This window comes from Pelodiscus sinensis, chromosome 3, assembly GCF_049634645.1.
Source record: "Pelodiscus sinensis isolate JC-2024 chromosome 3, ASM4963464v1, whole genome shotgun sequence".
NCBI classification, from domain to species: Eukaryota; Metazoa; Chordata; order Testudines; family Trionychidae; genus Pelodiscus; species Pelodiscus sinensis.
Genome location: NC_134713.1, coordinates 134,846,517 through 134,990,695, shown reverse-complemented (window position 1 = coordinate 134,990,695; position 144,179 = coordinate 134,846,517). Strand labels below are relative to the sequence as shown.

General features: G+C 41.4%; 1 long non-coding RNA gene across 1 annotated transcript; it reads right to left on the bottom strand.

Annotated features, from left to right (window-relative positions):
• Positions 1 to 30,737: 30,737 nt before the first annotated feature.
• LOC142827652 (uncharacterized) lies at positions 30,738 to 126,183 on the bottom strand. Its single transcript, XR_012902360.1, has 4 exons — positions 126,124 to 126,183; positions 66,662 to 66,830; positions 61,344 to 61,410; positions 30,738 to 31,303 (listed from the first exon to the last, which is right to left on the bottom strand). It is a non-coding gene; the product is annotated as an uncharacterized LOC142827652 (long non-coding RNA).
• Between the last annotated feature and the right edge of the window lie 17,996 nt (positions 126,184 to 144,179).

The window sequence follows — 144,179 nt, the reverse complement described above, 5'->3', positions numbered from 1 at the left end:
GCAAAATTTGAGGCAGATTGTGAACCTTGTACTCACACTGGTGAGCAGTTATATACAAGAAGTTCCATTGGCTTCTGGACCTTTTGACTCTGGTATGAGCGAGTTTTTGGCGAGAGGCAGGTACAGTATTATTACAGCATTTCAATTAGATTTGAAAACAGGCACATTTTAACCATTTGATCCAGCTTTCCTAAATGTAAATTGTAAAACTGTCAATTGGTCTTTTCAATCTGCATCACAAATTTTAAGTCTGAATTGTTCCACTGTGGATATGAAATGACACTAAATTTTTCATCTGACCTCAGCTGTACCTTTTCTTTGGTACTGATCCTGAAGGAAAATTAATGGGCTACGTATTCAGTATCGCAGTATTTCAGGTAAAAAATACATGGCAGCTATTTAACCAATGCCTGGCTAGCAATCCAGTAAGGGTGGCATTAATGATTTTGCAGAAAGTTAACTAAGTACATCTATCACTTTGTCATGTATGGTAAAAGAAAACATCAATCAAAGGATAAGAGGGTAGCATTCTCACCTTCTCTTTGCAGGTAGTGGTGAAATCTGTTACAAAAAAAATCAATAGAATAATTGGAGTGGGGAGCTGCATTGAAGATGGTTAAATATAACGGAGAGAGAAATGGAAGCAGGGAGGCTGGTAAAATACCCCAGTAATTAAATAGTGGGAAGTGTAATAAGTATGTTTTGCTTACCCATAAGGGTCTGTCCAAATAGCTACACAATGTTCATGCCACCAGAGTAAATTTCAGTAGTTTAGCCATCTATCTTATTTTAAAATATGTGTGTATTCCCTAGCGGGGGAGAGGGGAGAAGATTGGTGTTTCCAGACATTATCCTGATAAGCTCACACTCCCTTACTTGGTCTGGTAGCACTTTACAGACTAACAAAACATGTAGATGGTATCATGAGCTTTCATGGGCACAGTTTACTTCTTCAGATGACCGGAGTTATGAGTTTAGGATGTGTACACCCAAAATAAATAGGAGAGGGAAAGGGGGGGGGCAAGGGAGAGGAGTGGGACACAGAGAGCATCAGTAAGTATCTGAAGACTGGGTCCTTAAACTGAAGCAGATAAGAATCAAAGTCAGTAGACAGGCTCCAATGTCAGGAAGGATACTACACAGAGAGCTGTTTGTACCTTCAATGGCTGTTAAACTGGTAATGTCCCAACCAACTTTCATCAGGATTGAGTCCATTAGCATGTGAATTGAATTTGCGGATGAACTGTTATTCCAATGCTTCCCTGTGGATCTGGCTTGTAGAACTGGTTTGTGACAAGACAAATACTTGGAGATCTTTCAAAGTGTGATGTGGAAGACTGAAATGCTTACCAATAGGTTTCTGTATGTTTCCTTTACGTATATCGGAATTGTGTCCATTGATTCTTTCCTGCAGAGACTGTCCAGTTTGTCCAATACATATAGCTTATGTTAAGCCACCAAATCAAAAGGTCATTTGACTGCATATCCAGTAATTTGATCTATGCCATCAAATGCCAGCAGTGCAACAGTTTGGGTTTATCAATTTTCTTGGCAATTTTTCAGATTTTAGTTTTGCAGCTCCCTCCTCTTCTTTTTAGTGGCAAAACATAAAAAGGAACAAACGCCAAGAAAAGTGGAAGGGAGGAAGAAGTGGGAGGAAAGAAAAACACAAAAATAAGGAAAATAAAACAAACCAAAAATGAAAACCCCAACAGTCTTGTTCCAAACATTTTAAGTAAAAAGTCTTTACAAAAAATGTTTGGAAAACTGAAAACCTGTTTCTTTTCAAAGACTGCTGAAAAGAACTTAGTTTTTCTGAAAAACTTAAAAGTTTTAAAATAAGCTTTTTTTACCACTGTTTGTAATTATATTGCTATTTACATCTAAGTGCCCCGAGACCCGTTTTGTAAGAACAATACTCTATAAATACAGTTGCATTGTGCGCTATACATGTATCTTCATTTTCAAATAACAATCAGTAGGAATAGTGAACAGAAATATCTGCCCATTGACCTCTTGATTAGCTATGGGCTTTTGTGTCTATTTCAAACTCATGGATAGAAAAATCACTTCTTTGTGAAAATACCAGGTATATCTTGAAGCAGCCAACTCATTACCTTATAATGAATTAATTGCCTTGGAAACAGCTTGCATTAGTTTTGAGTGGCAGATGGGAGCAAGTTGCTTTCGAAGCAGAGGGCACAAGAAGCGCCTCAACACAGCCTGCGCATATTGATGTGCTGCCAGCTTCTGCCCTTTGAAGCTGCTCCATCAACATCATCCAAGGTGGGGTAGATATAGGATGTGATACTCAGTGGCTGTCAAAGAATGAAGGGGCATGCTCTGGATCTTCACATTCCAATATCAGGAAAATCAATTTTACAGGGGCATAGAGGAACTCATACCTGCTTGAAGAGAGTTCACTTTGCAATGGCTGCTGTGACTAATAAGTTTCTCCAAAAATAACTGGGAAGGGAAAAGAACTTTTATGCCTGATGGCAAAAGAAAATAGCTGGAGACCTGAAAGATTCTGAGGCCCATCATTGACCAGGCAAAGGATTTGTAGGATTTCAACTTCAAACATTATTCATTGTATTGAATAATGACCAAACATAGTACATTTGAATCAGAAATTCGTAAAGCTTCCATTACTCTTTCCGTTACTAATTTGAATTATTTTGTGATTTGTAACAGTAAACATTTTCTTTGTACTAAAATGACAGCTGAAGAGGAAACTCGTTGTTAATTATGTCAGCAAATACTTTTTATGAACACTAATCTTCATAGTCATGACTTTTTTCTGATGGAAAACAAAAATAATCATTTAAACCAAAGGTGGGGAGCCCAAGGTCCAGAGGCCGGATCCAGCTCCCGAGGTTCGGGGCTGCCCCCACTCCACCCCCAGCACTGGGGAGCCTGGACTGGTACTCCAGCCCCCTGCCATCCCTCCGTGGGGCCAGAGCACACACTGTACTAGCTCGGTCCCCCTAGGCTCTGGTGTGTGAGGGAATGGGGGGAATATCTCCATCACAGTTGGGGGCCACGTCACTGGGGGTTTGCTTTTTGTTTTTGCTTCTCACTTGTGTGTGACCCCCAATTGATTTTTCTGTGGGACAGTAGCCCCCGGCCCAAAAAAAGTCCCCCCTCAATTTAAACCTTTCACCCAGAACATTCCTGTGTAAAAAGTAGTACAGTCAACTAATTTAAGTGGCAGGATTGTTTTTGCAAAATTTGGTATCTGTAGATAGTTGCAAAGTATGACTTTATTTTCTACAAACAAATCCACAAATAAACTCTCCAAAATATATAATAGATAGTCATGAAGAAGTGGGCTGTGCCCATGAAAGCTCATGATACCATCTACATGTTTTGTTAGTTTTTAAGGTGCTGCAGGACCATTCGTTGTTTTTCACATTTTTTCTGACATTACAGAGTTCCTTTGTTATGGAATGGGAGCTTGATTCTTTCTGCCTTCATTGCTAATCACATGCATTAAGCCTGCACAGAGAACAAGATGCTTTTCAGGTGCAAGGCTCCATTACAGCTATACACTTAGGCCCTGAAAGTGCCCAAGCACATATTTATCTTGAAGCTGGTGAGTAGTGCCCGTGATTCCAATAGGACTAGTCACCTGCTTAAAGGTAAGTACTTGCTTAAATGCATTGCAAGATCAGAGCCTAAGCCGGAGTGGGCAATAAGCAACCCATGGGCCAGACATGGTTCACTAGGTTCAGGGGGTAGCCGAGTTAATCTGTATAGTTTATGGTTCACCACGGTTAGCCATAGCCGCTGGTGCTTTATTTACCTACACATGCACAGGTACAGCTCTTTGCAGCTCCCATTGGCTGCGGATTGCCATTCTGTAGCAAGGTGAAAGGGAATCTTCAAGCACCAGTGTTCATTCAGCCTTTGATTTAATTGGTTCTTTATTTCACATTTCTTGACTGCTAGGAAAAGTCAGTCATGTCCCTTAGCAAACACTCTAAAACTACAGCTGTCAATGAATTGCAGTTGACTTGGTTATTTTTAATAAAATAGAAATTTTTACTTTCCCTTATACAAATAAGGTAGTGAAATCTCTAATCATGAGTGCAATTTACAAATATAGAATTATTTAATAATTTCACTAAAAACCCACCATTTAGAGTCTACAAGTCCACTCAGACTTACTTCTTGTTCAGTCAATCACTAAGACAAACAAGTTGGTTGACATTTGCAGGAAATAATGCTGCTCACTTCTTATGTATAATGTCTCTTGAAAGTGAGAACAGATGTTTGCATGACACTTTTGCAGACCAGCATTTCAAGATATTTGCATGCCAGCTATGTTAAATATCTATATATCTCTTCCTGCTTCAACCCCCATGCCAAAATACACACTTCCATGCTGATGACGTACATTCAAAATAATGTGTTAATTAAAATTTGTGACTTAACTCTTTAGAGGATAATTGTATGTCTTCTGCTCCATAGTTTTGCCTGCATTCTGCCATATTTTGTGTTATGGCAGTCTTGGATGACAATCCAGCATATGTTGTTCAATTTAAGAACACTTTTACTGCTGATTTGACAAAATGCAGAGGAACCAATATAAGATTTCTAAAGATAGCTACAGCACTTGATCTGAAATTTAGCCTTCCAAAATCTAAGAGGGGCAAAGTGTAGAATGTGCTATGAGAAGTCTTAAAAGAACAACATTCCAGTGTGGAAGCTACAAAACCCAAACTACCAAAAAAGAAAAATCAGCTTTCTGTTGGTGACATCTGACTTGGATGATGAAAATGTACATGAATTGGTCCATACTTGTTTGTATTATCATCCAACAGAAACTGTCATCATCTTGGTAGAAAGTCCTCTCAAATGGCAGTCAAAGCATGAAGAAGCATACGAATGTTTAGCATGTCTGGCATTAAGTACTTTTCAATGCTGGCTACAACAGTGCCTTACAGACATCTATTCTCACTTTCAGGTGAGATTTTAAATAATAAAACAGCAACATTATCTCCTGTAAGTATAAACTAACTTGTTTGCTTTAGTGATCAGCTGAATACAAAGTAGGACTAAGTGGATTTATAGGTTTTAAAGGTTTACTTTGTTTAATTTTTATGTCCAGTTATGTAGGATTTTTACATTTGTAGATTACATTTGCACAATAGAAAAATTGCACTATAATATTTTTCAATTCATCCCACACAAGTACTCTCTCCTTTATTTTCAAATATTTGCACTGTAAAAAAGATAAAAAATTTGAAGTGAGCTCTGCACTAGATATTCTGGGTTACAACTGATATAACAATATTTGAAAACATCCAAAAATATTCAAAAAAGTGGTATTCTATTATTGTTCTATTAAAACTAATTAATCACAACTTTTTAACATTTTGCAATTAATTTTTTGTAATCATTTGACAGCCCCTATCTAGAACCCAAAATTTATCATCTAGCATTGTGGCAGTGCAAAGCCTCCAATCTTATCTCGGTTCCATTTGTGGCAAATACAACAAGCAGTTCTGCAAACAGAACTATGAAAGAAGGATGGTTTTGTGGTTAAAGCCATGGACAAGACTCTTAGCATCCAAATTCAGCTCTCGCTTTCCTGCAGGCATCCAACGTGACCTTTAACAAGTTGCTAAGTTACTTTGTCCCGCAGTTCCCAAACTAGAACCCGGGATGACTGATATTGCCCTGCTGTGCCATGGACTTAGTCCTTTAGCCTCTCTGTGTTGCAGTTCCTCCATTCATAGAATGCATTGCACTGTGTATCTTACAAATACATTCATAATTGGGAGATGCTGAGACCCTGTGGTGAGGAGGGTGATAACAGTACCAGGGGTAGGACTAAAGGAGGAGCGAATGCATTTGTAGTGAAGAAGCTTATGTGGACACAGAACTAGACATGTTCAATCTACCTGGAGTTTCAAGAGTGACCAAAAGGCTCCATATTGTATTACTAGTCTCCCACACCTTTCAGTCCCTACTACCTCTTCATGTGGAAAGCAACTATATTAAGGGCTGGAGATTGCTGTAGTAATAGTGGTTATCTATAAGAACAAGCTCTTCTCAGGACTAGCTGAGAACAGTGACAGGAAGAGGCTTTCTGAGAGGTGCTGGACACTTTCAGCTCCCTCTGATTATAATGGCAATGATGAGAGCACACTGACTCTCCCCTTCACACTGTTCTCGCAGTGTGAAGGGACCCTAAAGTGGGGCCTTTTAAGGTCCCTTTATTCTACCAGAGTGCTTTAAAATGGCCTTAGTGTAAATGAGAGTCGGGCACACTGATTTCTTTGTACAGAGGTGGGAAAAGGGAAATGGTGAAGACAAGGGAAGTTTAACACTTGTGTGAAATAGATGAAAAAAAGCATTGCGTGCAAGGGCAGAAAACCTATGCCTATCAACCACTCCTTAAAAATGCCCCTGCCACGTTGTGTCTCAAGCTACTTCAAACAGACATTTTTACATTCCTAACAGTTTCAAACCAGCACAAAGAACGCTCTCCGCAGAACATGTTGCTTTTCCTTTAAGAATGAGGTATTCCTTGTTCATGTTATGTGAACACTAAAGATCTGGAGACCTAATACAGGCATCTGCAAGGTTTCCAAGACTTCTGGTGTAATCCCAGAGGGAAAAAAAACTCTGAAATAATCCCTCTGGCATTGCATCATGGGGCACTGAAGAGAAAAGTTGATAAAAAGCATCAGAGCACAGAGAGGCAAGCTGTAATCTGGAGTTGATTCTGATCTGGGCTGTCTGATAAACAAAAAAAGCCATTTAAGACTTAAATTTACTTCCTTGTGCACTCTGTTCAGATAGTGAGAAAATTGTGGGGATGTTTCCCAATTTATTTTTCCCACTGGCTTCTTTCTATTTCCTCTTCTTTCTGAATCTTGTTTTCAGCCAAGAAAGTGAGCAAATCTTTCCATCTGGAGACAATTAACCAGGCACTTCGGTAAGAGCACTGTAGTCAGCACTCAGTCTTACCTCTTCTGACAACAAAATGCAGTCATGCCCAGGCCATCAACTTGCCAGCTGTGCAAGGTTAAAGAAAGGGTCATTTGCCTCCAAAATCACTTTTTCATTATCCCTAAATCAGCATGTTACACCCATTCTATTCTTATCTGCAGGAAGCATTATGTAATTACCAGCCATGTGAAAAGTTTTGTATATGAAGGGGTATTCTTTACATTTTATTTATAGTTAAGCAAAGAGTGTCACTCTTTGATAGAAATGTGGCATATGGTCTGGTAAATTTTTGCTACCACATGTTAGCCAACAGGGGTTAAAATATCTTTGAAGACACAGCAATCTGTACTGCTAACTTTTGAGTTAGCAGCAGAAGTGCAAACCTCGGGTCCCTGTAAGCTTTAACCTAAGCTGCTAGCACAAGTTGAAAGCCAAGCTTCTGTGCCCTTCATTGCTGTTTTAACCTATGTTAGCTAACCCACGTTAAGAACATAGCCTTTTTTAATACTCTACATCCTGCTTTAAAACACACACACAAACACACACAGAGAGAGGCATTTAGCAGTCTAACTTCCATGGACATTCACTCAAACTCAAGGTCTGTCTGAACTGGAGCTGGAAGGTGTCAACTCCAGCCCAAGACGTCATACCTGTGCTAGCTCTGAGAAAACACACTAAAAATAGAGGGTAGCCATGTTGGCACAAGCCATAGGAGGGGCTATCCACCCTAAGTACATACTAAAGAGCTTGAATATTTGTGTATTGATTTCACTAGCCCTTCCTGCTGCACATGCCACTGAGACTAAGCTAAAGCATGAACAATGAAGTATCATCAGAGCTCACATGGTTATGTCTTCTCAAGCTGGAATGTACATCTCCAGTTCAAAGTGCAGGCACATCCACAGGCTCTAAAGTGCTTAGCATGCAGATACTCAATGATATTTAAGTGTCTAATTCCCATTGGGAGCCTAAATACATTTGAGGATCTGGACTTACTTTCCTTTTGAAAATGGTACATTGGCTCCTAAATTACTTAAGAACTGCTGAAAAAAACCCATGTACTCAAACACATTTTAGGCACTTATGTGAGTTATCTTTCCTCATGACAGTAGTGGCACTGAAGCCAATAAAATAATCAAAGCCAATGGGTCTCCCCCATAAAGAAGGTTTCCAGAACAGGCCCTAACAAACTCAATCACCATCCAACACATGCCCACATATGCATATGGACAGTTACGGGTGAGAAACCCGGTTTTAAAATTCTCCCCATATTAAACCAAAAAATGAACAAAGAAAAATTAGACTTTTCCCTTCTGAATTTTCTCTATAGGAAATTTTAACTTCTTGCCAATAAGATTATATTGTTATTACTTAAACCTGGGATTTTTTGGGGGACCAAAACCTGAACTGCTATACCCCTTCAGTTCATACCACTCCCCCTTTGTCTTAAGCTATTGAGAAAGAAATAAAAGTGGAGGTTATAAAGCGTACCACAGCAAAATAATCTCAGAAATCTTAGAATCATCTCATTGGAACAGATTGAAAGAGAGTGTTCAATCTCCTATGTGGAGCAGAGGTGCATTTTAAAAGCAGCTCAGATAAAAGAAGGGGAGGGGGAAAATGGAAAAAAAAAAAAAGAGATAAACCACATCCCACAGAATTGAGCTATAAATAATAATAATCATAAAAATCATGTAACAGAAAGGCTCAAATAATGAGTATAGAGGGAAACAAAGCATAAACATAACATATTGAGAAAATACAGATTTAATTATAGTTTGTCAATTTTTGGTAGTAGATGTTAATGTGTTGGAGTTTATTAACTCCTTGGTGTCTGCCAGTGAATCCAAAGTGAATGAGAGCTGGCATGTGTATTCAGGGAAATGTACTATGTCAGATTTCATCTGTGACTTCAGACTAGGCAGAGGGCAGAGGAAATAGCTCTCAGCAGCCAGTGCCAACCAAGAAAAATATGAGATGTTCTGTTACTCCTCGCAGTTTCTTAGTGGCTGACAGCTCCATTTCCTCGATAGGCTATCTGCTTACCTTCACAAGAAAATTCTATTGTGCTCTATGAGTGACTGATATGGTCAGACTTTATAGTAAGGGCATATTTATTCATAGTTTATAAAATCTTTAATGGTTTACAAAAACCGTGACTAATCATTTATCAATTATTAAAGATTATTACAGAATCCATTCAGTCAATAGATTGCTTATGTTATAACCATATAGAACAACTTCTGTGGTTGTGCTTATTATCTATAGTGAATATTACTGAACATAAGACATTTAAGTACCATTAAAATGCAGTGTAGACAGTGTTACTGCAGAGTTTGAGAGAGTACTAGAGAATACAGCAATATTTTTGGATAATGGACTGCTCAGCATTAAAAAGAGGCAATGGTAGAGAAATACCTGACTGCCAGCTGAAGGGAAAATCAAGCCTTCCTACTATTTCTGCTGACGGGATATCCAAAGATAGTCCTGAAGGCCTTCCTCCTGCCAGCTCCTTATGGCCAGGGGAGGGATGACCCCACACACTCTGGCTGCCCCCCAGCTGCAGAGCAGCCACTTGGTTCTGCTCTGCTTTCTGGCTTCCCGGGCTGCATGTGCAGGGGTGTCCTGGTAGAGTATGTTGTTATGGCAGCAAGTGGGAGCTAGACCATACACTTCAGCACAGTGGCTGCTCTAGCGCTTCCTTGCTGCTGTGCAGAACTTGCCTGGAGCAAAGCTGACTGGCAGGAGGTGCCTCCCAGCTGCCAGGATGTTGTGGATCATCCCTCTCCTGGCCATGCTGAACTAGAAACTCTGTCCTCTCTGCAGGGCAACTGCTTGGTCATGCTCTGCTCTCTGGTCCTTGATCTCAATCGCCCCCTGTCCTTCCCCTCCTCCTCCCTCCCCTCTCCTCGCTATTTCCAGGGGCTGAATATGATGAGGTGCCTAGGCAGCAAGCACTGTGAAGGGAGGGAGCCAGGCCCCAAATTTCCCCACAGTCTCCCAGGCATCCTTTATCTCTGTCTACCAGAGTCTTTCAGGGGCAGGCATAAGGGATCCCCAGGGAATGATGGAGCATGCTTCACCCCTAGCTCTGGGGAGGCACTTCAGCACTCTACTCTGCCCCTGGCAAGCAGCCAGGCAGGGGCAAGGGTATGTATTTCCTCTGAAACCAGGGGTGAAAGTAACCTAAACGTCTTACTGGTACAGAGACCCAGCTATGGACCCTCGGATAGGGTGGGCCCTCAGGTGGAAGGGGTGAAGCTGAGACCAGGCTCCCCAAGCCAGCCCTTTAGCACTGCCTGACCTGCACTGCCTAGGCCTCTGTCAGCAATTTAAAGGGCCCAGGGCCATAGACACCAGCTTCTCATTTCGCTGGAGGGTGCTTGAGGGCCCCCCCCCATATCAGGCCTTGCCCCCACTCCAGCCCTTCCCCCAGTCCGTACCCCACCTCTTCCTGCTCCTGCTCCACCCCCAGCCTACCTCTTTCATGTGTGCCCCCATCCTTGCTCCTCCCTCTCCCATCCGGAACTTGAACAGTGGTTCACAGCACTCTGTAAGCACTGGGAGAGAAGGCGAGAATTTGGAAAGTGAGGGGCTGCTATGGCACAAAAGGAATCCCATGAGAGGAATGGCACGTTCTGAGGGGACGCGGGGGAGTATTCTAGATTAATCCCATAAACCAAAGAGTTAATGTTTCAACTGTTGGTTCACATGTGGAAGTTATAGGAACTCACCTGTTCTGCAGTCAGGATTCTTGCCGATCCGGTTACTGACATGCTTGGTTTTGGTGTACCACCCAGGGAAAGTATTGCACTGAATCAGCTGTGTATACTGCAGGGAAGGGAAATGCTTAAGGAACTGAGGGGAGGGGTAGTTCTCAGAGGTAACAACCACCATCTGTTTATCACAGAAGAGTTGAAGAACAAACTAATAAACCGAAAAAGATGGTTGTTTTGTTGTAAATCTTACATACCACTGACTTTGCTGCCTTTTTGCTGTGCCTGAAATCATACTAGAGCAGTTTTAATCTGTCTCTTCTTCAGCCTGACAAGCTGACCATGAATATAAATTAGCCTGTCTTAGACTCCAAAATAATCCCTGTGGGACCCGGGGAGGAAATGACAATGATAATATATAGACAGTGTCAGTCTGTTGGCAGCTTTTTCCATTTCCCCTCCTCATTTGGCAAGATGGAAGTCACCACAGACAGATTCAAGTAGCCAGTCTAAGTGGAGATTGCTAGATTAAAGTCCTCTCCCTTTTTATATGCGATTCTGCTGCATGCAAACTGAAAAATTATTCGATTACAACCTAGGGAAATGTCATTTTCAGAAGTTAAATTACCTCAATAAGAATTAGTGTTTGAGAAATACTTAATCAAACCATAACATCTAGCTCTTATACAGCTCTTCTCATTATTACAGCTCAATAGGCTTTGCAAAGGAGGTCAACACCATTATTCCTACAATATCCCAGGTCTTATAATTATTGCATACCAGCTGGGTAGCAGTGAATTTAATTTCTTAGGAGAGGCTATGATTGCAGTTAGAGTTGGATGAACTATGGAAAGGGTATCAGTGACCATTTGTGCAAATGAAATCTATGCCGCTCAATGATATTTATGACCTCGTTGCATTTGCTTTGTATCCATTCCCACAAAGGGGAAGGTTGAATTTACACCAATATTTGGGGGAAATCTGTCTTTTTGAAAATAAGTATACTTGTTCAAGAACATGCACGTTCACATAAGAAAGCATGTTTACATCCAAAGATGTTAGTTTCTCAGTGAGGGAGCAGAAACAGTACAAGGTGACTTTGGTGACCCATTGCACAGCTAGAATAGAAAATAGCAAACCTCAAACCAGCTTGCACAGTAACCAGTTTCTCAGAAACCTTATATATAAAAAATGGTATGCCCACATCTTGAATATTGTGTACATATGTGGTTGCCCCATCTCAAAAAAGATATATTGGTATTGGAAAAGGTTCAGAAAAGGGCAACAAAAATTATTAGGGGTTTAGAACAAGTTCCATATGAAGACAGATTAAAAAGACTTGGACTTTTCAGCTTAAAAAAGAGGAGAATAAGGGGGAGTATGATAGAGGTCTATACAATCATGTATGGTGTAGAAAAAGTGAAGGAAAAGTTATTTACTTATTCCCACAATACAAGAACTAGGAGTCACCAAATGAAATCAATAGGCAGCAGATTTACAATAAACTAAAGGAAGTTTTTCTTCACTCAGAGCACAGTCAACCTGTAGAACTCCTTGCCAGAGGATGTGGTGAAGGCTTGGACTTTAACAGGGTTCGAAAAAGAGCTAGATAGATTCATGGAGGTTAGGTCCATCAATGGCTATTAGTCAGGATGGGTAGAAATGGTGTCCCCAGCCTCTCTCTATCTGGAAATGGGTGATAGAGGAGGAATCACATGAGGATTACCTGCTGTGTTCCCTCCCTCTGGGGCATCTGGTATTGGCCACTGTTGGCAGACAGGATACTGGGCTAGATGGACTTTGGTCTGACCCAGTGTGGCTGTTCTTATGTAACCCACAGATGGAAGCTATTAAGGGTCTATGATGCATGGCTGAACTGTTCTGAGTCCAGCTAAGAAAGAGCAGTGATCACACACACACACACACCAGCCAGTTCATTATTACAATAATAAAAGTACAATGAAAAGGAAAATTAATCAAGGATGGTAAAAATCAGCTAGATATACAAATATTGATAATGTTAAAGTGGAGAAAAAATTAGGAAGCATAAAATTCAAGATTTAAAGCTATTCTGGTAGGTTGGGTCATCAGCCATGGCAAGTGAACCTGAAAATCTTTGGATTTAAATGCATCAGTCTCTATTGTCTGAGTTAAAGAACTACTTTTGTTAGCTAGAGCTGTAACAGACTGATCAACCATTAGCTGTGGCCCAGCCATCACTAATGGGGAAAGAACATTTCTCAGAGTGGTTAACACAAAGAAAGAGAAAAAGTCACAGGACATTTTTAAAGTTGGGTTCCTAAATCTCTAGTTAGGCACCTGTACACATGAGGTTGTATTGACACGTGCTGAGCACATGCAAATCTATGAGACTAGCATGTGCTCAGCACAACAGGCACCAGGTCTACAAGGTCTTTTAAAGACGCAGCAGAATGACATATGTAATTGCCACCAAGAACATGGAGTGTAAGGCCACAAGGAACTACCAGATCATTTAGCCTGACATACTTTGCATCATAGGCCATTACCACTTGCCAACACTTGTATCCTGACCCAAGAACAGAACAACTGATGCACAAGGTTTTAGCCAGGGAAAGGATCAGGATGGTCTGATTGTGGGTTAGAAGCAAAGGGAAGGAACTGCAGGGCCTGTAAAAGCTATATGTAAGACCTAAATGATAGGGATTATGGGTGGAGATCTTCACAGAATTGTCACTCAAAGATGAAGCAACCTCCCATGGTACAGCTTTCTAAAGAAAAGGTTGTCCAAATTTTTTTAATATTGACAAACATTTTTCCCCAGCCTTATTCTTTGAAATGGTAGGCATATGTCATGGAAAATTCTAATTCGAATGGCTAAAGTTTGGCAAAGTTATAAGCAACCAGAACCATTATCTTATAATGGGAAGTGTCAGACAGCCTTAATAACATGGCTTCCAGCCCTATTTATATTATGAGATTAGAATCAAGCTTGCTAAATTAGTACTTCAACTACTATACAATGTTTTCTAACACCTGACCCTTTTTACAAGCACAGATATCCCCTCCCTCAAAAAGACAGATAAGGATTAGAAGCACCCATCTTTTCTCAACCCTCTGTCAAGCTTGAGTGTGAGCGGTCTTTTGACCTACAGTATTTTTCAGGGAGCCTCGGTTTACTGTCCTGAGCCAATGTTTACAGAGTAAAGACTAAGCAGCCTATTCTTCCCCAAGATGAATTTCATCTTGTTATATTTCACCCATATTTCAAACCGCTCTAGAGCCTCAGTTCAGCAGAGCACTTAAACACAGGCTTTAAAATTAAGTATGGGCTTTAGAGCTTTGCTAAACCAGGCTAAAGTTCCAAAATTGTAAGATATACATCATATCAGAGTTCTATACCATCCCTAATAGAGTATAAGGACACTGAGCAGAAAAAATCAGAAAGAGAAATAGCCGAGGAAAATGGAAAACACTGTATATGAAAAGAAGGTGAAAATACACCCAAGAATATAGAGCTGGGATAGAAGGTGGGGGTAGGAAGAGAGAATCAGTAAAATAAAACTGAACAGTGAAAATTGTCAATTTAATTTTAAACAGCTCACAGTAAAGATGATAAAAAGGAATGGTAAGAAATTGACCTAAAAGACAATCAGATTCTACAGTTACCTTAATACAATGTATGATCTTCAAACACTGCAGCTTTGTGATGTAGGGCTGAACCTCTTCATGTATTTAAAAAAAAAAAAAAGAATTGCACAGTACTTGATCTTAGCCAAAGGTAAGATGTGGAAAAAGTTCTGTGTTCTACTTTTAAGCAGTCTTTCTTTTGATTTCTCACTTTTCTTGTTTTGAGGGAGGTAGTTGCTGTTTGAGGCTAGTAAAAATAGTTTTCTGCTTAAAGGTTTTGTATTTTATTTTTGTAGTCCACCTTTGAGCTTGGAAGGGTCTGTTGCATTTTTACAAGATGAAGAAAAGTCTGGTCCAACTCCCAGTTAAGTCAGTGCACTAACTTTAATGGAACTGGATCAGTCTCTACAGTCTGTCTTGTAGAAGCACTTATGGAACAAATGGGTAAATCTTTGAAGAATTAGGGCTTAAATGAGGATTAATCAATATCAAGGATGTTGATGGTTTTGTAATTTATTGTTATGATGTGAGCTCTAATGCAAAAAAACCCTCACCCTTGTTAATTAATCATAAAATAATTAATAAAAGGTGAGTCTAATTTACTTAATCTTACCAAATGAGTCAGGATTAGTTATAGCAATCAAAGTGAAATTTACAACATTATATAACTGATAATGGTATGTTCTCTTAATACTGTAATACTGTACTGCATACAATAGTCAGTCATTATTTCTATTTGCTTCATACCACTGCCTTGCTTTCTCCATAGTTTCTATGCTTTTTATGAACATTAATTAGTATTTTACAAATGAAGTTATTGAAATAGGTAAATAAATAACCCTTATGACATTTTTCCCTAAAAGTGCTATTCAATGCAGAAGAGGTTCAATATTTTTTAGAGGTGGGCCCAAAACAAAACCCTGAAGCCAAAATTGCTTCATGTCTGGAGAAGTTCAGATTTGAATCATTTCTCATATCATAATCATAAATATAGTAGCCCAATGTCTGAGAGTCTGTAATGCTGAAATGCTGGCTGTTCCCTGTGGGTGGCACTGTTGCCCAAAATGCTGGCTGTTCCCTCTGCGCGGCCCATGCTGCATGGGGAGTGCGGGGCCCAAACGGCTGTGTGCGCTGCTTGTTCCCCCGCGGTGGCCCAGCTGAGCGGCGCAGAAGTCAGCCAAGCACCACAGCGGGAGGGAAAGGGTGGCGGGGCAGTTATGTATATGGCCAGGGAGCGGGGCCTGGATGAGCGTGTATCCCCAATGGAGGCAGAGGAGAGCAGAGAGAGAGTGAGAGGCAGGAGGGGGAGAAGAGAGAGGCAGGAGGTGGAGGAGAGCTGAGAGAGAAAGGAGGGTAGGCAGTAGGAGAGCAAGAGAGAGAAAGACAGAGCAAGAGATCGGAGACTCAGGACAGAAGAGCGAGATAGAAAGGGAATAGGATGTGGAGGAGAGACCCGGAAATCCTGTCTTATGACGGGCTCTTGGCTAGTTTTGTATAAAACCCCTTCCACTGTTTAGTCTTCAATAATTAGCCAGGTTAGCTTGTTAAACTATTCAAGGCATCAACCTGTCTAAAGAATTTGGAGTAATACATGATTTTTAAAATCTCTTTAGTCCCTATTACATTCTCATCCAACTTCAAACTATAACAATAATTTAATATGATTCTATATTATAAATTATACTGATTTCCCCCAGTTCTAACAACCTACTACACATCTTCCTTATTCAATGTATACTGCAAGCCCATTGATTTCAAAGAGCCATTCACCTCTAATGGCATATATGTGCAAATGTGTTTGGAGTCAATAAGACGACCCCATTCCTGCAAGACTTGGGCTCCTGTTCAGAAAGACAAATGTGTGCTCCTATTTATGGAATATTGATTTCTATTGATTTCATTGTGGGCAAAATTAAGCCTGGGTAAAACTGTAGGATCTGGGTCTAAAAGACCCAGTTTGACATCCAATTTGACCTCTGCTCATTTGGGTGCAACTCCCAATGAGTTTTATACTTGAGAGCTGAACTGTGACCAAATATTCATAAGTTTTTACTTTAATAGGACTATTTATGTGAATAAAAGTTTGCAGGATTGGTCTTTGCTACCATGAGCATAAGGATTCCATCCCAAGATCTGAAAAAACAAATACTCTGTTCATGAAAAATTCTTCTGCTTTAAGGAAGAGGAGTTTTGCTAGGCAGAATTGTAAATGCTGATAAAAATGGTTAATGCAGCTTGAAAGACTACAGTGATAAATGTGACTATGAAATGTATAAGGCTACAATCAACAGTTCCATAGCTTTGTTAATTAAGTAAACAGCAGATCATTGGACTAATTTATATTGAAAACAGTGTAAAAATCCCAAAGTCCAAAAGCATCAGTGCCCAGCAAAGTTATGTATTGAATAGTTTTATCTTAGTAGGGATTAGCAGTTGCTTTAAAAAAATCTTTTTACACACATTACTCACTGATAGAGTAATTTCTAATATGACTATCCCAATTATCCTAGAGAGGGAGAAAACAGGACTCAAAATAGTTTCTAATTATCTGAATGACACAATAAAACTAAGATCATCATCAAATGGAGAGATTTAAGACTATTTCATGTAACTGTCTATTAATCCTAGAGGACTCAACAGTTTAGAAATCCTATGTGTGGAAATTGTCCCATTTGCCAAAATTAGAACAGCATAATACACAAGGAAACAACAGTTTCCTTGTTTCCCCCTTCTGTATCGATGTATTGCCTTTTTTCTTATCACCAGAGTGGAAGTTCTTTGGGCCATAGACTCTCTTTCTCCTGCATTTGTACGTCACTTAGCACCATAGGATCCTAGTCCATGATGGATAAATGGACAAACATGGAAAGTACAAGATGGCATACTAGTTTGCATCTGCTCCAGACCACCAAAATCACACTAGGAACAAAAACCCTGATTAGACCTTGTCCTGACAGACACCAAAAAAAGAACTAGTCACAGAACTAAAAATGAATAATAGTTTAGGTACTAAGGAGCATGACTTCATCACAGTTATAATGTGGAAGAAGAATAAAGTCCATTTCAGTAATATATATGTAGTTATCATTGGCAAGGAAGTGGGCCTGCAGCCTTCTGCTGCCCTGTCTGCCTCCCTGCAGTCCTAGTACCCTCAGTCCTTGAGAGCAAGGCTGTGGCAGTTTGCCTGGCCAGAGCTCTCGAGCTCTGCCTGCCCTGCCCTGCCCTGCCCTGCCCTGCCCTTCCCTTCCCTTCCCTTCCCTTCCCAAGCCCTACTCTTCTCTGTCTCAGGTACTCTCTCTAGTTCAGCCAAGCCCTTTCTGCTCTATAGCTGAAGCAAAAGTTTCCCCCTCTCTAGCTCCTATTTATATTGCCCCAGCTGGGCCCTAATTGCGTGATAATTGCTTCAGCTGCTGGCTCCACAGTTTCAGCCCTTAAGGCTGGGTTTAACCCTTGTTTTACCTGGAGTGTGGGAACTACCCCACTAAATAGGACATAATGCTGCAGAAGTTCTTCTGTTTTCATGGTCCCTGTCATCTGGTTCTGTAGCAGTCTGTAGCTTCCATGTCCTATATCCCCAGCCAGGTCATCTTCCAGTTAGTCCCCCTCTGGGGTAACAGAAAGGTCCAAACAGAAAAACCCAAAGTCTAATGGCCTTTATATCATGCTGTCAGCTGCCATCAGGAACTCATCTGTGTCTGTCTCCTCTAGTCCTTAAATGGTATGTCTACATTTGCATTCCTCCCTCGAAGGAGGAATCAAGTGTAGACATACTTGCAGGGAAGAGGGAGGGGGGAAAAGGCAAGGCCCCCTCCTCTGAGTTCCTGCCCAGTGACTGAGCCAGAATAACACATAGGCAAATTAGGCATGTCAGGGCCAAGATTTGTGGGGCAACGTGACAAAAATTCGTTTTCCTCTTCAACTTATGTGGATTTGCACATGCACTGAAAGAACTTCACTGACTTGAGGGAGTAGCATCGGGACCTGGCACATGGGTCACAGCAGCATCCATCATGGGTGAGCAAAGATAGTCCTCACATGCAACTGAAAATCACTTTGCTAATTCCAACACAGCAAAGGAAAGAGAAGGGCACTGGGTAAAGACATCCCTTTCTTCTCCAACAGCAGCAATCAAACAGGCTGTGATTGGAATTTACTGCAATAGCATGTATGGGAGGGAATATAATTGAAGTGTAGCTTTCCAGCTTTCTCCCTCCCCCTGCATCAGCCATTTTTCATATTAAATGTGGGGACCAATGCATGTTTTCATAGGGCCTATTGGTGGTCCTGTCAAGCACCCTATGATAGACAGCTAAAGAACCACCTCTTACAATTTCCCATTGCTTCCTTGGGACACTCCCACTTATTCCCTGTTTGTCAGTCTCTCTCATGGGGCTGTGTACTCCACTGTTCCCACACTAGAGTTCTCTGTGTAATTTATTCATAGATAGCTACTGGGGAGATTCTTTTGACTTGTCAACTAAAAAAATGGCTTAGGGGCAAAGGTCTTTCTCATATTCTCTTCAGTAAAGATGGATGCAAAGAAATCATCAAACTCTCACAAAGGTCTTATCTTCCTGAGTGCTCCTTTAGCATCTTGATTATCAAGTGGCCTCACTGATTGGCAGGTTTCCTGCTCTGATACTTTAAAAAAAAAAACAATCCTGATCATTTTTAGTCTTTGGTTAATTGCTCTTCAAATTCTTTTCTGGCCTTCCTATTTGCACTTTTACATGTGACTTCACAGAGATTACGCTCCTTTTGTGTTTTCCTCAGAAAGAATTGACTTCCAATTCTTTCTGATATCTTTTTTTTGTCTCTTACCTGCCTCTTTTACTCCATTGTCTAGCTATTTTTCAATGTATGGATTTTAATTTGAGGTATAATTTTAGTTAGAAACTTAACCCCCCCCCCCCCCCCCCCGCCAATGATAGAGGCTCAATCAGGCATTTCACTCTCGTAACTGTTCTTCTTAATTTCCATTGGCTGTCTCATTTTTATGTTGGTCCTCTTTTTTTAATTAAATGTCACTGTGGTCGGTCGCTGTGGTATTTCCTCACCCCACTGCCACCCCCACAAAGATTTTAAATTTAATTACATTGTAGTTGCTATTAGAAAGCAGGTCAACTATATTCACGATCTTGGACCAGATCTGTGTGCTACTTAGGATTAACTCAATAGTTGCCTTCCCCTGTTGTGGTTTCCAGGACCAGCTGCTCCAAGAAGCAATCACAAATGCTGTCTAGAAATTTTATCTCTGACTCCCATCCTGAGGGGCCGTATTCCCAGTCAATACTGGGATAGTTGAAATTCCTCATTATTTTTGAATTTTCTGTTATTGTAGCCTCTCTTGTCTCCCTGAACATTGCAGAATCACATGATCAGTAGTATATTCCTACTCCTATTCTCTTATTATTCCTGCATGGACTTTCAGCCCCTAGAGATTCAATGGTACAGTTGGATTCATTTAATATTGTTCCTGTACTTGATTCTCTGCTTTCTTTCACCTATAGTGCCAATCCTGTACCAGCACAATCTACTCTGTCATTACTACATATTTTGTACCCTGGCATTACTAATTGATTATCATCATTCCATCAAGTTTTTGTGTTGCTTATTATTTCAATATCCTTATTTAATACCAGGCACTGAAGTTCACCCATCTTACTATGTAGACATCTAGCACTTATAAAATTTACCAATATTAAGTTTTCTGCCTTCATGTGATGTAACTGAATGGGACTTTTCTGCATTTGACTGATTCTTTTCCGTTCCTATATGTACTTTATCAGCTTCCATTCTCTCCTCTTTAAGATAGGGGAGGATCTATTAAGAGAAAAACTCCATAAGGGCCATGTCTATCTGAGCCTAGTGCTCCTATACATCTGTCAGTTTCCTCCTAGCCCATAATTCATAATCTCATCTATAACATTTCTAATTTTACATGCCACCTGTCTGGTTCCATTTTGGTTTAGGTGGAGCCCATCCTTCCTAAATTGACTTCTCCTTTCCCAAAAGGTTCCCCAGGTCTTAATAAACCTAAATCTCTCCTCCGAACACCAGCACCTTATCCATGAAGTAAGGGTATGTCTACACTACGTTAATTCGAACTAACTTAGTTCGAATTAGCTTAGTTCAAATTAACTAATTCTAACTAACGGATCCAGACTAAAAAACTAGTTCGAATTAGCGTTTTGCTAATTTGAACTAGCATGTCCACATTAAGTGGACCCTGAACCGGGCTTAAGGATGGCCGGAAGCAATGACGGCAGGGTATCAGAGGAGGACTTAGAGCGTGGAGATGCTGTGTCAGGCTAGCCGAGGGCTGTGCTTAAAGGGTCCCAACCCCCACCCCGGACAGACAGTTCTCAGGGGTGCCCCGCTTGCAAAGCAGTCCTGGCTTGGATTGCCCGGAGTACCCACACTGGGCACACCACAGCACTCGGCCATCAGACCGGCTGCACTTGCCGCAGGCTGCCATCTGGGGAGAGGGGGCAATTGGGGGGCTGCAGGAGAGTTTCCACCCCAAAAGCCCGCAGAGCAAGCCCAGTCTTCCCCATCAGGGGCGCATACCCCATTCCTCCCTCACCTCCTTCCACTTACCCTTCCCTAGCCCCTCTTCTTGATGTACAAAATAAAGGACAATTGTGTTCAAAAATTGAATCTGTCTTTATTGAACAAAACTGGGGGAGACTGGGAAAAGGAGGTTGGAGAGGGGAAGGGAGAGGTTGGGAGAGGGGAGGGCAACTAAAATGATCAGGGGTTGGGAACAGGTCCCATATGAAGAGAGGCTAAAGAGACTGGGACTTTTCAGCTTAGAAAAGAGGAGACGGAGGGGGGACAGGATAGAGGTCTCTAAAAGCAGGAGTTGGGTGGAGAGGGTGCATACAGAAAAGTTCTTCATTAGTTCCCATAAAGAAGGACTAGAGGACACCAAAGGAAAGGAATGGGTAGCAGGCTTCAAACTAGTAACAGAAAGTTGTTCTTCACAAAGCAAAGAGTCAACCTGTGGAACTCCTTGCTGCAGGAGGCTGTGAAGGTTAGAACTAGAACAGAATTTAAAGGGAAGTGAGATCAAGTCATGGAGGTTGGGTCCATGGAGTGGTATTAGCCAGGGGGTAGGAGTGGTGTCCCTGCCCAAGGTTTGTGGAAGGCTGGAGAGGGATGGCACGAGACAAATGGCTTGGTCACTGTCTTCGGTCCATCCCCTCCAGGGTCCCTAGGGTTGGCCACTGTCGGCAGACAGGCTACTGGGCTAGATGGACCTTTGGTCTGACCCAGGACGGCCATTCTAAGCTCAGGGTCCGGGGTCTCAGTGGACCACCTTGATTTTCATGCACACCTGCTCCTGGGTGGCCAGGCTGGCAGCTCTCCTGCCCTAGCCGGCCACTTTCCTGTGCCTAGTGCGGAGGTCGTGGACGAGGTCCACGATGTCCGCACTAGCCCAGGCGGGTGCCCGCCTCTTGCGGTCCCGGGCAAGCTCCCAGGAGCTGCCTGCCTGGTCCCGGGAAGAGGGGGAGGGCTGGGGGGCATCGGGTGGGTGGCTCGATTCGTGCCAGGTGCAGGGTCTGCTGGCTGGGTCCTGGCAGGCTTGCACCTGGCACGGGCACCGTAGCCAGCCTGTGCCCCTTTAAGGGGTCCGGGGCCGGGAGGGGGGCAGTAGAGTTTCCCTGGTGTTGGCCAGAGTGGCCACCAGGGAAACCTGGGGAGGGCTAGCCTCCCACTAGTTTGAATTAAGGGTCTACATAGTTTTTAATTCGAACTAGTAAATTCGAACTAGGCTTAATCCTCGTGGAATGAGGATTACCTAGTTCGAACTAAGCGCTCCGTTAGTTCGAATTAAATTCGAACTAACAGAGCGCTAGTGTAGCACCTATGAAAGTTAGTTCGAACTAACATTCGTTAGTTCGAACTAACTTTGTAGTGTAGACATACCCTAAAAGACTGAAGTTTTGCCTGTCTCACTGGCCGTGGAACTGAAAGCATTGCAGAGGATGCTGCCATGGGGATCCTGGATTTTAATCACTTATCTAGCAGCCTGAATTTGGTCTCCAGAACCTCCCTTCTACCTTTCCCGATGTCAGTGGTATCCACACGTTCTACAACCACTGCTTACTCCTGAGCACTGCACACCTGTTTATCTAGATTAAATGTCTCAAGAAGTCTTCAACCTTCCCACCCATCAGGCAATTCACCAAATAGTTCTCCTTGGGCATCACAAATTCAACTATCATAAGCCCAGCTAAGCAAAAAAGGCTGTTTCCATGTTAAGCATAAAGTCTTCTGTTGCACTACACATTAGAAGAAAACAAAATAATGAATGTCATACATTATGCCCATATCTTTACCTTTCTTTCACGTGATGATATGATGAAATGGGTAGTGTTAATGCACAAAGAGACTCGGAAGTTTTGATAAGTCCCAAAACATTTGTATAGTTAATACTGTGCTATAGGTAAATAGATTATTAGGCCCTTGGTGTCCTGCTACAGTCAGCTGCCATTCTGTACTCATTTCAGGTCAGGCCTGCTGGAGAAGAGACATGCACTTTGTTCTCGAACATAATCTTTACTTTTATTTTTTTCTTGTTCAGTTGTTCTCCTCCTATGCAATAAAGATCCTTTGGACTGAAAATATATGGCTGCTGTTTGTCTGTGATACTGCTACAGCTAGTGACACACTGTTCCATTTACTTGTCATACTTCAACTAAACGATGGGATAAATTTCAGTTATCCCTCTGATAGCTGATGAGTTTCCTATGTATTGTTTCCGACAGCTTGCCGCCAGACTAGTCACCTTTTTTTTTCTTTTCCACCTTTGAAAAGGGGAGATTTTCAAAGGAGATAGTAAAATTTTGGGGAAGGTTTTCACAGATAAAATGGAGATTGGGCACTCAATTTTCTTTTTGCCTCTGAAAAATCAACCTTCAACATTTTACTGTGCCTTCTATTGGCGGATTACTTGTTCCCTGTAATGTTAATATTCAGTCTGAAGTGACAGCACTCTTTTCCTGTGCAATGGGACTGAAAGGGTTCTGAGTTGTTTGTTTTTCTCACCAATAATCTCCCAGCAAAAATTGGAGTAGGACTTCAAGTCCTGGATTTTCTCAGTGTCTCCTTAAATACACAATTATCTTAAATATTGTCAATGTCTCACTTGATGGATTTCTATCAAATCAATATTTATTCACATACACTAACTTTGTTGATTTGTTTAAAAAAAAAAAATCCATATAGCTTTTTTCCCTCTATGGATATTTGTTTTATAAATCAGTTGTAGATAACTATAATTAACAACCAAGTTTGGACACTTTTCAAAAATTCTGCTAGTCCTTGTTTTACCAACAAATAATTGTGAAATTCAGCGACACACAATGAGAAATCAATGTCTCTTTTTCCTATCCTTCTCTCAGATTGAATATTAACATTATAGGGAACAAGTAATCTGCCAATAGAAGGCACAGTAAAATGTTGAAGGTTGATTTTCAGAGGCAAAAAGGAAATTGAGTGCTCAATCTCCATTTTATCTGTGAAAACCTTCCCCAAAATTTTACTATATCCTTTGAAAATCTCCCCTTTTCAAAGGTGGAAAAGAAAAAAAAAGGTGAATAGTCTGGCGGCAAGTTGTCGGAGAAAAAAATGTAGCAAGATAGTTGGACTGGAAAAACTCAAGAATAGGCTTTCTTGACTACATTTAGTGCTTCACTTTTTTTTTTCAATTGGAGAGAGTAAAAGTATAAGCCAGAAGGGGAAAAAAAATCTGGCTTTTATATGCCTACTAATCTATTTAGTAATCATATCTACAAATTATGAATATCTGATCCTGAAATATAGTATTTTGCAATTCTCTTAAGCCTCTGTGTTCTTTCACAGAACACTGCGTAGTGCTTTCTTCAGCTAACAGTTCCATGGACGCAAGTAGGACTATTTATGGACAAAGCTATTACTAAGAGTGAAGTGGGGGTCGAATCTGGTTTTAGAAACATGAATGACTGATTCAGTAAGTGGTATTCACCACTTATGCTATTGTGGGTCCTGCAGGCCTCAATTGAGATTGGAGATCTGATGTGCTAAGTGCTACACGAACATTTAGTAAAAGAATCTCAGCCCCCTTAACTTTGATCAACAAAATAGACTGAACTTCCTAAATGTAACATGGTAAGACAGATTTTTCAAGACCTGAAATCATTCTTCTAGATGTTTTCTGAACCCTGTCCAATTTTTAAAGCATGAACACAGAACTGGGTACAGTACAGGCAGTCCCCGAGTTACGCGGATCCGACTTATGTCTGATCCGCAGTTACGAACGGGGCTTTTCTCGCCCCGGAGGACGGGAGCGGCGGGACGCCCAGATGAGCCGCGGTCCCGCCGCCCGCGTCCTCCGGGGTGAGAAAAGCTGCTCCCCGTCTCCCTGGTCTGCTGGTCAGACCAGGGAGATGGGGAGCAAAGCCGCGGAGGACGCCCGCAGCGGGACAGCCCAGGGAGACCAGCAGACCAGGGAGATGGGGAGCAAAGCCTCGGAGGACGCCTGCAGCGGGACAGCCGCGGCGCGTCTGGGCTGTCCCGCTGCGGGCGTCCTCCGCGGCTTTGCTCCACGTCTACCTGGTCTGCTGGGGGGGGGGCGCAGCTAGTGCCCCCTCCCTCCCAGCAGACCAGGCTTTTCTGCCCACGACGCCTGGGGTAGAGCAGCTGGGGCGCTGCTGGGTTGGTCCCGCAGCACCGCTCCTCAGTGCTACTGGACCAACCCGGCAGCACCAGAGCTGCTCTGCCCCAGGCATCCTGATTCAGCCGCTGCTGAAACTGACCAGCAGCGGCTGAATCAGGACGCCTGGGGCAGAGCAGCTGGGGTGCTGCTGGGTTGCTCCAGTAGCGCCAAGGAGCGGCGCTACTGGAGCAACCCAGCAGCACCCCAGCTGCTCTGCCCCAGGCCTCCCCAAGTCAGCCGCTGCTGAAACTGACCAGTGGCTGACTACAGGAAGCCCGAGGCAGAGTTGCTCTGCGCCCGGCTTCCTGGAATCAGCCGCTGATCAGTTTCAGCAGCGGCTGAATCTGGACGCCGGTTCCGACTTACATACAGATTCAACTTAAGGACAAACCTATAGTCCCTATCTTGTACGTAACCCGGGGACTGCCTGTACTCCTGCAGTTGTCTTTTTAAGGCCATGAAGAGATGTAAAATCACCTCCCTTTAACTTAATGAATTTTGCTCATTTGTTTATTTGTTTGCAAGCTGTCTCCAAGCAGCTTGTGATTTTTCTCAGATGGATTTATTAAAAATGATGTGCTGAATGCAATTTGGAACACCCTCTTCAGATGAACCACCCATAGTCCTCCCGTCAAGCAACCACTACTTAGGACATGGCCATACTAGAGAGTTTATAGCAGTGCAGCTACTGTAAGCGCTCCAAAGTAACCACTCTAAGCCAATAAGACCATTATTTTTTCCACCAGCTTAATCGCTCCAGCCCTGCAAGCAGCCGTAGCCCTGTCAGTGGGAACTCTCCAGACAACATAGTGCTGTCCACATCTGTATATATGCTGGTGTAACTTACTTCACTCAGGAAGCTGATTTATTCAAATCCAACATAACTTAAGCTAATATAAGCTATCATGTAGAGACATAGTCTTAGTCACTAGCTTTGCAAATTTTGGACAGAAACATTCAAACCATTAAATGGGTGTTTAGCTCAGATTAATAGGACCTTAGTAGATTCTAGCTGGAATTCCAGTATCTTTACTTCAGGAAGAATCAGTTAGGGCTGGGATTTGAAAGCCCAAGTAGCAATTCTGAATTAACTAGGGAACTAGCTCTTGATTAGTCAAAAGGGGAGAGTCTCCCAGAGGAGAGACATACATGCCTAATTGCTAGGGAACTGATGTCTGAGCTTGTATTTTCTACTTATGTAAAAACCTGGGAACACTTAATATCTGACAATAAAAGTATTAGTGAGCAAGCTTTTGTTGCTTTTAAACCAGCTTTTCCCACTCTGCTAGTTCTCAGAGACCATTTCATTGCTGTTTTAAAATGGAAATTTACAACCATCAAGGAACAATGAACATGTTACCCATAAAAGAATCAGCAGTCTCATTAAAGATATTGGTTTTCTGGCACATTACCAATAAGAAACAACAGCAAAGAAACCTGTACATCAACATTTTCAGAGAGGGGTTGCTGCACTCTCTACTTTAAATTCTCCCCTCTAAATAGTAGTCTCTTTCCATTACAGACACAATAATAAAGGAAAATAAACTCTTTTGTCCACATGCGGTTTTTACACCATCTTTTTCCGCTTTATTGTTATGAGATCAGAACTTTTTCAGTATGATTTATACCACTTCTTATAAAATCTGTTGGTTTTATGTTTGCTTATTGTTTACTAAAAGATCACTAGAAGTACATGATTTGTTCCCCCTAACATGTTGAAAAATCAAAGACAGGGAGCAGAAATGAGACTCTCACAGATATCATGGTTACAACACGCAAAGTTCCAGATAATCAAAAATAGTAATAATTTATTTCCTTTTTTTATGGCTCATTTATGATTATCTATTATGTGCAAAGAATGAGCACAATGTAATATTCTTTTTCTGCAAACCAAAAAATGTATAGTTTCTCTCTAATTCAGATTCTCCATTTGCAAACCAGAACAAAACTCAGATTTTGAAACAGTGTGAAAAATTCTGAACAGTTCAGTTCAGAAATATTGAAGCTTTCTGTTTTGACATTTTTGCTCTAAACAAAATATTTAGAGACATTAGAGTCCCAGAATCAAAATAGTTCAATTAGGTTTATTGAAGTGACACACAAGTCTTTGTTTTGAGTAAGTTTAACACTAAATAGCATTTTCATACTTTGGTTCACTGTCAGAAGCAAGCTGTGGTTTAGGAGTCCAATGCCCCCATTCTACCCTATCGGATAAGACGACTGGCTAGACTATTTCTCCTAGAGTCATGTGTCTCCCATGATGCAATCTGAGGTAAATAGGATGACGTTTAATAAGGACAAATGCAAAGTACTCCACTTAGGAGAGAACAATCAGTCTCACACATATAGAATGGTAAGTGACTGTCTAGGAAGGAGTACTGCAGAAAGAGATCTAGGGGTCAGAGTGGACCACAAGCTAAATATGAGTCAACAGTGTGATGCTGTTGCAAGAAAAGCAAACATGATTCTAGGATGTATTAACAGGAGTGTTGTGAGCAAGACATGAGAAGCCATTCTTCCACTCTACTCTGCGCTGATTAGGCCTCAATTGAAATATTGTGTCCCATTCTGGGCACCACATTTAAAGAAAGATGTGGAGAAATTGGATAAGGTCCAGAGAAGAGCAACAAGAATGATTAAATGTCTAAAGAATATGACCTATGAAGGAAGACTGAAAGAATTGGGCTTGTTTAGTTTGGAAAGGAGAAGACTGAGAGGGAACATGATAGAGGTTTTCAGGTATCTAAAAGGATGTCACAAGGAGGAGGGAGAAAAATTGTTCTCCTTCACGTCTAAGGATAGGACAAGAAGCAATGGGCTTAAACTGCAGCAAGGGAGGTTTAGGTTGAACATCAGGAAAAACTTCCTAACTGTCAGGGTGGTTAAATAGTGGAAAAAGTTGCCTAGCGAGGTTGTGGAATTTCTATCTCTGGAGATATTTAAGAGAAGGTTAGATAGACATCTATCAGGGATGGTCTAGAGAGTACGGGGTTCTGCCATGAGGGCAGGGGACTGGACTCAATAACTTCTTGAGGTCCCTTCTTGTTCTAGTGTTCTATGATTCTATGCATTGTACAGAAATTGGTCAAAAGGGAAATCTAGGTTGTATTATAGGAGATGGAGACCTACAAGAAGCTTGTCACAGAGGAAAGGAGGCGGCCTCAAATTACAACTTTTATACAATAATGCACTGAGAGGAAAATGCAATTTAGCGTTTTATTGAAATGATGCAAAAGTAAACCTTTTGCGTCAGTTCAACAAAACAACATATTCTGATTTGGGTCAAATCAATCTAAAATAAAATATTTCATCTAGATTTTCCTGAATGAAATTCTAAACTTTTGGACAAAAATCAAGATTTTCCCACTGACATTTCACAGAAACTCTTATGCCATACTGCGGAGAAGATATATGCCTGATGTTAGTCACCATGCTTAATGCATTACTAAAAGGCCCTCAGTACTACAATGGTGAGCAGAATAGAATAGAATAGACCTCTATGCTGAAGGTAAGGGGGAGAGTTGATGTGAAAGCATCATCGAAGGCAGATGAAGATCTCTTTCAGGAGAAGGAAAGAAAGAGAAAAAGTGTGTTAGGGAATAAAGGGAACCATTTCAAAGTTTTCCTTGAGAACCAATTGAAAACCTGAACACCCCAATGCAGCTTTTTTCCTGGAGATAATGAAATATTAAGCGGCAGTGTGAGTTGGAAGGCACTACAGTGATAGGAAATGAAGGAGATGAGGAACTGCAGAGGATTCACTTCGACTAGTATAGTGGCCAAACTGTTACAGGCTAAAGAAGATCATTTTTCAGGAGCTCACTGTTAGTATATTGGCAGCATATGACTGATTCATCCTTTCCATAGCCATCAATAAAGAAACAGCCCTGACAACATTACAGGTGCAAATATGAGAGAGGAATAGATATTGTTGAAAGAGAGAATGGAATAGAAATTTGCAACTTTCTAGTACAGGACAAATGATACAGACAAATATTGAATGGATGACGGAAGGAAATCATGTTGGAGTACATCATTTAGCAGTAGAATGGGACAGATTCAAAAATTGTCAAAAGAAAGTCATAAAGATTATTTACAAAAGAAAGAGTCGGGAGCTGAATTCTCATTTGATAACAGCCGAAGAAATAGAATCCGATAATATTTTATATTAATTCTATACAATAGTTCACTGATCTTGTAATTATAGATATGATTGTTAATTATGTAATTATTAATTAGATATAGTTAATTTTAGTTACAGATATGTTGAAACCTGATTTGTAATTTTTAAAGGTGCTTAATCTATTTTACAAAGTAAATAAAAGGAGTGATGTCAGAAGAAGGTAAGGTGTGCTAGCTCTTCTATCCAACCCAACTTCCTTTTCTGCAGTGTTCAAAGTGTCCCACAGCTATGGAATTTTCTGATACAAGAAACAAGTCCCTTCATCCCCAATTCTGTTCCTCAGTTGAATAGACTACTTGAACAAATATATGCTGCAATCCAGTTTAATGGGGATGCTTAAAGCTATCATCAAAACCAGGACCTCTTTCTTCATCATTCAATACTCTTGGCATAGATAGCAATAGTGAAATACTAAAACACTAATTATATGTGGTGAAAAACTCATTTATAAGAGCATTGCATGTTTATTTTTATTTACATGTGCAATTAATACTTATGTAAGTAAAAATCTCCCCCTTCCACAGGGCACATCTATGCTTACCGGAACATCAACTCTCCAGAAGCCAATCTTCCGGGGTTCACTTTAGTGGGTCTAGTATAGGCCCATGAATTGAACTAAGATGGTGGCTCCCAGTAGCATCTGGTATTCCTCCTACTATGTGAGCTTTTGCTCCCATCGGCCTCCCGCAGCGTGGATGCCGCCAAGGCTCGGCTTAAGGTAAGCCGATTCCAGTTACACATTTTGTGTAGCTACAGTTGTGTACCTTAAGCCAACCTTCTGGGTGTGGTGTAGACCTGCCCTCAGAGATCTGTGGTGAGGAAAGTGAGCAAACTGCTAATTCGTAGAGTAAGGGGGAAATGTTAATTTTGTTTATTATGAGTTAGAGATTCAAACTTTCAAGTCTTTTAATCTTCCCAAGATTCAAAGCTGGATTTTGACTTTTACATCATACTTCGAGGGAAGAGATTATACTTACTTTGAAAATAGAGCATCTTGGTCTGGAGCCACCTATATTTTAGGGTAATAAAGGATAACTATATAAATTCAGGATAAAGCTTATATTTAAAAAAACCTCTAGGAGATTAGAAAATTTACTGTAGGCAATAGTCTTTTAAACAGGCCCATCTTCAAAATTCATAATTCTATGATTGTGACGAGTGATAGGGGGCAGCCTATGTCTGTGGAACCACTGTGCACCTTAACTCTCCTCAGCCTGACTCTCACAGTGTCTTGATAAGAAGCAAACCTCTCCAAATGCTGTGATCACTCAGCACAACCACGTGTGGAGCCCCACACCCAGCAAGATTGCATGAGTGCTCCCAGAGCCACTTGTGTAGCTATCACACAGGGAAAGGCGCTAACCTAGCACCAACAGCCTTGCATATCGTGCATCTACCATCTTGATCTGCTCAAGAGGAGCAATGCAAATTTATGAATAGGTTCACCAATTCATTTGTGGAAAGTGGATATACACCAGCCTTGCAAAACCTCAGCAAATTTGCCATACATTTCATGTAAACTCATTGGTATAGATAATGAGTAAACCATGTTTATTGACTACAAAGGATAGATTTTTAAACGTGTCTATAAGTAATGGGCAAAAAGTCAGAGTAGTTACCAATAGAAATAAAATATAAGCACACAGTCCTCTATTAGTCTGAGCCACAACTAGACTAAGCATTTTTTCCTCATCTCACTGGATATTGTAGTTCACAGAATATAGATTTCATGGTTGAAACCTAGGTCAGTTCTCTCAGTTGAATTCTTCAGCGTGTCCTTGTTTCCAGTGTAGGTGGGTGAAGGAAGATGGTCAAGCATGAGCCCCCTGTAATCTCTTTTATACCCTCAGTCCCATGTCCTTGGAAAATACAAATCCAGGCATGTCTGGTGGGCCCAGATATGTCCCCAGGCAAGGTTGAGCAATTCCCTTGGGGTGGCTTCATGGAGGTGAATCATCATATTGTAGCTCCCTTGCTGGACAATGACTGTTAACGGTTGTTTTGACACCTTCCCGAGAGTTGGTTACTTTCCTTGATGTTGTCTCTGGGAAGCTAATATTTGGCTGATTCCCCAACTTGCAAGACGTTTTACAGACAGATATATAATGCAGTCTCGTAACTTCATATGCACTAAAGATAGAGATAGAGATAGGTACAAAGAACAATGACTTTCAACCAATCATAGCCCTTTTCCTGATACCTCACATGGCATGCTTTACATGCAATATCACAATTATATACAAATGAGAAATATAGGGGTTATACTGCTCTCCCAAGATATAGAATGTAGGGCTACCATCAGAAATGCTGGGCCCATGGGCAAGATAGGTGGGGGATTCTCTGGGACCCCAGAAAGGATGGGCTTTGGGCAGAAGGGGCAAGGTTGAGGGCTAGCCTTCTCCCACGTAGCCCTTCAGTACTGCCTATCCCACACCACTCAGAGCTCTGGCACTGATCTAAAAGGTTCACGGCAGCTGTCCCTTTTGCCCCCATCAGTGGTCCTGGATGACCCACACTGTTGCTGGCCCAGCATGGTATCACCGCATGGGCACAAAGCTGGACCACAGGTGGTGCCTGGATAGTGCCTCCAGCACACACAAACCTGCCACCACTACCACAGTTCAAAAGAGGCAGGGAGCCCTAGGTGGTCCAGATCTCTCCCACTGCCATCGGGATGCACCCGCAATTTAAATTGCCGTACTTTAAAAGTAGCTGGGAGCTCCCCGTCACCACCATCACTGCCATGGCAGCAGCAGTGGCTGAGTGATCCAGGCCCTTTTAAGTAATCCAACCCTTTAGGCAATTATCCGCTTTCTCCCTCTGCCTATTGGTGGCCCTGATAGAATATCATAATGATCTTGCATGATTTTGTCCTCTGCAGAAGATGAACTTCTGCAAAATAAACCCCAGAATACACTGTACTGTAATGTTTGGAAGAAGGCCACTGATTAATAATGGGGTATAGTTCAACACTTGAGTATTTATTTATACAAATGTAGGAAGAGTGAACAGTAAAATGACTTTCTGCACTTTCCTAATTCCTAATCTCAATCTAGTCCTATATCTTTCTGGCTGTTATCCTGAGAAAACAATGGTCTGAACCCAACAAAAAAATGCTCAACCCTGTGTCTCCCACAATTACCAACCAAGGACAATGCAGTAAACCCTAATAAAAGAATACCACATTGCATGACTTTTAAGCAAACAAACTCTTACAGAAGAGAAAGGACGTTTGGTTTGATTAAAATACAGGACTATGTAGCACTTTAAAGACTAACAAGATGGTTTATTAGATGATGAGCTTTCGTGGACCAGACCCACTTCCTCAGATCAAATAATGGAAGAAAATAGTCACAACCATATATACCAAAGGATACAATTTAAAAAAAATGAACACACATGAAAAGGACAAATCACATTACAGAACAGAAGGGCGATGTGGGGGGGGGGGGGGGGAAGGAAGGTGAATGCCAGTGAGTTAATGATATTAGAGGTGGGGAAGGGGAAATGTCTGTGAGTTAATAGTATTAGAGGTGATAATTGGGGAAGCTATCTTTGTAATGTGCAAGATAGCTGGGGTCTTGGTTAAGTCCCGTGCGGAGAGTGTCGAATTTTAGCATGAATGCCAGTTCAGAGGATTCCCTTTCAAGTGCAGATTTGAATGTCTTCTGAAGTAGGATGCAGGTTAGCAGGTCATTGAGACTGTGTCCTTTCTGGTTGAAATGACAAGCAACTGTTTTTTCTTTGTGATCCTGTCTAATGTCTGTTTTGTAGGCATTGATTCTTTGGCGAAGTGTCTGAGACGTTTGTCCACTGTACATAGCAGACGGACACTTTCGGCACATGATAGCATAGATTATATTTCTGGAGGTGCAGGAATATGTATTCTTGATACCGTCAGGGGGAGTCCATATAGAATTATTCTTCCTTTTGTGTTGATAGGGGGGATCTGGTAGGTCAGATTGGTGTTCATTGGTGGTTTGGAAATATTCTCGGAGGCGGAGGCGGCGAAAAAAAGCTTCAAGGTCACCACAAAATTGTATCCAGGACTATGTACATTGGACAAATGTCTCAGACACTTCGCCAAAGAATCAATGCTCACAAAACAGACATTAGACAGGATCACAAAGAAAAAACAGTTGCTTGTCATTTCAACCAGAAAGGACACAGTCTCAATGACCTGCTAACCTGCATCCTATTTCAGAAGACATTCAAATCTGCACTTGAAAGGGAATCCTCTGAACTGGCATTCATGCTAAAATTCGACACTCTCCGCACGGGACTTAACAAAGACCCCAGCTATCTTACACATTACAAAGATAGCTTCCCCAATTATCACCTCTAATACTATTAACTCACAGACATTTCCCCTTCCCCACCTCTAATATCATTAACTCACTGGCATTCACCTTCCTTCCCCCCCCCCCCCACATCCCCCTTCTGTTCTGTAATGTGATTTGTCCTTTTCATGTGTGTTCATTTTTTTTAAATTGTATCCTTTGGTATATATGGTTGTGACTATTTTCTTCCATTATTTGATCTGAGGAAGTGGGTCTGGCCCACGAAAGCTCATCATCTAATAAACCATCTTGTTAGTCTTTAAAGTGCTACATAGTCCTGTATTTTGTTTCAGCTACACCAGACTAACACGGCTACCTCTCTATCACTATTCTGGTTTGATTAAAGCACTCCATACACTTAGCCCAGCAACCCAGTTTTGATTAGTAAAGTAAACACTCTCACGCAACAGCATAACTGTCAGGATATTTGTAGTCGTTTTGATACAGTCTCACACAACAAGTAGTTCCTTTCCCAGAAATCTCTAATCCAGTGGTTCTCAAACTGTGGGGTTACAACGTCATTTTAATGGAGTTGTCAGGGCCAGACTTAGACTTGTTGGGACCCTGGGCTGAGGCTGTAGCCCGAGCATCATTCCCGACCAGGGTGGCAGGGCTTGGGCTCCAGATCCCACCTCCCCCAAACTGGGGCAGTGGGGCTCGGGCTCTGCCTCTCACTCCCCACCCCAAGGTGATGTAGTAATTTTGTTGTCAGAAGGGAGTCGCAGAGCAATGAATCTTGAGAACCCCTGCTAATCCATTGGCAATTATTTTATCCATTGCCCAGGTTAACATGTTTTCTCTGTAAGGAATCTGAAGGTTTCTTAAATAGCTGACAATATTAACAGACTTTCCCCTCCACAGCACACCATATGTTAAACCCCGAGGGGAGCCACAGAACACCAGAACTACCTGTGGAGTTCATCGACAGTCTAATTGGCACAGTTAGGCTGCTGGAACCCATGGCTCATATTAATTAGAGGAAAGAAAGGAAGAGAAGATGATGTTTTAAACAATCACATCACCAACACATTTTCAGTTATATATATTAAATATTGCTCTCTACAATGTTCTCTCTAAACGTCCCCAAATAATAAATATAAACCTAATATTTGTAAATTAAACTGATCCACTTTCCTCAGACATATTTAAATGAGGTCTCCGCCTCCCCCCTCCCCCGGACATTTCTCTCAACAAACTGCCTAGCAGTGTGGAAAGGGCCAGCACATAGCCCATGCAACAACTTAAAATCCTAATTAAGCCCCTTTTTTGAAGACTTTGAATTGTTTCACAGGTCACGTGCTGGTCCCCTCTGTTCCTGGAGCTTATCTCTTTACTCAAGTCTCACTTGACATCAAATCAGGACGCCTGTTCTGAGGTTATGGCATTTGGAGGGATCTCTGTAAAGGAGAGACACTTTGTGTCTTTATTTCTTTAGCTTTCTCATGCTTGGGTGGCTTCATTTTTTTTTCTTGTAAATAGTCATTTGTGTCATTGGAACATGGTGAATGCTTCAGGACTTTTCAATGGTTTATTTTTCTGCTATTGTGTTAACAGCATGGAGCTACATTATTTGGGAACTGCAGGAGATTACATATTTAGTACACTCACAGATATGGGAATATGGCCCTTTCCTTCATGTATTTGTGAGTATGTGTATATGAACTCACATATCCAGAGGGTCCAGTCTGTCACTGGTGTAAATCAATGCAGATCCATTCATTTCAACTGAGCTATGCCCAGTCCCACCAACTATAGAGGGGTGGGAGGACAAAAGAGACAACTGCTCCAAAGCTTGGGGCTCCTGCGGCTGCTACTGCAGAAACAGCTGGAGCCCTGGCCCTTCAAATCACCACTGGAGTCCCACGTGGCACTCTTTGTGCTTCCTGGGGTAGGCACAACGTACTCCAGGCAGCGGTGAGGGCTACCTGGGGGAGACTAGCCCTAGCCCCTTCCACCTGAGTCCTGACTCCTTCCCAGGACACAGAGCTTGTCCTCCACCTCTACTTTGCCCAGGAGCCTGGTGAGTCTGTTGGCCCCACTGGCTATACCTATATACACCAACTATCTGACCAATAACAACTCTGATTAATCAAAGCACTTTAACACATCCTTAAATGTATTGCAAGATCAGAGCTTCTGTAGGCTTCCCAGCTTCTCCACAGGGTGCACAGCCCTCTAAAGTGGCTGGGGGGAGGGGGAGGGGGAGGGCAGAAAAAGAGAGTGGCAGCAGTAAGGGGTGAGTTGCAGCCCAGGAGAGGATCTGGCAGGGGCACGCTTTCCAGTTCTCACCAGAAAGCACCAAGAGAAATTATGCTTCCCTGAGGCAGAATTATTTGCCAAACGGATCCCTGAACAATCCATTTCTGGGTCTCCAGGCTCTGTGCCTATGTGAACTTACTGACTCAATCGTCGTTTTGCTCAAAATAAGACTGCAACATTTAACCCAGTCTTTGTAAGGTCCTGCGTACAACTCCAATACTGGAAAATATCCCATTTCCCTTCTGACCTCAGAGGAAGATCATGGCATGAACATAGCCCTACCCTTTTGTAGCATTTTTTTTAAAAAGGACTGACAATGCCATTTCAAGGCTTTCAGTCAATTTTAATTCTCGCTTTTATGTAAAAAGCTTTAATTATGAAATTTAAGGCACCCTAGCTAAGCTTTTAAAATTGGAAGTAATAAGCCTAAAATTCCTGACCACATGGGGCTGGTTTGGGGGAGAATGAAAAGACATTTTTGAAAACACTTTTAAAGGAGAAGTGCAAAACCTTTTTTTAAAAAAAACCTGTCAATTCAAGTGCAGAAATATACCTTACAGACACGGTAAAGAATAAGTCATTTCAGAATGCTGGAATCTTTGTTCTTGCTTTATAGCATCTTCTGATGTGCAGGCCAGCCAATGGATTATACCATAACAGGAGAGAAAAATAATAATTTTGAGGACATGTGATAGTTTTCCATACTGAACACATGGTAGTTTTTCAAGGAAGATCAGAACAAAAAGTTTTTTTAAAAGGCAGGTGCCAGGAACACTGAATTCATTTTGTGAAGTTAAGAAATGCCAATGTGGAATTTAGACATAGGACCTGGTCCAAATCCTTTTGAAGTCATTGGAATGTCTTTTGTGGACTTCAGTGAACTTTGGATCAGTCTCACTTGCAGAGACTTGTAATTGTCCATTAGTAACAGCAACAAAATGTTGCATACTTCAGCGAAAGGAGCACAAACTTCTCAGAGAGCTGGGGTGTTGGTAGCTCTTTGAGCAGCTGCATTACTGGTCCCCTAAGTTTAATGAATGCAATTCCATGTGTCAGTCATTATTAGGCATTTCAAAGAAAAATGGTATTACCTCTTTGGGGGGAAAACATTAAATTCCGAAAAGATGGATTGCGTTTTAAATTTTAAAAAAATGACGCTAGGAAGGAGACATATTTTCACCCCTGTAAACCAAACTCCCCCCTCTCTTTCTCTCTGTCAACAGAGAAGGTGAAGCTTTGATACCACGTGTTGCTGCCTTTTATTCGTCGGCAGCGGGGTTGCATAAACTGGGGGAAGAGGGCCCCCCCAAACAGCCAGGTGTGGCCCTGTCCACAGTCCACCATCACCAGGCCTCCCATTCGTGTGGCTCCTCTTCAGTCTCACTGTGTTCCAGCTAGAGCTGGGGAGGCTGGGTTTGACCGCCAACCCACCTGCCTGCTTTTCCTGTGCTCTGGAGCTGGGAGGGAGGGGGGCTGTGGCTGTATGCTCGGGCTCAAAGCAAGACAGAGAAACTCAACCTAGCACATACTTCTTGATGAATGGCAAATATATACCAGTTATCTGAATCTGGTTTTGGAAAGTTAACTTTCAGTAGAAGGGTATTTGGGGGCAAGCTGCCAGTAATTCACTTTTTCAGTTACTAGCTAGTAATTTGTCACTAGGAAAGCACAACACACAGGCAGAAGCCAGTAATTTGTCACAAAACATCATAGATATTCCTACTCAATCCCAGCACCTATACTGTTCATTTAATTATTTACAGGAGGGAGTTGCTGCTGGGACAATACAATCAAAGAAGCTTCCAGCAGCTCTTCTATTGAATAAAATGAACTGTGGATGTTGAGGTTAATCCACACTGTCTTATACTGCTGTTTAGCAATTAAAATTTGTCATTTTCCTCAGAGCGAGCAATAGAAATATATCTTTAAAGTAAAAGCAGATCCTAACAACAAGTTTTAATCTTGAATCCTACTACAGCAAAGGAGTTCTCAAACTTAATGTGGACCAAACCTTAAAATAGACAGCCCTGTAGACAAATTCCTTCCAGTCTCCAAATAATGATCCAGCTCACACCTGCAGTATGCTCCATGGCACCTTCAGCAATTATATAATCATGTTGCATTTTTTAATGTATATACTTGCAGGACTGAGGCTTTAAATAGTCTCTTTGCTTCCTTTATATAAGTAAGTGAAAGACCTTAAAATAAGCCCTAATCCTGCAAAGACGTATTCTTGAGTTTAATTTAACTCAAAGGGACTACACACATACATAAAGTTAAGCATGTGTAATACCTTGTGGAATTGGGGCCATAGTGAGGAATAAAATATGAACTAGAATTCAAGATCACAATTTGAAATAATGCTTCCAGCAGTTCTGGCAAATAAAGTCTAACTAGAAATACAAATTAATGTGTGAGTAACTCAATCATCCTAGAACTCATTACCAGTATTTCCAAAAGATCCAGTAGAACTTTTTTCTTACAATAATCTCAAAAAACCTTTGCTTTTATTTTCAAATTATCTACCCATCCTGTTTACATGATAACTTATGTACATAACCCTGAATTATTAAAAAATGTTTGTCTAAATATGGTAAAAGGTCCTGTGGATCAGGAGGTCATCTGTTTGGCAATGTAGCATGGTACCTGTTCTAGACGGGGTTACTCTTCCCCTGAAAGAACAGGTATGCAGCTTGAGAAGCCTCCTGGATCCTTTTTTAACATTTGAGAATCAGATTTCTTCAGTGGCCAGGAGTGCTTTTGGGCAGCTTCATCTGATCTGCCAGCTGCGACCCTTCCTGAACAAGCATGACTTAGCCACAGTGATCCATGCTCTTGTTACATCCCGACTGGATTACTGTAATGCATTTTATATGGGGCTGCCTCTAAAAAGCCTTCGGAAACTTCAACTGGTCCAGAATGCGGCTGCTCGAGTTTTAACTAATACACGTTATATTGAGCACATTATGCCAGTGCTCCGGCAGCTGCACTGGGTTCCAGTATGTTTCCGGGCACAATTTAAGGTCTTGGTTATGACCTATAAAGCCCTAAACAGGTTGCATCCAGGGTATCTGAAGAACCATCTTCTTCTATATGAACCTGCCCGGGGATTGAGGTCAGCTGGGGAGGCTCTGCTCAGTGTTCCCCCACTTATGGAGATAAGATTAATATCTACGCGGAACAGGGCCTTCTCAGCTTTAGCTCCCAGGCTGTGGAATTCTCTTTCTTGGGATATTCGCATGGTGCTAACGTTGGTATTGTTTCGGCATCAGGCTAAAGCCACCCTTTTTACTCATGCTTTTACTGGTGTTTGAGTCTGTGTGTGTGTGTGTTCCTCTTCTCAAGACACTTTTAGCAGGTTTTATGCCCTTCTGGGATCTCGTATTTTAATTTTTTGTATATATTTGTATTGTGTTTTAAAAAAATTTGTAAGCCACCTTGAATATTTCAAATAGAGAGCAGGGTAAAAATATTTCAAATAAATAAATAAATGGATTTGACCGTGAATGACGATACATAACTTAGGGTGTGTTCAGTGTGACTGCATGGTCAGTTTCCTATGGAAAATAGGTAGCCTCTTCCTATAAGTGAGGTGAGTGGAGGTGGCTTCCTCTCCTCAGGGAAAGGGGAATGGCAGTTGGAGAAGAGTGGGATGGTGGAGGGACAGAGGCAGGCAATGAAGAGCTTGAGAGAGAGAGACAGAAAGAAACAGGGAGTCTGTTAGTAAATTGAGAAAAACAAGAAGAGGGTAGCCAAAGGGGAACCAGGACTGAGAAAAACTGAGAGTAAGTGGGGAGACAGATGCTGAGCAGGACAGACAGATGTTCAGGGGATGGCCCCATGAATTTATAGCTGACTGGTCTGGTCAAGTCAATCCATGTTTGATGGTGTATTACTGAGCAACCATTCCTGTGTGTTACTGTGATTCATCTTGTCCTGGAGACATGAATAGAAGAACCAAAAGTCCTTCAGATCCCATGTACAAACATGCAAACATCACTGTAATAAAGTCCATCTCTTCAGGATGTCACAAAAGATGTTCATAGCTCAAAGACTGACTTGGCATTAGACAACACCTAGCAAGGTATTGGAAAGTGGAGTCTTTAAACTGAATAATAAAACAACAACAACAACAATAGCCTGTGTATACAGAGATAGCTATTTCTTTATTTAGAGGATTATATTTAGCTAAGAACACTTAGCAGAAAGTTCTAGTGTGTGTACAGGTTTTTTATTATATATAGTAGTATTATAGGTAGGTAGACTCCAGTTCTGTTTTTTCCAGTTTAAATGAAATCCCTGTTATGTTATTGTTTTGAGAACCAGTTGTATTATCTTGTCTATCCATAGAGAACCTTTTCTCATGGTGTAATGCCCTCTTCCCTTCACTCCCACCTGCTGAGTTAATTATATCACCCAGAGACAGATCATTATTAGATTTTGATCAGTAGTCAGAGTAATATTTGGCTGTAATTCCAATGATTATATAAATAATCCAATTAAAGGTCAATTTAAATGTATATCACAATGTGTATAATTATAATCAAATGCCTATTGATTGACACTTATGTATATGACATTGATAGAATAGTATATTGTTTTATATTTATTTAGAAGAGTATTTTAAATACCATCACCATAATTATGGGTTTTTCCCTCTTATCTGTTGACCAAGATATTATTTGAAACGGAAGTCTTTCTGTTGTTGTATGCAAATTCTCTCATGGAACCTAAGGATTTTGTCTGTATTTATGTGATGCCGTTGTTTTAATACGCTGTAAAAGAACTGGATTGAATAATCCACTCACTTTCAGTGTGTTCTAGTTGTCAGTAAATCCTAAATAAATTAGACAAGGTCATACATCAGTACTTAAGTGGAAGATTAATCACTTTCGATTTTTGCCTTCAACATTCTTCTTTTTCTCTGCTTCTGTAGTAAAATTGAAATCTGCTTGAATCCTGGGCTGCCCATGTAACTACAAATATACTATGACACCCAGTTTTCAATTCCCCACTTAGGGCTAGACAGGGACATTTACACCACAGCCCTTTTTAGGGAGCTTTTTTATAGCACCAGAAAAATTGTGTCTCAGTTCAGATGATTCACTGTGTCCCTTCTGTATCTGCAGCTCCAGAGGGGAGAGGAAATGTGGTAGGTTTGTGAACCAGCCCCTATTTTGCAGCCTCTTCCTTGCCTGGAGAAACATAAGAAACTACACTCTTCAGTAAGAAGGAATACACAGACAGCAATAAAGAGATTCCCTTATGCAGCCCAGATTGGAGGGGAAGAACGTTTTTGGTGTACCTTTTGGTAGATATCCAAAGGCCTCTCATGAGTTAATCCTTAAGCTTGTAAAGTGCACTGGCATATCAATTATATGCTCAGTTTGATCCAGGTTTACTCCTTCAAAAAGCTTGTTTCTAATTTTTTTATGGGCTCATGGCCTCCAATCAGAAAGGACTTTTTTATATAGAAATGTTGAAGTTCCTCGGGTATTTTTGTTACAGGTTTAAAATGTAAATATTTTTCACTTTTAGGAAAGTCTCTTTTGGGTACCTCAGACAGCCACGAGAAGAACAGGCAGGTTTTAGGAGAGGATGATCTTGCACAGATCAGATTGTAACACTTTGGATCACCGTAGAACAATGCATTGAATGGCAAGCACCATTCTCTATCAATTTCATAGACTTTATGAAAGCCTTTGACAGTGTGGATAGGCAGTTCATCTGGACATCATGCAACATTATGGAGTTCCTGGCAAACTGATTACCATCATCAAGAAACTGTATGAAGAATACTCTTGCTAAGTCATCCACGATGGAAATTTTTTTGAAAAATTCCAAGTCACAACAGGTGTACACCAAGGCTGCCTTCTTTCTCCATTACTCTTCCTGATTGCCCTAGACTGGGTCACAAAAACAGCATATACTGACTCAGGAAGGGGACTCCAATGGACTCAAACTAGGAAACTTGAAGATCTAGAGTTAGCAGATGACTTAGCCCTGCTCGCAGATAAACTAGAGCATATGCAAGAGAAGACAGATCCCCTACAGGAAACAGCTGAGCGAGTGGGCTTCAAGATTAGTCAAGAGAAGAGCAAGTTGATGCGCATTAACAACAGACAGGAAGGTGAAATTACAATCAAAGGAAAAGCAGTGCAAGAGGTAGGTCAGTTTGTATACTTGGGGAGTATTATCAGCAAGAATGGGGGAACTGAAAAGGACATCAGTGTGAGAATACGAAAGGCGCAACAAGCCTTTGCCATACTATGACCAGTGTGGGGTACAAGAGCTATTTCAACAAGAACCAAACTATGCATTTTCGCTTCCAATGTGAAATCAGTACTGCTGTATGGCTCGGCAGTGTGGCACATTGTCCAGAGCAACACTAAGAGAATTCAGACGTTTGTCAATAAATGCCTTACACACATTCTCCAGCTAAAGTTGTACGACAGAATACCAAATGAAACCTTGTGGACCAAAACAAATCAGAAACCAATGGAGGTCCAGATTAAGACAAGAAAATGGCGACGGGCAGGCCACATCCTGTGTAAGGAGTATTAGGAATGAATCATGAGAGAAGCGTTAGAATGGAATCCAAAGGGGAAAAGGAAAAAAGAACGTCCCAAACAAACATAGCGACGAAGCTTCTTGGATGAAGTAAAAGCAGCTGGCTTAACATGGGATCAAATCACTAAGGCTCGCAAGAGATGGAGTATGACTGTGGAGGCCCAATGCTCCATTAGGAGCCCAAAGGAGTAATAGATATATAGAGATAGATAGGACAGCCTCACTATAGGAGTGGGAGAAGGATAGTAGCCAAAAAAAGAATAAAGTCACTCCCACAGAGACAGTAATAGAAATGAGAGTGACTGTTTTCTAACCTGGCCTGAGTGATTTTCACTCTGAACAAGTGAGAACATGCTAGCTGAAGTCAATAGTTACTGTGTTGAACTACTGCATAGTTTAGCAATTTATATCATTTTTATGCCTAAACAGAAGTTTGTTTAGTATAGTAAACCAAAAGAGATCTCTTTAAATCCCAAACATGTTTAATTAAAATAAGGTAATTACCGTAGAGCTATATTTGAACAGACAATACAGTTGCAGCAATTATCTATAATTATGCAGCTCCAATCACAGAATAATAGAGGTTTTGATGTCACTAAGCACAATAAGGATAATTACTCTTTCCATTCTTCTGGTGGGCATGTAATTAGTAACTTTAGAAAAAAAATCATGGTGCCATAATAGCCACACTTAAAAGAAAGGTGCTATATAGAATGATCAAGATATTCATTATGGAAGAAACAGGAATCATCTTTCGTTGATTCCAAGTCCAGCTGAATTGCTATGTAAGGCAAGTAGAAATGTACTCATCCTAGGTAAAAGCATATAATCCTGTTTCAGAAGAATGCTGAACACACTATCTACCAGTGACTATCCATTTTAGGTTAGGTTTGTTCTCATAGCATTGCTTGGACAGCACTGAGCCCACCAAAAGTGTTATGCAGCTCCTTGAGATTCTATGTTGGGCCAAATATGTTAGATTATTGGTTAGGATGATCAATATTTTAGATCTTAGAATCAAAGAATTAGAAGGGACCTCAAGAGGTCAGGTAGTCCAGTGTCCTGGCCTCATGGCAAGACTAAGCATTATCTAGGCCATTCCTGATAGGTGTTTGTCTAACCTGCTCTTAAAAATTCCCTATGATGAAGATTCCAGAACCTCCCCAGGCAATTTATTCCAGTGCTTAACCACTCTGACAGCTAGGAAGTTCTTCTGAAATGTCCAAGCTAACTTGCCATTTCTGTAATTTAAGCCTGTTGCTTCTTGTCCAATTGTTAGAGGTTAAGAACAATTTTTCTCACTCCTTCTTGTAAAAATCTTTTATGTACTTGAAAGCTATTATGTCTCCTCTCAATCGATTTTTCTAGACTAAACAAACCAATTTTTTTTTCAATTTTGCCTCATGAGTCATATTAATCATGTTCTTTGCCCTTCTCTGGACTTTTCCAATTTGTCCACATTTTTCCTGAAATATGGCACCTGGAGCTGGCACAACATTGCAAATGAAGCCTAATCAGCACAGAGTAGAGAGGATGAATTACTTCTCCTGTTTTGCTTATACGTTCCTGAATGATGGGGGGGTTGTTTTGTTTTTTGCAACAGTGTTACACTGTTAACTCATATTTATCTTATGATACCCTAAGCCCTCCAAATCCCTTTCTGCAGAGTTCCTTCCCATGAAGTCTTTTCCCATTTTTATAGGTGTATTATCTGATTGTTTCTTCCTAAATGGAGTATTTTGCATTTGTCATTATTGAATTTCATCCTACTTACTTCAGACCATTTCTCCAGATTGTCCAGATCATTTTGAAGTTTAATCCTACTTTCCAAAGTACTTGCAACCCCTCTTATCTTAGTACTGTCCACAAATTCTACAAGTCTCTAGGACATTATCTAAATCATCAATGACTCTTCTGGGGTCTTGCTTTCACTGGGTTAAAATCAAAGATGATTCTCACCTGGACCTTGGTAGACAATTGAGGCAAATGACTATACCACCATTGGAGACCTTTGGGTGGCTGTTTGAGAGAGCAGAAGCTATGTAATTAGGAAACAGGGCTTTTCATTTGTTTTGAATTTGTACCATTTGATGTTTTTGATCATTCAGAGATGCTTCATCTGACTGGTGTCCAAACATCTTTTCAATCCTGACACTGAAGGGCCAGGATTCAGTCCCATAGATCACAATACTGACCACAAAAGTATTATACTCTCAGCTTTGTCTCCCTACTTATTCAGGTGTTCAGTTTGCAGAAGATGTTCTTAAAAAGCCACCTCAAGATTGACTATGCTTTTGTATCATGGGCTTCAGGTTCTCTCTTAATGCCACCCAAGTTATTAGCAACATAGCTGTGGCAGGTGAAATCATGGACAATTTCAAATGGACAGTCAGCCACAAAAATGCCAGAGCCTGTAGAGTGTTCAAAATCACCAAAAGAATTTTGGGTTTACCCCCATTCATTTTCAGGCCAACTTTTGCCTCTGAATGTTCCAGTTCTTTAAGTGCCACAAGCAGCTTAAATTTGACAACTAGCACTGTGTCATTGGCAAAATGTACAGCAGGGTTTAATCCAAGGCATATGACTAAAACGCATTTACTTAGTATCGTGTCAAGCATAGTCTTTGACAGCATTACAGAGTCAGTAACACATCCTTGTCAAACGCCTATCCTAATTCAGAGGAAAGTGCTTCTTTTCTCCTTTTACATGAACTCAGATTTAGGTGTCATATGAGAGAGAGGATATTCTGCACAGCTTGTCAGGAATGCCCACAACTTTCAAGATGAGACAAAGTGATTCCCTGCCAACAGAGTCAAACACCAGCCTGGATATCCAGAAATGTAATGTGAATGGGGGTGCTTAAATTCTTGAGTCTTTTTGCTAAGTTGGCACAGTGTGAAGATGTGCTCTGTTGTGGAACAGCTAGAAATGAAACTAGCTTGCTGTGGTCTTTTCTTGCTCCTTAATATATGAGTTCCTCGGGCCAACAAATAAAGCAAAAGCTTTCCCTGGGACAAATACAGTAATGCTGGGATAGTTACATCAGTTTCATTTGCTAGCTTGACAGTTCTAACATGGTAAAATAATCCTTTTTGCCAGTTGGACAGGACTGACTTTGTTCTCCAGATGACACCGAACAGCATCTGCAGCCACAAAATAACAGGTCCAGCTCTTTTAAAAAGTTCCACAGAAATTCCAGATTTCTGCTGCCTTATTTCTCTTAAGCTTCTTTATATCTCTATGGATTTCAGAAACCATGAATTCACACCAGTATCATTTTGTGCCGAAGAGGTCAACTTAGCAGAGACGTTAATATCAGTGTGCATTTAGCAGCTGGCTGAAATGTTCATTCCAGCATGCTGTGCACTCGGCAGAGACTGGCTGACTGGAATTGGAGTAGACAACACCGAATGAATGACCTGATGTCACAGGTCTTTTATGAGGAGGTGACGTTATTCCTGTGAGAAGATTCCTCAAGTGCAATGACTTTGGCTTCAATAAAAGCTTTGTAGTCAATATGCATTGCTTTGTAATAAGTGCCGTTCAGCTTACAATGTGTCACCATATCACCCCTCAAATGGGTCATGTGATGCTATTCAATGATGTGTAAGGCATTTATAGAGATCCAAGGCCTCTTGGCTTTTTTTTTTTAAGGTACCTACGTGTTTGGGACTAAATAATAGGTAACTACCCCCATTCCTCCTGGGTTATTCGGGAGTAGGCAATACTCACCTATGTGCCTGATGTTGTTTATATTAAAGGAGATACTGGTGATGATGTTGGATAGGTGGGTATCCTTTATCCACCCTTCTGCTGCAGTCCTTTACTTCTAAGGGAATTCAAAATTTGGCAGTGCCTCCACCTGGCTACCTGGCTGGCCCTTGTACACACTCAATGACATGCCTGGGAAACCTCCAGGAATAAACTCATTCTGATAGTAATCTGTGGCAGGGTTCTATCTCAAAAATAATAATTATAAATAATATACATCTAAGGGTATGTCTACACTACAAAGTTAATTCGAACTAACAGCCGTTAGTTCGAATTAACTTTCATAAGCGCTACACAGGCAAACCGCTAGTTCAAACTTAATTTGAACTAGCGGAGCGCTTAATTCGAACTACGTAAACCTCATTCTACGAGGACTAATGCCTAGTTCGAATTAAGTAGTTCAAATTAAGGGCTGTGTATCCACTTAATTCGAACTAGTGGGAGGCTAGCCCTTCCCAGCTTGCCCTGATGGCCACTCTGGGCACAAGCAGGGAAACTTGTCTGCCCCCCTCCCGGCCCCGGAGCCCTTAAAGGGGCATGGTTTGGATACGATGCCTGTGCCAGGTGCAAGCCTGCCAGCACCCAGCCAGCAGACCCTGCACCTGGCACGGCATGAGCCAGCCACCTGCTGCCACCCAGCCCTCCGCCTCTTCCCAGGACCAGACTGGCAGCTCCCAGGAGCCTGCCCGGGGCCACAAGAGGTGGGTGCCCACCTGGTCTAGTGTGGAGATCGTGGACCTCATCCAGGTTTGGGGGGAGGCATCCAACGTCCACGACCTCCGCACTAGGCACAGGAAAGTGGCCATCTAGGGCAGGATAGCTGCCAGCCTGGCCACCCAGGAGCAGGTTTGCATGAAAATCAAGGTGGTCCAGTAAGCCCCCGACCCTGAGCCCTGAGCTTAGAACATAAGAATGACCAAGCCATTTGTCTCGTGCCATCCATCTCCAGCCTTCCACAAACAGAGGCCAGGAACACCATTTCTATCCCCTGGCTAATACCACTCCATGGACCTAATCTCCATGACTTTATCTAACTTCTCTTTAAACTCTGTTATAGTTCTAGCCTTCACAGCCTCCTGTGGCAAGGAGTTCCACAGGTTGACTATTTGCTTTGTGAAGAAGAACTGTCTGTTATTAGTTTGAAGCCTGCTACCCATTCATTTAATTTGGTGTCCTCTAGTCCTTCTATTATAGGAACTAATGAAGAACTTTTCTTTATGCACCCTCTCCACACCACTCATGCTTTTATAGACCTCTATCATATTCCCCCCTCAATCTCCTCTTTTCTAAGCTGAAAAGTCCCAATCTCTTTAGTCTCTCTTCATATGGGACCTGTTCCAAGCCCCTGATCATTTTAGTTTCCCTTTTCGGAACCCTTTCCAAGGCCAAAATATCTTTTCTGGGGTGAGGAGATCACATCTGTACACAGTACTGAAGATATGGTGTGCCATAATTTGATACTTCCCCTCCTCCTTCTTCCCCTGGCTTCCCCCTTCCAGCTCCCTCCTCCCAGGTTTTCCCCTCCCCTCTCCCACCTCCTTTTCCCAGTCTCCCCCAGTTTTGTTCAATAAAGAGAGTTTCTATTTTTGACCACACATGTCCTTTATTTTGTACATGAGGAAGGGGGGCTAGGGAGGGGTAAGTGGAAGGAGGTGAGGGAGGAATGAGGAGGACTGGGATAGCTCTGTGGGCTCCTCGGGGTGGAAACTCTCCTGCAGCCCCCCGATTAACCCCCCTGGATGGCAGCCTGTGGCAAGTCTAGCCAGGCTGATGGCCGAGTGCTGTGATGTGCCAAGTGTGGGCAATCAGGGCACTCCAATCCAGGACTGCTTTGCTGTCCCTCATCGAGGTAGACAAGCAAGCGGGGAACCCTGAGAACTGTCTGTCCAGGGTGGAGGTCGGGTCCCTTTAAGCACAGCCCTCGGCTAGCCTGAGACAGCAGCTCCACACTCTAAGTCCTAATCCGATGCCCTGCCGGCACTGCTTCCAGCCAGCCTTAACCTCGGTTCAGGGTCCACTCAATGTGGACATGCTAGTTTGAATTAGCAAAATGCTAATTCGAACTAGTTTTTAGGTCTAGATGCACTAGTTCGAATTACCTTAGTTCGAATTAACTAATTTGAATTAAGTTAGTTCGAATTAGTGCTGTAGTGTACTTATGTACTTAAATTAGACTTAGCACACTGCTATACCACAATTTTAAAGAAACAGAATTTAACAGATGAAGATTAAATGTCACTTTCAATTTGTGTCTACAACGTAGCCGTCTGATTCCCACAGTACGTTAGGGCTACATCAAATGGGGGGGCTGTCATTTTAAGGCATTTTGAGCCAATATGCACATGATCAGGTGGTATTTTAAGGTCACCACCTGAGCACAGTGCTCAAACTTTACAGGGATGCTTAATGAGGGCTGCCACCTCCAAGATGCAGAGAGAACAACCACCGGCAACTGTCCAAGGAGAGCCCACCCTACCATTACCTTCCCAGATGCGCTGCCTCCTGCACCCTGATCACTGCTCTTCACCCCTCCCTGCTGGCAAGCCTGCAATCTGTCCATCCTGCTGTCTGGTCCCAGGCCCTATAGAAGCTCAAGCAAGCATCAGTTGACAATGGTTTCAGAGTGTCAAGGCACCAACATGCAACCTGGTCCCTGAGTTCCAAGTGAGCTATGCTCCCATGAATGAGACCTTTGTGGGGCAGTTAGAAGATTGCTATGCAGCTGCCAGTGCTGTGGCTTATCTGTTTACTAGTTACCAAAAAACTGGCACACTGCAATAGGGTTGCCAATTTTGGTTGGGTATATTCATCACATGACAATCTTTAATTCTTGGAGATGCCAGGACAGTCCTAGAGGGTTGGCCACCAGCAACTACTGCACCCGGTGAAGCAACAGAAAAACTGGCCTGGTCAGTTAAAAATTACAACAGTGGGAACCCTCCCTGTCACACATTCCCACAATACAGCTGTAACCTCCTGGTTCCTAGTCTGACGATCTAAAAGAGCAGGGTCAAGAAATAAAGGGAAGATATTGGGAGAACCATAGTTGAAGGAGGACAGGACTGAAAAAAAATGGGAGAATAAATGAGCAAGCTAGGGTTGGGGGCAGAAGACCTAGTAGGAATCAAGAGCTCCTACCTGTCTTCCACTACCCCAAATTCTCTTACCTCAGATTAACACCCCTCAAAAAATTGCAATTTATTGCCTCTCCCATCCCTTTCTCCCCAACCCAGAAGTGTTCCCAGGTTCCTTTGATATCAGCCTGCCTTCAATTCTCTCTAACATCTTCCTCTCCACTAGCTTCTCCAGGTTCACCAGTTTGTTTCCCAAACCCAGCCTCCACAACTGTAGGCATGGGGGATAGATATACCCAGCTATCTCCCTTTGCTGACTGTCCTATTATTTTGAGGCCGCTGGAGGAGGCAAATGAATGCCTTTTTCTTGGTCACATATAGAGATTCACAAAAAAATGGCAGGTACGATGCTTCCAATTACTTTCATGCAGAGATGTGGATTTAAAGGGGGATTATAAAACAAAAGGCAGCTCTAGAAAGGGGTTCCGCAGGCAAATATGTTAAGCTTACAACTGACATTATTTTGTCTTTGGGTCTGAGAGGCAAGCTGGGCTCCTTCTGACTTGTAGTTTAGCTCCTGCTGTCCAAACTGGAATGCAGTGCAGTTACTTTTTCTTTTCTTTTGCTAATGTGATACAGAATATACTTAGAAAAACTGCCAACAGTGAAAAGGTGCCTTTTTAAATAGCTAAACTTCTTAGACTGAAATTCTCATAGTTTGAGAGGGAGACAGAGGTGAGAAGCTTCTTTCTACATTATTTCCCTCCCTGTTTAAGTTAGGGTGGAGAACCTAAGGCCCCGGGGGCTGGATGTGGACCCTGGGTTGCCTGGATCTAGACCCCCCAAAGCTTAGGGCTTCCCCCAGCTGGCACGCTGGCACTCCATCCTCAACCCTCCACTTCCTCCCCACAACTCCCAACCCCTGACTGATTTTTCTGTGGGTCAGCAGCCCCCAACCCAAAAAAGATTCCCCACCCCTGGTGTAGGGTAATAAGAAAATTGATAAAACATAGTCTTTTCAAAGGGAGCAGCTGACACGTCTTTCTAGATGAACTAGATTTTTGCCTGCAATATTTATTTCAGTTTCTCAAACATGTGCACTGCTATTGTAGGTACAGTAATCCACATACGATAATACAAAACTTAACAGTGTTGCCCCTTAGTAAAATCTAACCACAATTGAATCTGGCAAACCATGCAACACAGCTTCACATCCTGCAACTCTCAACCTCTAATCTTCCCAGAAAGAGATGAACAATATAGACGGGTCTTGCAGCATATTTTTAGGTCAAAAGATTTGGTCAATGTAGAATCAAGGAGGAAGCAAATTTTAAAGTTGAGGGGAGGAACCCTTGTGACAAAAACTGTCAGCAGCTCTGTTATACCACAGGTCTCTAGCTGAGAGCCCCACTGACCTATTTGTGGCAATACCTCCTGGAAACACAGGTGGTTTCCCAAAGTAGCTGGCCCAAGGCCTTTAGAGAGAAATTGTTCTTAATGTTTGCATTTCAATGACAGAATTATGTGCTACTGGCAAGAACATAAGAATGTCCATACTGGGTTAGAACAAAGGTCCATTTAGCCCAGTATGCTATCTTCCAACAGTGGCCAATGCCAGGTGCCCCAGAGGGAATGAACAGAACAGGTAATCAAGTGATCCATCCTGTTGCCCATTCCCAGCTTCTGGCAAACACAGGTTAGGGACACATCTCACCTCTGCCTGCCTCTCAAACGATAAGAAGTGGAACGAGAGCCTAATTCGAACTACCTACTCAGTACCGCATGTAGCTGTGGGCACGGAGTCCGCACTAAGGGGGATTTAAAAATGGCGGCGCCCGGCAAGATGCAAATGAAGCCCGGGATATTTAAATCCCGGGCTTCATTTGCAACTTCGAATGCCTACATTAGCCACCCTAGTTCGAACTAGGGTGGCAGTGTAGACATACCCTCTCTTGAGTGGTAAGAGCTAATTTAATTCCCACATTTTATACGTATGATTGGGATTATGTTTTCCCATATGCATTACATAGCATTTATCAACATTAAAATTCATCTACCATTTTGTTGCCCAGTCACCTAGTTTTATGAAGTCCTTTTTGAAGCTCTTCACAATCTGCTTTGGACTTAACCATTTTGAGCAGTTTTATATTATTTGAAAATTTTGCCACTTCACCGTTTACCCCTTTCTCCAGATCATTTATGTATATGTTGAGTGGGACTGGACCCAAAATGGTCCCCTGCAGGACACCACTAGTTACTGCTTTCCATTCTGAAAAAATCACCATTTACTCCTACTCTTTGTTTCCTATCATTTAACCAGTTATCAGTCCAGAAGAATTCATTAGTTATGTACTCTATGAATTTGTGGGACACTTGGCTGTTGCTTGATTGACATGCAGCCAGTCTCCCCCCTAGAGCTGGAAATCATCAGCAACTGAGCTGCTATGCAGTATCTAACTTTCTAGTAACAGTGCGCTATTCAACTGTCATGCGACTGTACAGTGTTATCTAATAGACACAATTAGAGTATAAGCAGTTTAAATAATTAATTAATCCTCAGTCTCAGAAGCCTGTCCAAAGCTCTCTCTTCTCCCCTGGCTCCTGCCTGTTCTGCTCTGCCCAAAGCGCTACATAGGAGATTGCACCCTCCTCCAGACCATCTTCTCTCCTTGAGTTCCAGACAGCTACTGACCATGCTCTGCCCTGAGGCTCTTTTTATATGGGCCTTGATTGGCCAGCGTAGAGAGGACACCTCATCACATGCCACAATAATTCTTTGGATACACACTCTTCACCGGTATGATAGTGTTTGACTCGCCTGTTCATATTCCAGAATGTAGTGATACCACAGTTCTCTGAGTCCTATTCTTTCTTTTCTTCCTTCCACCTTCAGTGACTGGTATGTAATTCTGAACTTTGAAAAGTTTTCCTTTTGAAGCATATTCTAGTCAGTTCTGTTATTGTTATCCTGTAGGATTAGCCGTACTGACGAATAGCTTTGTATGTACAATAGTTAATATTGATACCTATCCTACTGCATGTCATAGTAGTCTTCATGTATTAATGCCTTTCTCCAATTCTTTAAATACCTTTGGGCTTACAGTGCATGATCCATTTGTGGGGGAAAGCATCTGTAAGGTCCTATTCTGTAAGTTACAAAAAAAAAAAAAGTCCCCATGAAAAATGCAACAACAGGGAGCCCTAGAGGCCCTAGCCTGCACTGCACCTGAATAATGTGTATAGAAAATGTATGCTTTATCCTTTCTTTACATTTGATATGCCATTTTACACAGTACTTTTTTCCACATCAGTTGGGGCTGTATAAAGTGCATCCCTCTGTCTAGTTGCTGTGGCTGCTGTGACATAGTTTTTCTTTCTTTTTAAAGAGACAATGTCCACTGCATAGGAATATTTGAGGCAGAAAGTATTTTAAGACAATTATATGCCAGTGGGAAGATGACATCTGATCACTGAAAAACACTGTTTATTACATTGATTAGTCCAATATTGTGAACACTAGCCCTGATCCAATTAATGTCTATAAAATAAATGAGCATTTCTACTGACTTCAGTGGGCATTGGATTGACTTCTATATATTCCTCATATGACAAGAAAAAAAAATTCAACAAACCACAGCACACATCATGTTTCTTGATGTGCAGGTGAGGTATAAAAGTTCTCTATGGCTTTTTTCAAATGTTTTCCATTGAAATCCTTTTGATGGCCGTTTTAAGTAGCAGGTAGCTGTAAAAATTATAACCTGAAAAATTAAAACCCTTCTTCTTATTGAATGTAATTCATGCATTCTGTCTCTATGTCCTTCACAGATACTGGTCCCTCTATGCTAAGCTTTTCTGCCTTCATCACTCTTTCTGATGTGGGCTGCCGATCAGAACCATCATGCACCCCATTAAAGGTCTCTATCTGAAGACCCTTAAGGCATATGAAGACTGAGCTAGCTACCTCTCCAGGCAGCCCCTTCAGATCCATGTGAAGCACTTTATTGGGGTAGAACAAAGAAGCTTAACCATGGCTTATCCCTGCTGTAGACCTAAAAGCCACTGCATCAGCATAAAACCTGAATAATCAGGCTCTTTATGGATAGACTTCAGGGGAGATGGAGCTGAAATCCTCCTCACACAAAACTAAGTCAGCAAGGAAGTTCCCTGCATGGGCCCCATCTGCAGCTAAAATAGCAACAGCGCCTTCAACTTTCATGCGAGGTGCTTTGCCAAAGCTCCTGGAGTCACATGGACACACCAGAATCAGCTTTCATTTAAAATTTATGAAGTAAGTTTCTAGTAATCGTGCTTGGAAAGAACAACTTGAAAACATGGCTCAAGTATAATGGATGTAGTGTGTCTACTTGAGTCTGAAGAAAGCCTGAAGCAATAGCTGTGAAATGGGACCCCATGTATCTCAGTGAGATGTTTAGTGCAAGGTCAGCACCAGTGGTCACTTGAGAAAACAAATGACTCTCTGTGGAGCAGGTCAAATAGTTCTTTGGCAGGCTCTCAAGCGAACACCTGCCCCACCATCTTTCTCCACTGAGATCTGGCATCAGATCCCCCTGCTTACCCAGTACATTCCAGGCCTTGTCTACATTGACTTTTGGCAACAAAACAGTGAGAGCATTTACACTTCAATGCTAATTTATTAGGAAAAACGCCCAGTTTCAGCAACAAAAAACTTCCACCCTTGTGAGAGACTTTTGTCTTTTTCCCTCCCTTTATTGTGGACAAAGAGTGTGGATTCTGCTGTTGGTTTTGTTGAGAGAACTGGCTTCTACCCGTATCCCACAGTGCCTGCCCTGATGGCTCTGCTCAATGTTTTAATCTCTGCTGCCCTGCAGTCATATGCCCCTCCCCTTTCAAAGCTCCAGGAAGTATCTAACAGCTGAGTGAGTTGCTGTGTTTGGAAAACAAAGAGCAAATCATCGGAATTCTCCAGTTCTGCCCTGCACTAGGAACAGGCGCAGGCAGACTGCTGTCACAATGAGAGGGGGACAAGTTGCTGTGCTGCTTTGACATTCCTCAGCACAGAGAGCTCACAAAGCTACTCGAGATGCTGTTCCCAGCACCTGAAGAGGGTGTGGGAGAACAGAAGGGGAATCCCAAGATGTTCAGGAACCAGTTCTGCCTTCCCACTACCCGGCACTGTGAAATACATACCCACAGTGCATTGCTCACGCCGTCAGTGGTGCCCCCAGTGTGGACATGATCTGTTGACGCAGGGAGCACACGTGAACACTCTCTGGCAATTTTTGTTTTGTAGTCTTTCTAGTGTCAACATAAGTTTTGACTACACTTGGTAGTGTAGACACACCCTTAGACTTTGTTTATATTACACAGCTTTTAGCAGCTTAATTATGTCGACATAGTCCTGTGGCTAAAAGTCAGGTAGTATAAACTTTGTTAGCCAATACTTTTGCTGACAGAAAACTTCCATCCCCTACAGAATGGTGTTTGCTTTAAGGATGTTAAAATGTGACTATCTGGGTAATCGTATAGTTCAGGGGTGGCCAACCTGTTCCGGACAAAGAACCAAAATATTAGTGGATGCAGCGCAAAGAGCCGGGGCAAAGTTGTAAGGAAAAAAAAGACCTGCCCCTTTAAGAAGCACGAGACGTGCGTTTCTATGCTTTTTGGCCTCAGCAGGATCCCGCTGGCCGACACCATGTTGGAAGCGCCATATTGGCGTGGGATGGCTTTGCGAGCCATGGGGGCAGCTTTGCAAGCCACTCTGATGGGAGGGAAGAGCCGCATGTGGCTCTCAAGCCACAGGTTGGCCACAGCTGGTATAGCTGATATAATTTGCCACTAGGCTCTTACTACATTTAAAATGCAGAGGTGCAGCGATCCAGCAGCCCTTGTTCAAGCGGCTAGTCCTACCCACCAGAAACAGGGGATGGTGCTGGATCAGCCTCTGCTGGCGGCAGCCAGGGCTGGCCATAGACAGGGCTTCCTCAGGCAGGGCTCTTGTACATTTCAAAAGCAGAGCAACAGCAGTGGGAACCGGCGCCAGCAGGGATTGAAGCAGTCCCTGCTCGTGTTGCTTCCCCACTGTGTCTCTGCCTCTCCCTCCCTAACTCCCTACAGAGACAGTGCTTGGAGGAACCAGCTTAAAGGATGTTCCCCACAGCACCAGCTTCTGCTCCTCCCCCCGCCTTGCTGCCTTTCTCTGATAAAGGCAGCAAGAGGGGGGGGGAGTGACTAGTTGAGTGGCTACTTATCAGATAGTCGACTAGTGGCTAACATTCCTACTTTGCTTTGTAAGCTGGAGAGCACTGCGGCGGACAAAAGCATGATTTACAGTAGTATTTGCCACAGAAAAGCTTTTGGTCTTGGGGAGGGGAGGTTTAAGCACCTGTGAATGACAAAAGCTTTGTTGCTCAATTGCCAGTGTAGACAAAGCCTTAGAACTGTGAACAGAAGAGCAAAGGGCCAAATGTTGCTCTCCCTGAGTCCACAGAATGATACTGAATTTACTTCAGTTGCAGTGACAGCAGAATCTGACAAGCTGGATGAAGTATGAAACTGTATATTCTTAAATCATTTCAGAACCTTGACAACAATCTTAGCTATTCTACAGTTTAAAACAAAACCTATTGCTTTGGCTATTGAAGACAACATGAATTGCATGGAGAACTATTTTACTATATGGATTACACTTTGTCATAGACAGAAATGGAAAAAATACAACGCAGACATATATCCACTTTAGTTGGACAGATCACACAAGAATAGTTTCCTTTATAATACTCTTTCCTCGCTTGTGGCAGACAGCTAAATAGATCTGTCTCCTTAAAATGACTCCTTTTTATCCCTACAAACCTAATCCCTCAGCATTGTCACATGTTGTCAGTCTCTTTCTTCCTTTATTACTAAGTCAGTGTTTGCAAACTTTTTGAGTTGAGCCCTCGGAGTCACAATTTCTGGTTGCACCCCAACCCAACCTAGACAAAAAGAGGCAAGTCTGGGATGGAAGTGGTACTCCCTCCCTGAGACCCACTGGATTGAGCTGAAGCCTGAGCTGACTCACATCACTGCTCACTCTTTTCCCCCAAACATTATTCTGCACCTCCCCTGAGTTTGAAAACCTTTGCAATGTCTCACCCTATCTTTAAGGATCCCTCTTTCTTCAAAGCCCCTCATTCCACTGTCAAGTCTTCTTTCCGGTGTTGTGACAAACTTTTTCTCCATTGTTCTACTTTCACTCGCCTCTTTTTTCAAACTTACATGTTTCTTTCTATTACCAGCTCCAGTTCTATTTCCATCTCCACAAGTTCAAAAATCACAAGCTGGACACCCTGAAAATTATGGGGTTTCAAATAAAAATTTGAGTTGTTATTTTGGCCTATCTCAAATGAACACAGGATAATTATAGTGGTACCAACTCACCAATGTATAGTGAATACAGTGATACTGACACCTGCTGCAGAAGTTTTCATGAGAGGACCCAACAAAGAACTAGCTGGTCCCCACTGTTTTAGGAGCTGTACAAACACTAAGGGTATGTCTAGACTACATGGCTCCGTCGACGAAGCCATGTACATGAGTTTACTAGATATAGGAAAATGAAGCAGTGATTTAAATAATTGCCACTTCATTTACATCAAAATGGCTGCTGCGCTGTGCTGATCAGCTGTTTGGCGGCACAGCATGGTAATATGGATGCTCCGCGGTCAACAACAGAAGCCTTTGTCAACTAGTCCATTATGCCTCGTGGAATGAGGATTACTGGAGCAGTCGACAAAGGCTTCCATTGTCGACCGCAGAGCGTCCAGACTACCGCACTGTGCTGCCAAACAGCTGATCAGTACAGCGTGGCAGCCATTTTGATGTAAATGAAGTGGCGATTATTTAAATCGCCGTTTCATTTTCCTATATCTAGTAAACTCATGTACATGGCTCCGTCGACGGAGCCATATAGTCTAGACATATCCGAAGAGACTCACAGTTAGAACTCATGAGCTCTAGCTCAGTTCACATCACACAGGACAACAGAACACAAAATAACAGAACTGCTCTCACCATGTAAGTTCCCTGTAAGTTGCATGATCATGAGGCCCTGCACCTGCCTAGTTAACGTTGTGCAGGCATTCAGAGCACCCTTTGCAAAAGCCATGCTCTTCCCCAACATGTAATGTTCATTGATGTGTCTCGTAGTTCTGTTCTTTACTATCCTTTCAACCAATTTGCTTGGTATGAAGTTACTGATCTATAATTACCAGCAACACCTCTAAATCCACTTTTTTTAAGAAATAGCCATTCTATTAGGTACCCTTCAGTCATCGAATTCAGATATTGGTTCAGTAGTTAACTCAGATAGGAAATTGTAGAACTGCTAACTGTAGTATGTTATTTCAGAGCTCTTAGGTGAATGCTATCTGATTTTGGTGACTTATTATTGTTTAATTTATCGGTTTGTTGCAAAAACTTGCTCTAAGGACACCTCAGGCTGTGTCAGTGCCTCAGGTCAGTCATCTAAAAGGAATGGCTCAGATACAATGCGCTCTTCCCCCTCTCCCCTCCCACCACACACATACACTGCAGAAAAGATCGATGCAAAGAATTCATTTATCTTATCCAAAAGTATTTTGTTTTTCTTCAGTGCTCCTTTAGCCTAAATAAATGGTTCCCAACCTATGGTCCGCAGACCCCTGGTGGTCTGTGATGGTACTGTAGGGGTCCACAGAAAGTTTAAAATAGAAATCAAAATCAATGTACAGAGCCTCTTGCAGTAAACGCATCCTCCAACCCATGTTGCTTCCCACAACTCGGGAAGTAGTATGGGCTGAGAGACGTACTGGCTGCCAGCACAGCGTCTCTCAGCTGATGTACTTAAACAAAAGCTGACAAGTTTCAGAGGGTAACCATGTTAGTCTGTTTCAGCAAAAACAACGAAGAGTCCTGTGGCACCTTAGCCCTGGTCTACGCTACGGAGCTATTTAAAAATAATTCCCCTTATTTCAAAATAGTAAGCGGAGCATCCACTCTACCAAGTCAGTTATTTCAAAATAAGAGGCTGATTATTTTGAAATAATAATTCCTGCTTTCCATGAGGAATAATGCTTATTTAGAAATAGTTATTCTGAAGTAGTGGTACTGTGGACACTCCACTGCTTCTGTTTCGAAATAACTCCTCTCCAAAGTCATTCAAATTAACTACTCCCCATTGCTTCCTGGGGCTCTAAATTGAATAGCACATTCACATTAACAGAGCCTGCCTCGGACTATTTTCAAGGCTTCCTGGGAAATTATTTCAAAATAATTTCCTAGTGTACATATGTCCTGAAAGATTAAAACATTTATTTGCGCATAAGCTTTCATGGGCTGGAACCCACATCATCAGATGCATGAAGTACTTCACAGGACTTTTTTTTTCTGATGTTTATTTCTGTAGGTTAACTCGTTACTGTTCAATCCTTTCTTGGCCTGTTTTGTTTTTATTTGACTTGTCAGAGCTTATGCTTTTTATTGTCCTCACTAGAATCTGACTTCCAATTTTTAAAAGATGCCTTTTTGCCTCTAACCTCCTCTTTCACTCTACTGTTTAGTCATCATGACTTTTTTTGGGTCCTCTTACCACTTTTTATTTTTTATTTGGCATCTACATTTAGTTTGAGCCTCTATTCCGGTGATTTTAAATAGTCTCAATGCAATCTGAAGGCATCTCAGCCTTGTGACAGTTCTTTTTAATTTATTTGTATGTAGTAACCCTTTTTTAAAATTAATGCTACTGTGATGGGTCTCCTTTTTACTCCTACAAGGATATTAAATAGTCTTACATTACAATGTTTATTTCAGAGCAGTTCATCTATTTTCTCGTCCTGGACCAGATTCTGTGCTCCATTTACAACTAAACCAAGAATTGCCTTTTTCCGTGTGGGTTCAACTATTTTCTCCTCCTGGACCAGATTCTGTGCTTTATTTCCAACTAAATCAAGAATTGGCTTTCCCCCGTGTAGACAAGCTGCTCCACTAAACAGTCATTTACGGGGTCTACAAATTTTACCTCTGCATCCCATCTTTGGGTGATACATGGCCAGTCAATATAAGGATGGTACAGTAGTAATGCAGGATTTTAACTACAGTATCTTCCTGTGTATTTCACCATCACCATCCTGGACATGCAGTCAGTAGTGTATTCCTATTGCTATATTCTTATTTGTCAAGCATGCAATTTCCAATCAGAGAGATTATATTGCACAATTCGATTCTCTTAAGATTTTTACTGTATTTGACTCTCTGCTTTCTTTCACCACTTACCCACCAGCACAACCTACTCTCTCATTCCTATATATTTTGTACCATATCCCACTGATTATCTTCATTCCATCAAGTTTCTGCAATGCCTATTTCAATATCTACCTTTAATGCCCAACACCCTTCTCAGTATTTAGACTTCTTGCATTTGTACATAAGCACTTGTGCATTTAGTCAATACTCCATTGCTTGCCTTCATGTGTTACATTTAAATGGGACTCATATTTGAGTGTTCCTGACTATAGCTTTAGTCTAGTACTATGTACTTTAGCTATAGATTTCTCCCTTTAATAAATTCATCTTTAAGAAACGTCTCCATCCGAATCATGATTTCCTTCTCTCTTGTCACCTTTCCCCCCAGCCCTTAGTTTAAAATAATCCTCTGCAACTTTTTTAACTGTACAAGCCAATAGTCTTGTCTCCATTTTGATTTAGGTGGAGCCACCCTTCCTGCACAGGCTCCCACTCCCCCAAATGGTTTCCCAACTCCTAATACACCTACTCCCCTTCCTTCACCATCATCTCATCTATGCATTGAAACCCTGCAGTTCTGCCTGTCTTTCAGGAGCTGCATGTGGAATTGGAAGCATTTCAGGGAACACTATCATGGAAGTCCTGGATTTTCTCTGGGACCATCTAGAAGAATGGTTTCAACTCTAGTTTCATGTTCTCCTTCCCAGAGACCTTCATCTTCTTTGACACCACAGAGGCAATCAAACTAAGAGTGAGACAATGCTACTGTGTCCCTGAAAGTCTCACCTATGAACCTCTCTCCACTAGCACCTCCAGATCAGGCATTCTATCTCCCTGATGACCGCTGTCTCTCTGATGGCCACAAGTTCCTTCCACCACATACACATATGCACGCACCACCTGCTCACAAGGCAGGTAATCATACATGCCACATTCAGTGCTATAACCTGAATAGCCCACTCTGCCACTGAACTTCTGTCTGTATTATTTTTACTCTTGCAGAGTTATTTGGGAGGAGTGGTGCAGTATTATTGGCCTCAGTTTGGAATATGCTTGTTAGGTTTATAGGTTTCCCCATTCTAACACCTCCTTCCTCGTGTTTCTTTTCTAGCAGGCTTTTCTACTGCCTTTCCACACGTTAGATTATAGACCCTCAGCATCTTCCTCATTGCATCTCTCTCTCCTTACCTTGGTAGCTCACTCAGTTTCCAGGGTACTCTCTCTCTGATTTGGAGGACATCCCTTTCACACTCCCTCTCTATACTGACTCTGTAAACCATTCCTTCCAATCTTCTACCCATCCAATGCCCACCCCACACACACCCCAAAACTATCTACCACTGCCTTCTGATGGGCTTATTGATTGGTCGGGGTTAAGCGGAATAAACTGTAATTCATGCCTCACCTCTGCCAAATTTAAGGCACAATATGCTAGAAAACAATCCTGAAAATATATTGGATCATTTCAGAAATATTAAAACTCAAAAACATCTACAGTGTCAAAGTTTACTGAGCACACTTATTTCCTTTTTCTATATGTTGCTCAAATAACATAAAAGTCCAAATTATGTATTTTGTTAAAAGTGAATACTTCAGCTTTATAGTTCAATATATATGATGCTATTGAGGAAAAGTAAGTTATATCAGCTAACTCCCAAATCTTACTTTTCAATCCAAAATCAATTACGCAAAAATCTGAATGTTAGGATACTTAATAATCACAATAGCTAACATTATGGACATAAGCAACAGGGGGAAATGGCAATTGTTATTTGCTGGAACCAATAGAAGGAAATAAGACAGTACTATGGATGAGTAATAATCTACAGAAAACTTCTACCACACTAGGTTTCATAAAGCACAGAGTGGAATGTTTGGAAAGATTAAAATTGAAACTATAAAAATCACAGATACCTGACAGAAGAAAGAGGAATGAACACAGTCTGGTATTCTGGAGAAATGATTCAAATAAATCTTCTTGCTTTGGAGAAAAGAAGAAACAAAGAAAACAAGCAATAGTATTTAGTTATTTCTCTTTTTTACTCTTTCAGTTAATATGACAGATCACTTGAGACATTATGTATGTTATCTTCCCTTTAAATGGAATCAGTTTGTTTCTATTCATATCAGAAATGTTCACTAATATCATACATCATTATAAGTTATTTACTTGTTGCTTTGGCTAATGATAAAGTGCCTCAAAGTAAAGTAATTACATTTTCTATTTAGGAACAGGGTTATATAATGCTAATAAATATTATAGACCATGAAGAAAGCTTTACTAACTTATAAAAAGATACCTACCAGAAACTCAGTGAAACGATATCAATTAACTCGTATTGTTCACAAGAATACAAAGCTCCCAATACACAAATCTGAAAGCACCCTGTCCTTCCCTATTGCACTATATTTTCTGCAACATCTATCTATGAGCAAAGATTTCATCTTTCAGCATTATTAGATTTCCAGAAAATTTCTGGCCAATCTTGCTGAAACAAAATAATTTGGTTTTTACAACTTAAACTGTATTTCAAAAGTCTCTGTGCAGCTGCAAATTTAAAATTTGCAAGATAAAACATAGCAGCCCAGCATATGAGGATTTCTACATGGTACAAATTGTACACGGCATCTTTGCACAAGGGATTTTTGCACTTCATTTAAAGGAAACAAAGTCTTCCTTTGGAAAAAAAATTAACAGCAACTTTAGAAGTGCCAAGATGAATAGAGGTTACATTTTTTCTTCTTAATGCATAATATATTTAAGATGCCATTAGCTGAAATTACCAGATTTGTTAACGTTATAAAAGTACTGTAGCAATTAATGGCAATTTTGTTCATTACCATAAATATATGACCACAACTAAATGCCATTTTATCTGAGTATTTCAACAATGCACTCAAACACTTTATTAATATAATGTACCCTCCATTATTATGTTGCCTTGTCTCTCTTCCTCTCTACAATATAGATCCTGAAACTATTAATATCCATAATAATCATAAACCAATTTTATTTCAACACTCCAAATATGAGTTTTTTATCCAAAAATTCAGAATAAGGTGTTAGTATTCTTCTAAAAGAACCATCATTAAAGTGAATACAATTGTAGGTAATTACTATGATAATATAAGGGGTATGACTGTATTTCAAGTCCCCCTTCATTATAAATCCATTTGGCATCCATTCTAATTGCCAGACTACCTTGCAAACAATTTATTTGATGTTTCTGTGGATGTCATATGTGCCTTGTACTTTTATGGAACTACTTTTGTAATCCAACATTAATTATATTTCCCATTAATGTACTGTAAAATGCTGGTATAGGAAATGCTTGGATTTTGTAAATGAGAAAATTGAGCTCATTTCAGTCTGCTTTGATCACATTTTACCTTTATTATATTTCAGTGCTATAATTCTCTTTCTTTTCAATGAGGTTATTGATACCCTGAACACACACAGGGAACCATCTTTCTCAGAGAAGAGTTACAGTTTTCTTCCACTTTTCCAGGAACTCCTCCTGATTTCTACAATTTCCAGCAGTATTTCTAATATATTTTACAGCTTTATGATTGTTACCAAGCTCATAAAAGATAACTAGGCAGGAACGGGTCTAACACAGCATTGTCTGTGGTCATGAGTGATCAAGAGGTAATAAATAACTGCAACAGATGATGAATTATTCAAAAAAAATCCGCTACTTCACTTGGACCCTACCTCCCTCTCTGGTAGTGAAATATTAGTTCTGGGTTGTCTAGTGTTTATTTTCTGGTAGCAGCATTTAGTGCGGGCACATGTGATTTATTTTAAAAGCCTTTGAAAACCCAGCTTGAGGTTTTTGATCTTTCATTGAATTGTGGAAAGTTTTCCATATTAAAGGGAACATGGCTGCTACAGGATAAGAAAATAAAAAAGGGACAACACCAGGGAAAAGAAGAACAAGTTTTGAGGGTGACTGATAAGAAAATAGCAGGATCCTAACTATGTCCCAAAGTTAAAATATCTTACCATTCATCTGTCACTAAAATACCTTAGGGTATGTCTACACTACCCCGCTAGTTCGAACTAGCGGGGGTAATGTAGTCATCCGCAATTGCAAATGAAACCCGGGATTTGAATTTCCCGGGCTTCATTTGCATGAAGCCAGCCGGCGCCATTTTTAAATGCCGGCTAGTTCGAACCAGCTGTACTCCTCGTGGAATGCTCTCAAAGATGACAAAGGCACTGCAGAGGAGATAAATGAATTCGTTGCTTCAGTCTTCACGGCTGAAGATATTGGGGAGATTTCCAAACATGAGCCATTCTTTTTAGGTGACAAATATGAAGAATTGTCCCAGATTGAGGTGTCAGAGGAGGTTTTGGAACAAATTGATAAACTTAACAGTAACAAGTCACCAGGACCAGATGGTTTTCACCCAAGAGTTCTAGAACTCAAATGGGACATTGAGGAACTATTAACTGTGGTTTGTAACTTATCCTTTAAATCAGTTTCCACACCTACTGACTGGAAGATAGCTAACATGACGCCAATATTTAAAAAGGGCTCTAGAGGTGATCCTGGCAATTACAGACCAGTAAATCTAACATCAGTTCCGGGCAAATTAATTGAAACTATAGTAAAGAATAAAATTGTCAGACACATTGATGAACATAATTTGTTGGGGGTAAAGTCATCATGGTTTCTGCAAAGGGAAATCATGTCTTACTAATCTGCTAGAGTTCTTCTAGGGGGTCAACAAACATGTGGACAAGGGAGAATTGAGAGAATAGAGTGTACTTAGATTTCCAGAAACCCTTTGACAAGGTCCCTCACCTAGTGGGGTCCCCCAACCGTCTGTCCTGGGACCCATCCTATTCAACTTATTTATAAATGATCTAGAGAAAGGAGTAAACAGTAAGGTGGCAAAATTTGCAGATGATGTCAAACTGGTCAAGATAGTTAAGACAAAAGCAGACTGTGAAGAGCTTGAAAAAGATCTCACCAAACTAAGTGATTGGTCAACAAAATGGCAAATGAAATTTAATGCAGATAAATGTAAAGAAATGCACATTTGAAAAAATAATCCCAACTATACATACAATATGATGGGGACCAATTTTGATACAACTACTCAAGAGAGAGATCTTGGAGTCATTGTGGATAGTTCTCTGAAAACATCCACTCAGTGTGCAGAAGCAGTCAAAAACGCAAATAGAATGTTAGGAATCATTAAAAAAAAAGGATAGAGAATAAGACAGAAAATATCTTATTGCCTCTGTATAAAAACATAGTATGCCCACATCTTGAATACTGCATACAGATTTAGTCACCTCATCTCAAAAAAGATATATTAGCATTAGAAAAGGTTCAGAAAAGGGCAACAGAAATAATTAGGGGTTTGGAATGGGTCCCGTAAGAAGAGAGATTAAAAAGACTTGGACTTTTCAGCTTAAAAAAGAGGAGACTAAGGAGGGATATCATAAAGGTCTATAAAATCATGACTGATGTGGAAAAAGTGAATAAGGAAAAATTATTTATTTATTCCCCCAATATAAGAACTAGGGGTCACCAAATGAAATCAATAGGCAGCAGATTTACAATAAACTAAAGGAAGTTTTTCTTCACTCAGAGCAGAGTCAACCTGTGGAACTCCGTGCCAGAGGATGTGCTGAAGACTAGGACTTTAACAGGGTTCAAAAAAAAACTAGATAGATTCATGGAGATTAGATCCATCAATGGCTGTTAGCCAGGATAGTCTATCTTTGTCTGGAAATGGGTGATAGGGGAGGGATCACGTGAGGATAACCTGTTGTGTTCCCTCTCTCTGGGGCATCTGATATTGGCCACGGTCAGCAGACAGAATACTGGGCTAGATGGACTGTTGGTCTGGCCCAATATGGCCATTCTTATGTTATGTTCTTATTAACCATAGACCTGTTACATAGACTGACAGCATTTGACTAGCTTACCCAGTGGAAGGTATAGTGTTTTTTAGCATTGTCAGGACTCAGCATGCCCATGGTTTAGTGTCAATTTTTTTTTTACATGGACAGGGAGTTTAGAAACCCAGCCATTTTCCATTTCACTATTTAAACAGAACAAATGCACCTTCTACCACCTTCAGGAACAGAAGTGTACAAACAATACAGAAAAAGAGTGCCAGCAAGGACACAAAGGAGAAAAAACAGAAGAAAAAAAAAAGAAAACTAGGTGAATGGCACCTCCATCTGCCATATGTCTTCTTCATTCTGAAGAGCTCTTCTCTTCCCTACGCATCCATCTAGGTGGCACTCTCACAAGAGCCAGGGCCCATCTAGTGTGTCTAGTTAACTCCTCAGGGCTGCTGACATTCATTCTTTCTCCAGAAATAATGCAAGGCAGTTTAAAAAGCTTGCAAAGTTCTTTAGTTAACACTCCTGGAACTCTGAGTGAAATTAAGTCTATATAGAATCAAAGTAGTGGTCTTATAATCTTGGCAATATGGGAGTGTTGTAAATTCTCCAGGCCATAGGCATGAGAGAAGGAAGAAATGCTTACATTTACAAATGTGCCTCCACTATGCCCAATTTGACCCTGTTAGAGGGGCCTGATTTTCAGATATCTGGTGCTCAGTGCTTGCTGAAAATCAGGCCTTTTATGATGTCTCACATTGGGCACCCAAAAACCAATAATCACTTTTGAACATGTTAAGCACAATTAAATGACCACCAAGAGACCAGGAAGGAATCAGAATCCCAACATGAAGAGAAGTAGATGGAATAGAGAAGAAAGAGACGGAGCAAGGGAGTGAAAAGAGAGGTGATACTCTAGCTAAAAGGGAAGCCAAAAACCAGAAGGGCTTTATTTACAGCTAAAAGTTGAATAAAGTGAAAGGAACCGTATGTAGGGAAGCTTTCAGTTTCCTGTTTTGTAGCCTGTCAGGGAAATAAATCTCCATCTTGGATTACCTCCTGTTGTTATTGGGATCCATACTGGCATCCCCTTCTTTATCCCAGTTTGGTGTGAACAGGTTAGCCATGTCAGCAGCTAAACTGCCCAGCAACAGGAAAGCTATATCTCCTGTTGCTCAGTACTGTCCATCCTGGAGGCAACAATAGGAATTGTGTGCACCCAAAGACACCAGTGAACACTATTAATTTATAGCGATAACCATTGCCCATCCAGGAGTAGCTGGTCCTTTGATGAGGTAATCTCCAGCCTCTTGTATCATCCATTCAGCATCTGTATTGCATTAGAGAGGGGTTTCTTACTCACCTGCACTGAACAGTGGCCCACTGGCTATCGACCATCACTCATACCTATTGTCAGGATGATGCAGAGAAGAGGAGGCCAGTTCTACCTGAAAGGATCCACCCCTTCCTCTGCCATATCCAGTCCATCAGAGCATGTCTACAACTGGCTATGCCTGAGAGGTGTTTGGTACCTGCCAACAAGAATGGTACAATTGTGATCTTAACATCTTTATCTTACCTTACCATCTTGGACTCCGGGCTTCAAACCCTAATGAGCAGCCAAACTGTTACCTATTCACCTGTTATTTGTACTCTTTTTTACTTATTTACCTGTTTTCATTCTTGTTAATAAACTTTATTCTGTTTGCCCCATTCGTCTGCCTTTTTGTTAAGGGTACAAACTCCCAATGATAAACGTGGGATGGGGGGAAAGAAAAGGAGCACTTTTAAGGATAGAGCAGTAGTCAGATGCTTAACACATTTGCCAGGGGCTTCCCGAACTAAAATCATGATCTACTACAGCTTGAACTAAAAAGCTAAGGCTCTCAAGGTAGCAGCCATATCAATTTATATTCACTGCAGATTGGAAAAGATGAGGATCTGTAACACAGACTTATCAGTGGTTTGCAAAAGCAGACTAAGTCCTAGAGGAGGGTGACTAGTTACAGAAATAGTCCTCAAATAATGGAAGACTATTGTGAAATGTGTGAAGTATAATTATTTCACCAATATATTTACAACTTATCTGCCTGGCTCTGTTGGCTTAGCAAGTATGACAAGTGGTCTGGATCAGCACCATCGTTTTCCTGTTTTCCATTACAACCTAGTGGCTCATCTTCCCCAGGGTACCTCCAGGGCCATCAGGATGAAGGTAGCCTTACCCCTCCTGTAGAATTCACTAAATCAGCAAATACAGCCTTGAAAATTAAAAATATACATTACAACTGACAAGCTAGCACCAGAGGGAAGAAAGTCAGAAGAGAGAGGAGGGACAAAACCAAGACAGAATGGCACTACTACAAGGCAAACTCAGGGAAAGATTATGCCCTAGGGGAGATAGTTTATCCCTGGTCTCCTAATCGACGTTGCTGCTGCATGAGCCTTTAGGGGTTTGAAGATCTCCTCATTGCATGCATGGCCCTGCCTCTTCTATAGAGTACAGGAACGGAAGCTGTTCCTACATAATGAAGACAAGAGGGAAAGCTTCCTGTGCCCTCCCCGCTCTTGCACACCCAAGCACAGGCCAATCACAATCTTGCCCGCACTAGGGAGATATCGTTTTAATCAATTCACATCCAAATGTATATAAATTAGGATTAGAATTCCATCTGCAAATATGTAAATCATGCCCTGCCCACATTACATAACTACACCAGAGTAACCACATTACTGTGAAAAACAATGAGCAGTGCTGTGGCACCTTATGTAATAGGTCATGAGATTTCGTGGGTAAAACCCACTTCATCAGATGAGTTGGAATGGAAATGACAGAATCCAAGGTCTATAGAACAGCAAAAGAAATTATCTGTCAATTGTTGGGCCAGTGTTAATGTAGCTAATTAGGTCAGGCTGGATGTGTCTCATTCATAGATGTGATTTGGTAATGTGAATATCAAAAGGTGGGGAAGTTGCCTTTTAGTGCATTAACTAGTTAATATCTTTATTCAAGCCTAAGTTGACAGTGCTGAACTTGTAAATGAATTTCAGTTCACCTGTCTTCCTCTGTAATCGGGTGATAAAATTATTTTTCAGAAGAGTGGCTATTTTAAAATCCAATATTGAGCGTCCAGGAGGTTAAAATGTTCCCCTAGAGCTTTGTGTATGTTGCCATTCCTGATGTCTGATTTGCGCCCATTTAGCCTTTGGCATAGAGACTGTCTGATTTGGCCAACAGTGCCGCCGCTGCACAAACCAGGGCTTATGCTAGTGCAGCTCACCTCAGCACACAAGTTACCCCAGAGTGAATGTCTTTAATGTTGAAGTGCCTCTGTCAATAAATACCTCAATGGAATTGCAGCCTTGGAGAGAGAGGATTCATTACGCTTTAGATAACCAGCTTGTGCAAGTTTATACATAAAATTAAGGCAAATCAGTGATATGAGGAATTTATACTCCATGTTCTGAGATGAGAGAGATTAGGTAATATTTCTGATTTAGGTCTTCACGCAATCGAAGTGCTGAACAATGCTGCCTGCTGCGCTAAATTGATTAATGCTGTACATTCTAATGCAACTGGATACATTCCATTGCCCTGCCTACATATCTATGCATTTATGTGGCAGCTCACCTCTGTTTAATACTGATACAGTCTTTCAAGGTTAAAAATTTAAAAATAAGTACCTGATCAATGGCATATGATATAAAATGAACAATGATCTCTCTTGCTGTACCTTCATGCGACATTTCTCAGTTAAGGTGCACATAGTCATATTAAATAGAACTTTAAAAGGCACCACCCCTCAAAGTGTGCACAAGTCCTAACATTTAAAATCAGAAGTCTGACTCTTAGATTTATTCATATTCAGAAACAGCAGGTTTTAAGTATTTAATTACTTAATTATTTAATTATTAAATAATAATTTATATAGAGTCTCTCTCTCTCTCTTTTTTTTTTCTTTGAGGCAGGTCTACCATTCTCGGAACAGATCATTTTTCCAAGCCAGAACATTCATTGTGTTTTAAATTCAATAATGGCAAGTTGACATTCTGGGTCAAGCCTGGATCAATGTTTAGCAGGGGGTTTTGTGGCTCCACATCTCGGAAGTCATTCTAGCTGGTAGACATTCAGGATATGTCCTTTCTATGTAAATAAACAGCTGGTGAGACAGTTGACCAAGAAATGTGTTAGTGACCATGTTTAAAAAAACATTTGACGTTAAGTGCATCAGTTCTATGTTTCTCAGCATGGGAAAGATGCCACTTATGTAGCGTGCAGTTCCCATTATGCTTTACAAAGGTGATAAGCATTACTATTCCCATTTCATAGGAAGGAAATTCAGGCACAAAGATGTTCAGTGAACCACATGTGATCACCAAGTAAGTCAGAGCTAAGAACAGAACTCTCCTGATTTTCAGTATCCTATTCATCAGGCTATGTTACCGCCCCCTTGGAAATTTCCATGTACACCAATGCCACTGTTTATTATTATTCTTCAACATTTATATTTTATATGCAATTTAGGAAAGGTTAAATAACATGAAATTAAATTGAAGCAGATTTGCTGAGGAGAAAAGAACAATATGCTTAATTAGCAATGGTACAGTAGTCTGCAGTGTTCTTTCCCAGATAGAAGCTGAGAAAGGGAGTCTAGCTAGCCTCATATTTATGTATCTCCTGCAGAAACTCAGCTTCCTTGCACAAACCAATTATCCTGCCAACAAACAACAGAAATTGTACAAGGTCTCCAAAGAGGAAAGCAATTTATGCTGATAGTTCCATAGATGCTCTTCTTGTTTATCAGGCATAGAATATGCACTTATACAAATACCACCTAAATGGAAACCACAGGAATAAAAAATGATTACTTAGAGTAAAGTGAATTATTATGCACACGTGTCCCCTCCTCCTTCCCCTCCCCCGAGCTTGTACTGAAACGCACAAAGAGGAACTGTGCTCTTTATCTCCTACATGTCCATGCTCAGGCTATTTTATTTATGTTTGTGCACCCATGTATCACTGAGTAGTGCCCACAGGCATGAGAAGGCAGGAGAGGATTCTGTAAGTGTCTTCTAGCTGTGTTCCGCTGTCAGAGCAAAGTTGTTTTGGTGAGTGCTGGCATCACAATTGTGAGAAGACCCCACAGCCTTTGGTTGTGGGAACAAAGGAGTGCAGAAAGGCTTGTTGGCCCAACAAAGGCAGTATCAGATCAACTGCAAAAACAGCAATGATCAGAGTACCAGGAAATTCCCCAAACCTCCCCTGGGAGGGGTATACACCCCTCTTCAATTTTCCTAATACTTCTCTCCAGTGTTAACTCGATAAATTGCTGTGTTGCCCAAGTGATCAATTTTGCTGGTGTTGGGTTACAAATCACTTGAATGCCAGGATGATGAAATGTTATCCATTTTGTAGGAGTAAAGGGCAACAGAATTGTACTTAGCCCATCCTAATTGAGGGAATCTTCTTCAAGTGAGGCTGTGTCTACACTGGGAAGGTTTGGCACTGAAAGTGCTATCAACATGCAAAAGTCACCAAAAGTGAAAACCGGTCAAACTGATTTTTCTGCCTCCCATTGGTTTTATTTCATGGCCACATTGCTAGCACCCTGTTGACAGATAGAGCAAAGCAATGTAGGTAAGCATCCCACAGTGCAGCGTTGTGGGAAAGCAAAACTGATCCCTTCTTAGGATTCCCTCATAACTCTGTGAGCTCTTTATGGCGAGAAATGACAAAGCAGCACAGCAGTCTCTCCAGCCCTCCGTCTGCTACAGCAATCTGCCTGCAGCTGTGTTCCTAGTGCAGGGAAGAATAGGAGTAGTTCAATTATTTGTTTTTTGTTTGTTCCTCAAACGGAGTAGCTTACTCAGCTGTCAGATACTTCCCAGAATGAATGAATGTCCATACTGGGTCAGACCAAGGGTTCATCTACCCTGTATCTTGTCTTCCAACAGTGGCCAATGCCAGGCGTTTCCCAGGGAAAGGGAATGAACAGAGCAGGTAATGTTCAAGTGATCCTTCCCTCGTCATCCAGTCCCAACTATTGACAGAGGTTAGGAATGCTCAGAGCACGGTGTTGCATCCCTGCCCATCCAGGCTAACAGTCATTGATGGATCTGTCCTCCATGAACTTATCTAGTTCTTTTTAAAAAATCTGTTATAGTTTTGCAGCATCCTCTGGCAAAGAGTTCCACAAGTTGATGTCATGTTGTGTGAAGAAATGCTTCCTTTTGATTTTGAAACCTGCTGCTTATCACTTTCATTAGGCCATCCCTAGTTCTTGTGCTATGTGAAGGATTAAATAACATTTCCTTATAAATTTTCCTCATCCCAGTCAAGATTTTATAGATGACTATTATATCTCCACTTAGTTATCTCTTTTTCCAAACTGAAAAATCCATGTCGTTTTAATGCCTCCTCCTGTTTCACAGCCCTAATCATTTTAATAGCTCTTTTCTTTTCCAATTACAATATATTTTGGTGGGGGTACGGTGACCTGACTGCAAACAGTATTCAAGATGTGAGCATACCGTGGATTTATATAGCATATTTTATATCTTATCTATTCCTCTCCTAACAGTTTTTAACATCCCGTTAGCTTTTTTAACTGCTGCTGCACATTGAGGGGATATTTTCAGAGGACTATCCACAATAACTCCGGTCTGTAACAAAATACATACCTTTTCTACTGATTGTGAGGTACAAAAATCCTTGGTGAGAAATCCATATCCACTCCATGGGCACAATTATCTTCTTTCCCAGTCTTATATGAGGAACACAATTCACTTTAGTGGAGTTACTTCTTATTTACATTGGTACCTATGAAAAAAAGAGGATCGCATCCCACAACTTCATCTATTTTTCCAACTTTCTCTCTCTGATTATTTTATTCCTGTCACAACATTAAGTTTCAAATGTGGCACTACTAGAATTCAAACAATCCTGCATCCCCTAGATTTTGGGGGAAATTCACATCCAGATCCAGATTTTCACTAGTTATAATCAGCCCCTAATCCAGCCCATAGATGTTCAGTTCCTTACTCTTCCTCTGCTTCTGTACACTAGGAGCTGAGTTTGGGTACATCTACACTACAGAGGAAGATCGAAGCTGCCGCTGTCGATCTTGCAGGGTTCGAATTATTCAAAGTAAAGGGGGCACTCTGGTTGATACTGGTAACCCTGCTTTCATGAGGAGTAAGGCAAGTTGTAGGAAGAGTGTTCTTTTTTCAACTTCCTGCAGTGTAGACAGCGCCAAAAGCAGAGGAAAGCTACTTCAACTTCAGCTACGCAATTAACGTAGCTGAAGTTACGCATCTTAATTCAATTTTGTCCTGTAGTGTAGATGAATAATGTCAGTTATTCCAAAGTAACTTTGCTAGCGTCCACACAGCTAGCCCATTATTTTGAAATAATTTCAAAACAATAGGTGGCTTTATTTCAGCATTTGCAAACCTCATTCCACGAGGAATAATGCCTCTTTCGAAATAGCTATTTTGGAATAGCAGTACTGTGGATGTTCCAAATAGCTCCTTCCCCAGGCCATTCAAAGTAATTATTCCCCAATGCTTCTAAATTGAGGTAGCACATTCATATTAGGGGAGCCTGCCTCAGACTAATTTCCAGGCTTCCCTGTAGTATAAACACACTATTTTGAAATAAGCTATTTCAGAGTATTTCTTTCAGAATAGCTTATTCTGAAGTAATCATGCAGTGTAGATGTAGCCTTAGAGTTTTATATCTCCTAGGCCTATTCAGTTAAAAGCATTGCAGCCATATCAGGAGGCCTAAAATATGGATGTTGTAAAGTCAGCAATAGGGAGGCCGTGTAGAAGACACAGATTTCTTTAGAGATATAGATGAATACAGTAAAAAAAATGGAATTGTACTTTAGGCAAACTTTGTGGAAATATATTTCAGTGTTCATTGTATGAATTCTTCACAAAATCTCCCCTCTTTGTATTCTAAAAGGGTTATTTTAATGACCGTATTCTCTGATTATTCTTGAATGGGAACAGGATGGCTGTTTTTATGGGGGGGGGGGGAGGTTTTCTTTCTCTGCAGCAAGAAAAAAAGTGTAGCTTATCCAAAACATAATTTAAGGCCCCAGAACAATGCAATGATGTGACCATTCAGCAAATGCATACAACATTTCAAAAAAATCTCTAGTCCATTATTTGTAGCTTTATCACATCCTATGTGAGAGAGAGCACTCAGAGAAAATGGAAAATTCTTTTAAGAGACTTTTGTTGATTATCCCATTTAAAGCAAAAACAGTGTCATTAAACAATTCAACATAAAAATATCCAGCTGCAATCAAACATCTTTTCAATAATCTGAATGCAAGCTATTCAGAAAACTGAAAGCAGCTGACACTTCCCCAGTGCTGGCCCTTGACTCATTTAACTACGCAAGTCATGACCAAATAAATCCACATATTGGCAATGCTCATTTTAGAATGATCTGAACATACTGAATTACTCTGCCATGGAGTTTTCAAAATTCTAGTTGGACTGAATGTTTATTTTTGGTGTCCCATCTATTTTGTAGATCACTAGATCGAACTTTTCCAGCAACACCTTCAAATTTTCACAGGAATACATCCATAACTTCTGTGATGAACCATTCATTAAGGTGCAACATTGTGCAGCATTGCAAGATAAATGGCAAGAGAGCTTTTAAGTAATTAAATATAAGAATCACTTTTCTTGTTGTATGCAGAGTATTTGTAGCCATGTCAGTTGCAGGATTTTAGACGAACAAGGTGAGGGAGGTAATGGATTTTATTGCTGACAAGCTTGTGAGCTGCACAGACTGAAGAATAGCTTTATGACTCAAAAACGTGTGTGTCTCACCAAAAAAGTTGGTACAGTAAAATATATTATCTTACGCACCTTGTTTCTTTTTTCCTGTCCATCATCTTTCATCTCCATCCATCCACTTATCTTCTTCATCTTCCAGGTCTTCACAACACGCTCCATAAGGACTCAGCACAGACGCGTGTTCGCTCCAATTATGAGACTTTCCAAATATTAGTGAGGAGATGTGGTGGTGTTACAATCACTGCTGGGGCAAATGTTGCATATTTTATGGCAACTGTTGTCTCCGAGTCAGCTTCCGTGGGGGTTTTTCCTCAATGTCTTCAGTTGCTGTTTGAGCCCTTCCACCGTCTCAAACAGAACAGAAACACCATCTGTTACATTCTTGGTATATTTTCTGCACTGGAATTACTGGAGACTTGGATAGCTATTCTGTATTCCATTTAGCACTTGTTTCTATGAATGATGTAAAGGAACTGCTTGAAATGCCCACTCGGGTTACGTCTACACGGCAACACTATTTCAGAATAACTAGCACTATTCTGAAATAACTTAGTCTACATCTACAAAGCAGGCGTTATTTCAAAATAGTGTTGAAATACTGTCAAGCTGGAGGATGTCTTATTTCAACTCCTGTAACCCTCATTGTACGAGGAACAAGGGAAGTTGGAGGCAGAGTGCTCTGTTTCGAAATAAGTGCTGTGTAGATGCTCCCTATTTCAAAATAAGCTATTTCGAAATAAGATACACAATTGATGTAGCTCAATTTGCATAGCTTATTTCAAGTTAAGCCCTGCAGTGTAGACACACTCGTGACCCATCAAGAATTTTGAGAGTGGGCATTGTTTTGTTTTTTGTGTATTACTAGTGCTCCTTTTAGGGTATGTCTACACAGAAGCTGGGAGCAGTGCTTGAAGCAGTGTGCTAAAAATAGCACTGTAATCATAGCGCCTTAAGCAGCAGCTTGGTCTAGTCATCCAACTACAAACACTCCTAATCCTCAGGGTATGTACTCAGGTGACTAGCCTTAGCCACAGTCCATGCTACTCCCAGTTAGCTCTGCTTGAACTAGTGAACTATAACCAGCAGTGTATCATGTATCTGTCTGTTCACTCTGGAAAGCATACTCCTACTTGTCCAGACACACCCTCCAATTCAGTGGACTTTAAACTTTCATTTAGAACCAAACAAATAACAAAAACAAAACCCACCTTGTCCTCCACTTAATCAGGCACTGGTTGTGCTCAGTGTCCCCCTAATGAAGGAGTCAACTTCTGTGCGCCAAAAAAAGCATTTAGCTGAATGAAGAAAAGTTGCTCTTGAAGCTTGTTGCTCCTACCCATTAAACGATGTTGCTTGAGCAGGGCTGAAGGGAGTGAGATACCACAAATGAAAGGGAACACACAGCAGAACAGACTTTGACAAGGACAGAAGAAAACAAAGCTCAGACGTGCTGTTTTGCTGTCTGTCTCTTGATCCCACTCGCCCTCCAGCCAATACGCTCTCACCTCAAAAAGGAGAAAAAGAGGACAAAATTCTTAAGGGCAATTAATTGTCAAAAAATTGTCTGGTATTTCTTAATCTGGTCCACTGGTCCAGTCCATAAAAGTTTTGTCTGGATTGCTCAAAGGAAAGGCTTTCTTGAACAAGCATTGAGTACAGTTCTTAATCCTGTTGTACAGATTGGGGCAAAGGCAGTCAGACCTAATGGTTAGCATCAGGTGCCTGAAACCAAAGCAGAGGTCCAAGTCAGGAGCCAAGCCAAAGGCCAGAACCAGGGGTAGAATATAGCTGGAGCAAAGCAGAAAAGCAGAAACTGGGTGCACACCGCAATCTGGGATAAGGATGATAGAATCAAGAACAGGCAGGGCTCAGGAGACAGGCAAGTAGGTGGGATCTGTAGTTTCCTGGGCATCTTGTTGTTTCTTTTCTTGTTTTAAGTAGAATTTCCCAGACAATGAATGGGAATAGGCATCTCACCCAATCAATAGCTTTGTGGGTGGTGTAACAATCTTGGGGTTCATTAAAGAACAAACCAGTGAATGGGAAAGGAATAAAACTTTATAAAAAACAAACTGGAGAGCTTCTGCAGTGAGCTGCTGCACACAGCCATGTGGAATTCTTCATCCCTGCCTTTCAGGGATCTCTCTAAATCCCCACACTTACAGAGCCCCTTATGAAGGAGCATCTCTAAATCGTAATCCTTTATTAGCATATTGCTATGGGTGGATCAATTTGCAAGCTAGAGCTTTGCTGGACCCCTTCTCTGGTTGTTCAGGAAAGTTGCTGGGTAGTGGCTGTAATCTGAGCACAGACTACAGTGCTTGGTCCTGCCATGAGGACAGGGGACTGGACTCAATGACCTCTTGAGGTCCCTTCCAGATCTATGATTCTATGAATAATGCCTGAAAACCTGTGATCCCTCACAGTTGGGATCTGAAGTTTACAACCTGCTGCAGATCACCTAACATATCTTTCCCTAATAAAACTTCTTCCTTCTACTGTTTTGCAGTAGAAGGCTCTTACTGTTTGCATTCTTGTTAGTTCACTGACTCCTTAGCACCAAGTGTAAGTTCTATATTGTCTGCTGACACTGTTCATGGAGGTAGTGAAACACCAAAGTCATGCAACTCCCCAGGATAGCAGGAGAGATGTGGTGTTGTCATCACTGGCTGATAACATCTAAATCCAGATTAAATGTGGTCTAGAAATTTCATTACTACCACTTTCTTGGGAGTTTTACACATGATAAAGACAAGGCAAATGTTGGCATCATGCAGAGATTTCTTATGCCATAGCTTGGCTCATTCTCGCTTCAGGGAGGTTGGTAATAATACCTCCTTGAAGGAGGCATTAATAATTTGTTTTGTAGCATGTGTATGTGCTTCTCGTTAAATGTTGCCAAAATCGAGGGGCAAGGGTCTGTTTCACAAGTGATATCTTGAACATGTTTTCAGGATCTTTCTATGTGGAACTTGGACCGAAACTGAAATCAGTTGATGTGATCAGAATGCTATAATCCAAATTAATTTCTTTGGGGATGGCAAGACCATTGAATTCAGTCATTTTGTTTGGCAAAAAGTAGAGCAAGAGCTTCTCACTGGGAATGGAAAAGGAGGATGACATAAGGAAGCAGACGCAGGGAGCAGAAGAGGCTCTGGAAGTGACAGGGGACAGTAAGCAATGGATGCAACCTTCCTGCAGGCCTGCCTCAGCTGCTGGCACCAGGCTCCCTGATTTATGTGATCCATTTGTTTCTTTTTAAGAAACACACACCCATTTATTAGCAAACACAAATAAAGCTAAGCCCACCACGAAAACCTTCTGTTACCCTTTGGCAGTGTTTGAGCCAACAAGTCCTATTTTTCAGTGTTTGATCAGAGTCAGCATTTCCCCTCTCCTTCTTGCATAAAGTACATTTTGATTTGCCAACCAATGTCCTAACTCCATCAGCTGCCAAAAGTACCCTCCTCTCCCACAGAAGTCAATGGGAACAGAGGAAATTCACTGCTGCACTGGAACTAACTGCTGTATGAGCTGTATGTAACAGTACGATTTAATTGAAGGGCTATCATTTAGAGTTGTTTGTGTGTGGGGGGGACATGTTCTGCTTTGTCTGTGATGTGATTGGTCAGAGGTGCTCTCTGTGGAACATGGCAGTACCTGGGGTAGACACACTGAGCTTGGCAGCTAAGTCCTGCTCTCTTATTGTGCCAATTTTTTCCTTACAATAAATATGTCGTTTTAAAAATAACGTAATGAGGATAGATTTTCACACACCATAATACTGAAAAGGGGCATCTTTTTTGTACAAACGTATAGTTGCCATAACAACTTCATGCAGCATCTTATTTAATAATTACTTCTTGGCATCCCTTTTAACATTTGAGTTGCTATGACAACAAAATGCATTTTGTCTCATCACTAACTACAATTCCCACTTGCTTTGTGTATGTTTTTGTGGCTTTGAAGAAATCAAGCTCCTTTTCCTGACTGTTAAAAAGATCAGATATAGCTAGAGAACCCTGTTAAAATGTCTAACCAAGTATCTTCTAAATAGTGCATACTACTTTCTGTCACTTTCCTGATGTATGTACAACTACCTCTGACAAAAAGCTCAACTGGCAAATGAATGCACAGACATCAGCCACATAAATGCTCAGGATTCAGGCTAAGGAGAAGCAATATAGTCTGCTGATTTCAAGAAAGGAAATGTTGTTTAAAGTAAAATGAGGTATAAGCTGTATAACTGTGGTAGGTGAATACTGAGGGTTTCAGTCTCCATGAATTTTGAACAGTCATTTACACCACTGTAATGGGTGTTGTGACAAGGTCAGGCCAGAGGGCTTCTTCCGAATGGGGAAAAGACAGCCCCCAAAAAGGGGAAAAGGCCTGCTAATTAGAGGTGGAGGGCTATAGGGCAATTAAAAACAGCTGGTAGGGAGCTGGCCAAGGAAGACTGCTGAAGGCCTTTCAAAGCCTCCCCAGTTAGAAGGTAAGGGAAAGAGTGAGAGGACAAAAGGAGAGGTAGAAGAGAGAAGGAGACAGAGACTATGTCTATGCTACGCTGTTCTTCCGGAAAAAGATACGCAAATTACAAACTACAAATTGAGTAGCTTTTTCCAATTCTTTTTTCGGAAGAGGCTCCTCCAACATTTGGCCCATCTACACTGGGCGAAATGTCAGGAAAAAAAGCCTTTTTTGGAACATCCCTTCTTAGTCATAAAACACGGTTTACAGGGATGCCGAAAAAGCCTGTCTGCTCTTCTGAAAATTTGTTTGGAAGAGCAGACGTGTTCCTTGGATGCAGCAGAGTTTTTCCAGGATACTTCTGCTATCACAGAAAAACTCTGTAGTGTAGACATAGTCTCAAACCCTTGTTCTCTTTCTCTCAGCTAAGTACTAGCAGTTATTGAGCTAGAAACAGCAGGGGAAGGAGTCCCAGAAGGAGTGGCTGGGCTCCCTATCCCAGAAACCAGATGCAAGCCCCAACCCCTGACAAAGAAGAAAGGCTGCTGGCCCAAATGCTGGCCAGGGAAAGAGGGACCCTTGCCACAGTGTAAATGTTACCAAGTCAGAGTGGAACACTTCCTTGCACTGGTGCAAACAACTACAAAAATTCAGGATGGTGAAGAATCCAGCCTGAAGACTCATTGATTCTACTAATTAATACTGAGCATCAGTAGAACAACGAATTTCTTGGTAGTATGAAACATACTATCTACTGATTGCAACTGAGTTTTGTTTTGTTGGGGGGGGGGGGGAGTGTTTGTTTTGGGGAGTTTTGTGTGTGTTTCTTTTTGTTTTTTGTTGGGGGGGGGGAGGTATTGTGAAGTAGTTGCCAACATAAGGTAAGCATGAGGTGCCAAAAAGCTGTCCAGTCAGGGAGACTGCTGCAGCTGAATTTCAGAAGACATTTTATTAATTCCAGACTGATATTTTGTAGTTTCTAGTCCCACACATACCTCACTCATCACTCAATTTCTCATGTCAGACTTGATGATGTTCACTGTTGGAAACAGCAGTTGATGAGAGCATGTTAAGCCAAAGAGATTGTCAACAAATCCATGGGCTGTTTTTATATGGACACAAAAAAGACTCCGGCGGTGTGTCCAAAACTTGTAGCACTTTTGTTTTTTAGTGTATGGATTGATTATTTTCATTACTTTTGCATTCTAAATATTTTCCAGCTGGGAACTGAGGTCACCGAACTTGAATACACTGTAACATAACCATCTCCATCTCAAAGGAGCCAGTATCTAGATACCTGAGATGTGCAATATAAAGATCTTCACACAGGGTGTGTCTACACAGAATCCTAAACTCGAAGTAAGATACGCACTTCGTGTAGCACAAATTACGTATCTTATTTTGAATCTATTTCAAAATAGCTTATTTTGAAATGCGGTATGTCTACACAGCACCAAATTTCAAAATAGTGTACTATTTTGAGACATCCCTAACCCTCATGGAACGAGGGTTAGCGGGATGCTGAAATAGCACACCTATTATTTCGAAAAATATTTTGAAATAACGGGTGGCTTGTGTAGACTTGAGATAGCTATTTCAGGATACTGCCGGTATCCTGAACTAGTCATACAGTGTAGACGTACTCACAGTTACTGACTTTGTGCATCTATTTGAATTGTAAACATTTTAGTATCTGTGAAAACTTAAGAAATTCTCCTGAAAAGATTTAACAACTTCCCCATTATATCTGAATATAATTAGTGCACTTGCAGTTTTCCAGATGTTTCTGCTATGAAGGGAAGTGTTTTGGCTTTCTTGTGTTTAATGCTGTCTTGAATTTTTTCCAGCTTCTTTGCATAGACTTTGAAGCTTGTAGCTGCTTGTGACGTATGATCTACAGTGTGCGGATGGTAAAGTGTGTAGCTGCAGGTGAAAAGTAGAGGATACATATTGTTAGGCAATTTAAAGTTTTGTGTCCTTGCTTTTGTGCATCAGGAAAGTTGTGTGTGTAACAATCCTAACTATTTCAACTGTATTTTAATGTAAAACATTAGTACACCCTTAGCAGAATGTTCTCACCCTCTTATCTCAATATTATAGTGGAAATAGAAGTGGTGCAGAAAAAGATAATGAATTTATTAGGCATGTGCAAGAGACAACTGTGCGAAGAGATACTGACAGACAGTTTCATTTGGAGCAGAACAGAAGAGGGTACACTGTATTAAAAAAATCAATCCCTCAGGCCTTTCTTCACAATACAAGAACAAAGAAATGGACAATGGAATGTATGCATGGAACTCTGTCAAAAAATATATCGAAATCCAAGAGCTAAGCGGAAATGCAAACATAACTATACTGCTAATGAAACATCCAGTTTCCCTAATGGAGGGTGAAATAAATATAGGATATGACTCTCATGCATCAACATGTAAAATCTTATGTTTTAATGTATAAGCCAACCTCTAACTGCCCAAGGTAAAAGTTTTCCCATTTGGGCAGCTTATTCCATAATTGTCCACTAAAAAGTGTTTTGTACTTTCCTACTGATCACTGTCAGAAACAGGATATTTGTCTATATGGACCACTGAGTCTAGATGTTGTATGGAAATTCCTATGTTCTTACATCTACTTAATTTCCCTCCCCTTCCTCTAATTTTTCATGTAGAGTAAAGCTGTCTTGTGGAAGCATACTAGTTGCCTATAATCAGGGGAGCCAACCAGCTGGCTATGTGTGGCATCAGGAGATGGCTCCTACGATCATCCAAATCTCAATTTTCTGACGTTTTCAAAAAGTCCTTTGGCTAACCTGAGTTCCAGTGTAGGGAAAGGATTTAGTAAAACAGATATCTGAAAAAAATTCAAAGCATTGCTGAACAGTATTAATATCTAACGATAAACAGTTACACAAAGACCAACATGATTGACACCACTAAGGACAGCTTTTGTACCATTGTTACAAAAATCAAGGGACAGAAATAGAAAAAAAACAATGGTGGATGTGTGGAAACCTGACTTGAATGCACTGTACCTGCTGTAGATCACAAACAACATGCAATTAAAAACAATGTAAGGAAAAACTAAATTAGCATGTAATTATTTGGAAGAGAAAAACTGAGATAAAGGGAGATGACTGTGAATTAACAAAAAATATTTTCTCTGGAAAAGAGACATCTCTGTCAATTACATAGGTTTTACCCAGGAGTCTATGTTGATGTATTGATTTACAATTTACTGTTAATGTTCTTGAGTGTTAACACATGCTTCTCAAGAAATACAAAAGCAGTTCGCTTTTTTCCCATAAAAAATTATGGATGAATTAAGAATTTGTTTAGCAAGCGTAGCTGCCTTCTCAGTAATCTTTTCTTTGGAAGTATAAGAACAAAGGAAGCTTCACATTCTTCCTCAATTTTATTTTAGCAGCTAGCTATAATTAATAAGACCTCCATGGAATCAAAAATAAAAAGTCCCATTTCCATTTTAAAATATAAGCATTCTTTAAATCTATGGAGCTCCCATGTTAGGCTATTGTTTCAGCCGAGTGATAGCAATATCTTCTAACCTCACATTCTATTGCAAATCAACAGTGTCACCATCTGCTCATTTTTCCACTTGCTGTTTCAAATCAGAAATAGTAAAACTAGGTTTTTAGTTAAGGAAAAAGCACACATCTCCCTGCAGTTCCCTCTCTTCTGCAAGTTAATTCGCAGCATGGTGTGTACTAGAAGGACAATATTGGATATCTTATTTGTATAACTTTACATTTAAAGTATCCGAATGTTTTATCCCTGTTGTCTCCCTGCTGATGTATTAAATCATGCTAGCTCTTCTGATCAGTGAAAAATCAGGGGTTAGCTTTTGGTAGATGCTATGTTTCTTTTCACAATCTTGAGTGTCATTTTTCTGTGAAATAAAACTGAAATGAGTCACAGCTGCACACTTTTGCTCTCAATTGTACAAGACCAAATATAGTTCCCTCCTCCCCTTCTAAGACACATAATTCAACTGTAACTCCTTACTTTATTCAAAGAGTATTTAGTTAGAACACTTAATGTGTGAAATCCTACACCTCTTATGTTGGCACTCTCCTTTGAAGTTGATAAGTATTAGATTTTAGAATAACCTGCAGTGAAAGTGGCCATTGTATGGTGCTATGAAATAGCTGACTACCTAATTGATGCCAGAGTTTCTTTTGGATTGCCAACCCTTTGCAGCATACCAGTCCTTGGACAAAAGCAATTATCTGGTTAATTTTTATAGACAAATATTTTTGGACGCATCTTGTTTTGTGTGCTTTTTTGTCAGGTGATTAAGGTAAAACATTAGAGTAAGGGAAAATAGCTTACTAAAAGCTTGAAAAGTTCTACCTCTTCCTGAACACTGAGAAGAATGAGACTGGAAGTCCTTTCTGTGTTTGCCAGCACTAGATATAAGGTAGCATGTCAGCAAACAGGAAGAGAATATTCCTGCTTCTTACACCCCTTAGTGTCACTGAGCCTGCAACACAGTTCTGGCAATTGATTACCAGAAGAATACTGGGAAGTTGGAGAAAGAGCCACAAAGTGATTACAAGGTTGGTGGAATTATGAGGAAATGTTACAATAGCTTAATGGCATGGAACTAAACTAAATGGTGAGCCACCAAATCTAATAGCTTCATTTCAACTTAGATTCTTTGGCCTAAATTCCTAGCGCTAGCTGTTTGGTGCCTGGTGCAACACAGTTGAAATGAGGAGAGGCAACTTTTGTGACTCCCCAATTCTTGGGATCCCAGGTGCCACTCCAGTCCTCGAGAGCAATTTACAGCAGCCTAGAGGTTGCTCTAAATTATGACAGTCACAACAAAGGTGAAATTCTGGCTGCCAGAGACTCCTGGAATACAAGCATGCCCCAGAAACACTTCTGATCTCTACTCTCCAAACTGAGGCTGTGTCGAGACTACATGCCTCTGTCGTCAGAGGCATGTAGATTTGTTGTTTTGGCAAAGGCAAAGGAAGCCGCGATTTAAATGATCGTGGCTTCATTTAAATTTACATGGCTGCCGCGCTGAGCCGACAAACAGCTGATCAGCTGTTTGTCCGCTCGGCGCGCTAGTCTGGACACTCCCCTGTCAACATCAAAGCCCTTTGTCAGCAGCCCCGTTATTCCTCGTGGGATGAGGTTTACCGGGGCTGCCGACAAAGGGCTTTGATGTCGACAGGGGAGCGTCCAGACTAGCGCGCTGAGCGGACAAACAGCTGATCAGCTGTTTGTCGGCTCAGCGCGGCAGCCATGTAAATTTAAATGAAGCCGCGATCATTTAAATCGCGGCTTCATTTGCCTTTGCCAAAACAACAAATCTACATGCCTCTGACGACAGAGGCATGTAGTTTAGACGTACCCGGAGAGCTGCAGTGGTCTCACTGCACAGTCTGATGCAGTGGAGGATAGCCCTGTGCAGGGGAACTCTTGGCCAGCCTATATACATGCAATATTTTTATCTGCTTTGTGCTGCTCTGGCGGGGGAGGGAAACAAATTCAGGGGGAGGGGCAAAGAGCTGCCTCTTAATGTGATCTTGTGGTAATAGTGCTCTACCACTTTTAATCAAACTGCCAGGAGAACTTGCAAACACAGAGCTTTACGCACATTAAATCAGGTCAAGGGCAAACTAGAATCTCAAGGGAGTCAGGGTTTGGCTGAGGGCTGTGCCTGGATTCTAGCATGTGTGTTTGTATTTCATGTGGGGTTTTTAGTGCCTCAGGAAGGGATTTGAAGAGGAGACCGTGGATAGTGCCAGATTTCACATTATTTCATCCCTATAAATCGCTCCCTGAAGCAAAAACAGAAATACAAATTCAGATACTGAAATAAACTTTAATAGCTCAGTATCTATAGAGCTCTAGTGCAGGACCTGATCGTTCAAAGGCTACTGCATACATTCCTGGGACAAGTTCCACTGAGTTCAATGGGAAAACTCACAGGAGGAAGGGTCATGCTAGGTAGTGGGCACTGTAGAAAGGGGTCCCTGGCTTGGAAATATTCCTGTGGTGACATGACTTGCTTTCTGAATTATTGACATGTAATGCTATCAAACTGCAGCAGGCCATAGCAAGTTGTCACTTCCAGTTGACTTTATTTCTATTGACAACAATGGTTTCTGTTTCCTGTGGGCTGAGCTGACATTGTTATTATGCAGAATTGCATTGTGTCCTGGCAACTGGGAATTTAATGTTAAAATGTTTGTCCATGTTGCCTTTCTCCAGTAAATGGATTCATCACTTTGGTAGCAATGCTAATTATACCATTGACAAAATTGCAATTAAATTAACATGATCATAATTTACCATTGACCAAAATCAAGCAATTTACTTCAGACAACTGCCAATTAGTTAGTTTTCCCAAAACGCCCTCCAGAGATGTGATTGCCAAGTTCAGCTGTGAATCTAATTGAAGTACAAATAATGTTAGATTGCTTATCCAAACAGTACATAGTCTAATGGGTCATTTTTGCACTTTTGGAGTCTTAGAGAATACCTCTGCTGTCTGCCTTCAAGGGATGCTAATTTGACTCAGAGTTGTCTCTTTCAGGGTAGCAGGAGACATACCTACTTCTAAGTCAATGTATATGTTTCACTCCTGTTACATTTTATCAGAGAACCCAGTTATGGCCTTGAGGAAATAGATTTAGCCTTAAATGATCAAGGAGCATACAAGTCCCAGGGAATACTGTGATCAATGCTTTACTCTGCACCACCGTAAAATATAAATTAGTACTGAAACATTAAAAATCCTTTTGTGTTAGATAGTGGGGTTCTTTATGACCAAACAGGTCAGAGGGTATTATTTGTTTAAATTAATTATGGGTTTGTTCTTGTTGGTTTAAAACTTGGATTTCATAGAGGGACCACTGAACTAACTTCTGTCTGAATTAGAGCACATCTTTGAAGTTATGGAAACACATGTTCTTAATGTAACTGAATAGAGAATTTAACCCTATGAATTTACCAGTTGGTCAGCTTTCTGGTTTTTTTGTTTGATTAAAACAAGCAAACAAACAAACAAACAAACAAACATTTACTCCCTTTTACATGAGTCCCCAGCAATTTAAACTGTTAAACAACATTTTGAGACTAGTTATCCTTGTTTACATAAAGAATATCTAATAACTAACTCACAGTATGGATTCAAACACAATTTCCGGACTGGTCCAACTTTCTAGTGGCACTGGCAAAATATACCATTATACACAGGATAGGAGTTAAAGTCCATGGGCTGGCAACTGATAGGAACACTGTTGTCCCAATATGCCAACATCCCCGGAGGAAGCAGTGGTTCACACCAAACTTGTGGGAGTCTTTTCTGGGTCAACCTACAAGTGGCATCAGTGAGCTCCAGAAGAACCCACACTTGGCGTAAGTTGGCTTGGAAAAATAGTTTGGTCTGACACAGGATCTTTGAGCTGAGGATATAGGAAGAGAATGGGAGGATGCAAAAATGTCCTTAACCAACAGAGAAAGGGGAGTAGAAGCAAGACGTAATAGGTAGTCAAAATAGTACTTTTTAACCCCTTTAAAATAAGATTTAATGGGTGGCTCCAGTCCCACCCATTGATACCCAGCTTTATATCTTCTACTCAGCTGATGGGATCAATACAGTCTCACAGTTGTCACAATGTCTGCCAATGGCAAGCACCTAAATCATAACACGCGACTGAAATTTAATCCAGGCAAAATAGGAGTGATGCTGGAGAAATTAGTTGAGACTCCAAATTCACCCTCCTTTGGATGCATCTATCATCTTGATTTTTAAAATAATGTAATATCTATGAGGTCTCATTACTTGATAACCCTTGGTAACCAGCAGCAAGAAATGCCTTTTTCTGCGGTTGTTTTGCCAGGAAGCTAGCCCACCCCTTTCAGATACAGACCTACCATGTCTATTCTACACGTTTGTCATTTCAAGACAGTCGACTAATTCATGCAGGGGGAAAAAAAAGAGTCTTCACAGTGTTGTGTTGGTATCTGCACTGTCAGAACACAAGGAAAGACTGTGTGACAGAGCGTTCTGGTTACATACATACCTCCATTGGTCCCGTGGCTATTTGAGTGAGTCTACACTGAAAGGCCATAGACACAAATGCTAGCACAAAGGAGAACAACTCTGGGGGCCTCTCTTTCACATTCTGAAGGAAAATATCTATTCAAGTTCACTTAACCAAATCTTATCCCAGGAACTCTTAGAATTTTGGTGTGCTGCATGTAATGGCACAGTGCATTTCCTGTTTCTCTTTGACCCAGACGTCTGTTGGCTTTCACAAGGGAAAATACTAACATGCCCATAAGAATTCTAGTCACAATAGCCTACTTTTTTTCCAGTCACTTGTTTGCATTGTCTGCCTATTTCGACAATCTCTCAGTTGACACAGCTAGCCTCCTCTATGGATATTTCCATTCAGCTGAGTGGGCTGCACCCCGGTTTGTAAGGGCAGCCTGTGGCTATGTTTAGAACACAGGACAAATTTGAATCCTGGGCTTTAAAAGAAAATCTCCTGCAATGGAGAGTAAACGAAGATCATCTTGACATGTTTCCTGCTGTGGATGATTTCCTCACAAATGCTAATAAATATATTCTGTTCTGAATGAAAATATCCATTCAAGAACACTTGACTTTCTGAAAAGGCATCTCCATGAATACTTCTCAGAAGCAGAGCCGATAAGAGCAGAGGAAAGGGGAGAGAACAATTATCATGGGGCTCCAAGTTTGGTGATTTGGTGACAATGAAGGATGCAGCAAAGAACCTAGAAGAATAAAAGTTTCCATACCATTTATTTTTATTTCTTATCTGTTTTGCAACAAATGAATTAATAATATCATTGAAACTGACGGACTTTGCCAGACCACTTTCAACTGCAAGAGGCAAGAGGCCATTAACTCTTAACTGACCCATCGCTAGAGCCATTTGTGGACACAAAAATTGTATCTGCATCTGTATCTGCAAAAATGAGCCGTGGCTATCTTCATTGACATCTGTAGATGCAGATGCCCACAGATACCAGCAGATAGCCACAAATTTGCAGGGTTCTAGATACAAAATTTGTATCTGCATCCACATTCATATCTGCAAAAATGAGCTGCAGCTATCCATATCCATATACATGGATGTGGATACCAGCAGATATAATGCAGACATCCATGGATTTGCAGGGCTCTATCCATTGCTGATCAGTAGTAAGTTATGTACCTGTTTGAGCATGCTGGCCACAAATGGTGGTATGCAACAAAATAAGCCAAGTTCACTGGTCAGGTTGGGGAAGAGTTTCTGCAGAGAGCTTTCATGCAGCTCATCTGGTAAATGAAACAGCAACAATATTTTCAAGCCCATGTTTCCTTTACAAATATGTTTGAGAAACACAAACTCCCCTTTGACATCACCAGAGATATCAGTGGCCTAAGGATTCAGAAAGTCACTAAGAGCAACTTTTTACCCTATGTAAGGTCCAGAGAAATTCAAAATATTTGACAGATAAAAGTGGTTTGGTGCACTCATATTTGCAGCCTCCCCTGACAGAGTCCATAGGTGGTCCTTTAACAGCTTGTTCTGACCCACCTGCATCATCCCCTTTTGTTTTTTCATGGATGTGTAGCCCCTGGAGAATCAACACCATGGTTTACTACATTGTGCACACCCTCATCATACATTTCACTGCATTTCTCTTGCAGCTGTGCTAGTTCAGTGAGAAGGCCCTTAATTTTGCCTCCTTCAATATCAAGTGTATCATCTTGGTGTAAGAGGACAAGATTCTATTCTATAATGGAGATGAGAATTTGAGATGAGAGGACACCTTTAAGTTATGTTATGTATATTACTAGTCAAACTCTTCTGGTTTTAGCAATCAGGCTCAATTCAGACAATTCATTGAATGCCACCTGTAAGCCTTTCAGAATCTTAGCAAAAGAACACACACACACATTAACACATGCAACTCATAATGTCCCAAACCTTGGTTGGAATGAATCAGGAAACATTTTTCTTCAAAATTTCATCACTATGAACTTGCATTGAAAATATACCCCAGAGAGCTTTCCTGTTATATTGGCACCATTACCATAAGCCTGTCCATGACAGAGTTGGCAATCTAATCTATGTTCAGCTATGGCTCAGCAAATCTTTCAGCAATTTCATTCACCCATCTTTTTGGTAAAGCCTCTGAAGCATAACAAAAAGTTCCTGAGTCACGGAGTTACCAGCAAGTATTTGATGAACATATCTAATCAACAGTGGTGTTTACTCCTTGTGTGAGCTGCCTGGTGTTGCATTAGAAATTATTGAAGAGTATTTGATCTCTAACACCTCAGACAATGATTCTCATGACTTGCCCTCTGCATTCTGAAATAAATTCATTTTGGTTTTCATGGGATTAGTAGGTGCTTGAATTCTCTGATGTGCCTTGTGCACACAGTCAGCAACTTCAGGGGCCACTCAAAATCTCATGCTACTTGGCTAACAACTCAATACCCAAGACATTTCTATTGGATAGATCACCCAGCATGCCATTTAATTAAACAGAGATCTATTTCTCATGCTCCAAGAAAACCAAATGCCATCTAAAATAAGCTTCAGAATTTCCTTTCACTTTTCTTTCATTTAGGTGGTTTATCACTTTTCAATCTTCTTGAATTGATTCCATTTCATATAACATGGTCCCTGTGTGTCACTTTCAGTCATTGAATAAATCAACTTGGATCTGAATCATCAGACTAGTTGGGCATGCAAGGGACCTTTGTCTCTTACCACCAGATGCCTAAGGTAGAGTGGGGGCATGCAAGCAGATGAGCGTACCTAAAGAACTGTGGCAAATATAGCCCTAATATTATACCACTGCTATTTGTTTATGTGTTTTGGTTTCTTGTCCTTACTGATTGTGCCAATACAAGTGTCTAAGCAAACCAAAGCCTCTCAGTAGGAGTATCCTTGCTGTACATGCTACGGTTCCCCATAAGATATTGAACTAGTTAGTTTTAATTCTGTTGTGTCTGATCTGGGGACTAGAACCCTATTACTACCAGCTCTTTAAATCAGTATGTCCTTGGTTGGCAATGAACTTATCAATCATTAAAGAATCAGGCTACAGACTGACAATTTCACATGTCAGATGATTTGATAATTTACTACAAATGCTGTCGTCAGTTTGTCCCTGAGAGAATTAAGTGGATACTATTAAGGTTTGCCATTCTATTTATGGTGTTTCAGTCTATCAGTATTTCTCAAAGTGGTCTGCACTCTGTCCCACTCTCAGTGGTCTGAGAACGCCACTAACCGGACACTCCCGTTTTTTTATTTACCAGCTCCACAGCCATGGAGTCTTGTGGCTCCCAATGGCTGCGGTTCGCCATTTGCAGCCAAGGGGAGCCGCGGGAAGTGGCATGGCCCAGGGGAGCTGCTGCTTCCTGTGGCTCCCCTTGGCTTCAAACAGCAAACTGGAGCCAATGGGAATTGAGAGGCTCTGTAGCTGCAGAACTGGTAAATAAACAAACGGGAGCAGCCAGCTAGCAGCTTTCTCAGAGTGGGTCCGCGGGCCACTTTGAGAAACACTGATTAGGAATTGAACTCAAGCTCCTATGTCTCAGAGATCTAGTCCAGATATTTAGTGGCTATTCCATAGACTAATATGGAGGGGAGACTCAAAATCTAAAGAAATTGTCAAAGATCATGAAGGAAAATTAGGCAAAATCAAATCTGAAAATGTGGGATACTATGCAACCAGCACTGGCACAAGACATAATGCTACTTAATTAATTTTGTTATCATTTAAGGGGTGGAGGAGTGATTTCCAGAAGTTAGGGGCATTTTGAAACCCCGGCAAGATTTATTCAGGCCAAGGGACATCATACCAAAATTAGGACAGTTCTGAAAAATTTAGGACAGTAGCAAACCCATGAAGCGCAGTTGCATAGCACACCTGCAGAAACCACCCCTGAGTAGCTTCTCCAGTTCACCTACAGGGCAGCAGAAAGGTATCATCTCTGATGTGTTTGGGGACCTCCTTGGCTGAGCAGACGGCTAAATCCCTGAGTCACTAAGGCCGCAATTCAGCAAGATCAATGGGACCTCATGAGCTAAAAGTTGGGCCTCTGCTTAAATACCTGGCTGAATCAATGTGTAAGTAAAGGAAAGCTGAATAAAGCCCCATGCCCATTACCAGCACTATACAAAATAATAAAGTGAGTAAGGTTCTTATTGTGCAAGTGCTGCCATTTAAATCAGTTGAACTATTTGAAAAGCCAGGACTGATCCAAAGCCCACCAAACTTCCTGGGTATCACTTTCTTGACTTTATAGGACATTGGATGAGACCTCCTAAATATTCTAAATATTACTCGAGAGTATCAAAATGTGGTCCAGAATATTTTAGCATGTCCAAAGAGGGATAATGGATACCTCACTGCCGCTCCATGCATACCCCTGCTGAGAGTTTTGCTAATGTGAGTTAAGATGACATTATGATCTTATCTGGGCACAAACCACAGAGCATCACTTCTCTTATCTCTCATCTGGGACTATTGTACCAGAAGTAGATAAACATGCCCTGTGTGTTCAAAAACCTCGGATTTCCTAGAAAAAAAATCCTGTCTGTAACTGAACGTACTTTCCAGCACATCACCATCCAAAGTAGTCCTGGTTGTTCCAAATAAATTAGCCGCCTCCTTTTTTCCAGTTTGTGCATATTTTTCCTCAAACAAATTACAGCCTATGATTTACTTGCAAATTGCTCATTTTGAGTATTGGCTACCCATTCTTCAGGGATAAGGGAATAAGGAAAAACAAAGGATGAACTGTGGCTAATGAACAGCAGATATGAATAGCTACACAAAGAACAGGAATTCCCCAAAGCAAACCTCATTTGCATAAATGTTCAAGAATAGTGATTAATATGAAGTATACACAGTCTAACTGAATAAGTTTTTGGAAGATGAATGAAAGCTCACAGTCACTTCCTCCCCTCCCCCCCCCCCCCCATTTTTTTTGTTTTGTTTTGTTTTGTTTTAAATTCAAACCAACTCTAATCTCACCCCACTTTGGGGGCTGATGTCTAAGTTCTCCAATGACAGCAGATCATTAGTTCAGGGCATGTCAATTCAATAGCCAGTGATGCACAAAGGAGTGATAGGGGCAGCAACATGTCCAACCACCTTTGACTGCCCATACCCGATGGATCAGATATCCTATTTTGCTACTAGCTGATCTGACAGTGGCCTTTCAGAATGAGAACAAGCAAGATTGAACCCCATGACTTCCACGATTGCAGTCCAATGCCTTAACCACTCAGCCTCCACACCTCTAAGAGATTGCTGTGCAGTTTGTGCACGACGTCATGCAGACAGAGTACTTGACCTGACCTTTACACTGAAGATCTATAATGACAATTTAAGTTATGTATATAACATATTTTTTGTATTTAAGGGGGGGCGGTGGCAGATCCTAAACTTTTTACTCTTAAAAACTACACCTGAATGTAATTTTGAAGGTTGCATTTTTCTCTAACAATCCATGAAGTATTGTGCCGCTGCATAATAACTGCTATCTTACATTTTCAAAGCTTAAAAAACTAAAGGCATGCATGACACATAGAAGTAATAGGGGATGATACCTTTCATTTTAAAACACAGGTGTCCTCTTGAACTCACCTATGCTACTTGTTCCTCAAAGCTAGAAAAATGTAAAAAGGCTATAAACATATTTTAATGTTCTGAAAGTCAGGACTTGAACAGGGTTCAAAAAACCGCTAGATAGATTCATGGAGGTTAGAGCCATCAATGGCTATTAGCCAGGATGGGTAGGAATGGTGTCCCTAGCCTCTGTCAGAAGCTGGGAATGGGTGACAAAGAGTAGGATCACTTGATGATTACCTGCTCTGTTCATTTCCTATGGAGGCACCTAGCATTGGTCACTGTCGGCAGACAGGATTCTGAGCTAGATGGACCTTTAGTCTGGCCCAATATGGCCGTTCTTATGTAGATGGTGCAAAGGGGCAGCAGAGCAGAGGTGCTAAGAGCCTTTGAACCATTCTTATGGTATGTGTACATAATACACAATAACTAAAACAGGATATTTAAATCAAGTGTTTTCAGGTATTGGCTGATGTTTTAATCTGCTACTTTTAGAGATACCAAACAATTGATTCCAGTGCTGAGTATGCCAAGAGGGAAACAATTAGCTGGGAATGCAGTAGTAGGACATTTCCATGACTAATTATTTTCTGCCTGAGCTCTTCAGACACATACGAATGTCCTCTCAAGAAGCTTCCTGTTTATTTACTAAGGGCCAGAATTTGATCCTGTCATTCATGCTGAGTAGGCCTTCTCCTCTAACAGTGCTAGTTGTGCAGAAGATGGTACCCAACTTGAATGAAGATATCAGAATCAGGCCCAGACTAAACTAAAAATGTTTTTTGGTCACTCATAGTCCCAGACAGTGTGATTCACTGACCTATACATGCATTCTCAACTGAATCTTCTTGTCCACACAACTGATTGGCTTTTCAAATGCGACCACCTGATAATGGGGAAGATTTCTAGGATTTGAAGAAGTGGTTTTAACCAAACTGATCTGCACATTGGACCACAGAAAACATTCAAAAGGTGCATTTGGTCTGAAAAGGAGATAAATTTTAGTCAGTAAAAAAGGGCACTGGCTGCCTCTAAGGCTCATTTGGTGACAATAATGAGGCATGACATTACTTAATGAAATATCTTTTCAATTAAAATTTCATCTACCAGAGATTTATTTAAATTACAGCAAACAATTTTCAGATCCACAGCAGTGTGTCTGAGAAGGTATTTTCTGCTATTTAGAAGCATTCATGTGAGCAGCTAAAGTCATTGGACCAGATGATACTTCAGATTTACAGGGGTGAAACTGAGGTAATTCCATTGCAGTCAGTGGCACTATCCCATATTTACCCAGGTGAAACTGAGATCGGGATCTGACTCATTTTTCATTACTGGGTGGGAGAGAACAAATGCTTTTTTTCAAACAATAAATAATGAGAAGCAGAGTGTTCTATAACACTTTTTTTTCATTTTTAAATGATTTATCCATTGCTAAAGAGCAAGAAGAAAATTAAGCTTCATCAAAAATCCTATTCAGGCTTTCCAAACTCGAATGAATAGTCTCTGTCATTTTACTTCTGCAGCTCTTTCAATTCTGAGCTTATGGAACAGTGGTTTTCTGATTTGTTTGCTCCCTCTTCTCCTCCCCTCCTGCCCAATGTAGGCTACTGATCTGTGTGTGCCAGTTAAAGTCACTTCACCCCGAGGAAGAGTTATTACCAGTGCATTGTGGGATGCCTGAGCTACAGTTGAGTGTCCAGTAGCATTAGTAGTTCATCAGACCAAAACTAGGAAGAATATACAGCAGGTGGAACATCTGCCTGGTAAGTTACAATAACTCCAGCCACAGACACACACACGTTATAATAATGACTCCATTGTAATCTCTTTGTGCCTGCAGACAAACATGTATATCTCAGTTTGCCTTTTTATTGTCATTCAGAAAATGAAACAGTGTTTAATAACAAATGAAGTACATGAACAGGTAAGGGAAAAAGTTACAATTAAAAGTATATCAAAGTCAAAGCAAATCATCTAAACTATAATCTTACAGGACTGTTAGGATGTATCTACACATCACCCTTAGCTCAAAATAAACTACGCAATTTGTGCTACACAAATTGCGTAGCTTATTTCGAGTATATTTTGAAATAGCTTATTTCATAATTTGACGCTGTCTGCATAGTACCAAATTTCAAAATAACATGCTAATTTCAAAATGTCCCTTAACCCTTGTGGAACAAGGGTTACTGGGATGTCGGAATAAGCCGACCGTTATTTCAAAATCCATTTCAAAGTAACAAGTTGCTTCAATAGACGTGGAATAGCTATTTCGGGTTACTTCCTGTATAAATGTACCCTTTGAACTTATAACTATTAAGGCCTATTCACTAAAAAAAAAAAAAAAAAATTAAGGTCTATTTCTTCTATGAAGTAACTTGTATGTTTAGGTGTTACCTTGCCGTTTCTGCTCAGGTTTCAGTGTCTAAGGCAGGGATGGGAAACCTTTTTTGGGTAGGGGGTCACTGACCCCCAGAGAAATCAGCCAGGGAGCCACACACAAGTGAGAAGAAAAGTGAGAAGCCCTTGACTGAGAAGGAGAAAGACACTCTCCACATTCCTCCTGCACACCAGAGGCTGGGGGAGCAGGCTAGTAGATTTTATGTGCTCCAGCCATGCAGGAGAGTAGCACGGGACCTGGAACACCAGCATGGGCTCCCCAATGCTGAGCCTTGGGGGCCAGATCCAGGCAAACTGGGGGGCTACGTCCAGGCCCCAGGCCTAAGGTTCCCCACCCTCAGTCTAAGGAAACCACAAAGACCCAAGGAGCAGAGTGGCACAGTCCAAAGCACATGGTGCTTCACTCTCCATTTTTTCATGTGTTCATTTTATTTTCTGTCTTTCTTATATCCTACTCCTTAACTTTAACTACTATAAGTTCTGTGCAGTAGGAATCACTTCGTTTGTTTGTTTTGTAAAATGCCCAGCATATTTTGGACACAGTAAATAATTAATTGCCATCATTCAAAATAATTAGTATAGGGTTTAGAAAAACAGTACTGAAAGGATTCATGGTGAACCAAAGAATTTTGATCAGGGATGGCAAGGTTCAATACATGATAAAAAATGCATAGATAATTTATAGTGCAACCCCATAGACTCCATGAAAAAGCAAACAAAACAAAACAAAAAAGAAAGAACAGAAAAACAACATCTGCTGTTGCATCTGTTACGCATTTCTGCAACACTTTTACTCGAAATCTAAAATTAAATCCAGGAAATCTGACAGGTAGGCAGCCAGATTCATTCTACACAATATCTAGGATGAAAATATCCTGATCCAGCCAGTGCCTTGAGAATGACAGGGTAAATCAAACCCAACCAGGCCAGAGCAGAAATTCCTAGTGTCTACAAATACATTCCCAACCAGCTGAACTCCCCCTAAAGTTGGTAAGACAGTGGGGAAACTTATCTGACACTTGTTTATGGTCAAATTGTACATGTGTTTCTTTCTGGAGAGATGGAGGGTGTTGTGGAGCTATCGTAGCCATAGCAGACTGCTTTAGGGGCTGCTGGAAGAGCAGACTGAGCAGCAGTAACTACACTGCCTACGAAAGGCACTACGCACAGTCCCTACTAACCTGCAATTGTCTATAGCTTCTAGCAAGTACAGAAGAGTACATTTGGCTACGTCTAATCTGGCAATTGAGGGTGCTAATCCTCCTTCCCTCCCAAAGGACAAAAATTTTGCCATGGCAACATCGTTCTCCTGCTAACAATGCAAATACTGGCCATTGGGAATGGAAGTATTTTGTTGGCAAGAGAGCTGACAGTGGCTACGCTGCCCAACTTTAGTGGCATGGCTGTGTTGACATAGCTATGTTGCTAAAAGCTGCATAATGTAGACAAAAACCTAATCCCAGTTGAAAATTGAAGGCTGCATTGAACTAGGTTGAGGGATAAACCAACAGATCTATTGGTTCCTGGAGGTGACATTCTGGTTCTCTAGTAAAAACGTACCCAAACTAGTAGAATGTGGCAGAGACCAGACAAAGGATTCCAGCTGAACTCTCCAGCATTTCCATTTAGGCTGCATATCCTTCTTGATGTATAGAGTGCCATGGGTGCGCTGACCAGTAGGAAAAAAGAACTTCACATCTAAGAAGGCACAGGGTCAACATCCTGGCTGCTTCCTACAGTGGTGCATGTGAACGACACTGTGACGAGATTCACTCACCGCTAGGGGTGCCTCCCCCCATTGCTCTGGAGATTAGCTCAGGCCAGGCATTGCGTCCTCCTCCAGTAGTCTCTCCTATCATCCTCTTGTCCTGCAGACCCCTCACACCCTAATAACCACCACCTCCTCCTCATGTCTCAGCCCTCCAACCAAGTCCCCTTCAGGGGGAGGCATGTAGTAATGTAACAAAGTCATTCCAGAACAAATCAGGCAATGGCCTGTCCTCTTCCTAGTCAACGTCACTTCCCAAGTGCCTGGTAGACAAACCTGGGCCCGCTCTCTACTCGAGGTTCCAGCTCAGGGGCCTCTAGTCAGCAGCCAAAGCCTGCACTGCCCTATCTGGTGCTTTCTCCCGGAGCCTTTCAAATCTTCCTGACTTGCTCTCTCTCTAAGTACACCAATCTCCCAACTCTCCTCCTATGGAGTGACAACAGCCTGCCTCCATGAAGCCCTCTTCTGCTCTCAGCTCCAGGGCTTTATACAGGCCCCTCCAGCTCCTACCCAGCTGAGCTTCATTTAAGCAACTCCATGCTCCCTGCATCCTCTGACTCAGAACCAACACCTTTTGCCACCTGTGCTTCCCTCAAAATGGCACCCAGGATCCGTGAGGCTCTCTCTCCCTGGCACCACCAATGTTCTCCCAAACCACCCTTACAAAATGCCACCACCACAACACCCACAGGGACCCACTTCTATGCCACTTGCACCACAAACCATATTCTTCTCGCACTAGCAAAGCTCTCTGTAGCGTTCATGCTCATTGGTATCAGAGCTAAACCCTCCAAAATCTCCCCCCTTGATTTAGCATACTATTCACTTCAAAATTTCTCTCTCTCTCACACACACACACACAGGCACACACACACACTCCCTTCCTTCCTGCCAATACCAAGTTTCTTCTAAGGCTATGCCTATCTAACTTGTACCTGAAAGTATCCCTCACTACCAGGGGTGACAGACATTTGCTAGGTCTTCTTGAGCTAGCACACTAAAAATAGCACTGTGTGGCCATGGCTGCAAGGGCAGTGGCACAGGCTAGCCACTCAAGCTCAGGGGATCAGGTTACCCATGCTGCGTTGTCCACACTGTTATTTTTAGCATGCTATTTCAAGCTGAGCAAGCATGGGTCTATCTACCCAGGCAGGAAAGCCCACTCACAACTGCAGAATAGGCATACCCCTCAGATATAACCTGATCTAAAACCCATTGAAGGCCCCTTATGTTGGAAGGAGGTTTGAGTACCATCCTCAAGCTTCCCCCCATTCATCTCCTCCCACAAAGTCTCCAAAATGAAGTCACCTTGGCTACGTCTACACTACACCACATCTTTTGTGAGTGCCTGTTATTTCCAAATATAATGGGCGCACTATTCCGATGTCCCTGTAAGGGACATTTTGGAATAGCAATTTATTCCAAAATAAGTGCTATGTGGACAGTGCCAAATGTCGAAATAAGCTATTTCTAAATAACATCGAAATAAGATATGCAATTTGTGTAGCTCAAATTGCATAGCTTATTTCAAGCTACAGGTGCTGGGTAGATGCACCCCTTTATCCCTAGTGACAGATTTCTCAAATCTACTCTCCACTAACTTCTTGAGAGGCTATAAAGCCAGGATATTTCTGTTTCCATAAAAGATGTGTTCATTTGCTTTTAGGAAAATGATTTTTTGAGGGTGAAGGGGGGAGAAGTTCTGTTTGTTTTTTATGCAGAACACATTTTCACTCCATCGGAAGCCAAACCAACCTTCCACAAATTCATCTCCCTCCTCCATGTTTTAAGGTTCAGAATTAAAACAAACTTCAAAATATCAAATTTTCAGTCAAAACAAAACTTCTAAATTTTCCCCAGCTCTATTCTCAGGACAGAATATTTTAGCAACCTCATTGATAACCTGGCCCTAATTTTTTATGGAAAACGATTAAAGGCGTCTCAAAGTGGTAACCTGCAATTTTGGGTGGAGGGTAGGAGGTAATAAGAACTAAACAAAACTGAACTAAACTATAAAAGCTGCTCATATGGCAATATTTGTAATAATACCACCAACAAGAAAACTGGGCAGAATCAGAACAGCTTTTCCATGAGACATCAACTGATCATTAGTGTTTCAATTACAGAGACTGTAAAAGCTTCCTGATCCCAAGTTATTTTCCTTTTTAATGCTAAACATTGTCAGAATTAGTAAAAACCCTTGCTCGTTTCCTTTCTCCTGGCCTCTGTTGTTTCAGAGTATGTTTCTTGGCCTAGTCAGCAAATAAAAGCCAAATCTCTGCATAGCTGAAATACGCCAGCAGCTGTCACAAGATACTGTGCTGTTGCTTTTCAGAACCACAGTTACAAATGTGATATTTAATATCACCATAGGCAGGGCTCGCCAACCCGCGGCGAGCCCCGCTCGCCAGCCGCTCAGGTCAGCACGCTGCGCATGCGCAGACCACGCTGCGCGGCTGTGCCGGCTTGTAATCTACACGCCACGAGCGAGTAGATTACATTAATTGGTCAAGCATATGACTAAATTACAACTCAGTTTTGTCTCAGAGGGGTAGCTGTGTTAGCGTGTGTCTGCAAAAACAACGAAGAGTTCTGTGGCACCTTAGAGACTAACAGATTTATTTATTTTATTTATTTATTTGGGGTAGGGATATTGGAGAGGTATCTGACCAAGTAGTTTTTACCCATATGCCCAAATAAATCTGTTCATCTTTAAGGTGCCATAGGACTCCTCGTTGTTTTAACTTTGTTCAGCATACAACATAATATCACAGCCCCATAAAGCCACGGGTTCCTATTTTGCCTCTTTCAAGGAGGATTCTGCATTTATCTTCATTCTCTTTCTTTATACATTCTCCTTATCTCTCCTTTTCTTTTTGAACCTTCCTCCCTGTCGGCTTCAACTGACACTCAGCAATGAAGGGAAATGAATGCGACAAGGCTATACATAAGCAAAGCCAAAACCAAATGTCCTTACACTACAAAGCTGGTCATAGAAACATGACCTTCTGGGAAAATGAATTTATTGTTACTCTCCAAAGAGTGTGATGGTATCAAAGTTAAATAGGTTCTTTATTATTATACACAAGTTTCAGGACCTCAAGCAAAAGAAGAATGTCATGAGAACCACACCACAGATTCCAGCACCTTAAGTCTGGTTCGGGCTTTTTTTCCCACTTAGAAGAATGTCATTCAAAATGCCATATTTCCTTTTTGGGAAGACACTGTTTTCCAAAGGAGATATATCAGAAGTGTTATGAGTTCTTTTTATTTTTTCCTATTAGTAGGAGAATGGTTATGTGTGTCTGTCCTTTCCAAAGTACTGCCTTTAAAAAGATACTGAAGTAAGAGGTCTGAACAGCTCAAGGGATTAAGCCACACATTCTGGAGGATTTTTTTTACCTGTCTGTGACTGATTCAAATGCAGATCCAGGAATTCATTCTGAACTCCATCACAGCAGCGTAACTCCATTGACTTTAGCAGAGTTCCTCTACTCATACCAGCTTAAGTGAGATCTGTATCAAGACTCAGGATGGTAGTGATCAAAACTGATTACTATTAAACAGTTCTTTCATGGGTCTAATATATGAAAAATATGTAGATGTTCTTCTCTTGAACATGGACAGCATCAAATACATGTTTGTTATAACTCTGTTGGCTGAATGAGCTAAGTTTTGTTCTTGGATTCCAAAGCATATCCCGAGTAACTCCATTAAACCCAATGCAGTTACTCTTTGGATTTATCACAGTATAAATCAGAAGAGAACTGAGACCTAGAAATCCAAAACCAGCATTTTGGTTGATGCTAATCAGCATACTTGCTAGCAGACTGCATGGTTGAATGAAACAAAAGACAGAACTATGTAGCACTTTAAAGACTAACAAGATGGTTTATTAGGTGATGAGCTTTCGTGGGCCAGACCCACTTCCTCAGATCAATATGTGGAAGAAAATCGGCACAACCATATATACCAAAGTGATACAATTAAAAAAAAAAAAAAAAGAATGAATGAATGCATGGTTGAATGTGGTTAGAGAAGGACCTACCTGCTCACATCTTGTCTATCACTGGGGAGAAAGTTATTTGTTTTTTAATAAGAAGCTTGTTGGCCAAGGCCAGTAAACATACTTAAAGAAATTAATCCCCCTCTACATTTAGTGCCAACACAGTTAAACCACATTTTATTAAAACATGTTACCCAACACATTTTTTAAAAAAGATTTTCATAGTCTAGACAGGCTTCACACTTCCAGGTTAAACATGGTGGTGCATTAACACGATACTCTGCAGAATTCTATCTTGCCACTGCTCACACCAAACCTAATATGTGAATAAACACAAAAACTAGCCATTGGCCTGCTATTTATGTTGTTAGTAGTAATATTTCTTCAGCCCCAAAAGAGCACTAGTTGCCTCACAGAATATAGAAATGATACAGTCACTGCCATAGTCTGGAACCCACAAAGCTGTACAGTTCTTAGAATCCTAGAATTGGAAGGGACGTTGAAGGCATGTCTACACTGGGGAGTTATTTCAAAATTACTCCCCTTATTTCAAAATAACAAGGCGAGCATCCACACTACTAAAGCCTGTTATTTCAAAATAATGGGCTTGTTTTTTTGAAATATTCCTCTTCACAAGACTGATTAAGCTTATTTCAAAATACTTATTATGGGAGTTATTATTTCAAAATAACTTATTTTGAAATAACCTGGTATTATAGACATAGCCTGAGAGACCAGTCCCCCGCCCTCACCGCAAGACCAAACATTGCCTTGATCATCCCTGATAGATGTCTATCCAACCTGCTCTTAAATATTTCCAGTGATGGAGATTTCACAACCTCCCTAGGCAATTTATTCCAGTGTTTAACCACCCTCATAGTTAGGAAGTTTTTCCCAATATCCAACCTAAACCTCCCTTGCTGCAATTTAAGCCCATTGCTTCTTGTCCTATCCTCAGAAGCCAAGGAGAACAATTTATCTCCCTCCTCCTCCCTTTTAGATACTTGAAAACTTCTATCATATCCCCTTCTCAGTCTTCTCTTTTCTAAACTAAACAAGACCAATTCTTTCAGTCTTCCCTCATAGCTCTTGTTTTCTAGACCTTTTATCATTTTTGTTGCTTTTCTCTTCTCCAATTTCTCCAGATCTTTCTTGAAATGTGGTGCCCAGAACTGGACACAATACTCCAATTAGGGTCTAATCAGTGCAGAGTAGAGCAAAATAATGACTTCTCATGACTTGGTCACAACACTCCTGTTAATGCATCCCAGAATCATGTTTGCTTTTTTTGCAACAGTGTCACGCTGTTGACTTATGTTTAACTTGTGGTCCAATTTTTCTCCCTCCTCCTTGTGACACCCTTTTAGAAAATTGCTATTCTTGTTGCCGTTTTCTGGACCTTCTCCAATTTCTCCAAATCTTTCTTGAAATGTGATGCCCAGAACTGGACACAATTCAACTTTTTAAGCCTAATCAGCGCAGAGTAGAGCAGAAGAATGACTTCTCGTGTCTTGCTCACAATGCTCCTGTTAATGCATCCCAGAATCATGATTGCTTTTTTTTGCAACAGCATCACACTGTTGACTCATATTTAGCTTGTGGTCCACTATGACCCCTAGATCCCTTTCAGCAGTACTCCTTCCTCAACAGTCACTTCCCATTCTGTATCTGTGAAACTGATTGTTCCCTTCCTAAGTGGAGTACTTTACATTTGTCCTGTTCTTCATCCTGTTTACCTCAGACCATTTCTCTAGTTTGTCCAGATCATATGAATTTTGACCCTATCTTCTAAAGTACTTGCAACCCCTCCCAGCTTGGTATCATCTGCAAACTTAATAATCATACTCGCTATTCCAAAATCTAAATCATTGATGAAGATATTGAACAGAACTGGTCCCAAAACAGACCCGAACAGAACCCCACTTGTTATGCCACTTGTTAAGCATGACAGTGAACCATTAACAACTACTCTCAGAGAATGGTTATCCAGCCAGTTATGCACCCACATTATAGTAGCCCCATCTAGGTTGTATTTCCCTAGTTTATTGATAGGTCATGTGAGACCATGTCAAGCACCTTCCTAAAGTTTAAGTATACCACATCTACCACTTCTCCCTTATCCACAAGTCTTGATAGCCTATCAAAGAAAGCTATCAGATTGGTTTCACATGATTTGTTCTTTACAAATCCATGCAAGATCTCCTGGTTAAGCCAAGGTGGTCTTTTGGCATAATTTCTACATTTCCTATGCAGGGAAACAGCTTGCTTTTGGGCCCTTAATAATGTCCCTTTAAAAAATTGCCAGCACTCTTCAGTTATTTTTCCTCTTAGTCTTACTTCCCATGGAACTTTATGTACCAACACTCTGAGGGTGCATCTACACTGCAGGTTTTTTTCAGAAAAAAGGCCATTTTTCCAAAAAAAAACTTCACTCACATCCATACTGCTATTGTGTTCTTTGCAAAGAAAATCAAAAGAATGCGGGGGTTTTTCTGACATTGGTAAACCTCATTCTATGAGGAAGAATGCCTCAGAGCTCTTTTGGAAAAGGTGTGTGCGAACACAGAAGAGGGAGTTTTTTTGAATGAAGAGACCTCCAGGAAAAAGCACAGGTGCTCTGCTGGCTACTCCATCCATAGTAATCACAGTTTACATGCGAGGGAGCGTTCAGTGAATGTGGACACTCTCTTTCGAAAAAGCAGATTGCTTTTTTGATGCATTTTTGAAGTGTGGACGCTCTTTCAGAAGAGGTTTTTTCGGAAGATCTCTTCCAAAATGCTTCTTTCAAAAAAAGCTTGCAGTCTAATCGTACCTTAAGTTTACTAAAATCTGCCTTTCTGAATCCATTGTCTCTATTTTGCTGTTCTCCCTTATATCATTCCTTAGAATCATGAACTCTATGATTTCATGATCACTTTCACCCAAGCTGCCTTCCACTTTGAAATTTTCAACCAGTTCCTCCGTATTTGTTAAAATCAAATCTAGAACAGCTTCCCCACAGTACCTGTCTCAACCTTCTGAAATAAAAAATTGTCTCCAATGCAGTCCCAGAACTTACTAGACTTATTGAACTTAAGGTGCTGATAAAGAACTTTTAAAAAGCTAGTGTCCAAAGCATTAAATACAATCTCCCTGGAACGTGGACTCTTTCCTCCAGTGTATTGCTGCACTGTTAGTTTCTGTCTATACAGTGGCTTCAATTTCAAAATAAAGCCCATGTTGTAGATCAGGAGCAAGTGCCAGGGCATGAGGAGTCATGTTTCTACTTGTTTCATTTCTGAAGCAGACTTGCAGGATTCACATGTTATATTTATAAGCCTTACAATGCGATTCCCTGGAGCAAACTTGCAGTAAGCTTGTTTAGAAGAAATCTAAAAGTTTCACCTTTCCTGTCAAGTTCAAGTTATTGGAGTTTCAGTTCCAACATAATTCCCACTATGATATAAAAATTCAATCTAGAGTTGAGTGCTTCACAGGGCAATTGGCAGGAAGTCATGTGAAGAGAAACACAGAAAGTTCTGCGTCGGCAACAGCACATAACATATCCAGAGACACCTCATTGTCACATGTCTCATCTCATTACAAGGCAAGAACCTCAAGAAGACATAATTCTGATTGCAGACGTACTGTTTTCACCCCAGTATAATTCCATTGACTTTGATGGAGCTACGCCGGAGTTACACATGTGTAACTGTGAGGAGAATTAGGGTTTTACCTATGCAACTGGGATCCATTATAGTGTACATTTGCTACCACAAACATGAGAAGGTTTTAATTTTATATGGTGAGAGGATATAAAAAATGTGGAAATGATTAACTCTATAGTAATTACTCAATACCCTGGAATTCAGCTTCCTTACACTCTTGATTGCAGTGTGTGCTCAGTCCCTTATTAGGAAAAATTCTAATATGCATGAGTAAGTAAAAAAAAATAACCTGATTACCTTGTTGAAAACCAACATATGTCAGAAATTCCCTGATTTTTCACTGCCCAGTTGGAATTTTTTTACCCCAAGAAGAAAGGCTGGATCTGCAATCAGAAGCTTGCCCAGGGCACGTGTGACTGGATTCAACTGGACTCAACTGCATCCCTGCACTACCACAGACTTCCTGGATGACTTTGGGCAAGTCACTTATCTCTGCACTTCAATTCCCCATCTGTAAAATTGGAAAAATAGCACTTCCCTCTCCCAAAGAAGTATTACAAGAATAAATACATGAATGACCGTGATGTGCTCAGTATTGTAATGGGGACCAGCATATGAGATAGACAGTATTATAGATAGGCCCTTACAATTGGAGTCACCAAGCAAAGAGTGTGTCTATTATGAGAAATTGAAACACTACTTTCCTAAATGGATTGCTCTCTAACCACATACATCTTAAGATGTCCAACCTTCATCTGCTCCTGCTTATGTCACCCTGATGGTCTGGAAGTTGCACTGGAAGATTTCATGTTGTCATTACAGATTGAATACTGCACAAGAGACTTGGCACATTACAAGTATCTTGTTCAAAATACTGAAAATGGAAAGGGAACATATACAAAGCTAGACAATGATATATGGCTTCTGACATAAAAGGCTCAGTCTTAGAAGATGATGCCATCTTTGATAAAGTTCCCAGACCACAAAAGTCAGACCCATTGACTGACTTCCCTGTAAAATCCAGTGAAAAAAGAAAGCTGCTAAACACTATAGTAAGACTAGAAAGATATTGCCAAAAAATGTGTGAAGTCCAATTGAGAGAGATTTGAAGAACACACCGCATTGAGTATGCTATTCATGTTAACTCTGCCAGAAAAGATTCTTGTGGCTTGCAAAGTGATGACAATTAAGAATAGCAATTTTACACAAGTCTTCCTGTTGAAGCTATCCCACTGTGAATATGTCATTGAGTGAGTCTCTTGCTTTCTATGAGAAGAACTGACCCAGCAAAGGGTTCATGACCTAATGCCTGTCCCGAGCTAGGTACCCAACTACCTTAGAAGGGTGGGGTCACAATGCCTTCTCTCAGCACTTGTATTCGATATTAGACAGCTCCTCCCTAAGCATACTGACTTTTGTGAATCCCATTCACAGACATCTAACTCTCCCACGTGCTGAGTAGGCAGACTGGGTGTCTAAATGTGGTGCTGTAAATTCTTCTATGTGGTACCTGAGTACCTTTGTGCATTTAGCCCTCCATAGCTGTATTTCCTGCAAAATTCAAAGCAGACCAGGGTAGACAAACTTTTAGGACTTGAGGAGGCAGAAAATACAGTCTTGGTTAAAAAGGAAGGCTCTACAAAATCTGCTTTAGAAGAGGCAAAATAAGATCCTGACATGGATTTAGAGCAATTGTTCTTTACATACAGATATTGTGACATGCAAGTATTGACTTCTACATCCCACATTTCGTCCCCCTTGACAATTATGTACTGTATATATAGTGGGGTATTTTCTTATTAAAAGCAAACAAAGTAATGATCATCTAGTGGAAAGTTGAATTTCTCATTTTTGGCTTCTTGAATAGGCATGTGATTAATACATTACATTATTCATTTGTTTTTTTCTTTTGAAGAAAATGTAAAAAAGAGAAAAGGAGTCTAGATCCTAAGCAAATAATTTTATCATAATTATTTACTGTTGGGTTATTGAATGAGATGTTTTATGAACAAGTGATTAATAGTGTGTGGATTTGCCCTGTCCATGCATACACTATCCTCTTCCAGTATCTAACCTGAAATATTATCAGATTACAATACTGGATTGTTAACATTAAATCTTATTCTTATAAAATATTGTCTGAGAGGGAGCAGAGCTGAAATTTTTCCATGATTTTCAGCCAATGTCTCTTATATACTCTATCTTTTGTGATTTAATCCTTCATAGTGTTATCTGCAAGACCTTATTGCAACTAATATTTGTAATTCAAGAAAAAATCAATAGAGTGGAACATGTTGTAGTGCCATTTTCCTTCAACCTTCCCAGCCCCGTGCCCTTATTGATTTGGAAGACTAAATAGCATTGCTGGATTTTTAAAACAAAAAAGAGCAATATTGTATGAGGCTGCTTTGGAAAACTGTTGGCATGGATTCAAGAAAGAAGGATTCCAAAGTTCCCATTCTCTCTAACTCATTACTCTTGCTTTTGACCTTAATGAGTTTTTCCTGCCTATTCAAGATTTAAGGGCCTCTGAAGAATCTGGGGGCAAACATTTTGTTTTCAACAGGAAATCAGGCCAAGCACAGTATGAGGGCAACAAAATTGAAGAGTACTCCCTGGGAATAAAGTAAAGACTCTTAATGGATGCTCTGAATCACCTGATGCTGGGCTTTTCTAGCAACTGTCATTGCTAAATCAGGTATCTTTTGTTAGCAGAGTCAAGGGATTGCAATGAAAATCTAAATCCAACAAAGAACCATTGATTCAAGAAGAAGAGATGAAAACCTATTAATACCAAACCCAGCAACAATACAACCCCATAAATATGTGGCAGTATAAGCCATGTGTGGTGTACCCTTTCAGTAAGCATAGGCAGTCAGAGGTTAGTCTCAGCTTCATTATTCGCATTGGCAAATGTCATTTAATTAAGCAGCTCCTTTTCCAAGTACATATAGGACATATTTAGAAAAGTACACTGTGCATTGTGTGGATCAACTACTTTCCCCCTTGTGCTAATGAGTGCTACAGGTTCAAAACAACTTTCATGCTAATTGTAAATACTGTAGTGAAGTGACTTTGAAGAAATTAAACCCCATCGATCGACAGGATTTACTGGCAGGGGCAAATCAAAATGCATAAATACCAAAGCAACAGTTTGAAAAAGGTTCTCTCAACACCTGGAGGAGTGGAACTTTGTCTTTCCACAGGCATTCACCCCTTTTGGTCTCTCCAGCAGTCCTTCTTAGACCTTCCTCTGATCCGCTATGAAATTCTATTCACATTAGAATTAATCCTTTGTGCACTAGAGGCAGAGAATTCTTCCTGAATTTTGTCAAGTCTATTCACCATATTTGGAGGTGATGTTATTCCGTAGATTCTCAAATTCCTATAGAATCACTACTCATACTCTCTCTCACCTTCATATTCTTCTTTATGCATCACTAAGTCTATATGAGTGAGGATACGTACATGGCAAGCAGCCAGAAGGGGTTAAAATAGGCTTTAGATGTTGTTGCGTTAGTCTGTTTCAGCAAAAATAATAATGAGTCCAGTGGCTCCTTAAAGACTAACAATTTTATTATGGCATAAGCTTTCCTGAGTTGCAACTCATTTCCGCAAATGCATGAAGTGAAAATAAAAAAGAAATAGACAGTAAGGATACAGAGACAGGTGTGTTACATCAGATCTAATTCAATCACGCTGGATGTGGATAAGAGGGCGAGAAAACATAAAGGAAAAATTACTTATTGTAATAAGAGCCATTCCCAGTCCCTTTTCAGACCCATTCCTGATTACCCCTGGTTTGTGCCTTGTGTGGTTATACACTTCTGTGCAAAGTGAGTGCAAAATACTGTATTCTGATTTAGAAGTATTTTATTCCTATTCTATATAAAATAAAAGTGTAAATAGCTACATAAAGGTTCAAGAAATGATTCTGCTCTCATTTATACTCTTTTTACACCAGTGTCATTCCACTGACTTCCTGAGCTACACTGGTGCAAAGGCAGACGGAGGCCCAAGGAGCATAAAGGACTTTGAATTTGTGTCCAAATATGCAGCAAAGAAGTTGTAAATCAGAATAGATTGCGGCTCACTCCAGTAGCTTTGAATCATTTCCGAATTTTCTTTCTCTGTTGCACTTAAAAACTCTAAGACAAATCCACTACACTAGAACTAGGTGAACTAGAAACTACCAGCAAATCCCTAAGAAATTCTAATTAGATTTCATCCATAGTCTGGGATTTGAGACCTATCCTTTCTAATTTGCACTTCGGAAGTTTGTCTGTTGATGCATACCTAAAACCTAAACCCAGATCTTTATAAAAGTATTAAAACAATTTTCAGTTTAGAATTATTTATAGTTGTTGTGAGCTCTTTGTCAAACTGCAAAAAAGAAATGCTGAAAGTTCTTACTACCTCAATATAATGCAGTAAATTACTCCAGTAGGGAGAGAAAGTACTGAAATAAAAAGTGCATTGATGCAGTCTGATGTATTCTGAAATATTATAGCAGGACATTTTTCATAATCACTGCAATTCCTGGTATTGCTACAGCATGTGGCACCTTACTCAATGGCCTTTTTACTGATTACAGGCAGTCCCTGGGTTAAGTACAAGATAGGGACTGTAGGTTTGTTCTTAAGTTGAATCTGTATGTAAGTCGGAACTGGCTTAAGAACCCCAGGCATCCCCAAGTCAGCTGCTGCTGAAACTGATCAGTGGCTGATTCCAGGAAGCCCGGGGTAGGGGCTTCCTGTAGTCAGCCACTGGTCAGTTTCAGCAGCGGCTGCCTTGGGGACGCCTGAGGCAGAGCAGCTGGGGTGCTGCTGGGTTGGTCCAGTAGCACCACCCCTCCTCGGCGCTACTGGACCAACCCAGCAGCACCCCAGCTGCTCTGCCCCAGGTGTCCTGATTCAGCTGCTGCTGAAACTGATCAGCAGCGGCTGAATCAGGACTCCTGGGGCAGAGCAGCTGGGGTGCTGCCGGGTTGGTCCAGTAGTGCCAAGGAGCGGTGCTGCGGGACCAACCGGCAGCGCCCCACCTGCTCTACCACAGGCCCAGGGCTTTGCTCCACATCTCCCTGGTCTGCTGGGGGGGGCACTAGCTGCACCCCCCCCCACACCCTCCCGCAGCAGACCAGGGACATGGGGAGCAAAGCCGCAGCAGCGGCGGACTCCCGCGCCTCCCCGGCTTTGCCACAGCAAAGCCTCAGAGGAGCGGGACCCCTCCGCCTCCCTGGCTTTGCTCCAGGTGTCCCTGGTCTGCTGGAGATGGTCCCAGCAGCTTTTCTCGCCCCGGAGGTCGAGGTGGCGGGACCGCTGTGCTCTGGGCGGTCCTGCTGCCTGCGAGCTCCGGGGCAAGAAAGCCCCGTTCGTAAGTGCGGATCCGACATAAGTCAGATCTGCGTAACTCGGGGACTGCCTGTATTGAATAGTGTTTTTCTGTTCCACAACAGAAGCAATTTTTCTTCTCTTTACTTTTACTGAATCACACACTTAATGTTGTCACCTCCTTTCATGCTTTTGAGAAAGCTATGAGATTCTCTTATATTCAGTGACAAAACTTTCAGTCAGCCCATTGACACTTAAGCACCAGAACAGGGTGATAATGCAAAATAGTTCCCATTAATAATCAATGAATTTTTGAATGTGGTTCCCACAGCTATATTTGCATCTCTTTCGTGTTTGCTTTCTGTAAACATCTGCATGTTGAAGTTTTAATAGCATAAGTGTTGGCAGAAAGTAAATGTTAAGCTCTAAATTTAAACCTTGTCAACTAATAAAATGAGGAATAAAAGTTGTAGAAATATGATGTTTATGAGCGAGTAGCCCTGTGGCACCTTCAGCTACGTTTACACTGCATCATCCTGAAATAGCTATCCCGCGTCTTCACAGCAAGCCCGTTATTTCAGGCTCGCTATTCCGACGTCCCTATAAACCTCATTTTACAAGGAGTGAGGGATGTTTCAGAACAGCACTTTATTTCAAAATTTGTCATTGTGTAGGCAGCGCCAAATGACAAAATAAGCTATTTCAAAACAGCATTGAAATAAGATATGCAATTTGTGTAGCTCAAATTGTGTATCTTATTTTAAGTTACAGTGCAGTGTAGACACATCCTTGGAGACTAACAAAAATATATATAGCTTTCGGGGTCAATACCCATTTCTTCAGATAAACATTCTCCTAAGCAAAAAAAGACAAGCTAGGATGTGTTATGAATTGTTCTCACCCCTATATATATTTTTGTTAGAGATGATCCTGAAGCAACAGCCCAGGTGTGAATTAGCAGTTTAAACTTATTTCCATAGTGGGCTGAATCTGAATACTGAATCAAATGACTCTGAGCTATGGAAAAATTCAAATTCATAGTGGAATTTTTGAATCATTGAGCTCACACAGGGAGTGTTTGAATCTAGCATGATTGTATTTTGTGTTATAGAGCTACAGATCTGCATCCAAGCTTTTGAAATACATCCAATTCTAGATTAGTTTTATATTTGGAGGCTATAATTTTTAGTCATAAATATATCAAGTTATTTACAGACACCAGCAGACCCTCCAATGTAACCAGGCTAAGACCCAACTGAGGCCTAGATCTATGTGTAGCTTCTGGCAACCTGACATCCTCATTAGCTTCAAAGGAAGCCGCCCACTGAGATCAGATGTTCCACAGTCACTGGTTATGTATTTCTAGGGTGGCCACATTATTCAATTATTTCTCTCCTAGATCACAAACCGTATAAAACACTGTCAGTCAAGACTACTGAAATACTGACATTTGATTCACCAAATATAGTCGATCAGTGTTTCCGCTAGCATTTAACAGGTAATAAATGTATTCTAGGTTGTTAGAACTGTAGTTTTTTGAACTGTAGTTGTTCATCAGGTTTGTACACTGAATGATAAATTCCAACTATGTGCAAGCCTAATCAGGGCCTAGTTCTACTGGCCTCACCCAGCCTGAGAAGAAATGGACTCCAGGAATAGTGCTGCTAAAAATCAATGAGAAATTAGTGATGTAATGTATGCAAATTAAATCCATTAATTACAGAATAAGGCACAACTCAATGGGTGTAAGGTTAGTACAATCAATCAAGTAGGGCCAGAGGGATATATTGTTCCTGTTAGGCACAGCCTGGAGGAAGGGGCCATGGGGAGCTCTAGAAGCAAGCAAGGGGTGAGTAATTTCCAATATCCCTTCCAAGGGTGCTACATACTTCCCCTCCCTCCAGCCAGAGCTGTTGTTGTCTGAGCCATCCCTCCACCTGCCCACCACACCCTTTCCAGAAAGTTACTTTCAGCAGAACAGCACCCGTGCCTTTCAAACCACAGAGGCTGCGATTCTGACCAGACCCCCACACAAACGCCTGAGAATTAACAATGATTTTGCCTTAGCCTGTAAACTCTACAAGGCAGGGAAGAGTGGATGGGTTCTATCCACATGCTACTAAAAGCTTAGGACACTAGCTAAAAACATAATATTAACGATAATCAAAAGACGTCAACTTGGCTTTTTTTTTTTATAAAGAAGTGAACATCTTGTTGGGACACGCAGTGGCCAATGGAGGGGAGGAAATAGGGGGACAGTTTCCACAGGGCCTAGTGATTTAAAAGGCCCCCAGAATCCAGTCTGCTGCTGCTACCATGGCAGCAACAGTGACCAAAGCCCAGAGCTCTTGAAATTGATGCTGGACCCCTGTGCGGCATAGTCCATGTTGTGCTGGGGAAGGTGCAGTATGGTCTGGGTGTTAGAGGGCTGGCTGGCCCTAGATCTGCCCCTTCAGGGCCTGGTGATGTCTGTCGCCAGCCTGCCCAGGGACCATTCATGTAACAAAACACTGGGCATGACACCTAACAACATAAAAACAAGCCCCTCACTGCACTTGCATGTAGATCTAAAATCTGGGTGTCAACTCCACGTATGCAACTAATTCATCATCATCTGCTGCTGCTGCTTCAGCTAGAGCCTACTATTCAAGGCAAGTTTCACTATGTCACCTTGCAATCACCTTGTAACATCGTCTAAATGCCCTGCACTTCTGGATCATAGCCTGCCATCTGGACTTTTGTCTTCCTCCGTGCTCAGTCAATCCTGGGCAACTACTCAGTTGTTAATTTGTGACTCATGTCTACATGCAAAATGTCCTCCCTGCCCACCATCATTTACATTTTTTCCCTCTTTCTCCCTTATGTCCCTGCTGCCAAATGGCCTTCATTTCAAGTCTTCTAGACCAGGTCTCTATTTTAATAATGCTTGAATGAGAAGCAATTTTAAAAAACAATCCTCACTCTTACACATTTTCTCAAGCAACTGTGACTTCACTTATCTATGTCTTTATGTCTGGGTTAAGAAGCTTAAATGGAGTGAGCAAGACAATAAAAAACCTGAATGTTTAAGGTCAGTCACAGAATATGCCAAGTTTTCAAACATTTACTAACCAGCTGCCCACATACTTGTGAATTATTGCAGGCCATCAATTTTCCACTCCAGAATGCTTGCATCATTACAAGTCATGGTCTACAATAAGAGCTAAAGTTACACATTACTGAAAAGAAAGGTATAGCAGTGTGAAGCCAATTAAAGCAGGCGGATAATGAAAGCAACAGCTGGATGTCAATGTGTTCTGCTCTGTTAATATCATGTCAGTGTGGTAATTTCAGGGACAATGATGCTTTCTGAAGGCAAGAAATTAGGCAATGTAGAGAAAGCAGCGATGACAGTCAGCCCAGCCGGCTACAGCTGAGGCTTTTTGTTGCTGTTGTCGTCGTTTGCAAAAAAAAAAAAAAAAAAAGTGTTCTAATCTATTAATATTATCAGGATGATCTTGTGGTTGAGGCACTGGGCTAGGACCAAGGAGATCTAAATTCGGTTCTTCTCTCTGCCACAGATTTGCAGTGTGACCTTGGACAAGTCACTTTGGTCCAGATTTTTAGAGGCATTTAGGCACCTAGTCATGCACACAGGTAGCTGCTGAATTCTCAGATGTGTCTAAATACTTAGGCATGTCTGAAAATCTCCCTACACACCAATTTGCATCATTAGGCACCTACATGCCTTCAAATATCTGGTCCTAATTGCTTAACTGTACCTCTAGATACCTACATATCAGACAAACCTGACTCTTAATAACCCATCTCAGTTGGCACTCTAAATGCTATGGGAACACAAAGAACAAGTTACTATAATTAACTATAGCGTAGTAATTTCCAGAGAATACACGCAAGATAAGAGGACATGTTAGGGCAGAGATGGGCAATAATTTCTGAAGAGGGGACCACTTCTCAAATTCTGGAAGTGGCCATGGGCCGTCCCAGAAGAGGCGGGGCCTCAAGCAGAAGGGGTGGTGTTGAGAACTACCCTACTGGGAGCTTTGCTTGGCCTGGGGTCCCTGGCCCCTGAACTTCTGGCCAATGGAAGGGACCTGGGGACTAGCCTCCTCCCAGAGTTGTCTGGGGTGGAGGCTTAGAATTCACATAACACAGCTGGCAGCTCCTGGCCTCCACTGCTAACCTGCTGCCTGGCAGCCACAAGCCCTTTGAATAGAAACAGTTGAAAGGGCTCATGCCTCTGGGCAGCTCCCAGGCAATGGGCCACTGGAACCGAGAGCTGCAAGCCCTTTCAATTGCTTCTGTTTAAAGGGCTTGCGCCTGCCAGGTAGCTGCCAGGCAACAAATCCACCCAGCAATCACGAGCACCTTAAATAGAAGCAGTTGAAAGGTCTCACACGTCTCCGGCCTGCAGGCAACGTGCTAGGGAGTGCGGCCTGGAACTCGCAGGCTGGATCAAAGCCCTAGGCAGTCCAGATCCAGCCCACAGAGAGGCTTTTTCCCACCCCGTGTGAGGGGCTCTAGTGTCACATATGCAAACAGAGCCCCGTCCCAAAGAGTTATGGGTGCTAATGAGACCCTGTAAATAAAACTTGTAGAAGCTTTAGACAGGATAAGGACTAGTACAGATAAAGCCTGGTCCAAACAACTCAAAAGCTAAACTAGTTCTGAAAATGATTACCCCGTTTCAAGACACACAAAGTCTTCTTTGACACTTAATACTGACTGTAAAAAAGGCCTTGGAGAACTGCAAGTTTATTGTCTCTCGGTGCCTCACTGACTGTGCTCAGCTTACAAGTAAAAAAAAGTTCCCTCCCATTTAATGCCCACTCTGCAAACTCACCCTGAGATCCAAAATTCAAGCCAAGTTCTTTGCTTCTAATCTGTATCAGTAAAGATTTTGAAGGCCAAATGGTAACTTCAATTGTCTGTGGAACTTCATTGCACTCCAATCCTGCCCTTTAACAAACATATGCAAGACCCAGTGCGTTCATTATGGATGCACAGATGTAATCCTTTGTATCCAGTCCAGAGGCACAAGTGTAACTAAGGGCCATTTTTTCCCTCAATTATGCGTGCTGCTCAAGGGAGCACATAAACTGGTGAGTAAGGAGGTGCCATTTTTGCAGTCACTTTTCACGACTGCACACGGTGACACTATTTTCTAATTGCACCTCCCTTAGACGGTCTGGAAATGATATCCAGAGCAACACAGGATGAGCCAGTGCTGTTTGCAAGATTTACACCCCAGTATGAGCAGGGTTCAAACACAATGGTGTGCAAACAGATTAAAAAGCACATTGGGCAAATGCCAAACATATTTGGCCCAATTCACTTTTCCTTCCTTCTGGGCAGGACTGGAGGCAGATGCAAAGATGGCTCTAAGGACGTCTATACTGCTGGAAGGGATACCCACTAGCTCTTCTCAAGCTAGCATGCTAAAAACAGCAGAGCAGTCATAGCGGCACCGACTATGGCTTGGGATAGTCACTTGAGTATGGATGCAGAGGCTTGGACGGCCCGGCAATCAGGTGCCTAGCCTAAGCACTCCTGATGCCACAACACCTGCCTGCTCCTTTTTTCAGGCTTGTTCAAGAGGAGCTGGGAGGGTTACTCCCAGCTGTAGCACAGACATAGCCTCTGACTCCATTGCACTTCCTTGGCTCTGCATAACCCATGGATTACATCAGGCCAACCTCGGGGCTCAAACGTATGTTTTTCTTACAATACTGAAGCATGCTTTGGGCATGTCCCAGCCTCCTTTCCCCCCACAGTGCTGGTTCTGGAGGGTTGCTAGGAGAGTAAAGAGTTATTGGAGGAGCATTATGCCACATAAAGCAGTGTTTCTCAACCAGTGATACAAATACACTTAGGGGTACTCGAGAGAAGTCTGGGGGGTACGTCAACACAACTGAAATTTGGAGAAAACTGAATTTTTGTTTTACAGCATTTTATTATTTTTGTACTTTTTACACCCAAAAATTTCATTGCCCGCCCAGCTACGATTAAGTTGTTTAAACAAATGTGTTGCAATGGTAGAAAAAAATTGGGTGTCTGAAAATTGTAGGTACTGGAGGTACTTTCTGCAAGTGCAGAAATGCGAATCAGCTCCTCTGTCCTTTACAATGTTTAATAGCAATAGCGTGGACAGCCTTGACGATGTATTAGAAGCTGTGGGAGACAAGTATTTTAAAGCTGGTTTGCTATCTGTTTGTGAGAGGGCAGATGGGTGCTGAGAAGTAACAGAGCTAAATTTCCAGTGCACTGGGAAGGGATTTAGACCCAGAACTCACAGGACTGCTGCATGGGCACAAAAATGCCACATCTGAGTATTTTGCTGAAAATTTGCTCCCCAGTAATTCTATAGATCGCCTAATTTATAAGGAAATAAGCGATTAGTCAAGTATCCGATAAGCAAAAGCTTAACGAGTTGCTTCTCCCCCACTTGCTGCCTCTGTTAGAGGCAGCAAGGGGGGAGCAGGAGCCAGTGCTGGGGGGAGTCAGCTTAAAAGCCGGTTCCCCCAGCACCGTCTCTGTGGGGAGGAAGGGGGTAGCAGGGACCAGGTGCGAGCTGGGAACCAGCTGATGCCTGACTCACACCCAGTCCCAGATGCTGTACCTCTGCTTTTTAAATGTATTAAGAGCCTAACTGGCAAGCTCTTACTACATTTAAAAGGCTGGTGCGCAGCAGGGCGGGGGGAACCTAGCGTGAGCCAGGATTCAACTGTCTCAGCTGTGCTGGGTCTCCACTGCTGCACTTCAGCCTTTAAATGTATTAAGAACCTCCTGGCTCTTAATACAGTTAAAAAGCAGAACTGCAGCGGGATTAGCTCCTGGCCCTAGAGCTACCCCTGCTGCAGCTCCCCCACTTAACAACTAATCAATTAGTCGATGAAAAAAATCCATCAACTAGTCAATTAGTTGATTAAAGTAAATTTAACATCCCTAATAATTTACAAATACATCTAAAATGTTCTTGCTCTCCACTGCTCTTAGTCACACATGGAGTCAGAGTATTACAATTTTTTTTGCTTCTCCTGCAGCATGGTATAAGTTTATTAACATAATGCAAATTAGATCCATTTCCACAAGTCAGGAAATTGAACAAAAACTCAGAATAAACACTTGCTTAGATCTCCTAATTCAAAAGGCAAGTTTAACATTCTTCTTCCCACAGAATCAGGTGGACTTATTTCTACCTTCTTTCTAAAGGCAGATGAACTATTTGTGTACATTGTATAAGATTTCTCCTTCAAACTTTAAAAGAAATAAGAGGGGATTTCAATGTGCTACCCAGGAAGCTGCTGTGGATACAACTTTCAGCTTCCCCCATGTGCCACTCCAAAATGTAAATAATGATAATAAACAAGAAATAATTGGGATTTAATAATTCAATGAACGTAAGATAATAAGATATCTAGTAAACAGGAAAGACAATTAAGTGATGGAAATGCTTTTAGATGATCTTCTCCTGAAACAGTGCTTCAATGACATTTTGTTTTCTCCTTCATGGACTTCAGATGCCCTTGAATCTTGTTCATGTTCCTACTTAGTTCTTTCTTACTGAAGATTCAAACATCCTTTTATATGGTGCTACCTTGCTGTATTCAGATTTATTACTCGCAGTACTTAATGAAGCAATAGAATAAGCTTATAATCGCAAGAGAATCTGCTCCTAATAATGTTCATGTCTGTCCATAAGATATCTCACTAAATTCCAAAACGTGCTCTGGTAAATTTATGCATCCAACAATTCCTTGAATAGTATGTTATATATCCCTCTCAACTTAATGCATGATCTATGGTTAGATGAATAGCAGGATAACCATACATGCTTCCAGGAAGTATGGGCATGCTTCCAGGAACTATGGGCAAGTATGGGAAGTGTCCCTCCATGGACATGTTGTAACCTTCCCTTTTACTTACAAGAGATATCTGCCAAAGCCATTCTAGTAAGAACTAATTGTAACAGCAGCCATTGAAGTCCATGGGCACTTCAAAGCATATAATCTTTTGTAACCTTGATTATTGTTACACAGGAAGGGCCATGAAATAAAGATATTTTTGCTGCCATTCCTCTGTGCCACAGTAAGATTGCCCAGGGGGATGTCAACTGGTCTAGATATGGCCCATGTGGCAGGGTTATTTCTGCAAGGCAGGGGAATCCTATTAAAACAGACTAACGCTGGGTCTTTATACATGTGTGTAAAAAAAAAAAAATCAAACACAGACCTGCAACCTAAATCTTAGGGTTCAGAAAAAAACAAAGAAACTCCTTTTTTCTTAAAAGTACACCAAGCTGTGAATTCCACAGTAATTAGCACTAAGCAGACAGTAACTTCACAAAGTCAGAGCACTTAGCATGTTATGTCACACACCAATTAGGTTAAAAAAAGGGACCATGGGGAGTTAATTTGGGATGCTGTGCCCAGAACTTGTAAAATCCAAGATACTCCATGAAATCCGGTACAGCTGAAAGTTCTTAAAACCTCACCTAAGTATCAATCATGTGTGTCAGTCTATCAGTTGCATCTACTGTGAATGGCTGCTGCAGTAAAATTCTCTGGTGTCGAAGCAAAAGAAATCTTGGGATTTCATCCCTAAATCACATAATTTGCAATAAATTTGTGAGGGTTCATAACAATGGAGGTCCCCTTTTTCTGTTGCCAGCCCCTTCAGAATTGCTCTTCTCACTGGCGTATCTTTATCCACTGTACAAGTCAGTGCCATTCTGATTATGAGAATGACCATACTGGGTAAACCAGTAGTCTACCTAGCCTTGTATCTGGTCTTCTGGCAGTGACCCATACCAGCTTCTGGCAGTCGGAGGGAAAGAACAGAATAAGGCAATTTCAAATGATCCACCCTCTGTTGTCCAGTCCCAGCTTCTGGCAGTCAGAAATTTAGGGACTCCCAGAACACGGTATGGCATCCCTGATAAGTCTGGCCAATAGTCATTAGTGGACCTGTCTTCGATGAATTTATCTAGCTGTTTTAAGACAGTTCTATTATTTGCCTTCAAAACAACCTATGGTAATGAGTTGACTATGTACTGTGTAAAGAAGTACTTCCTACTGTGTGTTTTAAACCTGCTGCCTATTAATGTCATCAAACTACTAGTTCATGTATTATGAGAAGAGGTAAATAACACTTACCTATTCATTTTCTCCCCACTATTAATGATTTTATAGTCCTCTATCATATGCCCCACCCCAACTTTTTTTATCTCTTTTCTAAGATGAATAGTCCCCATTTTTTAAAAATCTCTGCTTGTGTGAAAGCTGTTCCAAATCCCTAGTCATTTTTATTGCCCTTCTCTCTGCCTTTTCCAGTTCTAATTTTTTTTTTTTTAAGATGGAGCAACTAGAACTGCGCAAATAATTACTTAAATACTTTTTAAGATACGGACATACTATGGATTTATAGTGGCATGATGATCTTTTCTATTTTATTACCCATCTCTTTCCTAATGGTTCCTCAAATTCTGCTGAGTTATTTGGCTGCTGCTACCCATTGAGCAGCTTGGTTTGCATCTTCCCAGCTGGGCACCATTTTTTTTTTTTTTTTGAAATTTACAAGCCCAAAGTAACTGCCCGCGTCTACATGCAACAGTGAAATGGGCATTCAAAATAAAGCCCTAGTTCGAACTACCTGTTAAACCTCATTGCAGGGCAGTTACTTCAGGCTTGTAAATTTCAAAAAATGGCGCCCGGCCGGGAAGATGCAGATCAAGCGTGGGATATTTAAATCCCGGGCTTGATTTGCAATTCCAAATGCCTACATTTGCAGGCCTAGTTCGAATTAGACTGCAAGTGTAGACCTACCCTCAGAAACAGCTCTTAATACAATCTATGGCACAGTTGTTTCTGAAAGACTAGTACTTAAGAGGGGGGATAAAATATGTGAAGGTCATTTGATAACTGTTTTCTGGCAAAAAACAGCTTTCTGTTCTCCCTTCTTTCCTCCTTTCCTTCTTCCCTTTCCCAAATAGCACAAACAATTCAAGAATATATACACATAATATCTTCATCATATAGGAGTCTTGACATATGACAAGCAATTCAGACATTGCTAAGCATCAATCACATAACTGAACTAGCCCCACAAGAGAGAATCTTTCCTAAAAATATCAGAGATGGTAAACTTTTTTAAACTTAATTTATTTTAAATTTAATGTCTTTGAAAATACGGAGGACCACAGTAATAATCATAGTAATTATGAACAAAAACCTCTGTTTTATGTAGCTAGATTTTAATAATAACTAAGGCCCCCAACCGTGCAACAAGCACCTAGGCAACACTGAAAATAAGAGACAGATCTTCATTCTTACAGAGCTTATTGCAAGATCAAAATAAAAAAGATGGTAACAGCATTTTTTTTACATTCTCTCACCACTCATTCCACAAAATCAGCAATGGCCAATAGATAGCATGACACTAGCTAGTAAACAAAATGCCTGATGGCAATTTATTTCATTGCTATATGTTGACAAGTAATTCACTTTTCTCCTTTTGTTTCCAGCTACATTCACTCCCTACTCCCAAATTGATTGTGATGTGGGAGTCTTTCAGAAATCATATCATATTCAAGGGAACAAGGAGTAGCTCTCAGGTTTTATGTGACTTATTTCATTACATATCACTGTAATGGAGGGATAGAATTTAAAAATGAGTTTATCAAAGAAGAGGAAAGTAGATGCTGAATGCCGAGTACTGTATTTACTTTTTTACTGAAATGGCAAGGAAAGCTGTGTGCTTCCATTACAAGGAAAGTCTGGCAGTATTCAAATAATATAACTTGAACCAGCATTTTAAAGCAAACATGCATCCCCATATAAAAACATATCTACTGAAGAGAAAGCTAGAAAAACGCAAGAGATGGGTGTTCGAATGCAAAGAGAGCAAAGTGTTTTCACAAAACTGTCCACAGCACAAGACGGAATTACAAGAACAAGTTATATGATTGCACACAAAATTGCCAAAAACAGCAAAACCATTCTGAGGGAGCATTTATCAAGGAATGTTTGGTTGACACTGCTGCAAAATTGTCTCCAGACAAGAAAAATTAGTTTGAAAACATTTCATTGTCAAGGAGAACTATGGTGAGACATATAGAAGAAATCTCAGAGAACCTGGAGCAACAGTTGAAAAGCAAGGTCAATAATATTTTATACTTTGCTCTGGCACACGATGAAGTTATGATGTCAAAGACACAGCCTAGTTTTTGATTTTCATTCATGGTATCACCACAAATTTTGAACTCACAGAAGAACTGGGATTAATGCAGTCAATGAAAACTACGACCGCTGGAAAAGATCTACTGGAAGCAGAAAATAACAGCATGTCAAAATTGGGACTGGACTGGAAGAAATTGGTGAATGTGGCCACCAATGGAAGTCCTAATCTGACAGGTAAAAATGTTGGGTTGTTGAAAAGAATACAAGATCAAATAACAGAAATAAACCCAGAGCAGAAAATAATTTTTCTACATTGTATAATATACCAAATGCCCTCTGCAAAAGTGTTCTGAAATTAAACAACGTTGTGGATACAGTTACAAAACTGGTCAACTTTATTAGAGCAAGAGCATTAAATCATAGGCAATTTATCTCTGGTAGAGGAATCTGAGTCAGAGCACAGGGATATTCAGTACCATACATATGTTAGATGGCTTAGATTGGGAAAAGTTCTGAAAAGAGCGTGGGAGTTGAGAGCAGAGATTGATTGCTTTTTGAAAATGAAAGGAAAAGATGTGGATTTCCCTCAACTGAATGATGTGACTTGGCTCTCTGATTTTACATTTGCCATTGACATTACGAGTCACATGAACGAACTGAATTCAAAACTGAAAGGCAAGGGTCTTTTTGCCCATGATATGTATGCCCTTGTCAAATCTTTCATGGCAAAGTTTCTCCTTTTCTCCCGTCAGACTAGAAACAAGTATTTCCCACGTTTCCCCACTTTGCAATGGATTACAATGTCTGATGAGAGCCTGGAAAGGTACAATTCCTTACTTCTCTCTTTGCACAGTGAATTTTATCAACACTTCATAGATTTTAAAATGGTAGAAAATGATACAGTTTTGTTCTCCTCCCCTTTCACATAAATGGTGGACAATGCTCCAAGTGACCTCCAAATTGAGCTTATTGACTTGTAGAGTGATGCCTTGCTTACGGAGCAATTCAAATCAATGCCACTTCTGAGATTGTATGCCTCTCTCAATGAACAAAGCTTTCCGAAGATCAAGGCTCATGCCCAAAAGATGCTTGTACAGTTCAGATCAACTTACAACTGCAAGCAGACATTTTCTGTGGTGAATTTCAATAAATCTAACAGATCTTCTATCACTGATGACCACCTTGCAGCAGTGCTCCGCATTGCAACATCAGAAATGACACCTGGCTTCACATTCCTTGTCAATGCACTTCACACGGAGTTGCATTTCTTCTTTTTCACTTAAATATAATAATGCACACAAGTTGCATGAAACTCGGGTGGGCAATAAGACAGATGTGGCTTCTGCCAGTGCTTATTATCCTATGCCTCTGCAGATATAGCCATTTAAGCTCCAGTTGGCCGTGGATCACCATTTCCAGACCATGTGAGCTGTTGGAGGCAGTGTCCCAATTCACACAGCACCCATTGGTTGGAGATGGTGCTCCACGGTGAATGGGAGCTTCAAGCGGCTTTAACGAAGATGCAGGTAAATAAAGCATTGGTGGCCTGCTGTGAACCATGTCTGCTCCACGGGTCAGATACTGCCCACCGCTGATATAACTAAAAATTTAGTGTTAGTGTTATTACAAATTTTACATTTTTCTCAAATTTTATTATTACACATGTTACAAGAGTTGCCTTCCCTGATAATATTTGGATAATGTATTCAGTTAATTATTATTAAAATGTAATTACTTTGTTGTGTAAAAAAAGTGGCATCTTTTTACAACAAATGGCCCCGCCCCTTCCATCCAAGGCCCTGCCCCTTCCAGATCTGCCCATGACCACTTCTGAAATTTGTGAAGTGGCCTCCCTTCAAAAATTATTGCCCACCCCTGGCCAAAAGCCTTCCTCTGCAGCCAGACTGAAGAGCAGCAGCTATTAGAATGTGAGTATGTGACTCTAAGCTTTACAGCTATCTAAATTTCATTAAAATAATGTCACACTAGGCTGTTAAGAAGAGATCCTGTCCTAATGGCACCCGCTGTCACCAGATAAAGAAATAGATCTCATGATGAAACAGATCTCAAGAGAAAACATAGCTTAACAGCATTTCATCTGGCAAGAAATTGTTCACCAATATTAGAGTTTGTGGAATCTTCATTCTATGACTATTGTCCTCACTTTCCTATTGTTTGTCTGTATGATCTCTGTCTGTTTTTTAATTGTTTCTGTCTGCTGTATAATTAATTTTGCAAGGTGTAAATCAACTAAGGTGGTGGGGTATGATTGGTTAGGTAATTCTGTTAACATATGTTATGATTGGTTAGTAAAATTATACTAAAATAATTGGTTAAAGTATAGCTAAGCAGGACTCAGGAATGGCCTTACCATGAGGCGAACTGAGGCAGCCGCCTCAGGTACCAGACTGTGGGGGGACACACCACTAGTTCACACTTTTTGAACAAGGCATTTTAGTTGTTAGTTCTCCTTTATTGGGGTAGGTAGCAGAGCAGTCCCATGAGAGGAGTAGAACAGGAAGAAGGCAGAATTAAGACCTTTCAAAGTTTTGGCCCGAGTGAGGCGGCATGGGGGCAGCATTTGGGCTCCCTGACTCAGGTGCCAAAATGTTGTGGGCCGGCCCTGGCAGGACTCCAGCTTCACTATATAAACTAAGGTTCAAGAAGGAGACAAGGAGGGAAAGAGGAAAGGAAGGAAGGAAGAGCAAGAAAAAGAAGGAAGAACGAACTGAAAGAACTCACTTCCAAGACACAGCCTGAGCCCAGAGCTGCCAGCACTCCTCTGCGTGACCATGATGTGGAGCAGCTAGAATCCAGAGAGACTGACCTTGCCTGGCCAACAAGGGAAGTCCGCCTGCCTTTATCAGGATTGGTGAGCATGACACTGTATGTGTGTATTCTGCTTGCTTGGTAATTGTCAGTAAATGGAGAATAAGAATATTACCGTGTAAGGTTCTTTCAGTGGCAAAAGATCCTGCCGACCTGCAGGAACATACCCTAAGCCCAAGGAATTGGGTAAGAGTGGGTGTTTAAATTAACAGGGTTGCACCTTGAGCCCTAAGAATTGTGTAAAGGTGTGTGTCCCTTAAGTGTGGAAGGGATAAGGAATACCCAACCAATGAGAGGATAGTTGAAATCCCCAATTATTCATTTTCTGTCTTTGAAGCTTCTCTTTTTTGCAATGAGCATTATGGTCACATGGTCAGTAGTATGTTCCTACTGCTATACTCTTCTTGATCAAGCATGGAATTTCTGTCCAGAGAGATTCTGTGGTGCAATGATACCTTTAAAATGTTTTCCTTTTACTCTGTTTTCTTTCACATATAGAGCCACTTCCCCACCAGTGCAACCTACTCTCCCATTCTTATAAATAGGTTGTACCCCAGTATCACCATTGTCCATTGATTATCTTCATTTCACTAAGTTTCCAGATGCCTGTTATAGCAATATCCTCATTTAAAGCCAGGCACTCTAAATACTAAGATGGGTGAACTAGATTCCTGGCATTTGTATATAAGCACTTATATATTTAGTCAACTTTCAGGTGCTTGCTTACATATATTATATTTAAATAGGACTCTTTTCACATTTGATTGTTACTCTCTCTACATCTTCTGTTTACTTTCTTCATTGTATTCCTTTGTTATATATGGTCATGCCAATTCACTTCAGAATATGATCTGAAGAAGTGAGTCTGCCCCACGAAAGCCCATCACCTAATAAACTATCTTGTTAGTCTTTAAAGTGATGCATATTTTTTCCTTTTGTAACTCTTACCAGTCCTTCAACAATTTGTTTCCTACCCTCTTTACTACACCGTAAAGTCCCCCCTAAATTCATACCTAAGGGATGTCTCTGTCCAAATCATGTGCTCTTCCACATTGGTAGCCTTCCTTTCAAGCCCTTAGTTTAAAAAAATCCTCCACATCCTTTTTAATTGCACATGACAGCAGTCAGGTTCTATTTTGGCTGATGGAGAACCATCCTTCCTACATAGCTTCCTCCTTTCCTGAAGAGCTTCCCATTTCATAAACTCTCTCTACAGCATCATCTCATCCATGCAGTGAGACTTCTGCCATCCTGCCAGTCTTTCTGGCCATGAATGTCACATTGGAATCATTTCAGAGAATCCATAAAGACCCATTGACCCACACTTTGCATTTGGAAAATCATTTAGACTCATTTTGCTGCAAGCATCAAATCTGTAAGCTCAAAAGCAAGAGAGCTAGAAGGAAGAGTCTGCTACTGGCACTAAGTTTTTAAATTTCATGCGTAAATCCCTTGTAATATGTGGCTGAAGAGACACCTGGTTGGACCAGACCCTTTGCTGCTGTAAACCAGCAGAGCGTCCATGACTCTGATGGTGCTACTCTCATTTATGTTATCTGTGATCTGTCCGGTTGATTTGAGCAATTCCACCTGGTATCCAGCAGAGATGGTTTTGCTTTGTAACTCTGAAACAAAGCTTTCCAGTTATGGTCAGCACTTGCTCAGGGATTTGAAGGGGAAGAGGCTCCCTGTTCTTCCCTCATCTTGGGGTACCAACAAAGAGCCAAATACAACCGAGCCCAAAATAATCAATACCACATTTTTTCTGATCTAATGGGCTAGCAGAAATGCCTCGTGTATTGATTCCTATGGACAGATGCAACTTCAAGCGTAATATTTTTGTTAAATTTTTGTAAAATGTACAAATGTTTTATCCTCATTGCTTCTACAAATGGATGCAAAAAAGTTAGAGGGGCCATTATTTTATTTATAATTTATCCAAATATACACTAAGTTACAGTCAGAACACTCAAGGTATGTCTACACTGCAGCGTTATTTCGGAATAACTCATGTTATTCCGAAATAACAAAGAGCGTGTCTTCACTGCAAGCCATTATTTTGAAATAATGTCAAGCTGGAGGACTTCCTACTCCAACTCCTGTAACCCCCATTTCATGAGGAGTAAGGGAAGTCAAAGGGAAAATGATCTTCCCTCGACTTCTTGCTGTGTAGACAACGCCAAACGCCGAATTAAGCTATTTTGCCTTCAACAACGCAACTGACATAGTTCAAGTTGCGTAGCTTAATTCAACTTTTGCCCTGCTGTGTAGATGTGCCCTCACCTAAAGCCCTTTACAATATTTTTAAAACACACCAATAAATACAACCCAATTACTTGACACCAAACCAAACAAGCTTCCTACACTATCCCAACTGAAGTCTATCACTACCCCACCATCTCCTCATTGGCAAGGAAGAAACATAGCAGGAGCATATAATGAAATATTAGTAACAGTTTAACATGGCTCTGTAGAAAGCCATTATGCTCTTCTGTGCCTTCCTAACAAGATAGCTGAAGTATGGTGTTTTACTTGTGCTACCCCATAACATTGCATAATTCTAAAAACAACCCTGAGACCACAACATAAGCACAAAACTGGAAAGCTTCCCAGAAAGGCCTCTGAAGGAGACCCATTCTGCTCCAGCAGCTACTTAGGAAACAACAGCATCATTGTGCTTAGAGAATTAGGTAACAGAAAAGCATAATCAGAATCACTCCTGCTAACATTTTACTTACGTAGATTCCACAGCAAGACGGGAAAGTATAGCCTGAAAAATAAAATATGTTCAGATTATGCACTTAATTAAGGAACTAAGGGGATAGTGAGATCAAAGTTCAGAAGCATGACATAATAATGGAAGAATTCCAAACTACTGCACATCTTTCAAGGAATTTAAAGTGGGGGAGGGGAGGTAAGCAGGAGAGGATCATTGTTTCTTAGGCACTACAGTCATCTTGCTGGATTCTAAATGGACAAATCTCATAGCACTCTGGTGCACTTTGCATTTGGTGACATTATTTGAGGATATATTCATCTGAAGGACTGGAGCTCAATTCAGTACTGGTAAAAGCAAGTGTAATTCCACGAGCATCAGCACAGCTGTATTCACTTATACTGAGGATGAATTTGATCCATGGTGTCACTCACACAGGGTCCAGAAATTTTAAATGCACTTGAGTCTTATGGCGAAATCATGGATTAGAAATTCACGTATGGTGCCAAAGAGCCAACATATGCCCTTCCATACGGCTTCTACCCTGAGGGCTGTCCTAGGCATCTACTGGTGAAGCAGCCACATGGAAAGCTCTCTGTGCTAGCTCTTCACAGTCTAATGCAAGAAGCCACAATGGAGACACTGAAGTCAGAATGGCAACTTTTACATAGATCCAGCACTTCTAGTATCCTTGGCAATAGGGGCAGAGAAGTTATCACTGGTAATCACCCCGCAGTCTGGACTAGCAGGCAACCCCTGGGCATGGGTGGGCTTAACCTGGGGGAAGTGGATTTTAACCTCTGTGGGGTTTCAAAATAATTGACAACGCATCTAATCAAATAATCTCAGATTAAAGAACTGCCAGGTTCTGTTTGCAGGTTTTTGCAAACCACTATGCCATGAAGCCCTGAAAACTGGCACTTTTACTTAGAAATTTTCATCCACTTAGTCTTTTAAAGACACTATATTAGTATAATGTTAATTTCTCTAAATGAACCCTCATGATTGAGGAGATTCCAAAGTTAAAGCAGAACCCACAACTTTAACCCTGCCCCACTGTTTATCTGCATTATCAGGATATTTTTTTAAATTTTCATTGCTGGAGTTGTTTGATTTATCCATGGCAAATAGGGTATATAATTAATTTCGGCATTTTTAAGTCAAATAAATTATTCATAAATGACTGTCCAATATTTATTCAGCTCTATAGGTGGTTGAATTATATGTGACAAAGAATTTACATGATTAATTTCTCCAATCACTTAAAGCATTCTCAAGTCCCTTTTATTATTTGATTAAATCTAAGGCTCACATACTCAGAAATCATATCACACCATTTTTCTGAAGACCTCAGTCCTGCAAAGACTGATGGCATATAACTTAATGAGCCTACTGAATATAATTAAGCATATGCATAAGGCTCAAAGTCTGAGAGTAACCTGTCTAGCATCTTGTAATTGTTTTTCATTCTTATATAAAATATAGATCTCTCAAGCTTTCCTCCCAAACTAAAATCTCTTAATTCACTCTATTTTTCCACCGATTAGTGATCATTTCAGAAATGAGGTACTAAGAAAGGTATCTTTCGTAAGCCACAGAAGGAGACTGCCCAAAGAATGATTGCCTTTGGCCCATAATTTGGTGCATCTGCATAAATAAGACACATAGTTTCCTCTTATTGAATAATCACATCAAATTATTTTTGGCTGAAGTGAAATTGTACTGAATTGTATGAGGATCAGTCTTGTTTGAAACACGGGCAGGAAATAGCCAAATCTTTGTAGGTCTCTTTGCATTATTTCCTCTAGTGTTTGCAAATGCCCCTACATTTATCATCTGTACATCAAACATGCTGTTTATGTCTCTTTACAGAACATCAATAAAGTTGTTGAAGAAAACTAAATATAACAACTATCACTGTGGTGCTGTTGAACATCTCACAATTTGGTGCTTTGCTACTTATTGTGTAGAGATCTATACAGTTACATTTAAAATTGGCTTCCCAGGAGAAACCCAGTTTGGACTCCACACCTTAAATTCACTCTGAATAAACCAATCTGGAATTCCATGTGTGTGATTTTTGGCCTCAGGTAGATTCTTATGCCTAGAAACAGAAATTAGACCAGACATTTGGTAGATAGTCATAAAATAACTCTTTTTTTAAACCTAATTCAGTAGGAGCAAAACTAGTGTTACCTGGGGATATTAAAACTCATAGAAGGGGAAACTTAACTATTTCTCTTCAGGTGCCAGGAATAAATCAACAGGAACATAACAATTCAATCTGATAAGATTTATGCAAGTGAGCATGCTCTATCTAAAACTGCAGCTTATTAGATTTAAGTACAAACAGACATAAGCAATATAGGTTTAGAACATTCCAGCTATTTACCTAACAACTTGAACAGTATTGTATAATTAACAGCAGGATTGCTGTGACCAGTTGCTCACCCACCAAGGAGAAAAGGTGCTAAGCAAAAAAGTCTCTTAAGATGGCTTTAAAGGACTGCTCCAAAATACTTTCAATTAACTTTTTTACAAAACACATAGGCCATAATGACCGCCGCTGGGTTATTACTTTAACTTTTAATAAACTTTTAAGGTTTTCAAACTACTAAGGTTTTCAGTCTTAGTTGTTACTTCCCTTCCTTCCATTCTGATTAGCAGAAACTGCCAGCTAGATAAGACTTTATTTCTAAAAACCTGTCTCCAAATTAACCCTCTTCTTTGTGGTGTTCTATTTCATTATTTCAGGGTAGCTAAATGCACATAACATGATTGCAATTAGGTTAATTACATTCTGGGATTTATACACCCCTCAAAACCAGGGCAACACTAGAATGGGGCACTTACCACTAAATAAAGTGGTGCAGGATCTATCTCTGTATCTCTAACAGAAATGTCAGATACCAGGGCAATGCCTGTGACCAAGTCTTTGAGTGGAGGTAATCATTCATGAAGTTACTTTGAGCTTACTTCATCACCCCTGCAAGCATATGGAAGTTTTTCCATGAACTTCAGTGACTGGTGAATTGGGCCATTACTTACTAGCAGCAGTTTCTGCATATTTAATAAAATTACTGGGATGATGCAAACACTTTATAAAAGGCACCTAACACCAATGCAGACTGTGGCCCTGAATGGACAGCTGTACTGATTAGCAAGCCCACTGATCATGTGGACTTCCCACAGTTCATATAGGACTGCGTGCTAACAACCCTTACAGATTTATAAATGAAACTATTATTCATTAAGATTCCTATTATTGCATATAACTGTAACCCTTTCATTTGAGGGGGAAACAGCACAGCCTACCAGCAGGGCTAATGTAACATCCCTCTTCCCAGCTCTCTCTTTTCTCTTGCACTGTAGGTAGGCATTTGTCACTCCCTAAAGAACATATCTAGAGCACTTTTCAATAAAGAAGGTGTAGTACACCCTGGCTATGTCTAGACTGGCATGATTTTCCACAAATGCTTTTAACTGAAACGTTTTCCGTTAAAAGCATTTGCAGAAAAGAGCGTCTAGATTGGCATGGACGCTTTTCCACAAAAGCACTTTTTGCGGAAAAGCGTCCGTGCCAATCTAGACGCTCTTTTGCTCAAAAAAGCCCCGATTGCCATTTTCGCGATCGGGGCTTTTTTGCACAAAACAAATCTGAGCTGTCTACACTGGCCCTTTTGCACAAAAGATTTTGTGCCAAAGGACTTTTGCCCAAACGGGAGCAGCATAGTATTTCCGCAAGAAGCACTGATTTCTTACATGAGATCGTCAGTGTTCTTGCGGAAATTCAAGCTGCCAGTGTAGACAGCTGGCAGTCTAGACACAGCCCCTGACAAGTACCCCATCATTGATCTAGTTGTAGTTATGGCGGTGAGGGGAAGGACAAGCATCTCTGTCATCCTTTGGTTACTGCCACAGGTAAACAATTTATAATTAAATGTCCACAGAAATAAACACAATTTACAGCCTGGGACATGGGTAACTTGCAAAGTCATCAAAACATGTGTAAGAAATGCAAAATTGCTTGGAAACAAGCTTCCCTGAAGCTCACAACTTCTCTGAGTTTCTCCACAAAAACACTATGTGCAGCGTGGTTCACAGAATTATTAAATGGGATTTCTAGGCTGATCTAAAGGGATAACCCTTTTTCTAAACCCTACATTAACCAAATTATTAAATGTTAATCTGTGAACAGGGACAGATTGGGCCATTCTTACATCACTGCCAATTGTTCTGGGGTCAGACACATACAGACCTTGCATGAGGTCTTTTGCCATTAGTAGCACTAGCCACCCCAATAGTACGAGAATGGTGCTATGGTTTAGGCCAGTGGTCCCCAACCATTTGAGGTTGCCGGGTGCCAGGGGGTCCCACATAGCCCCCATGGCCGCGTGTCCGGGGGCAGGGCCCCCCCATGCGCCACGCACCTGGTGCCAGCGCCCCCCCCCCCCAACTGCCACACGCCCCGGGCCGACGCCCCTCTCCAAGCGCCACACGCCCGGGGTTGGTGCCCCCCCCATGCGCCGTGCACCCAGAGTGCGGGCGGCCAATCAGCGGCGCTGACCCATGATGGTGACCAGCTGTTAGGGTGATCAGATGTCCTGATTGTATACAGACAGTCCAGATATCCAAGGCTTTTTCTTATATAGGTGTTTATTACCTCTAACCTCCTGTCCCAATGGTCCATACTTGCTCTGTGGTCACCCTAGCAGCTGTGGAAGGAAGTGTAGAATGTCCAGGAGCCGCTCACCACACACCCAATGCAGAGCTGAGCCTCTAGCAAACAGTCAAATCCCAAGACAAGTAAGAAGAGACTTTAACACATACAAAGCTTCAGCCAATTCTACATGTAACACTAGCATCCATGCTGTCAATCTTCATTAAAACTAACTAGCAGCTTGGCACATTCAAAGGGTGAAGTAAATACTAGACACAGCTTGCTGCATTTTGCTTGAAAACCCTGGATCTTCTAATTAAGTAACGAACCCTTGCCGCATTTAGAAAGGATAAGTAGCCAGCATCTGATGTAAATCAAGCTCCTTAAAAATTGATCCATTGTGGGTTGACCCAGCTCTGAATGCTCTTTTCTTCCCTTTAATTAAACAAAGTTGAGAGCTTATTTGGAGGGAGCCACTGAGAGCCCTGCAAGCTGCTAACCTCTCAGTCATTTCAAAAAGTTAGCGAGGGCTCCTAATTGATTGTTGCCCCAAAGCCATGTTGTTGGATAACATGTTAGCACACCATCATGCTGATAATGCTGGTGCTTGCATGTCACTTTTCCTTGATCAAGCATATTAAGCTCTAAGTGGGGTTTTTATTGTATTGTAGCTGGGTTGTGGAGAGAAAGGGTGGCTAGACATCTCATGGCAGAAATCTTATCTCTGCCCTTCCATCTAAAGTAATATAGGTTACTCGACAGGAAATTATCCAGCTGATGTATGCCCATGTCTGAATTTCCCCTCTTCTGACAATTTACACAAAAATAGCGCATAGAAACAAGGAAATCCAAAATAATTCAGGGACAATGACTCCTAAATGTATAAATCAGCAACATAATTCAGATTATGAAAGGCCATTAGCCCATCAAGTATCAGCCCCATACGGGGGGCAATGCATAGCCAGACAACTCCAGTGGGAGTCCAGGAGGCATTATGCCTCCAGCAATAAAAACAATGCATCCCAAAGCACCAGAGCCTGCTACCCCTGCACCGTCCTCAAAAAAAGGGTGACTATATGCTTGGCAGTTGCCTCCATCCCCAGCTACGTTTGCTTGCTAGCACAGAAAGATAGGGACGCTGTCTTCTGCACAGTTTCTAAAGGCTGTTGTTAGTTGTAGCATTAGTTTCATGGGCTTCCTAGTGTGCCTGTCCACTATGCAAGGATGTAAGAGAAGGGAGAAGGTCCTTGCTCCCTCTCCTGTGCACTGTGGTCAGGTGCAGCCTGGCTCCTCTGCTGTAACTAAATGTTGTTTGTAACAGTCTGCTGGCTTTCTCTCTCCACCAGTGTGGAAAACCACCGTGCCTCTGCGTGCTGTTCTGACCCAAAACAGCGCCAGCTGACACCTCTTTCCAGTCCTATTTTCAATGGTTTACTACTTTTCACACCACTCTCATGCTATGTCTACACTGCAGGCTTTTGCCAGCAGAGAGTATGCTAATGAAGTGCTCATTAGCATTTGTCGCACTGTCATTTGCATATTCTCTGCCGATGCTTTTTGCACAAGAGGTTTTTGCGCAAAAACAAGCAGTGTAGATGGGTCCATTTTGTGCAAAAAAACACTTTTGTGCAAGAGTCTTATGCCTTAAAAAAGGAGGTATAAGGATCTTGTGCAAAAGGGGGGGGGTTTGCGCAAAACGGACACGTCTACACTGCTTGTTTTTGTGCAAAAACATCTTGCGCAAACAGCATCGGCAGAGAATATGCAAATGACACCATGATAAATGCTAATGAGCCCTTCATTAGCATACTCTTTGCTAACAAAAGCCTGCAGTGTGGACATCGCCTCAGAGACCTAAGTTTTGGCAGACTGATTTAGATCCATTTTCATATTATTAAATTAGGCACTTTACCTCTGATGATGAAGTCTTGGGGAACCACCTACCACATGCCAGTAGTCTCTTCTTACCAATTAGGAGAGACACCTGGGGCTCCATTTCAGCGTTGTCCTGCTGCATAGGTGCTGGAACTAGGGATGCAAAGGGGGGCACTGCAACACCCGTAGATTTGCATGGTTTCCATTATATACAGGGTTTACAGTTTGGTTCAAAGGCTCTTAACACTTTTGCCCAGCTGCCCCTTTGCACCATCTACATAAGAACATAAGAACGTCCATACTGGGTCAGACCAAAGGTCCATCTAGCCTAGCATCCTGTCTACCAATAGTGGCCAATACCAGATGTCCCAGAGGGAAGGAACACAACAGCTAATATTCATGTGATCCCTCCCCTGTCATCCATTTACAGACATACAGAGGCTAAAGACACCATTCCTACCCATCCTGGCTAACAGCCATTGATGGACCTAAGCTCCATGAATCTATCTAGCTCTATTTTGAACAAGGAGTTCCACAGGTTGACTGTGGACCAGCAAACAAGGACAGGTGCATGTTACACACTAAGGCTGTGTCCAGACTCAGGGGGTTTTTCGGGAAAAGTAGCCTTTTTCCGAAAAAACTTCACCTGCATCTAGACTGCAGCCGCGTTCTTTCGAAATTAAATCGAAAGAACGCGGCTTTTCTTTCGACGGCGGTAAACCTCATTTCACGAGGAAGAACGCCTTCTTTCGAAAGTGCTTCTTTCGAAAGAAGGCGTTCTTGAATGTAAATAGGGCTTCTTCGAAAGAGAGCATCCAGACTCACTGGGTGCTTTCTTTCGAAAAAACGGCTTGCTCTTTCAAAAGTTCCGCGTGCAGTCTAGACTCTCTCTTTCGAAAGAGGCTTGCAGTCTAGACATAGCCTAAGAATACAAGCTCAGCTGCAATGACTAAATGAGAAGGCCAGAGTTAGACCAGAGAAACAAGAGACAGAATGGAGGCAGGAGGTGATGTGGTAGGTAGTCCAGTGTCCTAGCAATTCAATGTCCCCGAAGGGATGCTTGGGGGCATCACATAATAGGGTACAAATTACAGCATCCCTAATAGCTGCCCTAGCCTACTAGGCTATTGTGGGGAGGGGGAGGAGTAGCTTCAGTTCAGGGATAACTTGCTGCCAATGCAGAAGTTTAGGATTCAGCTGCATCACCTGAGCACAGCTGAGCATCAGCAGTGGTATTCTTCCATTATATATAAACAAAGGAGTCCGGCCTTCTGTAATTAACCTAGCTGAGTTTAGAACCTGCATAATGCTGTTAGGATTAAAAGCGGAGAAAGAAGACACCAGTGTTCAGAGAAGACACTATTTTGACATTTTTAATGTATTTAAATTATGAAGGTCTCAGGTAAGTGAGGAAGCAGCCCACCAAGGCCCCTGAGAAAGTCCTAACATCAGGCATGGAGGCATTAAGGAATTATTTGGAGAGATGCCATGGTGGGAGTAGTCATGCCATGGAAAGACGGTTGGCATCAGAGATGAGGGACTCTTTGATTATGATAATGTAACAGAACCATGTCAGGGACTGACACTTGGAAGGTAATAAAGTGATAGGGAATAGCCAGCATGGGTTTGTGAAGAACAAGTCATGCCAAACTAATCTGATAGCTTTCTTTGATAGGATAACGAGCCTTGTGGATAAGGGAGAAGCGGTGGATGTCATATACCTAGACTTTAGTAAGGCATTTGATACAGTCTCACATGATATTCTTATTGATAAACTAGGCAAATATAACTTAGATAGGGCCACGATAAGGTGGGTGCATAATTGGCTGGATAACCGTAGTCAGAGAGTTGTTGTTAACGGAGCTAAATCCTGCTGGAAAGGGATAACAAGTGGAGTTCCGCAAGGGTCTGTTTTGGGACCCGTACTGTTCAATATCTTCATCAATGATGAAGATATTGGGATAGAGAGTACGCTTATTAAGTTTGCAGATGATACCAAACTGGGTGGGGTTGCAACTTCTTTGGAGGATAGGGACATAATTCAAAATGACCTTAGCAAGTTAGAGAAATGGTCAGAGGTAAACAGGATGAAGTTTAATAAAGAGAAATGTAAAGTGCTCCACTTAGGAAGGAACAATCAGTTCCATACATACAAGATGGGAAGCGACTGTCTAGGAAGGAGCATGGCGGAAAGGGATCTAGGGGTCATAGTGGACCACAAGTTGAATATGAGTCAACAGTGTGATGCTGCTGCAAAAAAAGCAAATATGATTCTAGGTTGTATCAACAGGTGTGTTGTAAGCAAAACTCGTGAAGTCATTCTGCCGCTGTACTCTGCACTAGTTAGGCCTCAGCTGGAGTACTGTGTCCAGTTCTGGGCACCACATTTCAAGAAAGATGTGGAGAAATTGGAAAGGGTACAGAGAAGAGCGACAAGAATGATTAAAGGTCTAGAGAACATGACCTATGAAGCCAGGCTTCATGAACTGGGCTTGTTTAGTTTGGAAAAAAGAAGATTAAGGGGGGACATGATAGCAGTTTTCAAATATCTAAAAGGGTGTCACAAGGAGGAAGGAGAAATTTTGTTCCTCTTGGTTTCTGAGGACAGGACAAGGAGTAATGGGCTTAAAGTGCAGCAGGGGAGGCTTAGATTGGACATTAGGAAAAAATTCCTAACTGTCAGGGTGGTCAAATATTGGAATAAATTGCCAAGGGAGGTGGTGGAATCTCCCTCTCTGGAGATATTTAAGAACAGGCTAGATAGACATCTGTCAGGGATGGTGTAGACGGAGCTTGATCCTGCCTTGAGGGCGGGGGGCTGGACTCGATGACCTCTCGAGGTCCCTTCCAGTCGTATGATTCTATGATTCTATGACTTGAGAGAATAACCTCAGTGAGAGCAGGGAAGGACTGGGAGAGTCTCACCAACTGGTGGAGTGGGGAAGACTTTAGTTGAAGCCAGGCAGTAGCCACATCACTCAGTGAAAGGAACAGCCATAGTTGGATTCAGAGGGACAAGGAGCTAAACATGGGCTTTGTGGTCTCAGGGGGGAATAATTTGGGGCATGTCATTTCTAAAGATGGGATTACACCAACCTCAAAAACAGTCTGTGTGGGAAGTGCAAGGGCTTTTTTTTTTTAAGATGTCCTATTGTTGAGAGCTCCAGTACATCTCCAACTGATGTGTCCAGGATTGAGAGCTTGGCACAAATGGGCTGCCACTAATTCAATCTTCTAGCCGTGCTGAAGCTGACACATGGCTCACTACAGTTGCAGCAGCCAATAGCCGTCTGTACCAGGGCTTTCAAAACACCAGTGGTGCTAAACCCCAAAAGTAGGGAATTTTGTGGAACGTTTCCTTAATATGTGGAAAGTGAGGTAAGCATGGTCCACAATTCAGGGCTCTCAGTTTTGCAAACGCCAAATTAGGAATTCGTAGTTAACGGCCTCATGAACACAGATCATGTACTAAAATTGCTCCCAAGAGCAATTTGAGGCTGACAAACACACAGTGTGAGCACAACATTCAGAGCACAGATGTAGTGTGTTTAAATTGGGCTTACACTGTTCAGGAGGCTGTCAGAGGCATTTCAAACTCATTGAAGCTTCCGATGTGCCTTCAGGAATAAGTCCCAAAACAACACCTAAACTAATTAATTTTTTCAAGGATCTTTACATTTTTAACACATTTGCACAAGTAATAATAAATCACATTTGGACCAACTTGCACATGAAGTTTGAGTCCAGATGTGACTTAAAATATCCTTGCTTTAAACACCTAAAAATGGAGGTTTACAATGGACATGCTAATATAGCTTTAAGTGTTTATGCAAAACAGGCACTACAAAACAATACCCATTTTTAGATAGCTGCCACCTGTCCTATTGTGGGAATGCCTGTGTTAATGTTTAGATGCTAATAAGAAAAAGGCAGATATAATATAATTTTGCCTGCATTGCCAATCAGAGAAACCAAAGCAAGTTTGTGGAAGCCTTGAAAAGAATACGGTTTGAATGGCTTGTAATGGAGTTCTGCTGTGCAGAAGTTTTGCAGAATTTTTATGGTCTCTGTCCAGAAACAAATGGAGTAAATTAATTTGATTTCTCTCTCTTCCTATACATTAAGCGAACAAAGAAAAATCAGACTGTCAATCTCCTAATACGTTCTTATTTTTCCCCATTGCTCTAAATGACAGCCTCCCGGGTAAATCAGAGTTGTGAGCTGATGACCAGGAAAGTGTGTGTAAAGAACTGTTATACCTTTTTCTACAAGTGAAATCAATATATCATGAAAGAGGGAAGGGGGAGAAAAGACAGATAAGGGAGAAGTTGTTAAAAAAAAAAGTTGAAGCTTTGTCTGCTTTCCAGCCATGCTATTGAACAATATGTTGCCATTCATCCAGATTTACTGACACATTTTATTTTATCAAATGAAGATAATTATCTCTTTCACACTCTACCTTTGTGCCCTTTCAGATGACCCTGCCTTTTTCTTCTTTTCTGACAGCATAAATTACACACATTTTTCTGTCACTTAGCAAAATAGTCAAGTAATGATTAATTCAGCACTATTTTTTTTCCAAGTGTAATGCTGACCCAAAGGGCTAAGGTGCTGAAGTGAGCGGACAAAACATCATGAGTCAAGTTTTCAGAGCCTTACTTGGGGTCTAGTGTGAGCCTACAACTGTCAGTCTGTATTCTGATCAACTTCTTAGTGATGTCAGTGAGAGATTTGATTGGCTCAGGACTTAAAACTGTGACCCCCCCCCCCCCCCGGCCAGTGCTGTGGGAACAATTGTGAGAAGGGGTGCTGAGCAGTACCTCCTTCCTTACCTCTGGCCATGCCTCTGCCTGCCCCTTAAAGCTAGGGCTGGCAGGCAGGACCCCTCATGTGGGGTCAGTGACCACAGCTGGGTGGGGCCCAGTAGCGGGGCTGGCAGCCAAGTGCAACCCAGAGACAGCAGCCAAGCAGGACCCAGGCAACAGTGGGCCTAGAGGCTGAGCGGAACCCAGGGGGCACCGGCACAGGGTTGACAGCTGGGACCCTAGGCAGCAGGCGTGTGGGGCCAGGATGCCCAAAACTTGGGGGTGCTGCAGCACCCCCTGCATCCTACCTCCCATGCCTATACCCCTGGAATACTGTTTATGTGTCAGCCACCCTCTTGGCCAAGACACCAGGGACTAAAGCACAACTGGCCCAAAGTGGACAGATACCAGGCAAAAGTGGCCAGCAGAGAAATCCTACTGCTCAGGGGAACTCTCCATTGGGAGTCAGTTCCTGGATCAGCCCCCACATAGTTCCTGTGTAGAGGGAAATAGAGGGCGTTCCAGGGTCAGGGAGCAGGGGTGTGGAAAGCAGAGCTCTACTTTGCTTCTCTTCAGTTAGTATAAGGGCACTAAAGGGATTTATACTAGAGACATAATTTGCAGCTCTACTTTACACCATGACCAGGTGGCATGAGATCAAGGTATGTGACCAGTTCCCCAAGATCCAGACACATACGATACATTCCATACAGAGGGAGAATCTAACTAGCTAATCAGTCAGCCAGCCCTCGGTTCTTTATTTAAGTTGGTAAAAGCAACAGTAAACACAACCCCTAATTTCGCTTTTTATTCTCACCAATGAAGAACTGTCACACTGAAATATTTCCCATAGGAAACAAAACAACTTAGCTTCCACTTTTACAAATAAAAATGGCACCTGTGTGCAGCACAGTACCAATGGTTTAGCAATACTTTAGACTAAATGTGTCAGTCAGATTTAATAACTTATTTTGTTAATTAAGCATAAATTGGTTCTTAGATTCCACTTACTGTGGTGTAGTGATTTACATAATTTGAAATTACACAACCAATAAAGCACTAATTACTGTTCTTTTCTATTATATCTGAATTTGCAATAAAAAGTCTATGATTTTCATTAGTATGAGATAGAGCAATTACGTTGCTATTTTTAAACATGCTAGAATCACAAGGAAAAAAGCTAAAATACAAAGCACTTGCCTTTCAATGGGCAGTGGTTCGAGCAGATGAAAATAGATCTTTTGTTGGTATGCTGGTGTAATTGCAAATGAATAGAAACTAATTTCTACAAGCATTTTAAGATTCCTGTACCATCTGGACAAAAATTCTCACTCCTAGAGGTGCAGTGTGATATCAACCTTGCACATTCATGAAAGCGTGAAACTTTGTGGCTAAACACAACATCGTTTTAGTATACAATGTTATTTTGAGAAGTCAGTCCTTCAGAGTAGGTTTGGACTGTTTTCTACTGACTTCTAATTGCTCTGGATCAGGGCCTTAGTGGGTCTGTAATGGAAAATCTATTATAAAGATGGAGATTTGAGCCCACTTCCATCTACACGCAAATCTCTTGAGCTCAGAATTAAGGTCCTAGGACTCAAACTTAAGGTGTCAGAAAAGATCATCTGGTCTAACCTTCTGTGCACTTCAGGCCCCAGACCCTTACCCACCCACTTCCAGGCATGGAGGATTTAAGCCAGAGTCAAACAGGAACTCAGGGTTCAAGCTCTGTTGCTTTTCAGTGTAGGCAACTCCCCAACTCCAGGTCCTGGAAGTCCACACAAAGTATCCCACAAGTCCATAGGTCAGCTTCCTTTGTCTTTTCTAGCCACAGAATCAACCCCTTGGTTTAATGCAGCAGTAAAGTGAGTCAGTGTTTAATCCTTCCATTGTTTTCTGAATGCTAAGCTGCAAACCCATCATCAGAAAGCGCTCCATGTTTGCAACGGAGACTAACCAGACCAAAGCCTTTGCTTCATGGTCAAGCAGCAAAGGAAGATTTTGCTGACTCTGGTGCAAGGCCAGCAAGACTTTTAATAAGAGTATCAGGAATGACCATGCATAACAGCCAGTGCCACCCTTAGGGGGATGCAGGGCCTGGGACAACCCACCCCTCTGCCCCATGCCCTGTCCCTGCTTTGCTTCTTCCTGCCCCTGCTTCACCCCCATTTCCCTCTTCCCCCAAGCTCCACCCCTTCTCTGATCCTGCCCCACCCCCATTCCAATCTTTCCCCTGAGCCCGGCCGCTGCTTGCCTCTTTCCTCTCCCAGCTCAGTGTGGAAACTCCATTCTCTCAAGGCCAGCATTTACCTCAAGGATATATTTATGGCCACCACATTGGGGGAAGTACATATCTGGTATTTCTGAGACAAATCTACATGACTTTATTTACAGCTGACTTTCCAATACCAATCAGAATGGCAATGGGCCTGTACCAAGCTGGGGTTGCCAGCTTCCAGATGGTTGGTTACTGCAACCCTCTTTTTGGACCAACAGAATCACCCTCGTGTGTCGGAATGCTGAAGAGTTGGGGTAAGCCACTCACAAAGCTCCAGAAATGTAGCTTTCTCCATGCAAAAGTACTAGGCTCACTGCTGGTCATTCCTGATCTACATGATGATGTGATCCCACCTGTCTCTGCTTGTGGCCCTGCACCAGAAACACCTGTCTACATTGGGGTAAGGGAGCAACAGCAGCTGTACCGAGTGTCATAAGCAACATCAACCAATTTAAATCTGCCATGTCTGTGTCCTCTTCCTTCTCCTGCCCCATCATAAGCTCTATCAGGTGCCTTTAGTAGATCACAAAATACTGCCAAATGTCCACCAGCATCTCCTGGAAGCTCTGCCCATTTCCTGCCATTAGTGAAAGTGCAAGCAAGAGAAGTCTTTTGAAAAGGTGCCCCCTCTAGGTTGCTGGGTCTGGTAGCCAGTAGTGCAGACTAACGTGACTGTTCAGCAGGCTGTGTTGATAGTCTGTACACACCAAGGAGACAGGCAAGTTTTTCCCACAGTGCCCCACACTCAAAGAACTAGAGGGACCACGTTTTGGGAGTACACCAAGAACTCTGGGATATGGCTGGTTAAACTCAGGTCTGCATACAATGTGGAGGCCAGAGCCCCAGATCTGAGCCCAAGTTAGTAAATTATTAATGCAGGATTAACAGTCAGTGTGGACACTCAAGCCCTGGGGTTCACGAACCTTAGGTCAGATGGCTCAGTCCCACTAGCCTTGCAGCAGACATGCCCCTAAGGTCCTGAATAGGTTTCACACATTCAGGGAACAAATAAATGAAATACTATTTGCATGACATGAATGAAGCCTTTCATCTGCTCTGTGATGCAAAGCTGCAACTGTCAGGCAGGCACTGGAAAGAGAAATTCTCCCCATTTATCAGTTCAGCTAGTTGTATCCTAAAAGCCAATTCTCTTTGTTGCCAAACCTATGCAAATTTCACAGTATATTTATAACGCTCACAATGCTGTCATTCTCCATTCTGCCAGTAGTGCAGGTATACAGTGTAAGCAGACTTTGCGGATTCTCTTGTATCTAACATCTAGGTAACAATGGAGAAGGTGTTACCATGACCAGTTGCACAGACAAAGAAAGTCAGTCGTATTTGTTTGGAAAACCCCACCCAGATGTTAGTGGGTGGCCAGATTTCCTGACCATTCTTGTTGGATATTGTGAAGCCAACAGATCCCCCTCTGATATAAGAGATCTCTGTTCACATAGCAGTAAGCAGATGTCTTTGGGGATTTTTTAAAAAATATATATGGTTTATTAAATGATCCTCTGCCATGGATCCATCCAATCATTTGTATGCCAAGTGTATTAATGCTGGGCTGTACACAGACTGTTACAGTGTAGTGCATTTTAATAGTGTTTCTCAAAACAAGCTAATTTCCCCAGCAAAATCTTAGTACTCTTGGCATGAAGCCCAGACACAAAGCAGTCTCATCAACTGGGTCTTAAATATTTGTCCCTGCTCTCTGTAGCTTTCCTTTCAGTCACACCATTATCTATGGATCATGGAAATGAACACAAATTACAATGCCATTTTCACTTTCAGAATCATAATATTCTGATTTTTATAAAAGATACTTACCCATAAAAATGAGTTACTTTTTTATGAAGCGAGACTTAACCCAGGACAGGATCAGATTATGAAGCATTTGTCTGGCCTACAATTAAGACTCACAGGAGACTATAATTCCACTTGAAGAACTGGACACAGGGTGTAACCGTGATTCATTTTTAATCAGCAAGATCTCTAAACTTGAATCTGCAACACTTACGCAGGCTGTTCCACTGAGATCAGTGGGGCTACCCACATTGCTTGGAGTGAGTAAGAGTTGAAGGATCATATTTCCTTTGATCAATGCAACTTTATGACAGCAGGAGTTGGTTTTTTTTTTTTTTTTAGCAGTACTGCCTACAAGAGTCAAATCCTCTACATCGGTGTTTCTTAAACTATGTTTCATGGAACATTGGTGTTCTGTGAACAACTCGCAGGTGTGCCACGACCCCAGGGCTCCAGCCACCACCGCTGAATTGCCAAGCCCAAGGGCAATTGTCCCTTTTGTCCTTTGCAGGCCTCTCAGCAGGACTGGTAGGTGCTTAGGCTGGAGCTGTGACTCTGAGACTCTGTGAGCAGGGAAGGTCCCAGAGCCCAGACTCCAGCCAGAGCGTGCAAGTCTACGCTGCAATTTTTAGCATTGCAGCCTGAACCCAAGTCAGCTGACGCAGGCCAGCCATGGCCATGCCAAAGGTCTTATTCCAGTGTCGACCCGGTGTTCCCTCTAATTTTTTCCATACATGTGCGGAATACATTTTGTTATGTGAACCAAAGCATTTGCCGAAGTGCACCACCAATGGAAATTCACACTATCAGCTGTAGACAGCTGTGGATGCTCTGCTAATCAGCCACGCATCATTTGAATCTCTTCCAGGGGGCTGCCCAAACACTCAGCTTGAAGGGAACACTGGTGTAGACACAGCCTTAATTTCTCTGCACCTCCGATTCCAGTCTATAAAATGGGGACACTTCCCTACCTGACAGGAATTCACAGGGTAAACTAAAGATGACAATAGGCTCAGATATGAGGTAAAGGGGACCATGAAAGTAGGCCTGAGATGGTGTTGTACGAGGCTGAGATTCACGTACAAGATGAAACGTGGCTTTGTATCATACCTCATCTTGTCATTTTCAAAGTTATAATGAAAATTTACTCTGACCCTCTCCACCCTCTTTGAAATTATTCAAGCTTCTCAAACAGTGAAGGGCCCTTTGTGGAAAAACCCTACACAGTTGGCAAACATCCTCAAAACAGAAAAGAACCTCTACAAAAATGCAGCCATTGTTGAGACTAGCCATCCTTAACCCCATAATCTGACCAGGAAATCTTCACAGCCTGCTGCAGTGTTTGAGAGGTCAGCTTTCCTAGATCATTTATTTGTGCTGCAAATTCATGCTGCTGTTCCCTGCAGGTGGCAAGGAAAGTCTAAGGAAGGGAGAGACGAGGGAACATCTACACAGCTCCCTTAGCTCAAAATAAGCTATGCAATACCTCATTTTGTAATTTGGCACTGTCTACATAGCACCAAATGTTGAAATAATTCGCTATTCCGAAATGCCCCTTACCGCTCATGGAACGAGGGTTACCAGGACATCGGAATAAGCCACCCATTATTTCAAAATCGGTTTCAAAATAACGGGCTGTTTCAATAGACATGGCGTAGCTATTTCAGGATATTCCCAATATCCCGACATAGCTCCGCAGTGTAGACGTACCCTCATGATAGTCTAAGAAGATTGCCAGCAAAGGTAATAAGGTAATTAGTCTGGCCACAGTAAGACAACTATTTGGCAGGGGCTAGGGTGTAAGGTTTGCTTCTGTCATGATTAATGAGAGCCCTGTCATTTTAAATCTTACACAGAGCTAGAAAGTACTGAGAGGCCTTTCTCCCTGAGTCCAGCAGTCTCATCCTCTAGATTCTGCCAGAACCTCTGAAGAGTTCCATAGTGTGCAGTACACCACTGGGCACACGCAAAGTGAAGAGAATGCCTGTGTCTTTGCCCAAAGCCACCCTCCAAACTAGGAAAAAGGATAGAGAACATGTTGCCCATTACACCATCCCAAAGGCCTAGGCAATGGGACTGAAATTTTCTCTTGGCACTAAGATTGCAGAGGGTGAAGAGGGGGGCTGAATGGATATGCATCAAATCAATTCAAATCCTCTCAGCAACTTTAATACAACTCAATACGCACCACTGGCTATGTCTAGACTGGCATGATTTTCCGCAAATGCTTTTAACGGAAACGTTTTCCATTAAAAGCATTTGAGGAAAAGAGCGTCTAGATTGGCACGGATGCTTTTCCGCAAAAGCTCATTTTGCGGAAAAGCGTCCGTGCCAATCTAGACGCACTTTTCCGCAAAAAAGCCCCGATTGCCATTTTCACGATCGGGGCTTTTTTGCAAAAAACAAATCTGAGCTGTCTACACTGGCCCTTTTGCGCAAAAGCTTTGCGCAAAAGGACTTTTGCCCGAACAGGAGCAGCATAGTATTTCCGCAAGAAGCACTGATTTCAGACAGTAGGAAGTCAGTGTTCTTGTGGAAATTCAAGCGGCCAGTGTAGACAGCTGGCAAGTTTTTCCGCAAAAGCACCTGCTTTTGAGGAAAAACTTGCCAGTCTAGACACAGCTGTTTAGCTTCCTCTTCAATATCTTTCAGTG